The 139,688-nt window shown below is 29.7% G+C and overlaps 28 protein-coding genes and 2 pseudogenes across 30 annotated transcripts in view; 14 read left to right on the top strand and 16 right to left on the bottom strand.

Annotated features, from left to right (window-relative positions):
- Positions 1–668: 668 nt before the first annotated feature.
- On the bottom strand, positions 669–6,290 carry MKS88_001096 (uncharacterized protein; the record flags this gene model as incomplete). Its single annotated transcript, XM_067219753.1, has 3 exons — positions 669–834; positions 940–5,660; positions 6,027–6,290. The coding sequence occupies 3 exons, from the start codon at positions 6,288–6,290 to the stop codon at positions 669–671; spliced, it is 5,151 nt and encodes a 1,716-aa protein (XP_067075028.1).
- A 1,945-nt stretch (positions 6,291–8,235) lies between these two features.
- MKS88_001097 (vacuolar protein sorting-associated protein 45) lies at positions 8,236–10,503 on the bottom strand (the record flags this gene model as incomplete). The annotated part of the gene is made up of 2 exons (XM_067219754.1): positions 8,236–8,330; positions 8,433–10,503. The coding sequence occupies 2 exons, from the start codon at positions 10,501–10,503 to the stop codon at positions 8,236–8,238; spliced, it is 2,166 nt and encodes a 721-aa protein (XP_067075029.1).
- A 2,074-nt stretch (positions 10,504–12,577) lies between these two features.
- On the bottom strand, positions 12,578–16,933 carry MKS88_001098 (uncharacterized protein; the record flags this gene model as incomplete). Its single annotated transcript, XM_067219756.1, has 2 exons — positions 12,578–12,715; positions 12,941–16,933. 2 exons carry the CDS (start codon positions 16,931–16,933, stop codon positions 12,578–12,580), a joined length of 4,131 nt encoding a protein of 1,376 aa, XP_067075030.1.
- Positions 16,934–17,164: 231 nt separating this feature from the next.
- MKS88_001099 (Alba domain-containing protein) lies at positions 17,165–18,956 on the top strand (the record flags this gene model as incomplete). The annotated part of the gene is made up of 4 exons (XM_067219757.1): positions 17,165–17,276; positions 17,714–17,789; positions 17,883–18,492; positions 18,894–18,956. 4 exons carry the CDS (start codon positions 17,165–17,167, stop codon positions 18,954–18,956), a joined length of 861 nt encoding a protein of 286 aa, XP_067075031.1.
- A 1,164-nt stretch (positions 18,957–20,120) lies between these two features.
- MKS88_001100 (uncharacterized protein) lies at positions 20,121–24,286 on the top strand (the record flags this gene model as incomplete). The annotated part of the gene is made up of 6 exons (XM_067219758.1): positions 20,121–20,190; positions 20,383–20,440; positions 20,471–22,869; positions 22,893–23,737; positions 24,092–24,162; positions 24,211–24,286. The coding sequence occupies 6 exons, from the start codon at positions 20,121–20,123 to the stop codon at positions 24,284–24,286; spliced, it is 3,519 nt and encodes a 1,172-aa protein (XP_067075032.1).
- Positions 24,287–24,623: 337 nt separating this feature from the next.
- Positions 24,624–30,179, bottom strand: MKS88_001101 (DEAD/DEAH box helicase; the record flags this gene model as incomplete). The annotated part of the gene is made up of 1 exon (XM_067219759.1): positions 24,624–30,179. The coding sequence occupies one exon, from the start codon at positions 30,177–30,179 to the stop codon at positions 24,624–24,626; it is 5,556 nt and encodes a 1,851-aa protein (XP_067075033.1).
- Positions 30,180–32,655: 2,476 nt separating this feature from the next.
- Positions 32,656–35,273, top strand: MKS88_001102 (palmitoyltransferase DHHC11; the record flags this gene model as incomplete). Its single annotated transcript, XM_067219760.1, has 7 exons — positions 32,656–32,716; positions 32,939–32,976; positions 33,605–33,694; positions 34,018–34,105; positions 34,299–34,389; positions 34,526–34,598; positions 35,112–35,273. 7 exons carry the CDS (start codon positions 32,656–32,658, stop codon positions 35,271–35,273), a joined length of 603 nt encoding a protein of 200 aa, XP_067075034.1.
- A 959-nt stretch (positions 35,274–36,232) lies between these two features.
- MKS88_001103 (origin recognition complex subunit 5) lies at positions 36,233–38,944 on the top strand (the record flags this gene model as incomplete). The annotated part of the gene is made up of 1 exon (XM_067219761.1): positions 36,233–38,944. One exon carries the CDS (start codon positions 36,233–36,235, stop codon positions 38,942–38,944), a length of 2,712 nt encoding a protein of 903 aa, XP_067075035.1.
- Positions 38,945–40,263: 1,319 nt separating this feature from the next.
- On the bottom strand, positions 40,264–44,526 carry MKS88_001104 (DNA-directed RNA polymerase II subunit RPB2; the record flags this gene model as incomplete). The annotated part of the gene is made up of 2 exons (XM_067219762.1): positions 40,264–44,270; positions 44,475–44,526. The coding sequence occupies 2 exons, from the start codon at positions 44,524–44,526 to the stop codon at positions 40,264–40,266; spliced, it is 4,059 nt and encodes a 1,352-aa protein (XP_067075036.1).
- Positions 44,527–46,523: 1,997 nt separating this feature from the next.
- Positions 46,524–47,723, top strand: MKS88_001105 (uncharacterized protein; the record flags this gene model as incomplete). Its single annotated transcript, XM_067219763.1, has 1 exon — positions 46,524–47,723. The coding sequence occupies one exon, from the start codon at positions 46,524–46,526 to the stop codon at positions 47,721–47,723; it is 1,200 nt and encodes a 399-aa protein (XP_067075037.1).
- Positions 47,724–48,552: 829 nt separating this feature from the next.
- Positions 48,553–51,573, bottom strand: MKS88_001106 (uncharacterized protein; the record flags this gene model as incomplete). The annotated part of the gene is made up of 1 exon (XM_067219764.1): positions 48,553–51,573. The coding sequence occupies one exon, from the start codon at positions 51,571–51,573 to the stop codon at positions 48,553–48,555; it is 3,021 nt and encodes a 1,006-aa protein (XP_067075038.1).
- A 4,487-nt stretch (positions 51,574–56,060) lies between these two features.
- Positions 56,061–59,199, top strand: MKS88_001107 (uncharacterized protein; the record flags this gene model as incomplete). The annotated part of the gene is made up of 3 exons (XM_067219765.1): positions 56,061–58,073; positions 58,204–59,078; positions 59,175–59,199. The coding sequence occupies 3 exons, from the start codon at positions 56,061–56,063 to the stop codon at positions 59,197–59,199; spliced, it is 2,913 nt and encodes a 970-aa protein (XP_067075039.1).
- A 1,455-nt stretch (positions 59,200–60,654) lies between these two features.
- MKS88_001108 (uncharacterized protein) lies at positions 60,655–61,371 on the bottom strand (the record flags this gene model as incomplete). Its single annotated transcript, XM_067219767.1, has 1 exon — positions 60,655–61,371. One exon carries the CDS (start codon positions 61,369–61,371, stop codon positions 60,655–60,657), a length of 717 nt encoding a protein of 238 aa, XP_067075040.1.
- A 923-nt stretch (positions 61,372–62,294) lies between these two features.
- Positions 62,295–62,849, bottom strand: MKS88_001109 (uncharacterized protein; the record flags this gene model as incomplete). Its single annotated transcript, XM_067219768.1, has 2 exons — positions 62,295–62,624; positions 62,829–62,849. 2 exons carry the CDS (start codon positions 62,847–62,849, stop codon positions 62,295–62,297), a joined length of 351 nt encoding a protein of 116 aa, XP_067075041.1.
- Positions 62,850–65,276: 2,427 nt separating this feature from the next.
- Positions 65,277–67,153, top strand: MKS88_001110 (RING zinc finger protein; the record flags this gene model as incomplete). Its single annotated transcript, XM_067219769.1, has 5 exons — positions 65,277–65,560; positions 65,877–66,266; positions 66,511–66,586; positions 66,878–66,929; positions 67,092–67,153. 5 exons carry the CDS (start codon positions 65,277–65,279, stop codon positions 67,151–67,153), a joined length of 864 nt encoding a protein of 287 aa, XP_067075042.1.
- A 2,328-nt stretch (positions 67,154–69,481) lies between these two features.
- Positions 69,482–70,113, top strand: MKS88_001111 (uncharacterized protein; the record flags this gene model as incomplete). The annotated part of the gene is made up of 2 exons (XM_067219770.1): positions 69,482–69,588; positions 69,843–70,113. The coding sequence occupies 2 exons, from the start codon at positions 69,482–69,484 to the stop codon at positions 70,111–70,113; spliced, it is 378 nt and encodes a 125-aa protein (XP_067075043.1).
- A 1,372-nt stretch (positions 70,114–71,485) lies between these two features.
- On the top strand, positions 71,486–73,762 carry MKS88_001112 (acyl-CoA synthetase; the record flags this gene model as incomplete). Its single annotated transcript, XM_067219771.1, has 1 exon — positions 71,486–73,762. The coding sequence occupies one exon, from the start codon at positions 71,486–71,488 to the stop codon at positions 73,760–73,762; it is 2,277 nt and encodes a 758-aa protein (XP_067075044.1).
- Positions 73,763–73,852: 90 nt separating this feature from the next.
- Positions 73,853–74,580, bottom strand: MKS88_001113 (uncharacterized protein; the record flags this gene model as incomplete). The annotated part of the gene is made up of 2 exons (XM_067219772.1): positions 73,853–74,256; positions 74,535–74,580. The coding sequence occupies 2 exons, from the start codon at positions 74,578–74,580 to the stop codon at positions 73,853–73,855; spliced, it is 450 nt and encodes a 149-aa protein (XP_067075045.1).
- A 1,479-nt stretch (positions 74,581–76,059) lies between these two features.
- On the bottom strand, positions 76,060–81,777 carry MKS88_001114 (annotated as a pseudogene). The gene is made up of 14 exons: positions 81,765–81,777; positions 79,776–81,493; positions 79,130–79,291; positions 78,853–78,960; positions 78,524–78,627; positions 77,966–78,162; positions 77,878–77,919; positions 77,673–77,725; positions 77,359–77,436; positions 77,190–77,252; positions 76,948–76,986; positions 76,688–76,746; positions 76,400–76,502; positions 76,063–76,251 (listed from the first exon to the last, which is right to left on the bottom strand). Coding segments are annotated over exons 1-14 (2,928 nt in total).
- A 2,472-nt stretch (positions 81,778–84,249) lies between these two features.
- Positions 84,250–87,759, bottom strand: MKS88_001115 (uncharacterized protein; the record flags this gene model as incomplete). Its single annotated transcript, XM_067219773.1, has 1 exon — positions 84,250–87,759. One exon carries the CDS (start codon positions 87,757–87,759, stop codon positions 84,250–84,252), a length of 3,510 nt encoding a protein of 1,169 aa, XP_067075046.1.
- Positions 87,760–91,823: 4,064 nt separating this feature from the next.
- On the top strand, positions 91,824–94,735 carry MKS88_001116 (uncharacterized protein; the record flags this gene model as incomplete). The annotated part of the gene is made up of 8 exons (XM_067219774.1): positions 91,824–92,043; positions 92,550–92,703; positions 93,296–93,362; positions 93,563–93,676; positions 93,923–93,976; positions 94,180–94,246; positions 94,405–94,457; positions 94,682–94,735. 8 exons carry the CDS (start codon positions 91,824–91,826, stop codon positions 94,733–94,735), a joined length of 783 nt encoding a protein of 260 aa, XP_067075047.1.
- A 2,340-nt stretch (positions 94,736–97,075) lies between these two features.
- MKS88_001117 (serine/threonine protein kinase STK2) lies at positions 97,076–104,081 on the bottom strand (the record flags this gene model as incomplete). Its single annotated transcript, XM_067219775.1, has 2 exons — positions 97,076–100,157; positions 100,279–104,081. The coding sequence occupies 2 exons, from the start codon at positions 104,079–104,081 to the stop codon at positions 97,076–97,078; spliced, it is 6,885 nt and encodes a 2,294-aa protein (XP_067075048.1).
- Positions 104,082–107,531: 3,450 nt separating this feature from the next.
- MKS88_001118 (uncharacterized protein) lies at positions 107,532–108,473 on the bottom strand (the record flags this gene model as incomplete). Its single annotated transcript, XM_067219777.1, has 1 exon — positions 107,532–108,473. The coding sequence occupies one exon, from the start codon at positions 108,471–108,473 to the stop codon at positions 107,532–107,534; it is 942 nt and encodes a 313-aa protein (XP_067075049.1).
- Positions 108,474–110,268: 1,795 nt separating this feature from the next.
- Positions 110,269–112,611, top strand: MKS88_001119 (uncharacterized protein; the record flags this gene model as incomplete). Its single annotated transcript, XM_067219778.1, has 3 exons — positions 110,269–112,026; positions 112,248–112,367; positions 112,537–112,611. The coding sequence occupies 3 exons, from the start codon at positions 110,269–110,271 to the stop codon at positions 112,609–112,611; spliced, it is 1,953 nt and encodes a 650-aa protein (XP_067075050.1).
- Positions 112,612–113,359: 748 nt separating this feature from the next.
- MKS88_001120 lies at positions 113,360–118,896 on the bottom strand (annotated as a pseudogene). Its single transcript has 2 exons — positions 115,350–118,896; positions 113,363–115,233 (listed from the first exon to the last, which is right to left on the bottom strand). Coding segments are annotated over exons 1-2 (5,418 nt in total).
- A 1,053-nt stretch (positions 118,897–119,949) lies between these two features.
- On the top strand, positions 119,950–120,764 carry MKS88_001121 (ribosomal protein L13; the record flags this gene model as incomplete). Its single annotated transcript, XM_067219779.1, has 2 exons — positions 119,950–120,038; positions 120,215–120,764. The coding sequence occupies 2 exons, from the start codon at positions 119,950–119,952 to the stop codon at positions 120,762–120,764; spliced, it is 639 nt and encodes a 212-aa protein (XP_067075051.1).
- Positions 120,765–124,660: 3,896 nt separating this feature from the next.
- Positions 124,661–129,517, top strand: MKS88_001122 (protein transport protein SEC31; the record flags this gene model as incomplete). The annotated part of the gene is made up of 4 exons (XM_067219780.1): positions 124,661–128,426; positions 128,656–128,744; positions 128,976–129,325; positions 129,484–129,517. 4 exons carry the CDS (start codon positions 124,661–124,663, stop codon positions 129,515–129,517), a joined length of 4,239 nt encoding a protein of 1,412 aa, XP_067075052.1.
- A 1,202-nt stretch (positions 129,518–130,719) lies between these two features.
- On the bottom strand, positions 130,720–132,594 carry MKS88_001123 (T-complex protein 1 subunit theta; the record flags this gene model as incomplete). Its single annotated transcript, XM_067219781.1, has 2 exons — positions 130,720–132,345; positions 132,478–132,594. The coding sequence occupies 2 exons, from the start codon at positions 132,592–132,594 to the stop codon at positions 130,720–130,722; spliced, it is 1,743 nt and encodes a 580-aa protein (XP_067075053.1).
- Positions 132,595–134,424: 1,830 nt separating this feature from the next.
- On the top strand, positions 134,425–137,790 carry MKS88_001124 (RTR1 domain-containing protein; the record flags this gene model as incomplete). Its single annotated transcript, XM_067219782.1, has 1 exon — positions 134,425–137,790. One exon carries the CDS (start codon positions 134,425–134,427, stop codon positions 137,788–137,790), a length of 3,366 nt encoding a protein of 1,121 aa, XP_067075054.1.
- Positions 137,791–139,359: 1,569 nt separating this feature from the next.
- Positions 139,360–139,688, bottom strand: part of MKS88_001125 (uncharacterized protein) — a gene marked incomplete at both ends in the record, with an annotated part of 2,115 nt that continues 1,786 nt past the window's right edge. The window contains one exon of the mRNA XM_067219783.1: positions 139,360–139,688. This exon is cut by the window's right edge and continues 1,786 nt beyond it. Within this exon, the coding sequence (XP_067075055.1) occupies positions 139,360–139,688 (329 nt within the window).

Raw genomic sequence — 139,688 nt, forward strand, 5'->3', positions numbered from 1 at the left:
ACGTAAAAGAACAAATTACGCATAAAAATACAAAAAGAGAATGAATTAATATCATTTACAAAACAGCAAAGCATAAAGAGTGTATTTTTACAAAATAAACGAACGGCACGCAATATTTTTTTAAAGGCAAAAACTAAAATTTGCGGCAATTTAAAAAAAAAAAAGCCTAAATTTTCGTTAATAATAGATGTGCTGTTTGTCGTATAGTTTGTTTTAAATATTTTTTTAATTTTTTTTTTTTTTAATACATTCATACATGTACTGTGATATAGACGTACATTATATATCGCTACAGAAATTTATAAATGACGTATCGACTGTATTTATTTTTAGTGTTTCCTATTTATAGCACTAGTTCTCCCATTGACATTATTTACGCTCATTTTCCCCCCACATGCACTCTTAATTTAGCTAATATTCGCAGGGATGTAATACCGATTGTGTTTCTAACAGTTCAAACGGTTCACTTGGTTCCAATTGGTCATACATAACTATTTTTTCCATCTGCATTTTCATTTTCTCTAATTTTGCACATGTTATGAAGACAACTCATTTAGTCATTTTTTTTTTTTTTTTTTTTTGGAGTGTATATTTTCATCTTTATTACAAGTTTTAGGAAAATTTTCTGAATTTATTTCATAATCATACAGGATATGACAGATTTTATTTTAATCATATTTCGTACCTAACACATTGGTATTATAATAATTATTTTCGTGCAACTTTTTCGTGTTCCAATTATCATTGTTGACTATTGTGCCAATCTCATCATCGTTCACTCTACGTCCATTCTCATCATCGTCCACTCTACTACTAACCTTATCATCATTGCAGCTATATTATTCCTCGCTAATTCCGGGGAAGTGTTTATGTTTAACATGATTGCTGTTACGAGTGTTAAGCATAGTATCTACATCATTACGATTGTTAATAATATACATGCTCTTTTTGCAAAGTACATTGCTTTTTATATTCTTAATCATGTTATTACAACGTAAATATGCATAATTATTAGCACAAAACTTCCTTTCATCATCATTACCATATGTGTTACTGTCGCAGTTCTCCCTGTTCCTTATATTTACATTGTCCATAATATCTTTTTTAATGTATATTCCTCTTACGATATGTTTATTACTATGCCCATTATTTTTTTTCTGTAACTGTGTATGCCATCCAGTAGACATGAAAATATTCTCTTTACAGTCTACATTACAGATATTACTATCTTTATTACAATTATCGAAATGTCCATTTGAAACGGAATGTCCATCCTTGTATCTCTCCATCAAAGAAGCAACGTTCGTATCGAATGCAGCGGGTGCACCGCTTCCATCCTCTGTAGAATTGAGGCCTTCCTCTTTGGTTTCTTCGTCCTTTAAAACACTTATTCCTAAATAATGCCCTAAATAATTTGTTCCCATATTTTCTCGCCCATTTTTTTCTAAGGGGTTTCTTGCACCAGAAGCGGCACACTGGGATTTATTACGGCTACGACTACTACTGCTACTGCCACTACTGCTATTGCTACTGCTATTGCTACTGCTGCTACTATTGCTGCTACTATTGCTGCTACTATTGCTGCTACTATTGCTGCTACTATTGCTGCTACTATTGCTGCTACTATTACTGCTACTATTACTACTATTACTACTATTACTTCTGCCTGTGCTACCCCTTTTGCCCAAAATTCGCTCTAAACCATCCGCTGTTTGGATATCATAACAGGACCTTTTAATTCCCGCTTGTGCTCTTCCAGTACAATTATTCTCACTAATTAATCCTTTATAATTACCCAGTTCAATTTCTTTCCTTTTCCTTAAAATATTCCTTAATAATTTATATTTCGTATAATGTTTTATTTTCCCTTCATTGCGGTTAACTTGTTTTCCTCGAAATTTTTCACCATCTTTATTTAATTGTAAAACATTATTTTTTAATAAAATTTTATTTTTTTTTTTTGAGCTAAAACTTTTACTGTATATGTTCCTTTGCTTATCATAAATATTATTCCTACAATGAATACGCGTTCTTGTTTGCTCTTTCCTTTTCAAATGGTAAGATGGTGTTCTATTAATGCTTCCACATTTTTTTATTTTTCCTTTCATCTCCTCATATGTAAGAATGTTTACTTGCTTGGTTACCCTTTTTTCAAATTTTCCTGTCCCTTTAATGTTTTCTCTCTCATTAAGTTTGCTTTTATTCTTCCTTTGTTCTTCCCCTTCCACTTCTTCTTTCACTTCCCCGTTCTCTTGACTATCCCTCCCTATAATAGGTTCACCCTCTACTGCTTTGTTGAAAATAATTTTATGAACACCGCACAGTGGTTTTCTATTTTTCAAAAAAAGGTGCATATCTGTATGGACATTTTTATAACCATAATTCAAAATGTTACAACCCGTATGGCAGTTAATCCCATTTGTTATTTTATTTGAATAAGAATATTTACTTGTAATCTTTTGTTCTGCTTTGACATGTAAGAGGTCTTTTTTCTTATTTTCATATATCGTCTCATAGGACTTCTTCCTATAGTTTTCACTTTCACTCCAATTGTTTAAGTTACTGCAGTTTGCGGACCTCCTAATGGAATAGGTATACACTACGAATGTAGACGAGTTCATAACAGTTATACATTCACCTGTTCCTTTGTCTACATTACTCTGAGACAGAATAAAATTCTCATCCTTGTAGTAGAAGAAATTATAAAACCATGTGTTTTCAAATAGGATATTATAATATAAATAATTCATTTTTTTGTTTTTAGCTTTTGACATGTTGAAAGAGCACAGATGAAAACCATAGTTACTTCTACGAGTACTGCTCTTATTACCGGCAGTGGTCCCTCCATGGTTGCTCCCCCTCGTGCTGCCAATGGTGCTACCATTTCTACTTCCTCCTGTGCTACCATTTCTACTTCCACCGGTGCTATCACTTCTACTTCCACTGGTACTCCCTTTCGTTGTGATATAAAACAGATTGTCGAAATTTTGCAGTAGAAATACTTGTACAATATTACTCATATCAATACGCCGCATGCATTCCAAAAGGACCTTCTCATTACCTGTTACCCTTAACCTGAATAAGAAAACATTATTTGGAAAAGAGCACAATAAAATTTTTTTCGACTTATTTAATTTCAGCCCTATTATTTTGTCCCTCCATTCTTCTGTTTTAACCTCGCTATTCGTTTTGCCTGAACAGCCATGAAAAATTTTTTTGTGTATGGAAAAAAGGACTTCACCACAACTTGCCCTGTTACATGCGCTATTAGGAGCACTATTGTGTGTACTATTGCGCATAGCATTACGAGCAGTGCTACTTGCATTGTTACTCTCGTCTTTACTAGCCGTATTACCCATGCGGACAGGCCCTTTCCCTTCGTGAGCAAATTCCCTCTTCTGCACTCGATTAATAATTTTTGCTTTTCCATGAGAAATACTAAAGAAATATAGACTGCCTTTTAAGGTGCCACAAATTAGCATATCATCTGAGTAAAATAAAAAAGCTGTCACGTTAATATTCTTTAACGTTAAAAACTTAAAGGAATAATTATAATTAAATATGCTCATTTTGTACAAACAATTTTCACTATTATAAATGATATGATCATTTTCCAATGAGAAATCATTTATCTTGGAACACTTTTTATAAATGAAACTTAGCTCACTTGTTATTATGTTGTACATAATTATTTCGTTAAAAGTTGTCCCTATTATTAACGTGTACATATCTGATAAGCAACATGAATGTATATATCTCTTTGGATAATTCCTCTTATTTCTCCTCTTCTCAATGTTATCCAACGAGTCATGGTTAAAATAGTCATTCCTACTTCTTTCTTCACAACATAAAAGACTATTCTTTTCTTTTTTATTTTTAATCATACTCCGAAATTTGTGTGCACACATATTATTAACCGTGCAGGTATTTTTGAAAAACCTATGTAACTTAAAAGATCTTGACAACTTCCCTTCTTTCTGCATATTGCAGGAGTCGTCGACATAACTGTCCCAAGAATTGCTACTTAAAAAGGAGGTGCCATTTTTATTTCCTATCTCAAATATATCTACATTTTTATATATAACAAAATTATTCATGTTCATAAAAAATAGAACACCTGAACGGGTCAGAATTAAAATACTATTTTGAAAAATAAAAATGGAAACAATACTATCATTGCAAATTTTTTCTAAATGTACAACTTTGTGGGATTTTAAAAAATCTACGATTATAATTACACCTCTTTCTGTACCTACGACAAAGTACTTTTTGCATTTAGAGCTATGATCTAAACTGTGCATCTTCTTTTTGTTCTCCTCCTTTCGCATGAACTGTTTATAATTTTTTTTTTTTGTCCCAACACATTTCGGCAACTTAAGTATTATGCTAATGTCGTCACCTTCGTTTATGTACAAAACGTTAATAATTTCAATAACGCTAATTTTATCGTTAAAGAAGTCGTTAAATTGATTAGCTATATATTTGTAAAGAGAATCTGGAATACTATCATTCGAAAAATTTTCTGCTCTTGAATAGCTGTTATGAGAGAGGTTATCTTCATTCACCTGTTTATCTGCATGTTCCTTTTTTCCCTCTCCCTCTGTGTATAGCTCTGCATTATCGTTTACAATGATTTGTGCATTAATGTCCATATTCCCATTAGCACACAATTCCGCGCGGTGGTGCGAGAGCAAATTGCTTATAAACAGATCAAACGAAACAAAGGAAAAAAAATGAAGATCTCGCTTCTCTAACAAAGACGAACAATTATTATTCGAAAAGACTTTACACTTAAAGCTTTTACATTTTAACTTTTCATAGAGCACATAATTTTTTATCAGGTACACAAATACATACTCTTTGTTAAATATACATATATTATGATCGATGTCTGTAAATATTTTAAAATTTTTTAAAAATTTGTTCAGCCGATTTTTTCCCCCTTTATTAAATAGCTTTACAAATGTGATATAATAAAAAGAAGCATCCTCAACGTAGTCGTCCTTCTTTTTTTTTTTTATGTACACAAAACCATCAGCGGTTTCCTTGATCTTTTTAAAATATTTCTTTTTAGACAATCTCTTTTTCGTCTCTTCACAAGTGGGTGATGTGTCTATATCTGTTCCACTGAGGCGTAAATTATCATTCGTACTTTCCTTCCTCTTTCTGCTCCATTTGCTACTCCATCTACTGTCCCTCCTTTTTAAATATCTTAAATGTGCATAATTTTTTGTGTACTTTTTCGTAAATCCGTAAGTGCTACTATACACAGTTTTCCATTCTTTCATTACAAACTTCTTTTTTATATTCGCGAGAATATTATTTATGTTTCCATTTTTTATTTTTCCATTTCTCTTTATATAAAAATGGGGTACCCTCTTAACAACATGCACACATTTTTTTTTTAATTGTGCATATTGTTTTTCATGATTATATATCACAGAAAAAACAAATAATATTAATTTATCAGAATAATTGCACAGCAATAAAATATGTGTGTCGTTTAAATACTGTATGTCCGAAAAAAACCTTCTTTTTATTTTTATGGTAATTAAAATTTTAAAATTAGATTTATTCCATAAATATATTTTCATTTTGTTTTTGCTTTCTTCTCCACTCATTATGGTACTACAACTTTCCTTGCACCTGATAATGGTTACCTAAAATGCGCGCAAAAAAAAAAGCATAGGATAAGATAAGAAAGAAAAGATAAGAAAGAAAAGATAAGAAAAAAAAAAGAAAAAAAAAGGTCATATTAATATACTTACCCTTTGCAAAACCTCCTACACTGCACACCCTTTTTTATTCGTGAAACGATACACAAATAAGAGAAAATAAAAACAAAAACGTTAATGAACAATACATTTGTCTACACACATGGAACATGTTAAGAAGTTAAGGACAAATCATAGGAGCATTGGAAGTATTTGGAATATTGGGAGTATTGGAAGCAATATCTACTTCTTTTCTTTTCTTTTCTTTCTTTTTTTTTTTTTTTTAAAGCTGTAAAAATTTTTTTTTATTACTTTATTCGCATGTTCAGAAAAAATAGCTTGACTTCTACTGAACAAATCGTATATAACTATCAAATTATTGAAGGTATAAATAATGTTTTTAAGGGAAAATTTAATGATATTATTTTTTTCTGCATAATAACCATGAATATATTTGGGGCTTAATTTTATTTCATATTTCTCCTCATTATTTAACGAGATTAAATCTACATTTTTCGCACTTGTGTGTAGATTTTGTTTTTCTACTGATAAAATATATGCTCTGTTATGCGTCATCTTTTACCTTATAGCGATATAAATGTACTGATTTACTCTTCATCATTTGTTAATCCTTATCTAATAGGCACAGCATTAATAGTCTTTTGCCAAGGAGAGAGTTGTGCGAATAGTTGAAATTAATACGGGAAAAATTAGTCTTTCGCGTATATCTTTTTGGAGTAGGGGAAAAAAAAAAAAAAAATAAAATAATTGCTCTTATAGCTCTTTCTGTTTTCTTCTTAATTTGTATTTTTTTTTTTTTTTTTTTTTTTTACAAACATGTGTGAAACTTTTACCCTCACTAATGTACGGGGAAGCATTCGCTGAGTGCTTATTTCGTTTTTCCCAAATTTTATCGTTTGTGTGTATTTATGCATATGGGTATGCTTACATGGGTATGATCTTTGTTTTTTATTTGTTCCTTGAATATTCCTTGAATATTCCTTGCGTGTCCTTGCATGTTCCTTGCATGTTCCTTGCATGTTCCTTGCATGTTCGTTCATTTGTTCGTTTGTTCGTTTGTTCGTTTGTATCTTTTTTTTTTTTGAAGTCCGTTTCATGCCCGAACTTCTGCATGTTATGCTTTGTTTTTTCTTCTAAAATGTGAAATGGTCTAACTAAAAAATAAGGTGAACATACACATAATACCACATATATATGCATATGTCAACCTGCTCACATGCTATCGAAATATACACGATGCATTTATTGCGCATATGTATATACGTGTATTTCTGTGGTGTAATATTTTTTTTTTTTTTTTTTTTTTTTTTTTCCTTTTGCGAAATGTTCTGATGCTACAAAAATGTGGGTAAACTATCATGAGTTTTTCTTTGTTTTTTATTTCTTTTCTTTTTTGACAATATGTGTGCATGTGAAATGTTCGATAAGGAGAGACAATACCTTTAAAACGGACCTCTTAAAATTTTCAGTCCATCCCCTTCTATTTTACATGTTACATTTTGCATTGTACATGTTACGAATATATTTTTATTAACCATTTTGCAAATTATACAGCGCGCGGAAATACATATCTGCAAAGTGTTCACGAACAGTATATACTGCTTACCAATGTGAGCAGCAATGCACTTTTATGCTACTACAAATAGGATATATATTCACCCACGTAAGCAATGCGTACATACGTAGAACTATTCCCAAAAAGTTCAAGTACATTCACTGATACACCCTTCAATGAAATATTATATGGCACGGTCATGTTATATAGAACATGTATTAATATAATTCTGCACAATGTTCATAATGTGCATATATGGTCATGTTGCATTTTGAATTTATATGACTTCATATAAAAAGAAAAGTAACTCAGAGGTTAAATTTTCGAAAAAACAAAAAAAATCAAAAAATTTTAATACAAAAGTGAAGAGAAACATCCAAATGTGGATCAAGGGGGGCGAGAAAAAAAAAATTAGTCGAATAACAGAAAAAAATCAAACGAATAATAGTAGAATAATAGTAGAATAATAGTAGAATAATGGTAGAATAATGGTAGAATAATGGTAGAATAATGGTAGAATAATGGTAGAATAATGGTAGAATAACGGTAGAACAATGGTAGAATAATGATAGAATAATGGTAGAATAATGGTAGAATAATGGTAGAATAATGGTAGAATAATGATAGAATAATGGTAGAATAATGGTAGAATAATGGTAGAATAATGGTAGAATAATGATAGAATAATGGTAGAATAATGATAGAATAATGGTAGAATAATGATAGAATAATGGTAGAATAATGGTAGAATAATGGTAGAATAATGGTATAACGATAGCGCTTGAATATGGAAAAAAGATATTGGTACACAAGTAAACAGCAAACGAACTTCACCGCTGAAGCGCAGAAAAATAAACGCAAAAAAGTGGATGCCTAAGGACAATCAAAGAATTATCAGAATGGCAGTGAAAAACTGCGTCCTCGTTTTTTAACATTTTGTAGTGTTTACCATTTTTTTCTGCTTTTTTTTCTGTACTTGTAATTTTTTGTCTTTTTTTCTGCTGAGGTGCCCTGCGCGGGTGGGTAGTGGCCCCCCTGGCCTGGAAGATCGCGGAGTGGGTCGGAGGGCCAAAACACGAATCAAGTCTTAACAAGCTGCAACACGTCGGCCAAGAAAGACTGGGAGTTGTGTACTTGCGTACATCCAAGGAGAATGGTAATGTTATACCTTTTGGCTAAATTTTGTATATCTCTGTACTCTTCGTAGGTAGCACCTCCTATGAAAAATATAACCATAGAGTTGACTTTCTTATTTGCATTTGGTTCTATATTTAACAGATTAGTAGTAGTATATATTTGACTATTCAATTTTGATTTAATTAAATCTTCTATTAAATAGTAAATGTACGACTTGTGTAGAGTAAAAACATTGGAAGCTCCTTTTATAGTTCTAGTTATAGTTGTTTTAGCAAAATTTAAAAAAGTTTGTTCTTTAAAAAGTTGATTAATTTTTGTTTGTTCATTAGAATATAGTAGTAAAGCATCAACTAGCAATATTTGATCCTTATCTATATTTCTTTTTGTTAATTCTGTTTTAATTAATTCGATATGCTCCTCATCTTCATATTTTAAAGAGTATAACAAAGATAGCCTCAAAATATCATAGTTTGTATAACTATAATTACGAATAGCATCAATAACTTGTTTGAAATGTTCGCTCTTTTTATGATATATGGCTATGGATTGTTCGATCTCGGAAATAAAAAATAATTGTCTTTTCTCTACTATTTCGGAAAATTTATGTAAAATATTTACGTGTTTTGTAACATTACCTGACAATTTTTTATAGTTAGGATAAACTTCTATAAATTTCTGTATATCATCTATAGATTCAAGGTTCGTTTTTTTCGAAGTTTCTTCTTGATATGCATCTACATAATTTTTTACTGCTTTACCTAAATCGCCAAAATTGTCAAATAAATGATTATTATAAAATTCGTCGTATATACAAGACATAACTATTTGTGTTTCTTCCTTATTACTTTCTAAATTTATTTTATTATTATCTATTCCAATAAGTTCATGTAACATAGCTTGATATGTCCACTGGGTTAGTAATGGAGTGATAGGATCTTCACTCCTATCAATAATTAACATATAACAACAATTCCCTTCTGTTATTGTATTTACATTTTGATTACTCATTATATTGTTCAGTTGATAATTCATTTCATTTACTGGATGGTTTACCATTCTCTGTTTCTCAATTAAATTTTCGTACTTTTCATATGCTTCTAATACCCCCGAAAAGACACATTCATGTTTTAACATCTTCATTTTTAGTAAGTCTATAATATTCTTACAGATGGATGAATGTTTATTATATATAATATCTGGCACCTGTTTAATAGAGCATAAAAGGGAAAACAAACCCTCAACTATTCGATTTACAACTTGGTTCTCAAACAGGATAAAACTGGAGTAACTATGCACATCGTCCTCCATCCCCATGGGATTATCACTACCAGTGGTCATGCTTCCGCTAACTCCAACATTATCCTTGTTGTTGATGGCATAATTTTGGTAAAAGACGGAATTCCCTTCTTCATCCTTCATTTCGTTAAACTCGTCAATGGTGAGCATATCGTATTTATGTAACGCGGCACTGCTGCTATTCGAATTACCATACTTCTTCATACTCTGACTCTTCTTCCTTTTATCACTCAACGAGTCCTTACCACTTTTATATAAAAAGGATGTATAGTCAATGTTAAGGGAAAACAAATTATCATGTAACACATATCCATCAATATAGTATTCCATGATGTTTTTTATTACCTCAAACTCGTCAGCTTTAGCTAACTTTTCAATAAATTTTTCACTTAACACATTAGTAAAAAATAAATAATATTCTAAAAAAATTGGTTTCTTTAATTCTCTCATTAGTTTTAGTATATTAGTATGCGTGGGTCTCAATAAAAATATAGCCTTTAAATGCTTCAAATTTTTTATTTTATAATTTTTAAAATCAAATTTTTCATTTTTATTACTACTATTATTTATATCTTCAAATATGTTACTGTCATTAAAATTAAGGGTTAAAAAAATCTCTTTTTCTAATATATACGAGTGTGAAAAAATAAGAGAAATGATTGTTTTTGTTTCGTCATCTAAAATTAGCACTTTATAACCCTTAACTCGATGGATTATAAGATTTAAGTACTCCTCGTAGATCTGCACGAGGCTCTTGAACATGTACGGGTTGCCCTCCATCTTTCGCGAAGCCTTCCCCTGCTGGGTAACTTACCTATTTTGCAAGAATGACTTTGTTTTGCTGTATTTTGTCAGATTGTTTTTATTTTGCATATCTTGCCAGATTGGCTTTATTTTACTGTACTTTTCTTATTTTTGCTTAATTATATCTATATTTTTGCTTAATTATATCTATATTTATGCTTAATTATTTCTATATTTATGCTTAATTATTTCTATATTTATGCTTAATTATTTCTATATTTATGCTTAATTATTTCTATATTTATGCTTAATTATTTCTATATTTATGCTTAATTATACCTATATTTATGCTTAATTATTTCTCTATTTATGCTTAATTATTTCTATATTTATGCTTAATTTTTTTTTTTTTTTTTTTTATCATATTTTATCGTATATTGCCTAACTTGTGCAGGTGGAAAATTACAAACAATTTTGAAAATTTACCGAGTTGGCAGGGCGAAAAAAAAAAATACAAAAATATGCGCAAAAAATAAGCTCATATATATAGAAGTTCATATATATTAGAAGTTCATATATATTAGAAGTTCATATATATTAGAAGTTCATATATATTAGAAGTTCATATATATTAGAAGCTAACACATATTAGAAGCTAACACATATTAGAAGCTAACACATATTAGAAGCTAACACATATTAGAAGCTAACACATATTAGAAGCTAACACATATTAGAAGCTAACACATATTAGAAGCTAACACATATTAGAAGCTAACACATATTAGAAGCTAACACATATTAGAAGCTAACATATATTGGAAGCTAACATATATTGGAAGCTAACACATATTAGATGTTCACATACATTACAAAGCTCGAATAGCCCAAAATATTTTTAACACTAAATCATTTTCATAGCCAAATTACATTGATGGCCAAATTATATTCATGGCCAAATTACATCGATGGCCAAATTACAATGATGGCCAAATTATATTCACTGCCAATTTATATTCACTGCCAATTTATTTGCACAGTCAAACTATTTTCAAAGTTTCTGAAAAAATTTAAGAAATCCTATTTTAACGCTCTCGTTACATGATATGGAAAAATAAAACTCTACATTTTTGTCAATTCAATTTCGTACGTTTTTTGCAATATTTGAACTTGTATCTATTACTGTGTTAATTATGAAATATACTTGGTGCTAATGTATTACTTTTTAAGTCCCTCTGTTCGTTCACTGCTATTTACCGCTCCTTCTGTGCGCAGTTCCACGCGCTTAATTATTAATGAACGAACGTATGTACATACGTGTGTATGTATTATACATTTTATATTGTACAATTATGGAGGCAATTACTATATGTACGTATTATTGAACTTTTTCATTTTTTTTTTTTTTTGTTTTTCTTTTCTATTCCCCCACCTTGTTTACATATCCCTTATTAACGATTAACAGAAAAATAAATGATAAAATTTCGTTAGTATACAAATCTGCTACCGGTCGCACTTCAAAAAGTACATGCTACATGTTGACTTTTTTTTTTTTTTTTTTTTTTTTTTTTTTTGTAGCTGTAGTTATATCATTTTATATATTTTTTTACGGCAATATGGCATACATTTTGAAAAAAAAGGATGGAAAAGAAAAAAAAAAATCTAGTACAATATACCCTTTCAATTTAGCATAGATTATTTCCCCCTTCTTTGACAAAATTTGTATATTTTTTATTTTTTCGTTAAAAAGTATACCAAAACATACGGGAAAACAATGTAACTTAGGCATACGCATGGCTGTTTGCATTACGTGCGTACATGTTTTCCTGCTTGTTTTTCTTACCGTTTATCAAGTGGCCTCAAATATACGAGATAATTACGTACCAGTTAGCAAAAAAATATGCAATTATTTTTACGTGAACAAAGGATGGGTCCAGTTGCCCAATCGTTTGGCTCTTTCCCCGTTAATATAAAATACGAAACAATGTATTTTCTAACTTGTTCGTAGTGTAAAAAAAAAAAAAAAAAATATATATATATATATATATATATATATATATATATATATATATATATTATCTTACAAACCTTTATATAATAGCCCCTATATTTACTTCTTCCCCAGTAACAACATTACGGTTAAAACTCCAGCAAAAGTTTGATCGTAAGAAAGACAGAAAAAAATGCTTTCATATAATATGAACATGTGAACGCTGTAAGTACTAATATTATCATTTACCAGAATGAGCTACAACAAAATGAGGCAAAAAAAAAAAAAAAAAAAAAAAAAGGCTTAGCAAATTCAGTAGAAGGCCCATTTTACACGTGGAGCACATATACAGGTGTGCAAACATCCAATAGAAAAACGGGGCATTATATCCATCAAGAGTGTAATTATATGTTGTTGGATGGAATAATGTATGCTAAACTAACTGCATAATATATGTTACAAGTTGCCTTGAAATAAAACTACATCAATAAGGTAAGGTGTGCCTTTAATGCTATATTCATATACAATATCAACCTTATTACTTTTTATTACTTCTTTCACACAATGTAAAACATTTTTTTGAATATCCGAATTAGTGGCAACAGTTAGACCCTTAACTCCATAATCTTGATATAATAAAGATTTTAAAATATACAAATATTTGATATTCACATGGTGTAATAAATTAGTGCGACTACCCAATATGTGTGTGGTCAGAATGAGATGGTATAATGTATGCAAAGCTATGAGTAGCATTGAGTAGAAATTATATGTGAGTGCCCCTTTAAATCGAAAATTACTATTTATGCCCATTTTGTGTATATGTTTTACAAGAGTAAATATATATGTTAATATAAGAATCATATTGTTGAACAGGTACAGTTGACTTATTGATGTTAATATAAAAAGGAGGTGCACTAAAATAGGTAAGTGCATTTTTATTTCATCCATTTTATTTGTAAAAATTATAGTAAAACAATTACACAAAATTTCTTTATCGTATATTCCCATTTTGTTTAAATAAGACACAATACTCAGAATATTCTTGACATTTAATTTTTTCATATTTAATCTTTTATATATTAAATAAAATATAGACTTATCATATATATTTAATCTTGAGTAACTAATATATATACCACATAACAACCTAGCATCGAATGAATTCTCTTCCATTAATATCTTAGTTTTTATTAATTTTATTAGTTTTACATTTAGATCATAACACTGAATGTCATCTGTGAAACTCATGTAGTTGAGAAGGGATCCTAAACAAATTATGTTAAAATTTCCCTTGTCAGATTTTTTACATTTCCTTTCTTCATCATCTTCTTCTTCTTCTTCTTCTTTTTTTTTTTTTTTTTTATTTTCCCCAATTTTTACCCCTTCCTCGCTCTTGTTGTTATACTGCCTTGAAATTATTTTAATAATTATTTCTATCAATTTTTTATTTATATTTCTGTAATATATCAATCCATTCACAATTTTTGTCATATTCACGGGCAGCAAGTTTTTTAATATTTCCTCATCAAGTACGCTTCTCTTCATGTTCCTTAGAAAAGCCCTCCATACATAAAAGGTAAACATTTTTTTTTTTCCTCCCCCCTCCCCTTTCCCCGGCTGCTTATCACGTATTGGTGTTATAGAGTGTCGTTCATCTAACGTGTCTGCCACGTTTGGTGCATCTACCACTACGCTTCGTGTACTGATCCTACTGCTTAAACCCCCCGAGAGTGGCATTCCCTTATCCATTTTTTCAAAAAAGTATCTTCTTAAAATATCCTCCTCCAGTGTAACCCTCTCTACATAATTAGCAAAATAAAAGCTAACGAAATATGTATCATAGCAATAATTTATTTTTGAAAAAACATTTAGAATATTGCTTAACACTACCAAGTCGATTCTTTTACACTTAGAAAGGAGGAAGGTTATTATATACAACATCCTCAAATTCGTTATTTTGTGTTCGTAGCATATGTTCAACAAATGACTTAACTTTTTTAGCAATCCGTACATAGCATTATCTTCATTACATTTTAGGAAGTCTTTCTTTGAATTTTCCTTACCAATTAATTCGTTTTTTAAAGTCAAGTCATTTTTTTTTTTCCTTTTCAAATCATTCACGTGCTCTTCCTTTTCACTCGTTTTGTATGTATCCTTTGGGTGGATATTGCTCGAGCAACTAGACCATTCCCCCTCATGGTTAATCTTATCACTACATAAAATATGCTTATTTTTCCTTCTTTCCATTGACTTCCCCTCATCTGCTTCGAACATTTTGAAGACGCATCTTTCAACTAAATTATCGATGTGCGGCAACAGCGATAGAATAATTTTTTTAACAAGAATCCCTTGATTTTTCGATTTATCGTTGGTTCCATCGTCACTTCGAAGGTCAATAATGATATCAGTTTTAGCATTTGTTTTACCCTTCTTATTTATGTCCTTTTCTGGCACGTTCTCTATTTCTTTCCACTTCTTTTTCTGTATGTCCATCCATCTTTTTGCTTCTCCTAGACTTTCACTCGTGCGGATTACTTTTCTCTGATAGAAGGACAACGAATGCGCAAACTTGATAAAATCTTCTAAGTGTAACACATCATCCTGTTCTATTCCATCAGTACTAGTAAACACATAGGAAAAGTTACAAGCGTTGGGAGGCATAGACTTATTTATATTACAAACACTTTGATGTAAAGATGCTCTCATATCGATAAAATAATAACATGACTGATTTTCATGTATGTTATGTATCTGGTTAAACAAAAAATGATTCAGTTCCAAGTAGTTAATAATTGTTATATTATCTAATTTGAAAAAAGGAGAACAAATAAATGCCATCATAGAATTTTCAAAATTATCAACAATAATACTATGCAATTTTTCAGTATATAAAATGGTTAAGCTGTAGAGTAATGACATACAACTTTTCCAAAGATATATATCCTTTACTCTTTCTTCATTCTTTATATCCTTTGCACAGAAGATGAGGATATTTTTTATAAAATCAGTGTATAATGAGCTCAATCTGCAACTGTTAACTTTATCTTTACTCTTCAACATGCTCTCATTGAGGTTCACTATATGGTACAGCAACTTGGCGGCATCTCTCAGGTGAAGGCATTGACTCTCCAGCTCTACAACACCACTACCTCTGTGTATACTGCTTGCCTTACAACCGACCATTCCATCAATACTCCAACGCCTGACCATGCTCCTGCTCCTACTCACCCTCCTGCTCACTAATGTGTCCAACCTTTCAGTACACCCCAACATAGATCTGTTAAACTCTGACAGACGGAATGAAAACTTCTTAACAAATCTCTCCAATGGATTATCGGTGAAAAGGAAAGGATCTATTTTGTACAGTCTAAATAATGTAATAGTCAATTCATTTATTTCCTTCAATTTTAAGAAAAAAAATAATTTGTATATTAAACGCATCAGTGACTGAAGCACATGCTTACATAAAATAGGTATCTCCTTAAAATATGTACTGCTCTTACCAGTGGATATTTCATCAGGGTTCATATAATACCCAGAACAAACATAAAAGAATGATAATACAGTATCATTGTTTACTTGTTCCATTATTTTCTTATTAACTAGGTCACTGTGATATACATATTTTAGAAAAAATGCCTTAAAGAGATTCTTCTTCTTCACCTTTTCATTCAGTACGAGCATATCATGTAAGCTCATTTGGTTTACCAAAGCTGTAATAGATGCAACTTCCTCCTCTACGTGTCGTTGCATTGCTCCTTCGAAGGAGAGCCTCTCACTACAACTGGCTCCTTTACTACGACTAAATTCTTTACTACTGACCGGTTCTTTACTACTGACCGGTTCTTTACTACTGACCGGTTCGTTACTACTGACCGGTTCTTTACTACTGATCGGTTCTTTACTACTGATCGGTTCTTTACTACTGACCGGTTCTTTACTACTGATCGGTTCTTTACTACTGATCGGTTCTTTACTACTGATCGGTTCTTTACTACTGATCGGTTCTTTACTACTGATCGGTTCTTTACTGCTGATCGCTTCTTCATTATTGATCGCATCTTCACTATGCCACTCCTTTCCTGCTGCAACATCTGTAATGCTTCCCTGATCCACTAAAAATGATGCTTCCCCTCCGAAGGCATTTTCATTCCTCTTCTTTCCATTATATGACGTCGAGAACTTACTAAAACATGTTAGACCAGATTCAGTTAACTCATATCTCGGGTAAGAGTTACCACCATGTAGATGAAGAATTAACTCCTTTCGTAGTATTTCTAAATCTATTAAAAATGTTTTCTGTTCATTTGTTTGTATTGTGCTATAGGTATATACCCCCTTTGAAGTACTCACAAAATGACGACTACTTTCTGTATATATAAAATTGCATAGATTTATATTTTTTTTTTTTTTTTTTTGTTTTATTATTATTCCTACTGGTGCTGAAGATAATATGTATTTCACTAATTTCATGTTATTGTTGATGCTCTATTCATTTTTAACCAAGCCTCTAACTGATGGACGTTGTTCGAAAACTTTTTATTTTCACCTCTCATCGGAATTGCAAAAGGAGGAGTTATAAGTCTTTTATGTGGGTGGGAATGTTTTACATGATACATGAGTTGTTTGTAACGAGCGTTGACTGAAGGCACTAATGCATGGGGGAAACAAAAAAAAAAAAAAAAAAAAAAAAAGGCCCAAAAAATGACAAAAAAAAAGATCAAATTATTATCAAAAAATATCCAAAAAAGGAAAAATATTATCAAAGAACAGCCAAAAAAGGAAAAATATTATCAAAGAACAGCCAAAAAAAAAGGTAAAAAATTTGCACCTTCCATAACTGAACCGTTGAATACCTCTCCCCTTATAGCAGCATTTGCACTGTTAACCTTATTATCATTATTTTTTTATTTTTTTTTTTTTGTAATCGAAATAAGTGTTACGCGTATGCCTTTTTTCATTTTAACTTCTTCATTTTTCCCATCAACAAGCTGTACAAAAGTGACCTTTGCTCATATAATGTAATAGCATTATCCCTCTGTTTTGCATTTTTTATGCTCTTTTTTTTTTTTTTTTTTTTTTTTTTTTTCCAAAACATTCCTCATTGTACATTTTTTGTTTCTTGATAGATACTTAGTTTTTTAAAACGCACCTATAAAGTTCTCTTTTAAAAATTATTCTTTTTTTATCTTTTCATCTTAATAAGATTGTGCTAAAATACTTATAAGTTACCTTTTTCCCCTTACTTTTTAGGTTTTATTAAATTATCACGTTGGTTAAGAAGAAACCGTAAAAGAACCATAAACAGTCAAGTGTGTTTGTGGGTTGAGTAAGTATATACATGAATACATATGTTTACTTATGTAGATATATAGTGTATACACAGCACTCAAACTAATCGCATAACAGCCATGGCAAACAGTGCAAGGAAAAAGAAGAAAAAGAAAGAGGTTACTATCGAAACCATTCAAAAAGAATACTCACCAGTATTAAGAAAGAAAAAAACAGATATATATATCGCATCTAACAAACCTATTAATATTTACTATCAACAAATTTTAAAAACGTTGAATAGTAAAACAAAAAAAGTGGAACACCTAATTGAAGGGGATATCAAAAAGGTTAACAGTTGTGCTATTCCTTCAAACGATCAAATCTGTATATATGCTGTTGGAACTAATATCTTGAGAGCATCTTACCTAGTGCAAGATATAGTTAATTTTTACTACAACTTTTTACATAACATTCGAAACGGGGCTAACGTAAACGTGCCTAATGTAAACTCGGCTTATGTAAACGTGCCTAATGTAAACTCGGCTAATGTAAACATTTCTAACAAGGGTAAAAGAAAAAAATCTGTCGACGTTACATCCCACATTGATATTAAGGTTAATAGTAAAACTCTACTTATGAACGACAATGTAATTACAAATAAATTTTCCATCAAGGAGGATTTCTCAGATGACGACTATGATGATGTAATCAATTTTGCCAAGCAACCCTACAACCCCACACTACATAAGTACATCGAGGTTAGTCAAGCTCCTTCTCCTGTTCCCTACTAACGCAAATGCATAACAGATACATACAAGCTTCATACATATACATATACACCATCCCTGCAATGTGCTTTTCTACTCAAATTTTAACCAATATGCCTGTACATATATAAAATAATATGCGTGTTTATAGCACTACCCTTTTTTCTTACCATTTGAAGGAGGGAGGGGTGCATATCATGGTGAAGAAGGAGTTGCGAACTACTTTTTATTTGCTTATGACTGGTTTTTTGACCCATTTGTTTTGTTCTGTTTTTGCGTTTTACTCTCTACTGCCTATTACGCACTTTTTACCTTTCACTTTTTACCTTTCACTTTTTACCTTTCACTTTTTACCTTTTACTTTTTTTATTTTTACTTTTTTTTTTTTTCAGCGAAGTAAAGAAAGGAGAGTGACGGTAGTCGCCATTTCGATAAAAAAGAAGAGCGGCAGTTGAACATTTTTTTTTTTTTTTTTTTTTTTATAAACACTTTAAAATACTTTTTTGTAAATAAATAATTTTTTTACTTTATTGTTTTATTATTTCAGTATTTTATTTTTTTTCTGCATATTTTTATGCATATTTCATTTTTAAAAAAAGCAAGGTAGAAAAGTTCCAAAAAAGTGGGAGTCGTTCTCGATGTATATACTTACGAACATACGCATACGCCTGCATTTGTACAAAAACGACTGAACAAATGTTAGCATCAAGCATATAAAACGCTGTTTTTCTTACCTCTTTTTTTAATTTGATAAAAGTTTAAAGTATATACCATACTTCATCAGTTTTTTGTGTGCATATGCTATATATATATATATATGTGCAGCTGCAAAAATATTGCAGTTTTAAAAAAAAATAGTTGTAGTGAGGCTTAAAAAAAAATTGCTTACACTGAGGAGTGTCCTTAACCCACACAGCAATTTGCACTCGCGTTCGTACGTGCACGTATGTGTAAGTATGCGTATGTATTTGTACGTATATATTGATATGTGTGTATGTATTTGTACGTATATATTGATATGTGTGTATGTATTTGTACGTATATATTGATATGTGTATATGTATTTATACGTATATATTGATACGTGTATATGTATTTATACGTATATATTGATACGTGTATATGTATTTATACGTATATATTGATACGTGTATATGTATTTGTACGTATATACCGGTATGTGTGCATGTATTTATACGTATATATTGATACGTGTATATGTATTTATACGTATATATTGATACGTGTATATGTATTTATACGTATATACCGGTATGTGTGCATGTATTTATACGTATATATTGATACGTGTATATGTATTTGTACGTATATACCGGTATGTGGGCATGTATTTATACGTATATATTGATACGTGTATATGTATTTATACGTATATATTGATACGTGTATATGTATTTGTACGTATATACCGGTATGTGTGCATGTATTTGTACGTATGCATTGGTATGTATGTGCTCACGCCTCTTCACATGTACACCTGCTTTTACGAACGGAGGAACGTCTTCCCAAGAATATGTTGTCAATTAGCTAGCTAAAAAAAAAAAAAAGTAGATAGCTAGATAGTAGGTACATAATAATTGTATACAAATTTCAAGCATATGGACGATGGTAAAGGAAGAAACGGAATTGCATGGACAAGCACAATAAGAACAGGAAGAAGTAGAGGGAGTTAGAATAAGCGCAACTCGAGCTAATAACGTACACCCTTCCGTAAAAAATACAAGCGAGTAAATACACACCCATGCGTCCGAATAGCTGTGTGTACATATACACTTGGGCATAGGTATTTGTTTTACTAGCAGGATTGAGCTTACCCCTAATCTACATATCTTACGTGCTCCCCCGTTGATGAATCTTCAGAAAGAAATAATAAAATTGGTGGACCACAAAAAGTATTTGAAAAATGTAAAAAAACGAAGTAGGTATTTTTTTTTTTTTTTTTTAAAAGAGAAGTTAAAAAGTTGCTCTTCGAAAAGATGCTGAACAGGAATGGTAAGCCCGACAGTAGGTTAGAAAGGAAGTATATAAATCGATATGATCTTACGGCATGTGGGGGAAGTATTTCCCACTCACCCCATACTATCCCGGAACGTAGCAGCACGCCAATATTATCATGTGAACTATTTCGAAACAAGGACAACCAGAAAAGCTGTTCATACCTCCTTAAAAGTGCAGTACTAAATCTGAACCACATAATTTATCTGTTAGGAAGGAACAATAATATTTATGTCGAACTAGCACAATACATTTCATACGAGCTGCAATATTTAGAGCAATGTTCAAAATGTAACATGGATAGAAGTAACAAACTTAATGAGGGTAGCAGATATAACATGATGAATGCGCACAACAACAGTTCATGCATTTCTGTATCTCTGACGGACCTCATATATGTATTTAACTTTTATATTTATATGAAATATTATTGTTTCCATTTTTTTATCATAATTTTAAGATTAATCGAAAAGGCTAGTGATATATCAAACATTAACCATAAGATGATCATTCGTTTTTTAGAGTCGTGTATAAAATTGAAAAACGAAATAAATAAGAGTATGAATAATACATGTAAAAGAAAATATTTCAACAAGAGATACCAAAGGTGGTTTTATTATCGTTTTCCTTCTAGCTATTGTTTTCTTTTCATTCGAAATAGTATTTTTAAAAAAAAATGGACCCTTTCAATTCATTCCCTCTCACCTATTATGAGGGGGGATAATTATTCCAGGAAATCATTCAATTCAGCATTATCTTCGTCTCCCAGGTCCACTATATCTAGCGCTATCACTACTTCTTCCACTGCAACCCTGTGTACACATAACATTCTTCCTCATTTGAGAAGTGAAATAAAAAAAAAAAGGTGCATGCACTTTGTACTACAAAAAAGGAAGTGCTACATAAATACCACTTATGCAAAGTACAGGAAAAGAAAACATAATGAAATGATGAACACTTGTAATGAACTCCTGCACAGATGTACAACACTTTTTTTCAATAGACATATCGATGTGAATCTCATTATGAGCTATGTAAAAATGGCTACAAAATGGTGCAAATGTGTGAGAAGCGCTTCCAGAACAAGTGGCTGTACTAGCAGTGGTGCGGACGCACAAGAACGCTGGGATAGGTTAACCTCAGCAGTGGAGCAATGCCTTAAGAAGAACTGCGCATACTTCCACACAGACGAAGTAGTAGGCATGATAAACTTTTTGATGGAAGAAAAATACAATAGTAAAGAACTAAAAGATCCTATTAAACATATATGCAGGAAGTTTTGTGTTGACTGTAGAAGGAACAAGAGTAGTGAGTATTACAGTGTAAAAGAGATTAGAGATATCGTTTCACTCCTTGCAAAGAGAAAACATTTTGATGAAAATTTTTTAACATGCGCATCGAGGTACATTATAGATAACATGGATACTATAAATTCAAACAATTTAACCCAGATTGTTATTAACATGTACAGAATTTTAAAATATAATAAGAACGAACTGTTGTATGAAATATTGAATAGGTACAACCCCCCAGATACGCGTAAGAGTAGGAAATATACTATTGTAAATTCCTTCTTTTTAGAAAAAACTAAAATGAAATACAGAAAAAAGGGGATACGTCAATTAGATAGAAGCAATAAGAAAATGTGTATTAGATGGGGGAATAGCTTGAACAGTTTTAGCTACTCAATGAATTGTGATAACAAAGAAAAAGATGTAGAGGATAACAAGAAAAATGCTATAAATTTTAGAAAAATTAGAAATTTCGATAAAGTAAAAATAAAAAAATTGCTTCAGTTCATCAAGGTACTAATAGACAACAATATATATATTGACAGCAGGTGGTCAGAATATTTCTTCTCACTAATTAAGAATAAATATGTTTTTATAAAAACAAAAAATTATCATCTACTCTGTTTTGCATTACTTCATATAGAATTAAAAAAAAATATAACAAAATTTTTTCACCCATATAGTAAATATAATATCTACAGTACATATTCATTTGTACAAATTGTATCTACAAATAATTTATCATCTTTAATTCAAATTACTCTACTATTTAGCTTTTACATGCACAAGCAAGGTACTACTTTATTCTTTGCCTTACTTTTTAACATTCTTCGTAAATTTTGTAAAAGAAGTAAAGGAATACTTACAGGTATGCATGACTGGAGGGGCTCTAACTGTGCAAATGGGGAAATTGTTTTCCCTCATTCATCAACATCGTACATCCAGGATGACCACATCATTGAAACTTATTCCCAAAGTGCATATTCACATGATATGAAAATATACGAGAAAAACAAAAACAACAAATATCAGAAAAAAAAAGAAAAAAAAAAAAATTCGAGTTTATGAACAAAATTGATAAAGTTAAAATACCCTCGTGTGATCTACTCGAATGGAATGTCCCACATAACAGGGTTGCACATGAAAACGTTTTGCAAATTCAAAAGCAAATACAGTATGAATTGCATCAATTGCATGAACTGCAAAAGGATGAGCCCATGCAATGCCATCAAGGGTGGGATGGAATCGTCCAAAGGGGGGGGGAATTATCCCTAATAGGGGCATCAAGTGAAAGCAGGAGCAGTGATTCTATTTTGAATGAACATAGACACTTTCGAAAAAATGGTTCTTCCCTTGAGCCTTGTGGATTTGCAGAGGAGAAGAACGTCAAAGGAGGCAGCTTCAAACGTACTGGAAATGCTAGAAGTAGAGAAATTGCTAACTGTGGGAACGATAACACGTATAGCCTTTCCCATATAGCAGATATCGCCTTTCCCGATGGAAATGTAAACAGAGGAGATACAAATGTGGAAACGGCTTTCTATAAAAGTAAAAAAGAGAAAGTTTTCTCTACAGAGTGCAATGGAAAGTACGATAGCGATTACTTTGATCAACTAAACAACTCGAGAAATGTACTTCTCATTATTAACAATTTGTTTTTTCATATCAAAATGGGCTACAATGGTGGAAGTAGTAGTGGGGGAAGCGGTATCAGTAGTAGTAGTACTGATGTGAACAGTTGCTTATTGAAAAGCGAAAACACACAAAGCTGCAGTGCAAATTTTACTTTGGAACAGCTGACCATTAGACAGTTGTTGCTCTTGTATGAGGCATACACGTTATGCTGCTCGTATATTGATCATTCCTTGAAAACGATCAAAATTATGAACAACGACAAGAATGCTATTTCGTCCAAATTCCACAAGCAGGTGGCATCCGTTGTAGCGCAGCTTGTAACTACTTAAAAAGAGAAGGAAAAAAAAAAAATAAAGCAAAGAAAATAAAATAAAGCAGAGAAAATAAAGCAAAGAAAATAAAATAAAGCAGAGAAAATAAAGCAAAGAAAATAAAATAAAGCAGAGAAAATAAAGCAAAGAAAATAAAGCAAAGAAAATAAAGCAAAAGAAAGAAAAAGATAAATCACCTCCTTTACGTTTAATTCATTTTGCACATTTAGACGAGCACATCTGTCAAGTGATACTACAATTTTGCATCAGGTCCCTCTCTATTTGTTGCTTCTACCATTTTTTACATATCGTATCTTTTTCATTTTCATTTTGCAGAGTTCTAAAAGTGAAGTAATAAACGAGCTCGTTCATCATCCCTTTCAAGTGGACATTTGCATAAGGAGGAAGTTTCCCTGACCATATTTTTTTTTTTTTTTTTGTTTTTTAAATCTAAGTTTTTGCAGTATATATGTTTTCTTTGATATTGAAGCGGAAAGGTGGCGTTTTGAAGAGTTTGCGCAATGCCGCTGATGGGGGCGCAAATGAGTCTGATGTGAGTGCGACACGCATAAATATATGTTTGTGCATGGGTATACATGTAAGCATGTGTGTAAATGTGTGTAAATGTGTGTAAATGTGTGTAAATGTGTGTAAATGTGTGTAAATGTGTGTAAATGTGTGTAAATGTGTGTAAATGTATGTGCATGTATATTTATGTTCACGCATATGTATACATATGTACATATTTATACCTGCGTCTTGGGGCACACTAAAAGGGGCCCATTCATTTTTTTTAATTTTTAATTTTTCTTTTTTTTCATTCCCATCGAGTATTCTCCCGAATTATACCTCCATGTTACTTCCCTATTTATTCCTTTTTTTTTTTTTTTTTTAGTTCGTCATCTGCATCTCCTTGTGCATATTTTTTTTCTATGCTCATCTCGCTGAAGCTTCCGCTATATTTCCTTTTCCCCTTTTTCTTGGGAGATAAATTTTTCGAATTAGCTGGAGAAGGAGTGTCAGATGCGATGCTGCCAGTATTGCTTAATCGAATTATATCACATGATACTTTTTTCCTGCTAGAGCTTCGGACATTGTAGGGTACACTTCCTTTGAGGGGGAATTCCTGAGTGGAGTTCTCGCTATTGTGGGGTTTACCATCTGCACATGTCTTCTTGTCTGTGCAGGATTTTCCATCTATGCAGATCTTTTTTTTGGGGTTATCCATTTCTCCTATTCCAACCTCTTCAATGCCAACCTCTTCAATGCCAACCTTTTCAATGCCAACCTCTTCAATGCCAACCTCTTCAATGCCAACCTTTTCAATGCCAACCTCTTCAATGCCAACCTCTTCTTCCCCCGTGACAAACTGTTCCGGTTCGCCCAATTCGTTAAGAGTCCTTTTCTCCTCATGCGTACTCTTTTCAGCAAACGAATTCTCAATCAATTTTATAAAATCATTTTCTGTCAATTTTTCCTCTTCCATTAAATTTGCGTTAATAACTTTTCGTCGTCTCTTAAAATTTATTTCGGTACATTCATCAGTATCATCATAAAAAAGATATGAAGGTAACTCCTCCTTATTTATTAATTTATTGGTTTTAATTAGGACCCTCTCAACTTCATTTTGATTTTCCTCCCTAAGGATGAAGCTGTAGAAGTCATCCTGCACTTCGTGAGAGGCACTGTGAGCAGCATTGTGAGCGGTATTGTAGAGGATAGTATGATCCATTTCTTCTCCTTCTTGAAGAGACGTATCGTTTACATCCCCGAAAGATAAAGTGCTTTTGTTGTTACAATTATCAGCACATATACCTGTACTGTTAATACTGTTTTTATCAGTAACTTCATCACGTTCCCCCGGTTGACCCCTTTTTAACTTATTACTTGAATGATTGGACATTGTAACATTGTGTTGTTCACTTTCTGCTTTTATATTTTTTACGTCGTTCTTTTCGTGTTCTAGATCTGATGAGAAAGAATCATCTTGTTTTTTGTTCAAACAGCCCTTTGCCAGATTCTCACTATGCTCAGCATCCTTCACACTATTCCTTTGTTCCTTCCCCCTTTGACCACACATCATGTGCTTAGATGTTTCAACGCTAACATCAACTCCAATCTCGACGTCAGTCTCATCGCCAACATCAACTTCAATCTCGACATCACCCTCATCGCTAACTTCTCTCCCCTTCCCCTCTTCGTCTTCACTCATATAAGTAAATTGCCCCTTACCTAGGTCTTCCCTGCTGAGGGAGTTTAAAACGGAAAAGTAGTGTTCCCCAAAATAATTTTTGTCAAAATGGAGGAAATAATCTATTTCTTCTTCATTCCTACCCATGTAATAGTTTAAAACTATAGGATTAGTGGGTTGTGTAGTGGCATCATTCTGTTGATATCTTTTAAAAATATTTTTTAATTTATTTTGTCTATCTTCATCATTATAAATATTGTTATATAACCCTGCTTGTATAACTTTATCATTCATTTTCAACTTGTTCTGTGCTTTTTTTAGAACTAATTCTTCTACTTCTGATAATGTAATGAATCGAAATACTTTCACTACATTTTTCTGTCCAATCCTATGGCACCTACACATGGCTTGTATATCTTGGTGTGGATTGAAATCGCTATCAAAAATTATAACAGTATCTGCTGCTTGTAGGTTTAACCCTAAGCTCCCTGACCTCGTTGATAAGATAAAGATCATCGTATCTTCATTTCCTCCATTCGCCAACTCGTCTCTCGGTTTCTCCCCCAAAGTTCTATCACGTTGGCATCTACCTCCGTTATCGACGCTATCACCACTTTCACCATCTCCTTGGCTTCCGCCATTATTATCGATTCCCCCCCTTTTGCCGTTCTGACCACTCTGGTCGTTCCCCCGGTTGAAGGCCTCTATAATTTTCTTGCGCTCGTTTAGAGCTATATTTCCGTCCAGGCGGTGGTACTTGTACTGCCTAAGGTCCAAGTAGTCACATAAGATGTCCATAAGCTTCGTCATCTGTGAAAAGATAAGTATCTTGTGCTTGAATTTCACAAGTTTGGGCAGCATTCTATCTAGGACTTCAAATTTACCGCTACATTTGATAAGCATTTCATCAATATTATAATCATCTAAGAATAAATAAGGATGGTTAACTATTTTTCTTAATTGCATAACAATATTTTGAAAAGTCTTTGTAGTTACAGATCCATTGTGATTAACTTGTTTAAATCCTTTAGTTTCTATTTGTTTATACAAAATTTTCTGATACAAGGATAATTCGATGTGTACATTATATTCATACTTCTTAGGTAACGATTTTAAAACATCCTTTTTTACTCTTCTAAGCATAAAAGGTAGTAACACACTATGAAGCCTATTAATTATTAACAACTGCTCTTCTTCTGTAATAGTTTCATACACACCCTTTTCATTATGTAATGGCTCAATAAACCATTTTTCAAAATCTACACATGAGCAAAAAATTTTAGGTAAAAGAAAATTAAGAAGAGACCATAACTCACTTAAATTATTCTGTAATGGAGTTCCTGTTAATAATACACGATGTTTACTTTTAAACTCAGATAATATTTTATGAAATCGTGATTTATTATTCTTCATACGATGACCTTCATCAACTACTATATAATTCCAAGCTATTTTCATGAGTACCGTCTTTTCCTTTATTACAAAATCGAATGTTGTTAAACATATATCAAATTCGCATTCTAGTAAATGCTTACCCATATTTCTTCTGTGTATTTTGTTACCTATATATGTTATTACGTTCAACGTTGGGCACCAGATACTAAACTCGTTGATCCAATTGGGCAGTGTTGATAGTGGAACAATTACGATACTCTTTAAATTGGTACTGGAAGTCGCACTGCCAGTGCCACTTCCTTCGCTTCCTCTAATTGCACTTCCTGTATTAGCACCATATTTGAACTCCTTTAGATAAGCAAACAAACTAATCGTCTGGACCGTTTTACCCAGTCCCATTTCGTCAGCCAAAATGCCATGAAGATTGTTATTATACAATGATACCAACCACTCTAATCCCTCCAGCTGATATTGCATTAATTTTCCTCCTACCAAAATGGATGGTTGAACTACTTTTTCCTTAACTGAGTGGGATAACCTATAGTATTCCTCTCTCGTATTTTTGTAATTTGTCATATGCGATTCGTTCGCATTCTCGTCCCGTTTTGTTATGCCTGCACTTTTACCCATTCCATCGGAAGAGCCACTGCCATTATGGTTACTCCCACCACTACCACTACTCCCACCACTACTGTTACAATCGTTAAGGTTACTACTACAACTGCCACTAATAATGATTTCACCGTTAATGCTGCCATTTATCTTTTTTTCGACAATACCCCCCCCTTTCTGCAATAACATGGAGGAGGTCATGTTACTTAGGAACTTCTCAGTAACAGCCACCAACTCTTGCAGTCTCTTATTTTTTGTTTTTTTTATCAATTTAATATATTCATCCATGTTATTTTCTTTTAATAATCTCATTCGTTCTTTTTCCTCTCTTTCTACTATTATTTTTCTCTTTTGTTCTATAGCTTTCATTTGATTATAACACAAGTTCGCCAATACTTTTTTGTGTTCTATCCTTTCTTCATATACCATATTAATGTAATTACTGTGCTTCCTTAAGCTATTCCAATTCGTTACTAATATATACTGTTTTAAATTATTAATTTTGTTTTGAATTTTTGAACTCTTTTTGATGTTATTTATATACTTCTCTAGACTGTTCTTCGTTACACTTTCTATTTTATTTATGTCTTCATTGAAACTCACACTGCATTTGTTTTTATCACCACTTAACTTGAGGTTCTGCTCACCTTTTCCACTAACTGTACCACTGCTTACACCACTTCCCTTACCACTACCCATACCGCTTCCCTTTCCACTGCCCATACCGCTTCCCTTTCCACTGCCCATACCGCTTCCCTTTCCACTGCCCATATCGCTTCCCTTGCCACTACCCATACCGCTAGCACTCCACAGTTCATCGAGGGCTGTTTCGGCTCTCCTCCTATTTTGCAAAGATCTGTAGGCAAATATGTTAGCAGCTGGCTGATTTTCACACCTTAACCGATTCATGCATTTTATTGGTATTTTCATTGGCTGGTTATCACTAATTATGTGAAAACCAAACAAGGAATTTATAACATCTGCTCTTAATTTCTTTTGTTTTAATTCTATTTTCTTTACCATATCTTCATTTGAAAAAATGTTTCTCATTACTTCCATTAAGTCTTTCATAACGTTAAGATTCTTATGCTTCATTTTAATATTCTTATCTGTAATACTTTTTACTTTTTCAAAAAATTTCAAATTAAAATGACTCATCATATTATATTTTATACATATTTCATTTATATGTCTAAAATAAACATTTTTTGCTCTTTCGAGCTTTTTCAAATTACTCAACTCTTCTTCATCAAATTCTAAACGTTCTATTATTTCTTCATCTGATGTATTAGAACTGTCAGTACTATTTTCTTCGCTATCTGATGAGTCCGAAAATAAAAAGCTGCTATCAGAATCGTCTCCTGATTTGACTAAGTTGCACCAGGTTCTAGATCTCTCCCCCATTTCTGCCTTTTCCGGTAATTCAGTATTGGAAGCATGTATAGACTTGGATTCCGGTACAAGTTCCCCTTCAAGCGAAGAAGACAATGATTCAATGCCCTCTAATGGAAACTCGGTTATATCTCCCCTTTTCCATAACAAACTTCCATTTATTTGCAATTCGCCATTAGTAATAGTGCCATTTCTTAACGGACCATTTGATTTACTGCATGGTGAAGACCTTTTATTCTTTCTAGCTTTTTTTCTCTTTCTTTTAATACGTTCCCTATGCCTCAAAAATTTGAGTTTTAACCCCAAGTCCATTAAAGTATTCTCCATACCATTTAGATTTTGAAATAATGTATCATCACATGAACATATCATATTAATATGATCATTAATATACTCATTTAAAGATTTACTTACAAATATTTGTTTATCATTTCGAATTCTTAAGTGTTCACTCATATATAAATATTCGCACTTTTTTGAACTCCCCTTGCATACCTCCTTCATATCGCTTTTTTCCACTTTGCATGTACTAACTACTATATCTGATAAATTGAATTCATCATTTTGGTTAATATCGACTTGTTCTCCCTCATTTCCTCCATGTGACAAGTAATCGTTATGCTCATCCTCTTTTACCTTTACCTTACCTCCCGTACACTCAATTTTTTCCACCTCGAGCTTATTATGCATTGTACCATTACTTCTATTATGGATAAGCTCCTTGTCTTTCTTCGCTTCCTTGACAACAGGCCTACTCAAATATTCGACCGATTTTTCGCTACACAAATTAATATTTGTATTGTCATGTTTATTTCTGGTCAATGTGTTATTCATAATAAAAAGAGGAATATTTTTCCGGTTGACCAGAACTACTGGAGATGCGGAAATAACGAAAAAGAAGAAAAAAAAAAAAAAATAAAAAAAATAAAAAATAAAATAAAAACAAAAACAAAAACAACAAAAAGGAAAAGAAAAAGAAAAAGAAAAAGAAAACTAAAACTAAAAACGAACAAGAAAGTAAAAAACGAAAACGATAACAAAAGAATAAAAGCATGTGTATGCATGTGCATAAGGACACGACTTTTATACATACTTTTTCCTCTTATTGTCGAGTGGGTGTTTTCAGTTGTAATATGAACAAGCACACCTCACCTCAACTGTTTTGCTTTGATTTGCGTTATCTTTATGTACCAGCGATTTTTATTTTATATCTTCCGTTCTTATGATTTAACATAACACGTGAAAAATAATAAGACAGTGCATGTATTTTACAAGTCTTTATTTTTTAATTTAAAAAATATAATGAAAACAAAAAAATGGGAACTTTAATATTTTAGTATTAAACCTCTTCACTAAGTATTTTTGTTATAACACCGACGCGACTACAAAAGTGAATCTTGTTCGCATTAGGTATCTATCATGTGTGAGATTTGCAAAGCACAAAAAAAAAAAAAAAAAAAAAAAAAAATATTCAAAATAACCGCATTACTAAAATGAAAAAAAAAAAAAAAAAAAAAAAAAAACTCAAAATAACACACACTACACAAATATAAGAAAAAAAAAAAAAAAATGCACAATTAAAACGGCCTTCTTTTCCTTAAAGCATTAACATTAACGTTGTTATTTTTAATTTTCATTTATCAAAAAAATGCTTCATCGATGCTGAATGTTGTTCTCTTTTTTTTTTTTTTTTTTTTTCTTTTTATTATAAAAATACATGTTTTGTGTCTAAAACGGCCAAAGTAGTATTTTTATTTTCCACCGTATCATCGAATAAATAACTCAAACGAGGGTCCTTACACACTTTTAACAGTTGAAGATTACTGGTAAAAATGGGAAGACGCAAATGTACGAGGGTACATAAATGAACTTAAATAGACATCAATAATTGGTCTGAGGAAGTCTGTACATATAAATATATATGTATGTATGCATATATGTATATATATACCCACACACATGCCCGATTACAAGCCTGATACAGTGCTTCCTATTTTTACACAAATAACGATGTTCTTAGTTTCACCATACGTTCGCTCGAAAAGCTTAAACAGTGACAATACAAATATTACATCAGAGTGTCGAATATATTGAGAACAATTCCTTAATTATTTTAAAAACATACAATTAAAAATAGTGATACCTATTCGAAAAAAAAAAAAAAAAATTCAAAGTTTTTTCAAAGAAATTCCTATGAACATCGTGCTTTAATGCAAAAAATATGAAGGCATATATAAGAATAAAAACACATAACTTCTTCATGTTTATTTTTGAGAATTATTTAAAATATTAACAATTTTATGTATGTTAATGAAATATTCTGTGTGCATTACTGTTCTTGTAATTTCTTTTTTTATTTTTTTTCCTCCTTTTTTTTGTATATTTCTCATCATATGAAGCTATTTTTTTTTTTTTTTTTTTTTCAATTCAACAAATAACCAGTATAAAACCTTTAATTTACCGATTTCACAAAAATTATAAACTTCTTTACATATAAGGGCTTACTTCTACATCTTTATACAATCGTTACAGCTTTTTAAATAAAGTAATAGTATTAAAAAAAAAAAAAAAAAAGAAAAACCTCTCCCCCTTAATTTCTTATAGCAAAAAATTATAATTTCCTATAATATTCAGTTTTGTAAAAATATATATACAACACATACACATGTACACATGTACATATGTAAGTATGTTTAGCCTTTTTTTTACATATTTTCACTACTATTTTTTAAAATAATAATTTTCCACCACATGATGAAAATTAAGATAAAAGAAACTCTCTTAACATTATACAGATCCCTTATTGTTATACTTGTACAATATAAAATAAAAAAAAAGGGAAAACAAGAGTGATATAAAATTTAAAAATAAACAAAAAAGAAAAACCAAAAAAGTAAAGAAAAAAAAAAAAAAAAATCCGACAACTCTATTTCCCTTATTACTATTAACAGACATACACTTTACTCTTTCAGTCCATGTACATGTGTTCCAAATTTATATCAACCTTTGCGTAAAAAAAAAAAAAAAAAAAAGATAAAAAGGGAAAAAGACGCTTATATATGTGCAAGTGTGTATATGCATACATAAATACATACAAACATATGTAGAGAGGGAGATAAGGAAACTATTATGAATACTCAGTTGAACTATCAACTTTTTTAATTAAAATTTCCCGCGAATTGAGTGATGCATAAATAAGTTCCACTTTTAGAGGTATACAAATAATAAACGATATATTTTTTTCTTTTTTTTTCTTGTCAGAATAAAAATAAGAACAATTTCTCTTTTTTCATTTTGGTCTGCAACCTGTATGACCTTATGGTGTTACACAACTTGTCTTTTCAAAAATCCTGGTTTTTTAAACGAGGCAGGTACACTATTCATGATAACAGTTCAACAGTTCATTTGTTTTCATGTATTTCCATGTATTTTAATGTATCTCCATATGATTTCATGGATTTTCTTTTATTTTCTTTTATTTTCTTTTCATTTCATTTATTTTTTTATTTTTATTTTTTTTACGTATTTTATTTATTCTTCTCTCAATATATAGACGACTATTCTCTTTTTTTTTTTTATATCATTTCTTATAGAATTTTCAGGAGAAAATACAACTGAATATGAAATTAGAGTAAATATGTGTGAAAAGTGTAATCTTCCAAAAATAAAAAGATCTCACCATTGTTCAGTGTGCAAAAAATGCGTAATAAAAATGGACCATCACTGTAAAATTATGCATATGTTCATAATTTGAATCGAGGAAAAAAAGAAAATTAAAAATATAAAAAATAATAATATAAAAAAAATAAAAAAACAATAAAATATATACACATATAATACATATATATATATATATATATATATATATATATATATATATATATATATATATATATGTGCATATACGCACATAAACCAATGGAAAAAAAAATACATTTTTCCCCGTTCTTTTTTTATATATACAATAATAAAGGCATATGGATTAATAACTGTGTTGGGTTATACAACCAGAAATTCTTTATTCTTCTAAATTTTGTAAATGCGAAATAATAAAAAGATTAATAATAATCTCATAGCAGTGCTATGGAACTATAATAAAGCCGTTACGCCTTGTAACTCTTAATGATATTATATGCATATCATGTTCAAGAACAAAAAACATTGTGCTTTATTTGTTCTTCATGTTTGTTTTGTTTTACTTTATTGTATTGTAGTGTGAAGTAATGTATTTTTTTTTATTTTTTATTTTTTTTTTTTAGTACGCATTATTAATGTGTTGCAATTGCTGCTTTGTAGTTATTTTTAAAATTATAACATGTATAAAGTCCCAACATAATTTTAAAGCTGAGGTAAAACTGAAAATAACGAATACTATTTTTGTTTACAACTTATTTATTAAATTTCTTTGTTGTTCTTAATACTTATTTTTTTTGCACATATCTTGTTCATGTTTTTTTTATTTTACTCATATTTTGTTCATATTTTTCTCATTTTGTTCAAATATTTTTTCTTTTTCCAGTGTGTGCTCACAAAAATGGATCTCATTCATATCATAGTAACATAATGGGAAAAGAAAAGAAAAGAATAATAACCTTCTTTTGCATTGAAACATATTCTCGTTAATTTTAATAGATGTTATGAAATATGTGCTTATTTTTATGAATGTTTTAAGGTAAACACCATAAGCTCTCTAATATTTGGAATGATTGCGCTTGTTATGCTAGTCGATCAGTATTGTGCAATAAAAACAAACACAACAGGTTTTTTAAAAAAACACAAATACGCAAAAGTACGTGGTCATATAAGTACATATACATATATATAAATATGTGTGTACATATATATGCTTATGTTTGTACATATATATGCTTATGTTTGTATAATCATTTCGCCTTACCATATTTACAAATTCAAGGAGGAAGTGAAATTACATACTTTTAAACGATTACACAGGCATAGAACTTTTAAAAAACATAAAGGGGAAAACGCAGCCATTTCACGAATCACTCATAGAAGTGTTTGAAACTCCATTTTCTTATTTATGGTATTATAAGGATATAAAACAATGAAAAAAGCAATATGGACCCGCTTAATTATAAATTTCTTTTAATTTAACTTTTATTTTTATGCCTTTTTTATACAAATTTTTTTTTTTTTTTAATTACACATTTCTGTTTAAGGCTTCTTCCAGTAAATAGAAAAGTGCAGAAGAATTTGTCAGTAAGTGCAAATTTTACGCAGAAAAAAAATAAAGTAATTTAGGAATAATATGAAAAAAAATAAATAAAAAAGGAAAAAAAAAGGAAAAAAATATATACAAATTTTTCTATTAATATCGTACATTTTGACATTTACCTATTATGTTGTTCCCCGTTTTTAATTTGTTATCCACCATAAGATACTCCTTTTTATATTTCGCCAAATCATCTTATAAATTTTTTTTTCTTGTGTTATCCCAATATTACCAAATTTTAAATAAATATAAAATACATATTACATAATATGTAATATATAACGTATATTTTTTTTTTTTTTTTTTTTTTAATCATTATTTGTCTCAAAAGCATATGCACATGCATTTGTATGTTATTTTTTTTAGTTTTACACATTATTCCAATTTTAATTTTTTGCCCCCTTTCAACCTTAGCATAATTTTAGCTTGTCCATTTCCCTTTCATTTTTTCTTCCCCTTTCCATCTTCTATTTTTGTCATTAAATATTTTGAAAACAGTCTGTTCAAAATTTTACTGTTATTTCACGTTATAGTCTCATGAAGTACAAATGAAAAATATAGGTAAAATTAAATTAAATAGAATAAAATTAAGTAGAATAAAATTAAGTAGAATAAAATTAAGTAGAATAAAATTAAGTAGAATAAAATTAAGTAGAATAAAATTAAGTAGAATAAAATTAAATAGAATAAAATAAAATAAAATTAAATTAAATAGAATAAAATAGAATAAAATAGAATAAAATTAAATAGAATAAATTAAAATAAAATATGACAAATAAATACTACAAAGCGGTAAAAATAGCAAAAAAGCAATAACAACGGTAAAGCGGTAAAATAAAAGAACAAATGAAGAGGCGCGTGAAGATAAAAAAATGCGTTACTCTCAAACATTAAATAAGAGAACGCTATTAGTTGAATACGCATGTGTACCACTAAGCGAAATGCACATTGCACATGTTTAATTAAAAAAAAGGCGATTAATACTTATTTTGTGATACTAAAATCTGAAATTTTTAATTTTAAAATTATAATATATTTTTTCCCCCTACCTCGTTTTTGTTTTTTTGTTTTTTTTTTAAATAATTTATTATAGAGCTATTTAATTAACTCTTCTTCAGTATTTGCCCCCAATTTGTATATGCTTAAGTTTGAAATTATGTTCTAACAGGCGTTCTGTATATTCTTGCCTGTACATGTTCTAAAATTGACTTTTTAATAAATACATTTGTTAGCACCTTTTTCTTATTTTTTCTTTTTGATTTCTTTTCGTTGAATAATTTATATTTTCCTTTCATTTATTCATTATTTCATTTATACAAAGTAAACGTAACATGGCATTTATTTTTGTTCATGCTAGTCTTATTCTTCATATAATTTTTTTTAGTTTATTTTTTTACCTAATGCATAACTTAATATATTTGTATTCGTTCTTTTTTAGGGCTCTTTTCACACTTCTTCATCTGTATTTATATTTGGTTTATTCCCTTATAGCCATTTGGCGTACACAAAATATATCTTTTTTTTATTTTTTTATTTCTAAACACTACAGAAATTTTCTAACTCTAGGGGTTCTCTCCCAAGGTAAGAAAAATTTTCTCTTCAATTTCCCCCCCTTTTTTTTTTTTTTTTTTACAATGAAATACAAGTACAAAAAATGTACAAACTAAAAAACAATGAAAGTGATATAAACTCTGATGATTGTAATGAAACATCACAGGAATGCATTTACCGCTTTAGCTCCCCAAAAAAACAAAAGAGCAATACTTTGAAGAATTCAAAAAAGATAGAACAAACTTATTCTATTTCAAATTTCGAAAAATGGGAAGTTGTGAGTACAAATATGAACAATGAGAAGAATACAAAGAGAAAGGCTTCCAATACAAACTTAAAAAATAGCTCCCAAATTCAGGTAAATTTTGCAGGGTTAAAAAAAAATGAACAAGATTATGTGCAGCAAAAACGAAGTTTTGAAAAACTGCACGAAAGTGAGGGTGAACGGGAAACAAACGACAATTACATTGAAGAGAGTGATTACGATGAAGAGGGTGATTACAATGAGCGGATCGGTTACGAGGATCAAGTCAGCTACGACACCCAGATCAGTAACAACGAGACTGATAGGTATTGCGAATATAATGAGCGCAAAAAATGTCAAGCGTCAAGGGGGGATAACGTCAACAATTTGGGATCAATTCGCGAAAAGGAGCACATGTTAGGCGAAATGGACGAAAAGATGCACATGTCAGCTAAAATGGACGAAAAGATGCACATGTCAGCTAAAATGGATGAAAATGTGACCAGTTCAGTCGAATTGGATGAAAATGTGAACAGTTCAGACGAATTGGACGAAAATGTGAACAGTTCAGACGAATTGGACGAAAATGTGAACAGTTCAGACGAGTTAGACGAATACAATAGTTTATATGACGAAGAACTGAATGAAATGATCGGTGAGGGTCATTTTAAGGAACTAATTCCAGCAATACCACACGATATTTTAAATTCATATATTGCTTGTTTAAAAACGTGTGGATTTGAAAGAGAAGTGCAACTACATCGACTAATTAATCTCTTAGGTGATTTAAGGGACCCTATTTCAGTTATTCAAGTGTTAGGATTGCCAGGAATGGGGAAAACAAAAGTAGTTAAAAATTTTATAAAATTAATGAATGTTCCTTTTGCTTATGTTAACTGCTTAATGGCTGTTTATCAATCAGGTAGATCAGCCAAAAATGTTATATTTCATACTATACTAAAAGATTTAAGTATTAATTTGCTGAAAGAGTTTAATGAATATAAGAAAGTAAATAATATTATGAACTGTTCATATGATCCAACAAAATTAGTGCCTACCAGTGTTTCTAACACGGACAACTTTTTTAATATCCTACATAAGCTTTTGTCATTTAGGCCTGACGACGAGCAGGGTTTGGAAAAAATAGCATCTAAAAAGAAAAAAAAAGGAGCAGCAGTAGGAGAAGCATCGGGAGAGGAAAATAATGGCGGCAGAATAAATAGCCCAGTGAACGGGAATAATGCGGAAGAAAAGGAAAACAAAAAAAAGTGCAGGAATAACAAGAATCATTATTATAAAGACAAATTATATGATCGTTCAGTAGTTTTCATTCTGGACAATATTAGATACTTGGTTCGAACGCATCCTGACTTGTTCTATGCCTTAACTAGAATACATGAATATATAAAAGGACCTTATGCCGATGTAACAAAAGCGAATAAGATAACAAGAGGGTTATGTGTTATATTAATAAATAGATCACCATTACCAGATGAAATTTTTGATGGGTTACCTCAACCTCCTACTGTTTGGTTTGACTCATATACAGCTGATATGTGTAAGAATATTCTGTACAGATTATATGAAACTATGTGTTTTGAATCTCTGTTAACATACAATGATAAGGACTTAAAAATTTTTTACGTAAAAGATAATAAAAAAGAATTTTTAATAAAAAAAAAGAATGTTATATTAAACAACGATGTAATATATGATATATGGTGTAGATATATTGACTATATTGTTAATGTGTCTTATAAAGATTACAAGAGTGATTTTCATGAACTGCTATTTATATGTTCCCATATGTGGCCATTATTTATTAGACCTATTATAGAAGGATCTTTAGAACCGATTGTAGAAAATATGAATGCATTACAAAGGAATATTGACACACACATACGAGTTGCAACATATAATCATGCTAGTCACTTCACATTTGAATTAATCGATTCTGTTTTTCTAAATGAAAGTAATTTAAAAAATAAAATTGATTTATCTTTTTATTCAAAAATTTTGTTAGTAGGAGCCTACCTAGCTTCTAGGAATTTACCCATAACAGATAAAAGGTTTTTCAATGCTACAGTAAAAGGAGGTGCTTTTAGTTTACCGAAAAAAAGAAAAACAAGAAATAAAAATGAGTCCATTTTAACGTTAATAGGTCAAGCAATTCCAAAAAATTTTACTTTTATTAGATGGTTATGTTTAACAGATTGTTTATTAGTATGTTTCTTTGATGAACAATTAATTTTAAATAGTTTAATATGTCATCAGATAAATACATTAATACAGCTAGGTTTTATTACTTTTTCTTCCTCTAATAATTTATCTTGCCTAGTCAGAAATAGTTTAATGAATGGAGTACAATGGAGTGGATATTGTGGTAGTGCTCTTTTAAACTCAACTAATAATTTTTCCTCTCCAAATAATAATATCTTTTCTGAAACTACTAATTCTATGGCCTATGAGTCGCTAGATCCTTATTCTAAGTTGGTCATTCACGTACCTGAAGAGACGATCAGGAGCATTTCCAAGGAGATGAAAATACCCCTGGACGAGTTGATCCTTTAGATGAACAAAGAGGCTCGTTCGCCTCTCCATACGCGCATTCGGGGTGCTACCCCTGCATATATATAAGTCGCGACCTGCACTTTTTTATTTATTCATCTATTTATTCATTTATTTATTCATTTATTTATTCATTTATTTATTCATTTATTTATTCATTTATTTATTCATCTATTTATTCATTTATTTATTCATTTATCTATTCATTTATTTATTCATCTATTTATTCATTTATTTATTCATCTATTTATTCATTTATTTATTCATTTATTTATCTATTTATTTATCCATTTATTTATCCATTTATTTATCCAATTATTTCTTTATTTTAATTATTTTTTTTTTTTTCTGAATTGTGCAATATTAAACGCTTGTAGATGTGCGTGTGTGCGTTGTGGACGGGGGGAGAAGGGTAGACCAAACTGTATGCTCATTCTGCTTCACCATTTTGAAAAGTCAGGAAATATTTTAAAATATTTTGAAAAATGAACACATGGTTCCACATGCACTTAAGTTTGTTTTCACTGAATACACGTACACACATTCACATACCAATGCGCAGTAACAGTAGCACATTTTTTTTTTTTTTGATTTGGAATGTAAATACGATGTTTTTATTTTCACTAAATTTAAAGAGGAGCAAAAGATTATTTTAACTCACACGTTACAGCACTCGCATCAGTATGTACGCGTGCGTGTATTTCCTCATCAAATAGCTCGAAAAAAAAAAAAAAAAAAAAAAAAGAGATGAAAAGAGATGAAAAGAGATGAGAAGAGAAGAAAAGAGATGAAAAGAGATGAGAAGAGAAGAAAAGAGATGAAAAGAGAAGAAATGAGAAGAAAGCGTATTAAAAAAAGGGTAATAAAAAAAGTGATAAAAAAGGTGATAAAAAAAGTGATAAAAAAGGTGATAAAAAAAGTGATAAAAAAAGTGATAAAAAAGGTGATAAAAAAAGTGATAAAAAAAGTGATAAAAAAAGTGATAAAAAAAATAATACGAAAGAATAACAAAATAACATTCAAAAGTGGTTTAATTAATGTAAAAATGGGAAACATAAAAAATTAAGCAAAAAAAAAAAAAAAAAATAGTATGCACACGTGAACATACACCTATATAAAAATGTAAACATACATAAACATATACATACATACACACAGAGATATTTGGTACACTACCAAGATACACGCCATTTGAGGGAGGAGCCATCTTTCGTTGCAGCACTTTACAAAACACATACATGTTCACCTAGTTATATCAAAATGAATGCATTAAAATGCTGCTTTCACATTTATTCACTCTGGACAGGGAGCCTCTAACCCGCTCACATGTCCTCGAGCACAAGCTTGGGGTATATAGCCATGGTCATAAGTTCCTGAAACAACAATTTGCATGCATAGGGAATGTAAATCTGGGAAATGTTCGTTTTGCTATTACACACAGTACATTCGTAGGCATTTTTGTTAATGTCAGCAATACAACATAAACCACAGTTATCACAAACATGTACACGATAAGCATCACTTTCTTCAAATAATCTTTCTTTGAGCATTTTTGCTGAACCATGTGAAATCATACAATCTCTTTCCATTTCACCAAAACGTAGACCACCATCTCTTGATCTTCCTTCTGTTGGTTGACGTGTAATCATAGTTAAAGGTCCTCTACTTCTAGCATGTATTTTATCTTCAACCATATGTTTTAACCTTTGATAATAAGTCGGACCAATAAAAATTTTTGATTTTAACATTTTCCCATTATGTCCATTATATAATATATCATTTCCATATTTCTCATATCCTAATTTATGCAATTTATTTGAAATTTCTTGAACTGTTATTTTAGAAAATGGTGTTGCATCCCCTTCACTTCCTTCTATTGCTGCCACTTTTCCTGACAAACATTCTACTAAATGCCCAATAGTCATACGAGATGGAACAGCATGTGGATTCATAATTATATCTGGATATGTACCATCTGAACTAAATGGCATATCTTCAATTCTATATGTAATTCCTATTGTACCCTTTTGTCCATGTCTACTTGCAAATTTATCACCTATCTGTGGGATACGGACAGAACGTACTTTTACCTTAGCAAATTTGTTTCCTCTACTATTTGATGATAACATAACTGTGTCAACTACTCCATTTTCATTTGCTCGTAAACTTAAAGAACAATCTTTTTTATATTGTTTTAATATATTTGAGGTACTAATTGTTAACGTTGGTAATTCTGTATCATCTTTTGTAGTGGTACTAATAGCTGTTGTTCCATATTTTGCATTATTTGTACTTGCATAGTACGTATCTCCTCCACCAGCTGTAGTACTATAATATGTTGTACTGGATGGACTAGCAGATATAATACTTGGTGCACCAACAACACCGCCACCGCTACCACCATCAATACTATACTTATCACTAACAGGTGAATCTGGAGGACTGTCCAGAACGTTTGATGAAATTATAGGAGAAGCATACGGGCTATCAACATTTCCACGTGTTAACAAAGAACTACTCAATGAAGAGGATGTATGACCACCACCACTACTAGCAGCAGCAGAAGAAGATAATGCAGAAGATGAAGTCAAAGAAGAAGAAGAGATAGCACCTGTGCTACTATAAACCTGTGTTGTAGGCACCTTTCTTTGTATGACTATATCATCTTCATCCTCGATGTTCGGTGATACCTTTCCTATTATTACATCATCTCCTAAAACCCTAATTCCTGGAGCTATTAGTCCATCATCATCTAACTTTGTATAGTCTGCTCTTTTTAAATTTTTAACAACTCTGATGGACGGTTTTTCAAACGACTCAATAATTAAACTACCTTGTTGTTTCTCTTCACTGGTGTAACTACGATAGAATACGCTCCTGAACAAACCTCTATCAATAGATGACTGGTTCATAATTAAACTGTCTTCTTGATTATATCCAGTATAACACATAATTGCAACAATAGCATTAATTCCTGCAGGTAAATCCCGGAATCGTAAGTACTCCATTACCTTGGTACATACTAATGGTCTTTGTGGATAGTATAACAAATGAGCTAATGTATCTAATCGTATATTAAAATTTGTAACATATATACCCATAGCTTGTTTACCCATTGCACTTTGATATGTATTACGAGGGCTTTGATTATGATCACTAAATGGTATAATAGAAGCACAGACGCCTAGTATTAAGGATGGATGTATTTCACAATGAGTATAATTATTATAATATCCTGTACCTGTCTTTAAATCATCAATAAACATACTGATCATAGTCGTCTCTTCTTCTTCACAGTCAATATATTCTATAATGCCTTCTTGTATTAAATAATCCCAATTATACGTATCTGGATGTTTAGATATGTTTCTAACATGCTCCTTAGTTAATTTCAATCTATTTTCACCATTCACATTCTTAACAACATATAATGGTCTCATTGCCCTACCCGAATCGGTAAAAATTTTAATTTCTTTACTGTTTACATCTCTAACAATAGATGCTTCAGGTGATATATCACATCGTCTTCTTAACTCATACAATGTTTCAATTAAATTGTCAATTTGATTAAAACATCCTACCCATTTTCCATTTAGAAACAATTTTACTTTTTCCTTCATTAATTGAGGAGGCACTTCATCTAAGGATTCTAAACCCCATTCTAATAAAAACTCATATATATTATTAGTAGAGGTACCAACACTTATATCACACATTAAAGATAAATTTTTAACAAGACCAACGGATTGTCCTTCTGGTGTTTCAAATGGACATATCATACCCCAATGTGTATTATGTAATTGCCTTGGTTTAGCCATCTTCCCTTCTCTACCCAAAGGGGTGTTCAATCTTCTCAAATGGGACAAACAAGAAGAATAGGTTAACCGGTTTAATACTTGTGCTACACCTGTTCTGATTACTTTTCCATCTTTATCCTTTCCCCAGTTACCTGTAGCTAATTGATACTGCATTCCTTGAGTAATTTGTGAACAACTCCTAATAGCACCAGCTACATCAAATGGTTTATTGTTATCTATTTGTCTTTGTAATACTCTTCTTACATCTTTTGCCATTTTCCTAAAGTACGTTGAAAAGCTACTTGCCATCAATGGTCCAGCTATATCTAATCTTTTTTTCCCAAAATGATCTCTATCATCTTCTTTAATTCGTCCTAACTCTGCTAATAATAATCTATTTATCATATAACCGATAAAATATGATTTTTTACTTTCTACCCCTGGACCTGTACCCATATGTGGTAATACCTCTTTACGTAGCAATTCCTTTGCATATAAAATTCTCTTTTCTCTAGAAGCACCAACAGTAGGTCCTCTCTTCCCAATAAAATCTAAACAAATATCTTGTGTAGGATAATCAATACATTCTTCTAATGTTTCTCTTAAAGTATTTATCATCAACTTGTCATTAAAATCATATACAATTCTTTGTAATATATCTCTATCTGAGGTACATCCTAACGCTCGAAATAATATACCAACAGATATTTCGGTCCTTATATATGGTAATGTTGCTACTAATTGTCCACCTGCTTTGGACGAACTACTATTACTACTACCCCGAGATACACCTACTCCTGTTCCTCCTTTGGTTTTCATTTTTACAGAAAATGCAGAAGTCGCTTGAGACTTTTCCATCTGTGATCTAATTTCTGCTATCCATCCAAATTTCGATGGTTGCTTTTTTTTAAATACATAAATAAAATTATTAGCCATTCGTTCTTGTGCTACTAATACCTTTTCTCCTCCGTTAACAATGAAGTAACCACCTTGATCAAATGCACATTCCCCCATATCTGCAATTTCATTTTCTGGTAATCCTTTGGTCCAACAGAACATTGATTTTAACATTAACGGTATTCTCCCTAAATTTATCCTCTCATATATAAATTTTTCTTTTAATATTTGCTTCTTTGTTACTTCATCTATTATATATGTGTTCTGTTCTATGTCTATATATATAGCTGATGAGTATGTTAAATTACGTAACCGTGCTTCTTGAGGCCATAAATTTTTATTTATCATATTCCTTTCATCATAAAATGGTCTATCTAAAGATAACTGTCCAAATTTTAAAGAATATATTATATTATTATTTTCTTCTTTATCTGATCTGTATTGTGGTTGTGGTCTTATTTCAATCTGTGGATGTTCATCTATAATTTCTTGCATCCTATATTCTATAAAGTCGTTATAACTCTCTATCTGCTGGTTCACCAATCCATGACTACCAAAAAACGACCCTATTACAACCCAGCTGTCCTCCTCCGTTATCTGCTCCTCATCGCTTTCTTCCTCTTCCTTGGGGGCCTCTGCAGGGAGGGGCAAAGAATCAACAAAATGGGAAACCCGAGAAAAGCAAAAAAATATGGCATAAACGAGAAAAGTAAAAAAATATGGCATAAACGAGAAAAGCAAAAAAATATGGCATAAACGAGAAAAGTAAAAAAATATGCAGTGTGTGCATGCACAAGGGAAGCGCTTCTTCACTGGTACACGTTCCATAAAATAATCACCTGGACTCACAAACTCCTTGAGGATATAAGATGATTCAATCTTAACAGCCATTTTGAAATTTGAAAAAATGAAAACCGAAGTTATATATTACTCCAGTATTTTCCACTTTCGTTAAAAATAAAATTTAAAAAGAATAAAAATAAAATAAAATAAAAAAAAAAAATAAAAAAATAAAAATAAAAATGTTAAATAAACTTCAACCCCACGTCAACAATCACAGTACGTAAGGCTTTTTTTTTTTTTGCAAATGCTAATCATTGTACATAGAGAGCGAAAAAAAAAAGAAATGCCTTTCAACTTGTGCCACTCTGTATACATACAAATATATGCATAAGTACGTACATACGCACACGTACATAAACATATATACGTTTATCTATACGATTATCTACAAGTTCATATATACGTTTATATACATACCCACCCAATGGGACTCAAAAGCACGTTTGCCCACTTATGGCATGTTTTTTTTTTTTTTTTTTTTTTTGTAAAATACAATCTTTAAAATGCAGCAAAGGTAAGAGAATCATCCGACCATTTATAAATATGTACGTTCATTATTTACATATTCATTCGAGCTAAAATAAGCACGTACATGTTTTCACATATATTTATTCCCGTTTATATAAATATATGTATAATTGCAAAAAATTTTGCGATTACAAATGTACAGTTTGGCCTGCCAAACTTAAAATTTGCGGGATATTATTATTCTCTCTCTACATATATATTATATATAATATATATATATATATATACATATATATATATGTATGCAATGAAGCATTTAAGGGAAAACAAGCCATGGGAGGAATATCAAAATAAATAACTTCAAAAAAAGAGGTCGCCCAAAGTTTCTGTACGGTAAGATTAATATAATTTCCCGTGAAAACGCAAATACATGTTAAAAAAATTTTTATAAGGATACACTTCCTTTTCCAGTAAACAAGGTAAAACATTCCCCGAGATGATTTGAAGCAAAATGAAAAAGGAAAGATATTAGGATAAAAATCACCGCTGCCAAAGCGACTTTGTTCAATTCAGTGTCAAATAAAATAGTCGTAACACAATTTTTCTTTTCTTTTTTTTTTTTTTTAAAGTACATACATATGTATATATATACATATATAATGATGTACCCTAACTGATACCCAGGTAGACTAAAAAGAAAAAAAAAAAAATTTAAGTCTGAGCAAGTCGCATATTTGAAACTTCTTTTTTTAGCATACGCTTAAATATATATGTATGAAGGCCCTACTTATTGATGTGATAAAATTAAAAGAGGGTAACTCGGGAAGTAAGAAACAATACAAGTAAAAGAAAGATATTTTTCTTATAATTTTTTTCTTTTTTTTTCCTTTTTTTTTTCTTTTTTTTTCCTTTTTTTTTTCTTTTTTTTTCCCCTTTTTTTTTTTCCCTTTGTTTTTCCCCTTTTTTTTTTTCCCTTTTTGTTTCCCCTTTTTTTTTCCCCTTTTTTTTTTTTTTTTTCGCCTTTTTTTTTTCCTTTTTTTTTTTTTTATTTTTTTTACAGCACTGTAAATTTCCTCGTAAGGAAGTGTACGGAAATATTTATATACGTGTGCATAAACGTAAGCGTTTAATTTGCGAGAGCAACTGTTCAAACTTATTAAGGAAAAGAGAGATACAAAAAAAAAAAAAAAAAAAAAAAAAAAAGGAAAAACGCTTATACACACGTGTATGTATACATGTACATACATAAGTACATATATACATATGTATATACTTACGTACGTACATTATCAATATACACCACTGCGCACGTTTGTACGGTCCTTTAAACATATAAATTGCTAAGAGGAATATACGAAATGAATACCAACTTTAGGATAACGTTTCCATACTTTTGAAGCGGAAGTGCCGTTAGCTTATTTCATGTACGCGTATATATGCAAGCGCGTATGTAAATATACACGAACGTGCTAAATATACAAAGACGTGCGCGTAGATACCCCCCCCCCCCCAAAAGGGTATGTAAGTACATCCAAACGGGTAGGTAAACATTCTTAACTTCATGTGAGCCATCAAAAATGGACAAGAACGAGATAAGAAGAAGAGAAAGATTGCTCAGAAAAAATAAAGAGCGGATGAAGATATTGCTTGGTAAAGCCACCCACAGTGATGATGAAAAGGAAAAAGGGATCATTGAAAAGAAGCAAAAGGACGAAAGTTTGAATGATAATAATAAAAATATCATAAAAATGGATAACTTGAATGAAGTAGTAAATAAACAAGATGGGGAAGAGAAATGTAAGAAGAAACTGATTGACAGAAGTGAATGTAGCTATGGTATACACGACGATGGTGCAAAAAGCGAAGGGAGAATCGAAAATCGAAGTAAAAATGGAAGTCTAAAAGAAGAGAAAGATGAAAAACTAAATGAATATATTATGATCACTGAAAAATATGTTAATAATAATGATAATATTAATACCACTACTGAGGGGGAGATACGTAAACGCACACCAAGGATTTTTCATAAAAGAGATGATAAGAATAGTAGCCCATATAATGATGACAAGGAAAATAATATCCATGATGATGAAAATAATATCCATGATGATGAAAATAATATCCATGATGATGAAAATAATATCCATGATGACGAAAATAATATCCATGATGACGAAAATAATATCCATGATGACGAAAATAATATCCATGAAGACGAAAATAAGAACGATGAAAAAGAGAGCAATATACAGCTGGTCAGGTACAACTACATGGGAAGTACCCCTCGGGATACAATCGGAAATGTCAATGTTGACTGGTTAAAATTTGCTCACTTCATCGTGTTATTAATTTGTTCACTTCTATTGAGTATTTTTAAATTAAAATATTACGATTATAAAATTTCATTTTACAATAACAAACCTATGAGAATGAAAAATAAGTTTTCCCATTTTATGACGTCCAAAATTTTTTTTATTTATTTTTCCCTTTTATATAATATAATGTTTTCATTAATCGATGCTTATTCGTATTTTAAAAAAAATAATGTTAATGAAAAGGACATAATAGAATATATCAAGAATATAAAAAAGAAGATAAAGAATGAGTCGGAAGCTTTACTTTTTATTTTAAATAATGGATCGACAGTTGCTTTTTTTTTCGTAAATATTGTAAAATCGTATGTACTGTTCATATTTTTAACTCACCTTTTTGATGACCTTTTACACAACTTTTTAATTCGTTTTTATTCATCAAATTTGTACAAGCCTGTAGTTTAACATGGCACAAAATGTATATGATATATTCGCATATATTACAAATTTCATCAACTTTTTATCAAAGAATTAATTTCTATCCCCTTATGAAGGAGCTTTATGTATTTTTACGTATTAAACGGATAGCTATTCGATAATTTTTTTTCTTTTTTTTTTTTTGTTCTTATCTTTTTATTCCCCATTTATTATCCTAAATGGAAAGACGCACATTGTGAGTATGATCCATACGGCACCGCTACGATTGATGTAGCTACTAATGATTATTTTAAAATGGATTCCACGAAAAATTATGAAGCGCATTTGTGCTTTTTGTGTGCATACATATGCGCGCACACACGTTTTAAGGAACACATAAAAAAAAAAAAGCTAAAACAGCATAAAACAAACTGAATGAACCAAACTGAATGAACTAAACTGAATGAAACAAAGCTGAGGAAAACAAAAGTGAATAAAAAACAGTAAAGTGGGGATAACTTTTAAAATGGGCAAGCATTCCACTTGCACATTTAACAAAATAGACGAAATGGCGATCATATTTTTGCACATTTAAAATAATGGAAAAACGTAAAAGGTCTCACATGCATACACACATACGTACACATATAAAACAGCTGGAATGAGGAAGGACAACATACCAGAAATGTGAGAAACACTACTCAAACGTGAAAAAAAAAAAAAAAAGAATAAATAAACGGAGCGAAATATAGCAAGGAGAAACACATCAGCGCACACAAGCAAACATAAATACAAGTCCAATGCACATCCGCGTTAAACATGCATCCGCTACAGAAGGAAGCGGGGGCGTGGGGGGGCCCCCACCCCCCACCATCCATTAGATCTCCTTACCTTTTATATCGTAGAACTTTTGGGCTATGGCCTCGTGGTATACGTAGGCTTTATTTCTTCTATACTTTTCAAAAACATCCTGTTCATTCGGCTCGGCCATATCAGCCAATGAATAAAATTCAAAATTCGGTACCATCGGGGTACTGTCCTCATTCCAGTTCTGTGCATTTTCGATAGCTATTTGACTGAAATTAACATTCTTGCTTTTTTTGTTTTTCCTTAACTTATCATTACTGTCATTTATAAGTTCAATCATTGAATTATCAAGCAATTCGATAGAAGAAAAAGTCGTGTTCGTATCATCACTTGAGTAATTCTGTTCTTCCTTTTCGTCATCAGCTAAGTGATAGTTATTCTCTTCGTTCCCCAATTTTCCCTTTTCTTCACTTTTCATTAATTCACCCATTACTACTACTTCATCTGCTTTTCCAATTTTTTCCTTTCCCCAATTCTTCTTGATGTTTCCCATCTTACCTTGCCCGCTCTTCATCTTTTCCATATTTTTTAATTTTTCCATCCTTTTCATCTTCTTCAATTTCTTGTAATTTTCATACGCATTCATCTTATCATTTGTATCAGACATATCACTACTATCTACATCTGTGTCATTTATAATATGCTGTAATTCATCGTAAAAATCATTTATCTTTTCATTCAATTTCTCGGATGTAGTAGTAGATGGAGGTGTTTGATACGTATAAGAAATTTCTATAGGTGTATATGGAACAAGTGGATTTTGCAATTTCTTTCCCTTTTTCGAAATGAACTTTAGCAATGTAGCTAAAAAGCCAACTGTAATGTCTTCCACATTTTTACTCGTATCCTTTTCCACTACAACATTGGTAATATAATTCTGTTTGTATTCACCCATCTCATTTTTATTATATTTATCGTACAAGTAGGGTGGTTTTGAAAAATCGCTCGACGGAACAGCAGGAGGGGGAGGGGGAGCACCACTTGACGCATGAACACTATGAAAAGAAGCAGGAGGTCCGGAATGCTGTCCAGCAGGTGGACCAACAGGAGGTGCGGTGGGAGGAGGCGGGGGGATATCTCTACTTTGAAAATTCTTATTGTGAAAATGATGTTTACCATGAAAAGAGGAATTCGATAAATATTTATTAGGTCCATTAGTACCAATGTTTAGATAATAGTCCCTATTTTTGTTTTTATTATCTAAATTACTACTAGGATGCATCATATTTTTATTAAATCCTGTATTATTCATAGCAATACTACTACCAGTACTATCGTAATGGAAAATATTTAACAGTATTTTCGTTTCTTGAAAATTATTAATTTGTAATTCTTTCCACTTATATACCATCTGTAGTAATACATTTATCGCGTTCTGATCTTTATAATAAGCACAGGTATATGCATCTTGTATTATCGGGTTCATATATATTTTAAATTCTGCTAATTCTTCTTTCTTACTATGTAAGGTAAGATGTCTTAACAATTCATGATATGCAAAAATTAAATTTAATTTATTTTTAAATATTACACACTTTAATATCTTATTATAAAAATAGCAAGATATATATTTGCAATTATTTAATCTATCACATCTCTTTAACATCCACTCATTCATACTGTTCGAGCTGTCTTTCCTTGATTCTTCACACCTTCTTAGTAAATCCTCCAAGCAACATTTTTCCTCTTCATTCAAATCGTGTATCTCGTCATTCACATTTATGTGAGAACCATTAAACGATCCATCAACGCCATCATTAGCCTTTTCCCCCGAATTCTTGTTGTTAACGTCTACAGCATTTAAATCGTTTCCCATCGGTGCGCTCGGCTCATAGGGGTGGTAGTAGCCATATCGGTAGTCACAATCATCATAATAGTCATGTCTGTCATTGTTATCATAACTGTTCATATATATGCCATTAAAACTATTAGTATAACAGATACCACCACGAGTTGTGTTTGGGTTATCATTCCTATAATCCCTACTGTAGTTGTCGTAGCCGTTGTAGTTATTGCTGTAGTTTCCTCCGTAGTTGATATTATTCTTGCCCATCTCCTCGTACGGATCGTTCCCAAATGGGTCTTGCTGTCTTTCCCCATGACTCACAGCAAATTCGCCGTTCACCTTTCCTTCGAAATTTGCATTGCTGTTATATGCATTATTATCCTCCACATTACTGTTATAGTTATTATGCATCCCATTATTATTTTCATACCCGCTGTACAAGTTGCTACTAGTATTATTATTATTATTACTATTACTATTACTATTGTTACTATTATTATTACTATTATTATTACTATTATTATTATTACTATTATTATTATTACTATTATTATTATTACTATTATTATTATTACTATTATTATTATACACCTGGTCGTGGTTTTGACCTCTACTGAATTTGTTATAATCATCCGAATTATTAGTACTTACCTTAGTACCTCTTCTCATATGTTTATTGTCACTACTTTTTTTTGTATTCACTTTGTCACCTACATCATTCATATAACTGTATCTGTTATCGTTGTTATATTTATTATAATTATGTTCTTCCTTATATTTGTATTTCATACCGTACTTACCATTCCCTTCAGTGCTACTTTGGTTGGTATAACCCCTGCCACTTATGCTTCCATTACTGCAGCTTCCACTTCTTCTACCTCCACTGCTGCTTCTACTTCTTCTACCTCCACTGCTGCTTCTACTTCTTCTACCTCCACTGCTGCTTCTACTTCTTCTACCTCCACTGCTGCTTCTACTTCTTCTACCTCCACTGCTGCTTCTACTTCTTCTACCTCCACTGCTGCTTCCACTTCTTCTACCTACACTGCTGCTTCCACTTCTTCTACCACCACTGCTGCTTCCACTTTTAGCGTAATTATGCTCTTTCCGTTTGTCCTCTTCGTCGCTTCTGCTGCATTTTCTGCTGCTCCTCCCGTACTTTGCACTATCTGTCTTATAATCCACTTTATCATCATTCGAATTTTTATTTTTGTAATTATTGTGCGTTCGCGTCTTTCGATTCATAATTTAACCAATATAATTAATTATTATTATTATTTTTTTTTTATTATACTATATTTTATTTTATTATCTTTGTTTATCTTACAATTTATTTCCCTGTATATGCATTCTTATTTTAATTACCTACTCAGGTAACGCTCAACATATATATATATATATATATACACATACAAGTATATCTTTTATTTTGTTTTATCTCTTTTTACCTTTTATTTTAATTAATTTTTTTTTTTGATCGAATAATTTTTTTTCTCTTTATATCAATATAATTATGTCAATGGATGTACAACATCCGCAAAGCTCGATTTAAAAGTTGTTTTGTGTTAAGTATTCCCTTAGATGGATTTTATTTCCATGGTTACAGTACTCTATTATTAATTGTGTATAATATATATATTCGTAAAGTGAGATATGTAAATGAAATGCTCGACATGTACGTATCTTGTGTATGTATACACTTGTGAGCAAGCTAAACGGCATTTATATCATTCGTCCATACACACATACATATATATATATATATATATATATACACGTGAAGCCAATTTAGTACTATGCATTATCATTCGCTCTTCAACTTCAGCGCTTTACATATTCTTCGTTTCATTTCACTGAATTTCATTCTCCCATTAGAATTGATAAAAAGGATAAAATGAAAAGAAACAAAATGAAGGAAAATGAGATAAAATGAAATGAAATAAAATGAAATGAAATGAAATAAAATAAAATGAAATGAAATAAAATGAAATGAAATGAAATAAAATGAAATGAAATGAAATGAAATAAAATGAAATAAAATGAAATGAAATAAAACAAATTATATTAACTACTGCTTAACTGAAATACTACTCAATTTCAATAGCTTCCGCAAATATTCGAAAGGAGCTCAGTTTTTTCCTTTTTATTTTCTTTGTTTTTCTTTATTTATTAGCAATATATTTTTTAAACATGAAGAGAACAGAAGGAAATTATTTTACCTTAACAAGTAAACATAAATGTAAGCATCTCTTCTGTTTAAAAAAAAAAGTGCGTTATGCGTTCATTATACATGCCTCACATATAAAATGTAAATAAATACATATTTGCCGAATATATGAATATGCACATATATTTATATATGTATGTATATTATGTATATACGAGTACTCCATTATTTTTTCCTTTCTGTGGAATCACACTGTAATAAATAAGGCATGTTTTACTTCTACATTTTTTTTTTTTTTTGACTAATGTTAAATAAGGCATTTTTCTGTCACCTTAACATGTTCATAAATTTTAAACATAAAAAATGAAATGAAGTCTTTTTTTTTTTTTTTAATTTTTCCCTTCCATAAATTTCGTAAACAAGTAATTTTAATTGTTTACATTTATATATATATGTATATTTTTTATATATATATATGTATATTTATATGTATGTTCATTTATATAAGTATATTTATACATATTTAGCAAAGGCTGCTACTGTAATCTATATATATGTATATTTTACATTTATATAAATTATGAATTAACATATAATATTAAAGATTTATAAAAAAAATATAATGTTTTCTCTGTTATTCTCGATTTTTAATTTCTGTAAGTTCTACAGAATTTTATTCTTTTTGGAAGCATATAATCTATATATATATGTATGTATAATTATATATATATGTATAAATACACTTACAAAAATGTAAATGTATTGGCTGAACCATGTTCTGCTAAAGAACAAGTTTTGCGTTAAACGATTAGGTAGTTTATATATACATATATTTATTTATATATGTCAACATATTACCAAACATTTTTGATTAGCCATTTTGATTGATATAACTCTTCGCGTTGTCATTTTCATTAAGTTCATTTCCGTTACGAACATTTTAATTTTTTAACGTCCAAGTATATAAACAAACATTATATTTTCCTTCTCATTGTACGTATATGCATATATATATATATATATTTAATTACATTTAGATATGTATAGGTATTTATACATACATATAGATATATTCTAATAAGTATAACTACATATGTACATAATAAAAAAAAAACTTTCAAATTTGTTAGACTTGCTAATTCTATTTATATGTATTAATTTACATGATATAAATATTAGTACGTTTTAAAAAACATCGTGTACATTATATACTTATAAATAAAAACGCTATATGTTATATATGCATTACTGATAAACCTGTTATGTACATTAATGAACATGTACATGTAAATAAATAGTTTATTTAACACGTTGCTGAATATGTTATATGAGCAACCAAGTAATGTACATTTATTTATGTACATTCTTATGTATGTATATATATATATATACATATATATTCAAACTTCTAACGACGACATTTATAAAATAACAGCTAGCTTGATGGACTACCAAAATTAGCAGTTTTTATTTATTTTTTTTATTTTTTTTTATTTTTATTTATTTTTTCCATCCCTTTCGCCGTTTTAAACGTTTTCATTGTTTTCAATGTTTTCAATGATTTCGATAATTTTACTATTTTTGCTCCGGTCAGTGCTTTCACCTTTTTATTAATTTCGTTTATTTTACGCATTTTATTTTAATTTTTGTTTTTTAGTTTCAACCCTTCCGCTCATTTCGTGTTATGAGAATTTTATATATATATATATATATATATATACATGTATATATATATACATGTATATATATATACATGTATATAAAAATGCTTAACTTTTAGAAGATCATAATTGTGGGAGAACGTTCTATCATTTCGCATGAACACATGTACATGTTCATAAAAAAAACATGTACAACAAATTAATGACATCAAATAATGTAATTATGTTATTTATAAAATATGTGAACTAGTCATATAACACAAAATTTGGAGTTTTTTCTTTTCCTTTTCACCCAAATCTGTTTAATCGTAAGAGTTAGCTTAAGGTGGAGTGATTGTGGTGTTGTACGCATATGTGTACGTATATGTATTTAAATTAGTACGCATATGTATATATATTTGTAAATATACGGGTAAATAACGCATATGTTCGTAGATAAGTACTTAAAACGTCAGTATTAGAAAGCGTAAAGAGAGAGTCAACAGGGGAAGGGGGCTAGTGCAAAATAAACAAATTAAAAAAATTAAAGAAATTAAAAAAAATTTTAAAATTAAGTGGAGTGAAAAGATTTAATCAAATTAAATATTTTAAACAAAAGAAATAATTGAACAAGTGAATTAAGCGAAATATGAAAAACGCAATTTTTTTTTAATTTTTTGTTAAATAATACAAACTGCGTCACTATGTAACACAGACTATGTATGTATGTATGTATGTATGTATGTATGTATGTATGTATGTATGTATGTATGTATGTATGTATGTATGTATGTATGTATGTATGTATGTATGTATGTATGTATGTATGTATGTATGTATGTATGTATGTATGTATGTATGTATGTATGTATGTATGTATGTATGTATGTATGTATGTATGTATGTATGTATGTATGTATGTATGTATGTATGTATGTATGTATGTATGTATGTATGTATGTATGTATGTATGTATGCATGTATTCAACTAGCAGAATTTTCTTTGCCAATTTAAAATTAAAAAAAAGGTCATTTTATATTTGATGATAAATTATATTACGGCCTTTCGCGCAGAATATTTTGCTTCACTCATTTCGATGCGCATATTTTTAATTTTGCGCAGTTGATTAATGAGACCCCCAGTTAAAGAATTAACTGGTCTGCATTTTAGATATATCCATCATCCTTGTGTGTTTTATGTTAATTGATACATTTTATTTTTCTTGTATATCATTTATGCGTACATGTAAAATACGTATGTAGACGCATGAATTTAATCTTAATTATACTTAATTTATGTTCATTGTCCACGTAATCGTGCTTCACAATATCACTGTAAATAATAAATATATATATATATATGTAACTTTAATTTGTAAAGCTAATTCTTTTTTTTCAATTTTTTGTAGAATTTATTTTTTATTTATTGTGCTATAGTATTTTATTTTTCATTTAAGGTGGTATCATATTTTATTCTGTATGGTATCTTTTTTTTTTTCTTCCTTTTTTACATTGCTTCGTATGCACGTTTGCATGTGAATAAGAGCGTGCGCGCGTCGGCGCGATAAAATTACATATATACATATATACATACGTATATATATATATATATATTGTGTTGTACCTGCGCATAATGTAATATATTTGATTCAATTTTGTTCAGTTTTGTTCATTTTTGTTGTGTTATCTTACATATTTTTTGTTTTATTTTGTTTCGTTGCACTTTATCTTATATCTACTTTTTTTTTTCTTTTTTTTCTTTTTTTTCTTTTTTTTTTTTTTTTTTTTGTTTGTTTTTTAAATAAGTGGTGCTTGTATGGGTGGTGTATGTGCACACGCGCACATGTACATATTGCAGCCGCATGAAATAAACAAATTTTAGAGTCATACTTTTCTTTTTTGAGTAGAGAATAAGCGTGCATAATATGGATGAGTCGTATTGTTCTGACGCACCTAGCACGCAAAGAGTAAAGAAGTCAAACGGGACAGGCGATATGACTAATTATTTAAATTCAAAGAGAGTTAGCTCAAGCATATCAGAAAAGGTAAATGGTTTTCATAATAATAATCCTCGAATAGATAAACATTATGAAAAAAGAAAGATGAAAAAGCATGGCAATATACAGGAGTCCAACAATGTAGTAGAAATGCCAAACATAAGCAATAAAAAGGGGGAAAAAGGAAAAAAATATTCCAATGATTTAAGAAATCATATAAGTGATAAAGAGAATATAAAAAAGAGCAAAGCGAATAAAACAAAAGACAATAATTATAATATTCCCGATGACAACAACCCAAATAGCATTAGTAAAAGTAACAACAGGGGTGCTCAAACTCGTACGAAGAGTAATGAAACCAGTGATAGTATAACCAACAGTGTAGTCAATCGGGATCACATGACCACGTTCGACAAGCCTAGCAATATGGTCAGAAGTAGCAATACCAATTCAAATAAAGGAGGTAAAGTTGTCAACGGGAACACCGTAAATGCCGATAATGCGGCAAATGTTGTTAATGCTTCTAACGGCGTAAATGCCGCGAATACTGCGAATCCTGCGAATATTGCGAATACTGCGAATACTGCGAATACTGCTTATACCGCTAACGCTGCTAACGCTGCTAACCGTGAGAGGGGGAAAAGAGTTAGCAGCAGCAAATGTGAACACACAGTGGGAAACAGCTACGATAGGAAACCCCCCGAAGTGGTACCAGATTGCAGGCACAATGAAGAGCTTAAAAATGAAGAAAAATTATTTGAAAATGATGACGAAAGTTGTCAGGAAAATAGCTGCTTGCCATACTTGAATGGAAAAGGTGAGGATGCAGGAGAAATGAAAATAAATAAAGAAAAAAAAATTTTAAATAATTTTCAAAATTCATTTACAAGATCAGATAGCACAAATAGTAATTTACTTAAAATAAGTCAGAAGAGCGAAGAATGGGAAGATTCCAAAAAATGGAGCTTTTCTCTTCTTTTTACAAGTATAAAATCTATGGTTGTACAAAATTATATTTATGTAGCTAAAAAATGCGGAACACCCAACCAGCCAAATAAACCTGGTCCCGTTTTGGCTATAAGTATAGAAAAAGAAAAACAATGTGAATCAAATAATATAATAGTTCAAACCCCACGTGCCTATGAAAAATATACGCTGACTGGAAAACTGATTCAACATAAAAGTTTATATCCATGTACAATTACTTGTATGATATATGGTAGTATAGGTGGTATAGGCAAAGTAGTTATCTTAGGAGAACAAAATGGTTTTGTCTTAATTTATAAAATTGAAAAATTTGAATGCATATTAAAATTAAATACGAAGGAGTGCCTTAAGCATTATTTTGCTAATTCAACTACATTTAGAAAAACCATGAGTAATAATATGGACATAAAAGGTAGGATAAAAAATTTGTATAATACCAAGAGTGACGAAAATATAAATCGCCTGAACAAGTTCATGCATGATTTGCCGAACAGTAAATGGGATGATATATATAATGATGAAGATCATAATAATAACAGAGATTTGTCCTATCAAATTTCAAGTATTTCTGTTAAGTCTACTTTTGCTAATTTTATTCATTGGGTTATCGCTGGTAATATGAAAGGACAAATATTCGTATGGGAGGTCCCAAGTGGCAGTATCATAAAAATTATTATTAATCCGCACCATATGTTTTGCGATATTAAAAACGGTAGAAGTTCCTCGAACGAGGACTACTCTAGTTCAATCGACAGCTGCAGTTACAGGGAAGGGGGGAAGAGTAAGGGGCAGAATAAAGCGAGAAAAAAAGATAAAGTTAAAGAGAAGGAAAAACATGAATATAAGGTTGACCATAAAGACAAGGTTGATGGTAAATATAAAGTTGACCATAAAGACAAGGTTGACCGTAAAGACAAGGTTGACCGTAAAGACAAGGTTGACCGTAAAGACAAGGTTGACCGTAAAGATAAGGATAACCAAATGGAGAAGGAAAAAAAAATGAGGAAAAAAAAAAAAAAAAAAAAAAAAATCTTTCCAAGAAGATACACAAAATAGCGAAAAAATGGAAAATGTTCACAATCAGAAAGAAGAGGAAGAAATGGAAAAGGACTCGAGTTATACTAGTAATGCAGACAACGAAGAAGACGATAAAGGGACAGTGGATGACCTTACTGAGGAGGAAAACTCAAGCGACGAGTACTCTTCTCAGAATTATTTAATCGATTCAGATGAATACCAATCCGAAGATTGTGGTAGAAAGAACTTCAAAAAGAAAGAAGAGAATGGAATGAAAGAAAATGGTCAAAAGAAAACAAAAAAATTAAAAGAATTAAAAAAATCAAAAAAATCAACAAGAACCAAACATGAACAGGAAAAAATGAAAGCATCAAATACGTCATACGTATCAGCAATACTAGCAGTTACACACAAATATGAATTATGGGTAGCATTCGGTAATGGTTATATAGCAGTGTATGACTTGTATGATTTTCAACTACTTCTTTATACATGTATTTCAAAAAGTCCAATAATGGATGTAATATATTCTAAAATGTTAGATGATGTTTTTTTATTAATTGGCAATAATTACATAGCTGTATGGGACACGAAAACATTAAAACAAATTAAAAAAATAGCTACTTCACAAATTACAAAAAACTCTTCATTATCTACTCTTTATCTGTTAGAACCTCCAAATTCTTGGATTAACAAAAAGATAGTTCTTATAGCTGGGTGTAATGATGGATCTCTATGTGTAACAAATATAACTAAAAAGATGGATGGTGATTTAACCTTTTCCTATGTTAAAACTTATGATAAACGTTTTGAACCATATGTACCAGTTACCTACATATATATAGAGCCTAGTATTAACGCAGCCTTTGTCGGTGATGCTAGTGGTATGGTTTTCACTCTGCCCAAAATTCTAAGCACCATAAAATATGACCATGTTTCTAAGTGAGAAGTATATATATATATATATATATACCCGCCTTTTCTAGGCATATGAATTTGCCCCCTCCCCCCTTGCACATTCGCACCATGTTTTCATAGCCATAAAGAAATGATAAGAAAATGATTACGAAACAATAACTAAACAATAAGACAAACATAACACCCTTGACACTTAAGTTCACCGTCCTTTCTTTACTTGTGTAAAACGCATTTTGAATTATATTTAACGGGAAAGGGTTTTACAGCAGGGAGTATTATATATCGCTTTCATTTATTCACACACGTGTACATTTATGCAACATGTATGTTGTGTGGGCATACATCTCGAATGTATATATATACATATATATGCTAAATACGAATAATGTGTTTCCAAGTTGTAGAATCAAAAAGAATTCTTAAAATAAAGCAAATTTACAAAATGACAAGATGGTTCTATTCTTACCACCCTGAATTGCATTTTTGTATGTGTTACATATTTTGTAGCTCTTTTTTTTTTTTTTTTTTCAAATGCTTCAGTTTTTAATAGTTAATTCTCTTTGTGCTTCTCATAATATGGCACAAAATTTTAGCACTTCACGTGTATTATGTGCATTTGCAACTGCGTATATATGTAAGTACGTATGTACGCATTTATGCTTGTATTTTTTTTTTTTTTTTTTTTTGTGTAATCACCGTTTCTTTATTTTTGGCGTTATACCTTCCCTAATATATGCATATAAATAAGTAATGCCACACGTACTTCCTTCATAACATATAATCATTGTGCTCACTTATGCGTAATTAGTAATATTATGTACATATTAAGGAAACATATATATATATATATATATATATATATATATATATATATATATTTATATATTTATATATTTATAGTTCCGATAATGTGTAAATGCCTTATTTATTTTTTTTTTTTTATTATAAAAGATAGCCTGTTCTATATTTGTCATTGGCTAGCTCAAACGAATAAAATAAAACTGAACAAAATGAAATAAAATTTAAACGAAGTAATAATTGTACACAACAATATGAAGTAAAATTAGACATAGCAAAAATATGCTTAAACGAAGTTTAAGAGTCTCCAATTTTTCGGCAAAAAGGAAAAGAAGCAAAAACACAATCTTTAAAACAAGCGCAAGAGTGGGGATGAAAAAATGGAAAAATGAACAAGGGCTAATCAAGGCCAACAAAACCGTCTCATTTCTTTTTTATCCCATTTAGTGAATGAACTTATATGTTGGCAGATGAACCTTTTTAAATTTATAAGCAATTACACATTTTAACTCTTAATGAGGAGAGTAACAATTTCATAACAGAGTAGCCGCCCATAAGGGGCACACAAAAAAAAATAAATAAATATGCACATATACATATACATGCACATCTGTAGTTATATACACACATATATATATTCCCATTTTTACTTCATTTAACTATGAAGGGCTCTTCCTCCCCGTGAAACGGCTCCTATTATGATGGTATTTACCCAAAAGGGGTTCCATAACATGTGTACTTACGTAGTATGTATGTACATTATACAGCATATATACCTGTACAAGCTCATGCGTGCTTAGAACTAAGAGACGCGAAAACCATTGAACGAAAGCTCGTTAATTAAATCCTTTGCCCTTTTCGTCTCGAACGTCTTATAATTTCTATAATTTTTAATCTCATTTATTAGGTTAATTTCACATTTCTGCAGGTAATCGATATTAAAATTTTTGTTGTTCTCTTGTTTTGTAACCATTAATAATTTTCTCAATTGATTTTGTCTTTTTTTCCTTTCTTTAAATGCGCTAATCCTCTCTTGAGTTATATCTTTCAAGTACTCATCTTTTTTATTCAACCATTCAGTAAATTTCATTTCTGTATTACTCTTTATATCCATTTGTTTTTCTAATGCTTCTTCAAATTTATTAACCTCTTCTTCTAGTGTATCATGTTCAAATTTATTAATTTTTGTCTTGTCTTTTAGTAATTTTAATTTTGTCTCTAATTTGCTTCTTGTTTCTTCCTTAAATTTCTTTTCGCTTCTTTTCATACTTAACTTTTTTATATTATTACAAATATGCCACTGTAATAAATCTTTCTGTTTTTGCAATAAATGCACTTCTTTTTTTACGAGTTCAAATTGTGCTTCTTCTTTGCTTAGTAAGTCTTGTAATTCGCTATAATTTTTTACTAAATTGTAATTAGGATTATTAGTCCTTTTCCACAAATCCTCATTTTGTTCATATATTATGCCATTAGAATAAAGTGCTCCTTTTGAATCGAGGTACCGTAGCTTCATCATACCTTTTCCCTTCATTTTCTTTTTCTTAATAATAGGAAAAAAGCACCAAAAGTTAATATATATGTTCGAAAAAGGCGGCTAAACAAACAGTTGTGTGTAGTTGAACAGTGTGCCGTAAGCAGCAAAAGACACCAAGAAGGAGCATAACTAGGGAAAAATAAAGGGAGTGAATATAACATCCAAACCGCATATACGATGAGAGAAAAATAAATGCAAATACTAAACATAAAAAAAATAAAATTTATCCCTTCATTAACTTACGGAATAGGTGTGTATTCCTTAAAATATAGGAGCAATCGGGCTCTCTTGCGTCTTACAGCAATTAACATACACCCCTTTTGTTAATAAATTATTTACAGAGTACGCTTTTCAAATATCTCACAAAAAAAAAAAAAAAGTACGCAATTATTTATAAGTACAATGAATTTATCGCTTTTTTACTATAATTATAATTTTATTACACATTCAGTTGTTTTAGTTGTTGAACGTTACTATAATGACGGGTTTAAAAATATCGTTCTTTTTTTTTTTTTTTTTTTTTTTTTTTGTGGCGTATGCAAATTAAAGAGATGGAAAAAATGGAAAATGGAAATGGAAAATTATTGCACGATTTTATTATTCTTATATATATTTCCGTTTTTTTTTTTTTTTCTTTTAAACTACCTGAACAGTACATGTTTTTTAAGTAAAACAGCTATTTGTTTTTGCTTCTGCTTTTGTATTTTCCTTTGCTTTTGCATTTTCCTTTGCTTTTGCATTTTTCTTTGCTTTTGTATTTTCCTTTGCTTTTGCATTTTCCTTTGCTTTTGCATTTTCCTTTGCTTTTGCATTTTCCTTTGCTTTTGCATTTTCCTTTGCTTCTGCATTTTCGTTTGCTTTTTTTTTTTTTTTTTACTTTAAATTGCCTGAACAGTACATGTTTTTTAAGTAAAACAGCTTTTCGTTTTTGCGTTTTCTTTTACATTCTCTTTTGCCCTTTCTTTTACATTCTCTTTTGCCCTTTCTTTTACATTCTCTTTTGCCCTTTCTTTTACATTCTCTTTTGCCCTTTCTTTTACATTCTCTTTTGCCCTTTCTTTTACATTCTCTTTTGCCCTTTCTTTTACATTCTCTTTTGCCCTTTCTTTTACATTCTCTTTTGCCCTTTCTTTTACATTCTCTTTTGCCCTTTCTTTTACATTCTCTTTTGCTTTTTCCTTTTTTTTTTCAGCATTCGAAATAGCCAATTTCAACGTCAACACAAAATATAATTGCTGTTTCTTGTGTACCAGGAAAAGTACCAAAATTTCTTAGTAGTACAAAAAAAGAAAAAACTTACCAGATTTATGTATGTGTTTGTATATACTTTAAGTACAAAAATATATGGATATACCCGCATAGGTCCATATAAATGTGTACAGGGAAAAATACGCATATGAAACATCGGAGCACGCGAAACTGTATGGGTAAAACATTACGTATTTGGATGGCAACCTCATGGTGAAATACTCCTTAACGAAAAAAAGTACCACTAGCTCTAACAGCAGTAGCAGTAGAAATAATAATTTTTAGCGTATTAATTATTACATTTTACGTTTCCACTAGGCTCTTTTACATGTATTGTTTGAAAGATGCGTGCGTTTAAATATATATATGTACGTTTTTATGCATGAACATGTACACATTTTCGCATTATAAAACCTCTAGTGGATGAAACATTGCTCTCTTATATAACATTGACACCCCTCACTCGTTAAATAACTATCATTCACCTTAAAAGTGTACGCTCATTTTTACATACTTAATATATTGTGATATGCGTTATATTTAAGGCATTCCTACTTATGTAACAAAATTTTTCTAAAACGTTTGAAATTTATTTCTATATAATGAATATACAAGGAGATATATAATATCCATTTTAAAACGCAAGTAAATTGTGATATATCTGAAAAAAAAATTTATTTTACAATTCTTTAGAAATATTAATTTTGCATTTTATTTCTGCCCATGTGGTTTATCGTATACATTTATATATATATATATTTACGTATGTTTACAGTTTTTTTTTTTTTTTTTTCCTTGGTTGAAAAATCGAAAACTTCAACTTTTAAACGTCAATCTTTTTTTTTCTTCTTTTAAAAATATATACATGTAAAAAAATTTTTGAAGTGTTCCTTTTTATAATTGCGCATAAAAGATTACAGAATATTCTATTAATACTATCAATAAATAAAGTGTACATTATTGTAAGAGAAAAAAAAAAAAAAAAAAAAAAGAAAAAGAAAAAGAAAAAAAAGAAGAAAAAAGAAGAAAAAAGAAAAAAAAAGAAGAAAAAAGAAGAAAAAAGAAGAAAAAAGAAAAAAAAAAAAAAAGAAGAAAAAAGAAGAAAAAAAGAAAAAAAGAAAAAAAAAGAAAAAAAAAGAAAAAAAAAGAAAACGCTTTAAATAGAATATTTGCTCTCATTTTTTTTTCTTCGTTTCGCTTATTAATATTTTTTATATAATTTTCCCTTCTTTAATTTCACGTATACAAAGATTTTAATTTTGCGCCTTCTACGCAAAAATTTATTATGTTATGTATTTATGTAAATAATTATATATATTTATACATGTGTATATGTATATAGGTGTATATGTATATATGTGTATATGTATATATGTGTACATGTATATATGTGTATATGTATATATGTGTATATGCTTATATGTGTATGTGTATATATGTATATACGTGTATATTTATACATGTATACATTTAAGCCGCACTCTTTTTTTTTCTATTTTGTTTCTTTAAATACGATTAAAAAAAATACAAATTTTTTGTTTTTTCACTTCAATAGTTCGTTTCATTTATATCCATTCCGCTGAAAGCATGTTCAAAATGTGTATATAACAAATGAATAAAGAAGAGTGAAATAAGAGAAAATTGTAAAAGTAAAAGAGGTGAAAATTGTGAAATAAATGAAAATTGTGAAATAAATGAAAATTGTGAAATAAGCGAAAATAGTGTAAATAATGTAAATAGCAAAATAAAGTGAAGAAATCTAGTATACACATGACGTACATATATATGTGTATGCATGTGTGCATGTAGGTATATACATATATGTATATGCATATATGTAAAGGGTCGCACTTCTAAGCTTGCTATGTTTGAATAAGAAGAACCAACCAAATACATATATGTATATATATATATATATATATATACATAAATGGCATAATAAATTAATGCTTCATTAGTTTACTATTATGTATAATGGGAATAATTGGCTCCTCCTTATCAAATAATATAGATGATAACTTTCACAATGAGCATGTTAGTTTTTAAAAAGATGGAAACGAAGCATATTTTAGCGTTAATAATGTTTTCATGTACCTATGTTATTGCGCATTACTGTACATTGTTGTACTTGTTTATACTCAGTTATATTATACTGTTTAATGATATGTTGTACTAAATCATACTATATAATACTTTACACCATGTTAACAATCTGATGAGCTTGAAAGAAACTGACTTCAAATTATTTGATCTACCGATTGTGCAAATATTTTTCATATGTTCCATACTTCCAAAAGTTACAAAGTGGGAAATTTGGAAATTATCCCATTGTGTATGTGTGTATTTTAGCGTATATACCTATGTGCATATAAACATGTACACATTCATATTTCTCTGTGTAATTATTAGCTAATTTTTTTTTTTTTTTTTTTCAGCCCAGAACTATTTCCTTTAACCCTCCTATAATTAATGTAAGTACACAAATTTTAATATCGAAAAACAGAGCATAAATATATAGATACGTACGTACAAACAAATATATGTATCTGCATATATATGTAGACACGTACGTATATACAAACATATGTATGTGCATATATATGTATGCATGCACATTGTAACGAAAAATGTTTTCTTCAATGGTAAAGAGAGTCACATCCAATACGTATGCTCCATTTTTATTTTCCCCAAAGAGAACAGATAATGATCGTTTGTGTAACATAATATCACAAGGACCAAATATAAACATTCAAAGAACATCAGCTGTTAGAAATTCCGTAAATTTACGTAAAAAGACACTGAGAATTATTAACAACGGAAATAATGTATATTTAATAAATTTTGTTTTTGATTCCTTATATGATGTTGACATATCTATTTATTTTTGTTGTAATGAGGAATTCACAAAGACACAGGAAACGCGGTAGGGGCATCTCAAAAAAAAAAAAAAAAAAAAATGAAATAAAGAATATAATTATTTGTATTATATTTTTATGTCTACTATTTTTGTACGTCCCTCTTGTATATTGTAGTCGACTGGTACATTTATTCATTGGTTTACACATTGGTTTACACATTCGTTTGTGCAGTCATTTGTGCAGTCATTTGTGCAGTCATTTGTGCAGTCATTTGTGCAGTCATTTGTGCAGTCATTTGTGCAGTCATTTGTGCAGTCATTTGTGTAGTCATTTGTGTAGTCATTTATTCAATCATATAATTTTTTTTTTTTTTTTTTCCAGCTACTGCCCCACAAAATACAAAACAGTCACGACAATATACCCCAAACAAATAAACCAAATATATTTGAGTAGACCTGAAGAAGGAATAAATTTAAATTTGTTTGATATAAACGACTTGAAGTGGAAACCAAGTTATGAATATATTATTCCTATTTTAATAGTGCTCAAAGCTATTGGGGCACCTGTGCCTCAGGCACAATATAATTATGCATATTTACAAGAAATTGATGTTAAAAATAATAATACTGGTTATGGGGAGAAATATAAAATTGTCCTTTATAGACAAAAAATACAATTCGGTATAAGATATTTTGAGGTGCAGGAAATTTTTGGCATCGAAAAATCAAGTGAGGCACAGTCTAACCCGGTCAGCGGCTTTCTCTCAGGGAGGTGAGTTCAAATTTGGGTCTGCACATGTGCATATACTTATATATATGTTCTCTATGTATATTTGTTTTCGTTTGTATATATACATATATGTGCGAGTGTTTTTATGTATAATTAAAAAGAAAATAATAGTGCTACTGCTCTAACGTACTATAGCGCTTGTTTATGCACAGATGACGTACACAAACCATATAAATATATATAAATATATATAAATATATAAATATATTTCTGTTCCTTTTCAAAGGGAATGTGTAATATGCCTAACGGAGGAACGAGATACAGCCATTTTGCCTTGCAGGCACATGTGTCTTTGTAACGTGGTAATTTAAGTCGAAATTTTAATAAAATGTTCCCATATTTTTTTAAATATTGTTTTTATTTATCTTTTTCGTACTAGTGTTATTCTTTTTTATCAATTTTTTTCATTCAGTTGTTTTATAATTATTGATTTGTATGCATATATTTATAAGTAAACGTGTACATATGTACATATATACGTATGTAGGCATGTACATATGTACATATGCACACGCACACACACACACACACACACACACATACATACCCCCCCTGTGCATATTTTTAAACACCTGTTTTTCTTCCCGTCAAAGTGCGCAAACGTTGTAAGGATGCAAAATACAAAATGCCCCATTTGTAGGCAAGGTAATACTAACGCACGTGCATAATATAGAAGTACATATGTGTGTGAGTGTGTATAAATATATATTCTCGTACATGTGTAATAACAAAAAAAAAATATCAATAAATTTTCAATACTTTATTTTGTTTTTTATTATTAATTACTATTTTTTATAACCATTGCAGATGTCAGAGGATTATTACAAATTTCCATTGATAACAATAAGAAAGATTCTGTTGTTGATTAAATAATTAATATTGTACCCTTTCTTATTAAATACTAATTTAGTGTTATAAATCGTTTCCTTTTTTTTTTATATTTTTATTTTATCTCATTTTCCATCTCTGTAATTCTTTAACTTGATATCCTTTTTCCACAGTGCTGTGTTTTAAATTTTTATCGCCTTTCCACTATTTGTATTTTTTTTAAAGTAAAAAATGGTAGTCTTTTTTTTTTTTTTTTTTCTTTTTTAAGTTACATTTAAGTTACATTTGTGGCTAGTTTATTTCACACATATGAATATTTTGATGTTATTATGATACATATTATTATGTAGTACGTATATGTATACTTTTATGTATATACATATACGTGTGTGCAGTAGTTTTACTCGTTGCTTTATAATAACATTAAGTTCCACATTTATTTTGTGCTATAGTTTTGCTATTATTTGTGATAGTTTATAAATATGGATTCGTTTTATAAAAAATATTATATTTATTCACGAATGTATTATATCTTGTATTTTTTTTTTTTTTTTCCCTTTTCTTTTTTTTTTTTTTTTGTATTCATCATTTAATATTTTTTTTTTTTCTGTGTGTATCTGTGTAATTGTATGCGAATAACTACTTCTCGAACTTTTTACAAAGTTGCATTCTTTAAACAAAAAAAAAAAAAAAAAAGACAACTGTGTGGTCACAATTGATGATAAAATTTTCTCTCTCTGAGTTATTTATTCGTTCCTTTGTTTTCTTGTTTGTTTGAATATTCGTTTGTTTGAATATTCGTTTGTTTGTATATTCGTTTGTTTGTATATTCGTTTGTTTGTATACTCGCTTGTTTGCCCTTTTGACATTTCGGTATATGCTGATAACTGTGAAAAAATTTTGGGGAAGGTACTCGAAAATGTATGTATAGCCAAAATTTCCTTTTTCTGAGCACATATACTTATATATATATATTTATGTACATGCGCACATATGTATATAGATCCACCATATGGGCTTTAATTTTTAATTTTTCCCATTTTGATCATCACTCGGTACTACATACCTTCGTAGTGACAATGTCGAAGAGTACTTTTACTAAACCGCTAGTTGTACAAAACAAAAAATAATGTAGTAATGCTTTTCAAATTGCATATAATGAACACGTGTATATATTGTGCAGTGAAAAAATATACCAATTCAGTTTCGTTAATTGATTCGAACTGCTATGCGATCTCGTGTCTACCCATCCAGTTATAACGCTTATGTAGAACCGCATACATATGTACATATATATATATATATATATATATATATATATATATGTGCACGTACGTATATTTGTTCCCTTTTAACACTACTTTGTGTTTCGCACAGGTATTAATATCATTACACTTTTTATTGGGCTTTTTTTATAATTATATTAATACACCAATTAAAGTACATTTGACTGTTTTTAAGTACTGCCTTTAAATTATATATATATATATATATATGTATGTATGTATATATGTATGTATATGTATGTATATGTATGTATATGTATGTATATGTATGTATATGTATGTATATATGTATGTATATGTATGTATATGTATGTATATGTATGTATATGTATGTATGTATATGTATTTCTTTTTTTTTTTTTTTTCTATTTCCTACAAATTAACCTTGTCTGTTCATATTTTTTTTTTACGTGCAAATTAATTTTATTATTTCATCTTAAGGTTCTTTTCCCTAAGCTGTTGTGTGTCTATGTTGAGCAGTCACAAAAACAGTATGTGTATTATAAATACAAATGTATTACATGCCCCTACAAAAAATATATTATGTTATATCGCGTTATATTATGTTATATCAAGTTATATTATGTTACATCATGTTATGATTTTTTTTTTTCTTTTTCATACTCCTGCTTCATACGAAAAGAGTACGAAGTGCTGGGGCACAAGTATGTTCCAAGTCCTGTTTAATATTTTTTTATATATATACATGGGTTTATGAAAAATGAACTTCTTTTCTTTTACGGAAGTAGGTTAAAAAAAAGAACAGGAAGTAAATAAGATAATTCATTTTGTCTCAACTGCTTCATGTCGATATTTCATCCATCTGTTTATTTGTTCGTTTTTTTGTTTGCTTATTTGTTTGTTTATTTGTTTGTTTATTTGTTTGCTTATTTGTTTGTTTATTTGTTTGCTTATTTGTTTGTTTATTTATTTGTTCGTTTGTTTATTTGTTCTTTTGCTCGTTTGTTCGTTTGTTCGTTTGTTTGTTTATTCATTCAATTATTTATTTTATATATTTATTTATTTATTTTATCTTATTTTTTATTCTGTCATTTAGAGAGCCCAGTTTAAGATCACTAGCTAATGTTGCAAGGTTTATACTATGGAATAACTCAGTTTTTCTTTTTTATATTAATTTTTATGCACTTTTTATCGAATTATTTGAAGAGAGTTCCATGGGTAATAACAACGTATGTGAGAAGGAAGGAACGCTATGTGCCCCCATGGCATAAGAAGCGAAAAAGTACACATATACATTTACATATATATAATTTTATATATACTTAATATTCCTTTACATACTGTACATTCGCATTTACACATTTATACGTATCACATACAACTGCTTTTTTTCTTTTTTCTCTTTTTTTTCCCTCCTTTTTTATTAAAAATTATTTTGGTCTAGGAGAACCTCATATGAGTTTACCCGAAATTAAAAATTAAGATATAACCGAAATGTTAGAATAAGAAAAGGAACGAAAGAAAAACAAAATAAAACAGCAAAACAGCAAAACAGCAAAACAGCAATACAGCAATACAGCAAAACAGCAATACAGCAATACAGCAATACAGCAATACAGCAATACAGCAATACAGCAATACAGCAATACAGCAATACAGCAATACAGCAATACAGCAATACAGCAATACAGCAATACAGCAATACAGCAATACAGCAATACAGCAATACAGCAATACAGCAAATGATCATATAAACAAAAAAAAAAAAAAAATCTACATTTTAAAATTATAACCTCCAACGTATTTTAGAACAAAATTGTCATGATAATCATCGTACTGACTATTAGATGTTTTGCTTTTTAATATTTAACACATAACTTTGTACGTGCGCAATAATAAATGGACATAAAAAACAAGGAAAATGATATAAAGGGGCATGTTCTCCAACCAAAGAGTTGTACATTTTATTGAATAGTATAAATATGATATATTGTATATATATATATATATATGCTTTCCTTGTAACGGCGCCTCAAAATCGTAACTTACCTTCAGCACTTAAATTATAAAAATAAAATAAAACCAAACAAAACAAGATAAGTAAAAACAAAGCAAAAAAAAATATGATAAAACAGTGCAAAAAAAAAAATATGATAAAACAAAGCAAAAGAAAATATGATAAAACAAAGCAAAAGAAAATATGATAAAACAAAGCAAAAGAAAATATGATAAAACAAGGCGAAGAACAATTGAAGGTGAATGTTGCATGAAGAGTAAAAAAAAAAAAAAAAAATACAACAAAAAGTGTGCCCCTTTTTGGCTTTAATTTGAACTCTCAATTTATTGGTAAAATTTTATATGGAAAAAGTAAAATGTACGTGAATAAACTCACATTTGTAAAATAGCAGATACAAACTGTTTTACCTAATATATATATGTGTACATCATATTGTACCGCAAACATTATGTATATATATATTATAATATGTAATACTCTCATAAATGTGCACGTGTATATTTGCAGCATAGCCAAACAACCCATAAGATGATTGTGATAAATTGTGCGCTAGAAATTAAGAAGCCTCCTTTTTATTGTTTTTTTTTTTTTTTTGCACTTTTTACCTTTTTTTTTTCTTTGTACCTTTTTCATTTTTTATTATCATTTTTATTATTAATAATATATATTTTTTTTTTTTTTATATAATTTTCAATTCTTTTTTCCTATTTTTGTTTCTCTTTTTTTTTGTTTTTTTTCGGGGTTTTCGTTTTTTTTTCCAATTTTTGCTTTTTATTACTTTTGCGTTTACTTTTGCTCTCGTTACTTTTGTTCCTCTTATTTCTCCATTTTTGTTTCATCTTGTTTGTTTCATATCGTTTGTTTTATCTTGTTTGTTTCATCTCGTTTGGTTCATCTCGTTTGGTTCATCTCTTTTGGTTCATCTCTTTTGGTTCATCTCTTTTGGTTCATCTCTTTTGGTTCATCTCGTTTGGTTCATCTCGTTTGGTTCATCTCGTTTGGTTCATCTCTTTTTTTTTTTTTTTTTTTTTCTTACCTTTCGTGCCCTCCAGAACAAAAAAAATATACATGAAGAGTACCGTACCTCCTATTTATATTTGCCGAGGAAAATGCTTACATACAGTTTGTTGATCTTAGTAGTATATCTAGTACTAGTAGTACTATGTTACGCACAAAATTTTAAGGGTTTGTCATATGGTGAGGTTTGCTCAAAATCAACAAAAGTGCATGAATCGGATTTGTATAGAGGAAGAGATCAAGGGGATCCTTCAGTGAATTGTAATTATACACACCTTTTCAATTTATTAAAGAAAAATAGTAAAACTAATGAAAATAAAATAGCAGTAACCGAGTTTGAGTTTGGTGAACCTAAATTTTCCCTTTCCTATGACACACTTTTTAATAGAGTGCAAAATTTTAGTTATTCATTGAATAAATTAGAAGGAGGAGTACCTATGAAACATTATGATGAGGATCATAATAATGGTAACTTCAGGTTGTTAGGTATATATGGAGCTAATTCAGCCAACTGGATAACAGCTGATTTAGCTTGCATGATCAGTGGTGTTACAAGTTTAGTGATGCACTCCAAATTTAGTATTAACGAAGTAGTGGAAATTCTAAATGAATCAAAGCTTTCGTGGTTATGTATAGACCTAAATTTGGTTGAGAGCTTACTAGAACATAAAGCTGAATTGCCCCATGTGAAAAAACTTATAGTGTTAGATAGCATTCCTGATTCCAGTAAGATAGAAAAAAGGGTCAGCAGAGTTGAGCTCTCAAAAGGTGGTGCAAGTAGTACAGTAAGTAGCGCAGTTAAAAATGGCAGTAAGAATGAAGCAAGTAAAACGAGCAAGGTGGAGAAAGCGGACAATGGGGGTAAAGCGAATAAACCGGATAGGAACAAAATTGAAAGGGAAAAAGCTGAGCTGTTCGAAAAAGTTAAAAAGAATGGAAAGGAAATGGGAGTGGATATATGCGATTTTGAGTCGATGACAAAACAAAATGTGAAGGACTATACGATACAACATGAAGAACCAGAGTTCATTAGCACAATAGTGTATACATCAGGTACATCTGGAAAACCAAAAGGAGTTATGTTAAGTAATAAGAATTTATTTTATACAGTAGTACCAGCAAGTAGTGTAAGCTTATTTCATGCATTTAATCCTAATATACATTTTTCTTATTTACCATTATCACATATATATGAAAGGACCGTAGTATATATTGGTTTATTTCGTGGAATGGAAATAAGGGTGTGGAGTAGAGACTTAAATTATTTTGGAAAAGATTTAAGTGTATGTGGAGCAAATATAGTAGTAGGAGTACCAAAGGTGTTCAATCGATTATATACTACGATACAAACAGAGATATCAAATTTACCACCATTAAAACGTTTTATTGTAGAAAAAATATTAGCACTCCGTCAATTAGACAATAATGGTAATTTTGGTAAACTCATAGAATCAGTTACAAAAGTATCTAAAAAAATTAGAAATAAAATTAATCCAGATTTAGCTTGTATGTTTAATGGTGGTGGTAAGATATCACCAAAAATAGAAAAGGAGTTAAGTACTCTATTAGATATAAAATTTTATCAAGGATATGGATTAACAGAAACTACTGGACCATTATTTGTACAAAATAAAAAAGATAAAAATTTTAATTCTATAGGAGGACCTGTGTCTTCACATACACAATATAAAGTGTCTACATGGGAAACATACAGTGCATCAGATAGTAAACCGAAAGGAGAGTTACTAATAAAAAGTAAACAATTATTTAGTGGTTATTTCTTAAAAAGGGAACTGACAAAAGATGCATTCACAGAAGACAGTTTTTACAAAACAGGGGATGTAGTTCAAATAAATGATAATGGAAGTATTACATTTTTAGATAGATGTAAAGGATTAGTAAAATTATCACAAGGAGAATATATAGAAACAGATATGTTAAATAATTTGTACTCTGATATTACGTTCATTAATCATTGTGTAGTATATGGAGATGATTCCTTAGATGGTCCTTTAGCTATCATATCAATTGATAAAGAACTATTAGCAAAAAGTTTATCTGAAGATAATATTTTCAAAGAGTTAGGTATTACAGAAAAACAATTTTTAGAAACCATTGATGATAATAAGATTAACACAAATGTCTATATAGATTATGTAAAACAAAAAATGTTGGATGTATATAAAAAGACCAATCTTAATAGATATAATATTATAAATGATGTTTATCTAACTGTTAAACCTTGGGATACCAGCAATTATTTGACACCAACTTTTAAGGTACGAAGATTTTTCGTTTTCAAAGATTATAATTTCTTCATTCAAAAAGTTAAAGATTTCTACAAGATGAAGCTCAAGGGGAAGAAGTGAATCATATAGGAGAGGGTGATATGATGCCGGTCCTCTGGGTCTTGTGCCACCCGAAGAAGAACGGACATACGGAGCAGGTTAGCTTTTAAATTATATACCAACGTATCTATCATTTTGTTTTTCATTTTGAATTTTATTTTGATATTCATTTTGAATTTCATTTTGATTTTCATTTTGTTTTTCATTTTGAATTTCATTTTGATATTCATTTTGAATTTCATTTTGATTTTCATTTTGTTTTTCATTTTGAATTTCATTTTGATATTCATTTTGAATTTCATTTTGATTTTCATTTTGTTTTTCATTTTGAATTTTATTTTGATATTCATTTTGAATTTCATTTTGATTTTCATTTTGATTTTCATTTTGTTTTTCACTTTGTTTTTCACTTTGTTTTTCACTTTGTTTTTCACTTTGTTTTTCACTTTGTTTTTCACTTTGTTTTTCACTTTGTTTTTCACTTTGTTTTTCGGATTGCTTTCCAGCCTTTTTATCTATTATTACATTTTTCTGTCCATTTATTTATTATATATTTTTCCTCCCTAGGCCTCTAACAAGATTGTAACGCATTATAGCTAACTTGAACAAATAGTCCATCTCATTGATAATAGAGATTTACAGTAACATACACAGATGCACATGTACACGCACATGCCCGCCCCACATTCCTATGCACATCAGCGAAAAAATGTAGTTGCGTAGAACGTCATCTCTTTTGTAAAATCAGATATGTAGAACAAAAAAAGGAAGAAGGAAATGATAGTGGTCCGACGTGCTGAACCATCGCACATGTTCCTTCCCACGTATCTCCTATTCATCCTTGTCCTTTTGCAAAATTTTTTCATTGATTGTATTATTATTAATTCTATCCTTATATTTGGTTTTACAATTTTATCGTTAAACAAGTTACACACTTATCTGCCATCTTCCGACTTATTTGATTACCTAACTACTTATTTGATTATTTATATATATTTTTTTTAATTTTATTTTCAATTTCTTATTTAATTTTTAATTTATTTAACTTTTTAACTTTTTAATTTCTTATTTATTTTATTTTATTTTATTTTTTTTTTTTTTTTTTGTCAACTGCATACTTTTATGGAAAATTGCTTAAAGCATTGTGTATATGTGCACATATATATTCAGCCATTCACTTTGAGCCCATATCCTTTCATGTGTCATGTGTGCATTAACAATTGTATATATATATATATATATATATATATATATATATATATATATATTACATATACGCATATATTATATGTATATACAATTTGACTGTTACATTAGTAGCGCACATACGTTTATGTGCACTTGTTTTGAATATGCAGATGGGTGTGTATACGATGCCCCCATACCCTTTTTCTTTTACTATGTTTACATTCCTTTTTTAACGAGGCCTTGTATAGCCCCCCCCCCGTGAATGCACTTTAATTATTTATGAATATTAGCCTAGGCCCAATTTCTCTTTGTTATGTTTTATGTTTATATTCTAACTTAAATTTTGAAATTTTGAAAAACCGATATTTTGGCATTTTATAAAACGGGTATTTTAGTATTTTGGTATTTTGGTATTTTGGTATTTTAGTATTTTGGTATTTTGGTATTTTAGTATTTTGGTATTTTGGTATTTTGGTATTTTAGTATTTTGGTATTTTGGTATTTTGGTATATTGACATGTTGACATTTCCCAATTTTGAAAAAAGGATTTTTCTTTTTTTTTTTTTTATAAAAAGGAGATCGAATATAATTTTTAATAAAGTTAAAACATAATCAAGCATTTAACAAAAACAAGAGGCGAGTAAAGCCAAAAGAATAAAACCGAAAAAATGAAGTAAAAAAAAACAGAAGCAAAAAAAAGGAAATAAAAATAATGAGGTAAAAATAAAGGAAACAAAAAGGTAGGAAAATGATGTGAAAAGGTAAAATTGTGGAACATTATAAGAACAAGGAAAATATCCAGAATAATACCTTATGGTGATACAGGAAAGACGAAATGGTATAACTCTTAAACGGGATATAAAAGAATACTTTTAACTCTTTCTAAAATAAGATCATATCTCCTAAGAAACTTCAACCATCTATTTTTTACTTATGCATTTTCGACGCATGAGCAAAGGGAAGCACGTATACATGTACAAACACACTGCATATTACATACATGCATAAATGCATATATGTGCATATATATACACGCGTATATACGTATATATGTACGTACATACCCCCACCACCCACACACATATAAGTATATACACTTCTCTACACATTCACTTATTCCTTTAGCTCCTTCAAGAGTGTCCTTTTTTGGAGGGCACTGGTAAAACGTACAAAGCGCCGATAGTGTCTATACCTAAAATTTTCATATCATTTTTTTTCCTTTTTTTATTCTTGTTGGACTTGTTCTTCGATAGAAGATCCTCCTCTTCCGGTTCCTGGTAGAACTGCGCTAAGCAGATGTTGTACTCTCCTGCTTTGCTTATCTGTAGAAGGGGAAAAGTATACTGTGTGTAATTAGCATTGCGTGCAGTGTAGTTAGTAGTTAGTAGTGTGGTGTGCGCAGTGCATAGTGTAGAATCGTTCTTTTGACTTCTCTTCCTTTTGCTTCCTCCATTTTTATGTCCTTTTGACCTTAATATTCTCCAGCAGAATTTCATTGTGCAAAAGCTTTGTTAGAACAGGCTCCGCCAGTATTTCACTCGACTCCGTTATGTTTTTTTCAATGCTCATTGGACTATAATTAACAAAAAATAGAAAAAATTAGAAAAAAATGAAATATATGTATATATATATATATATATATATATATATATATATATATATATAAGAAGATATGTTGTAATTATTTGCAAACGTGAAAAATCAACTATCGTATCAATTGGAATGAGAAACATATAAAAACTATTTCGGTTTAATTACGAGCATGATGAGCCCTGGTTAACAACAAGCAGCTGTAGACACTCATGCAAATTGTATCCCTGAGAGAAAAAGGTGAGAACGTGTCATATGTAAAACTGCGTACGTGCATGTACATTATTCACATGCATATGTATATATATATATATATATATATATATATATGTATACACACATGTTTATATATGTATGTATGTATGCACGTAGCTGCAATATGCCGAGAAGCTCATATGTAGTCAAAAAAAGGAAACGTTATTGCATACTCTTATTGTGATGAACTGAGGGGTTCCTTCGTGCTCATTCTACAAAAGAATTTATAATTGTCAGTCGTAAGTATATACCCACACAGAGAAGTGTACACATGTTTATATGGATGTACAAATATAAATATATATGTATGCCATTCACTAGTGCTCATCTTAGAAGGATAATTTAAAAATTGATTTTTTTTTTTTTTTTTTTTTTTTCATAATTGTTGGTATTCCGTAATATTAGTAAGACATACCGATACAAAGATGGAGTATTTTTTATTTCGTTCTGGTTCTGCTATAGCACAGTGATGAAAATCCTATTTTAAAAAAAAAAAAAAAAAAAAAAAAAACAGCAAATTTTAACTCATCGTTATATATTAAACATGACAACAAAAAATGATAGATACGTTGAAGCGGTCTAACCGTTCTGCATGTGGCATTGTGGACATCCACAAAAGGTTCGCACATTTTCTTAATTTCGTTTCCTCTCTGCTCTAATTTCTGTGATATTTAACAAAGAAAAGAGTGCACATATGTATATGCATATATACATATATACCCATGCACACACTTATACATACATATATATGCACATATACCAACATACACACATACATACATATATATGCACATATACCCACATACACACACTCATACATACATATATACCAATACACTTATATACTTTCTTCCTTTTTGCGCCTATATATAACGCCGTTATCATTTTAATCTCTTACGTAGCACTGAGTTGGATGAGAGGGCTTGTTATAGCACGTTTCCCTATTGCAGTCTAAAAGGAAAAATTTTCAAAAACAAAATGGCATATATCAGACTATATGAGTGCACACATACGTACTTCCGTACAAGTACGTATGTGTGCAGGTATGCGTGTACGTATGCAAAAATACATATATGTGTTTGCATGTATATATGTCTACTCACCAACAGGACAATGCAAACGACCCCCTTTTTTCCCTTCAGCTCCTAAGCGGAATTAAAAAAAAAAAAAAAAAAAAAAAAAAATGTGCACATCGATAAATAGGAAAGGTGCATTTTTTCTTCTTCACTTCTTTATTTTTCTTCTTCTCTTCTTTATTTTTCTTCTTCTCTTCTTTATTTTTCTTCTTCACTTCTTTATTTTTCTTCTTCTCTTCTTTATTTTTCTTCTCTTCTTTATTTCTTACTACCTGTTGCGTCTCTTTTGAGAATCTTCTCCTCTTCTGAATTCTGATAAAATTAAAATTGAAAAAGAAAAAAAGTTTAGCATTTTGTAGGTATACATTCATTCGTACGCGCAAAGGTACACACGTATACATGTATAAGTGAGCAAGGTAAGAAGGATGCACTCATAAATGTATCATTTTATATGTGTACGTATATGCATGTATTCGTGTGTATATAAGTGCATTGCTTCTTACATCGTATTTTGTTAAATTCGAGAATTTCATCATTCCGTAACCTATAAACACAGAAAGAAGTAGATGAAATAAGGTAAATCGAAATAGAACGGAATGGAACATAATAGAACAAAGTGAAACACAATAGAACAGAGCAGAACCAAACAAACAGTAACACCCAGGTACAAAACCTCTTTTCTGCAATGCATATGCTGTGTTTCTCACCCTTTTCGTTCATGTATTTTTGAAGGGCAACATCCGAAGAATGTTTTAGCTTTTTCAAGTCATCGTTGATCTACAAAAGGTACATTCATAAATACATACATATATACCTGAGTACAATTAATACATACATATATACATACATGCATACTTACATATGTACGTAAATCCATACGTACACACATACGCACATAAATACACATACAAGCGTGCCACCACGCATGGCATACATAAATGTACGTTCATATTATTTTCATTCCATCTCTGTGAAGTTAAACGTGTGTAGTTTCCCCCTTACCTTCATCAATCGGATGGTCAGAATTTCAACAGATTTTTGAATGACCTCATTGTATATTTTGTATTCATTTATTCTCCCCATAGCCTCGAATTTTAGCCTCAGTTCTTTCTGAAACGTAATGGAAAAATGTGTTTAACGGTGTATGTTCACGAGTACATAGTCAGCACGCTCATATAATATGTAGGATCATATAATACGCATTCTCTCATAGCACGCACAACCACTTAATGCACATTAGCCCATTTATGCATATCGTTTCATATCCTTTTTTCCCTACATTTTTCAAATCTTTATGTCGATTCAATTTGTCGTTTAGACCACGGAGGATTCCGTTAATACTCGACAAACTTTTGTGCATCTTTTTGTCTATAGTAAACATATGGGATTCATCATATGTTTTATTTTTTTCCTTTGAGGGATTCCAGACTTTCTCATTGTTCTGTTTAAGTAAAAATGAAGGAAAAGAATAAAAATGTGTGATCTCAAAAAAATATAAAAAAATAAAATAAAGTCATTTACACAATTAATATTATATATACTCATAATGTCAAAATTTGTAATGCACTTTTTATATGCACATGTTCATAATATTCCCAATTCGGTCAATGAGTATTTAATTTCTAATTATTGTATCACTATATCGTTATATCACTATATCGTTATATCACTATATCGTTATATCACTATATCGTTATATCACTATATCGTTATATCACTATATCGTTATATCACTATATCGTTATATCACTATAACGTTATATCACTATATCGTTATATCACTATAACGTTATATCATTATATCGCTATATCACTATATCGTTATATCACTATATCGTTATATCACTATATCATTATATAGCTATATCATTATGATATAATTTAAAAAAAAAAAAAAAAAAACTTGCCTGATAATTCGCAGGTACAAGTGGGTGCAGTGTTTCCTCCTGAAGCTTTCCTTTCTTCTTATAAGCTATATTCATTTGACTGTACTTTTGTGCATCTTCCTCCTTTTCTCTTTCACCATTTATATATACATTGGTACCTTTTCCGTCTACCTTTTCATCATTTTGCTTCTTATCTTTGCTCATTTCTTCAGTACTTTCGTTTTGTTCACCTTCTTCCTTTTCCTCCATTTCTTCCATTTCCTTTTCTTCTTCAATATCGTTCATTCTTTCATTAACATCGTTGTTATCTTTTTTTTTTTCCTTTTTTTTTAATTTTCCTTCCTCCTCTTTTTCTTCGTCCTCCTTTTCTTCGTTCCCCTCCTTCTCTTCGTCCTCCTCCTTCTCTTCGTCCTCCTCCTTCTCTTCATCCTCTTCCATCTCTTTATCGACACCGTTTGCTTTATCGACACCGTTTGCTTTATCGACACCGTTTGCTTTATCTTTCTTTTGTACCTGCCCTTCATTCAATTTCTCTTCTTCATCTTTATTATTATTAACTTGCTCTACATCCTTCTTGTTTCCATCCTCTTTATTCTTCCCCTGGTCTTTTTCGTTGTTCTTCTTCCCCTCACCCTTATTATTACTACTCCCCTTATTTACCTCCTCTACCTTTTCTCTATTTTGTTCTTTACCTTTATCGTTGCTTTGCTCTTTACCCTTATCGTTGCTTTGCTCTTTACCCTTATCGTTGCTTTGCTCTTTACCCTTATCGTTGCTTTGCTCTTTACCCTTATCGTTGCTTTGCTCTTTACCCTTATCGTTGCTTTGCTCTTTATCCTCATCGCTGCTTTTATTTTTGACCTTTCCCTTCTGCTCTTCATCATCTTCATCGTATTCATCCTCAATCTCTCCGTCTAAATTTTCCTCTACATCATCTTTTTCATCATCCGAGTCTTTCTCCTCTTCCTCTATGTCTACGTTATCCTCATCGTTGTTTTCATATTCCTCTTTTTGTTCACCCTTGTTTGCTTCGTTTGTTTTTTCGGTGCCACTTCCGCCGCCGCTTCCTCCATTTTTTTCTTCCTTTATCTTTTCCTTTTTCTTTGATTTCTCTTTCTCTTTATTATCTTCTCTTTTTTCTTTTTCGTTTCCTTGGAGTACATTTGCTTTTAATTCTTTCAACATCTGGGCAGAGGCCTTACTACTACTTTCGACATGACCGGGGTCAGCTTTTCCCTCTTCATTTTTCCCGCCATTACTACTGTTACTGTTACTACTACTGTTACTGTTACTACTACTGCTATTGTTACTACTACTGCTATTGTTACTACTACTGTTATTGTTACTACTACTGCTATTGTTACTACTACTGCTATTGTTACTACTACTGCTACTGTTGTTAATATTACTGCTCCCCTTTTCGTCTTTTCCTTTTTCACTGTTATCTTTTCCCTGCACCAGATTCTGAACAATCCCCCCTTCCGATGAGGTATCCAGGTCTTTGTTCTCTACCCTTATACAACTATTGATTGTACAATTTTCAAGGAAGCTAACATTCTCCTTTATATCGGATGGTACATCTTTGATTGTATTATGATTTTTTATATTCCTCTTTTTATTGTTATCATTATTATTAACAAAATAATGACCATCCCTTGCTGCATGTACGAAAGTCAAGTTTTGTAAATTTTCATCTCCTTTTCCCTTACCTATCTGAGAATAGTGGGAAGTATAAATGCTTGTTGAATCTGTGTATTCTTTAACAAAAAAAAAAAAAAAAAAAAAAGTGTATGAGTATGCGTATATGTGTGTGTGTAAATACTGCTACTGAAGGAGGGGTATATTAAATATTTCTGATAAGGTTAGAGTGATGACAAACTAGTAGCTACATAGCCAGAAAGGAAATCATTGATAGATTTAAGAATATAATTACAATGTCGTTATTTCGTTTGAAAGAAGAGTACAACAATAGTTTTACAACTTCAAACATTAACACACATCAACAAATAATGTAATAACCCTTTTTACCATTTTCTTCCATTTCATCTTTTTTAAGTCATACCTTTGTTTCTTAAAAGTCCTTTTGTACTTATCACCAAAAATAATAAGAAAAAAAAAGAATGCATTTTTTTTAAAACTCAACAAATATACACATTTAGAGAATCATCCCCTCGAAAAAAATATATATATATATATACATGCACACACACACCTAAATATATATATATATATATATATGCACACATATGTGTTAAAAATAAACACTCAAAACAAATGCCACGTTTCACAAGTTTGCACTAATAACTACACTTCGTATATACATGGTCAATTTTTTATTTTTTTTTATTTTTTATAAAAAGAGTCATATTTATTTCATCAACAGCAAATATGTGCATTTTATTATATCAGAACAAATAAGAACAAAACTGAACAAAACAGAACAAATTGGATAATGTAGGAAAAAATTTGGTTATATCGATAAAATTGGATCATATCAAATCTTCATTTTAAAATTTTTATAACGTAACTCAAATCTATCAACTGGGAAAAACATTAAAAAAAAAAAAAAAAAATAGCACACTTGTCAAAAAGGAAAACTCTGAGGGGAGGGGGGAAAGGAGCACGTTCACCTCTTCCGTTGGCGAGTGAGAACGGACAAGTGTACGTTTAAGTATATATATACATATGTGTTATTGCATATCCATAGTTACATATGTATACTTATACATTTTTACAGATGTATGCGTACTGTACTTATGTTCCTACTTGTTTAAGTAAATGTGTACCTATTTATATGCCCATTTATACATCTATTCGTAAACTCTTTTGTATGTTTGTATACATTCAAAATAAAATTAAATCTAACAATTAACAGAACAAAGATCTTAATTTTTAATTTTTGGGGTGCAAGGTATACATGGATATAAAAAAAATAATAAAAAGAAAATTAAAAATTAAAAGAAAAAAAAAAAAAAATTGTTACTACAAATTTCAGTAAACCTGGGAAAAAACATCACACATGCAACGAATATAAAAAAAAAAGGTGCACTCCATATGTATATGCATATACATACATGCAACATGCATAACATATATGTATATATATACATATATATATATACAACACACGTAAGTGCATTTACGCAAAAAAGTTCAGTAAAACAGAGTTATAATGGTTAAAGCTAAGAGCGAGGTAAAAAAAAAAAAAGAAAAAAAGAAAAAAAAAAAAAAAAAAAAAAAAAAAAAAAAAAAAAAAAAAAAAAAAAGGTGGTAAGGAGGTGTTAATTCAAAAGGCAAATAAAAGGAATAAAAAAATTCTATGCATTTATAGTGCATAATGTATTTACTACTCATACATGTATATATATGGGTATACATACATGTCCTATTATTCATATGTTTATATGAGTATATTACACATACACGATACACATACTTTTATGTATGCATTTACTCGTGTGTACACTGGTTTTCATGCAAAAATACCAGATGAAACTGGATCAAAAATGGAAATATTTTAAATAAACAGCCAACAGTTGTATTCATGTAGGGATATAAAAAATTAGGCATAAAGAAATTAAAGGGGTAAAGGCCTATATGGGGAGGAAGTGGAAAAATGACGAATTGCAAAAAAGGGACGAAATGGATTATCAGCGAAATAATGAAAAGTATAATGAGAAAAAAAAAAAAAAAAAAAAAAGTAAACAAACGAACAAACATATTAATCATTAAATAATAACATTGAAAAAAACAGGAAGGTATTAAAAAAAAAAATTAGCATATTATTATATTAGCATATTATTATATTAGCATATTATCATATTAGCATATTATCATATTAGCATAATATCATATTAGCATATTATCATATTAGCACATTTTTATATTAACATATGAACATAATATCACATGAACATAATATCACATGAACATAATATCACATGAACATATTATCACATGAACATAATAGCACATGAACATATGATCACATGAACATATGATCACATGAACATATGATCACATGAGCATATGATCACATGAGCATATTATCACATTAGCATATTAACAAACTAATAAATTAAACAAATTAACAAAATAACAAATTAAAAAAATTAAACATATGAATAAAAAATTTTATAAAGAATTGAAGATTTATAAAGCAATGAAGGCGGATCGAAACAATTAGCAATGGGAAGGCCTAAATTGGAACCATACAACATGAGTGGACAGATATTCACGTGCACACAAATACATGCACATATGTAGATACGCACATACATGTATACCCCCCCACACACACACACACACACGTGGAATCACAAATTGCCCCCACAGGAATACCGAAACACCAAGTAACCGACCATCTGCCATTTCCACCAACTTATTTGTTTGGAACACACCACTAGAAATGTAAATAACGCATGTACATTTTTGTAAATGTATGTATATATATATTATATATGTACATGCGCACGCATGTTCGTCCCCACTATCAACAGCCCAGTGTTCCACCCTAATTGTTCAAAGGTACACACGAAAAACCAGACAAGGCATTCTTTGATATCAGATAATTAATAAAGCCTTCCAAATTATACTTATGACTTTTCCACACAATAAATCTCTTCCTTTCTGAAAGCATAGAATTTACTTTTTCCTGTACACGTTCTTGTACATCGTCTAAAGGTATATCTACATTTTCAATTATATCAGAATGTTTGATTACTTCGATTTTTGTAATTTTCAAATCCTTCACAAATATATCACTTATATAATTAGGTATCTTGTTGTGATTACATGTAGCACCAATGGTTATGGAAAAGGTTGGGGTACTTCCTATTAAAAATGCATAAGTACTGATAGGGCAGAAATTTGTTCCAATACATAATTTTAAAAATAATGGACCAATTATATGCTTAAAATGACCTTCTAAATTTAAATAATATTTCCCCTTATCATAAAAAAAATTTAAATTTTCGACATTTATTGAACTTATTCCTTGTAAAAATAAGAGAGTTGCATGATAGAATGTTTTCTCTTCATGATATATACGTCCTACATTATAACATGGTTCTTTAGCAAGATATTTCTTCGTTCTACACTTACCTATGCTGTTTGGTATTAACGCATAAAAATTCGATGATTTGAAAAATGTATTCAATGTTTTATTCACTGACTGCATATCGAATCTAAGTACCTTTTCTTTTTCGAAAAAGGTCATTATAGATATTATAAATATACAAATAAACAAAATGGTGTGAATGAATATGAACAATTTTGTCATTACATCTCCTCCTCCTGCTCCTCCACTTCCTTTCTTTTTCCTTTTCCTCTTTTCCAATTGGAATAACAGAATTGATTTAATCGGTATGATGTTCTTTAAACAACTCCTTTGCTCATTTTTTGTTGTCGACATTCCGTCCTCTGTCCGTAGCTGTTGCTTCTGCTCCTTCTCGGGGGGTATTGACTGGGATTGCAATTTAGCTTCATCATCACGATCGCGGTTCCGCTTAGAATGCGTGCGGCTCGAATCCCGTGGGGGGCCAGCACCGCTTTCCACCTTTTGATCTCTTTCCACATAGGACAAAGCATCCCCTTCCCTTCCCTCGTTCTGACTGCACAACAAAGCACTATTATTAACGAAACACTCATTAGCCTCGTTGTTCCTACTTGTATTATGTGTCAAATGCCGCTTGGAATTATTAGTTTCCATAAAGTTTAACTCATTCATTTCTTCATTGTCTATTCGAGTGTTTTGATAACCTATAAAGTATAAATCGTTATCATCCATTTGGTGTACTGTTTGAACAGTATCTGTATGTTCCTTTCTGGATGAATTCCTTTCACTACCACTGTTACTATTATTGTTATTGTTACTGTTATTATTATTATTATTATTACAATTACTGCTACTATTGTAGTAGTAATTCTTCACTTTAAATATGAAACCAAAAAAGTAGGAATATATTGGGACTTGCCAATTCTCCTGTTTCTGAATATTCAAATCTACTATTTCACTATGTCTGTTTTTTTCAAATAACAAAATTCTTTTCTTGGTTTTATCCAATTTGTTTATATACAATTTCCACTGCCTTACATAAATATTTATAGAAAAGCAAATCAAACCATATATAACAAATAATAAAAATTTACAAAATTTTACCTTATTACTACTATATAATATTTGTATATTCAAATTATGAGTATGCTTCACTATTTGATAAAATGTTAATAATGCGATAGAAATAATTTCCCCTAAAGAGAGATGAAGAACTAATGAACATATATAGGAAAAAAAAACAGATAAACAAAAATAAAGGTTCAAAATTTTACAATATATAAAACTAGTATTTATATCTTCACTTTTACTACTTGATATGGTACTATTATTTGGAGAAGATAAATCATCTGATGTATTGGATAGTTTATCATTCTTTTCTATTTCTTTTTTTATATATAAATAATTATATCTTTCTGATACAGTCATTTTTTGATTATCTCCAATTTCCGGATCAAATACTAACTCATCATTTAAAGCACATACTTTTTTATACCATAGTGAAAAATTAACATAATATAAATTCATAAACAAAACACTTAAAAAAAAGGAAATGGCAATAATTAATGGAAATATAAATGGAAACATAATAAAAAATGGATATATATACTGCCTATTTATTTTTAATTTTAATATATTTAACATATCTATAAAATCTATTAATATTCCTTCTATGTTAAAATTAAAGTAGCTTAGATATATGTATATTCCTACCATACTACATTCGACAACTGTTATCAAATATATACATAAACATAAATATAAAAATAAAAATAATCCATAACTTAATTTTATTATATTTAATGGACTTTTTTGACAATTCGTTTTCAATAAAGAATTAAATTTTTTTTTTTTTAAATAAATATACGCATCATTATTTTTCATTATTTTATAAAAATGACTTATATTACTTAATGTTTGTAATTTGTTATAACATAATAACTGCTTCTCATACTTTTCGTGCTCTAGATTATTCTTATCGTTAATGTGTGTAAATATGTTTGTCTTTCCCTTTCTGCCATCTGCGCCTCCTCCCTCCTCCTCACTTCTCTTCCTCCTTCCACTGCCTGAGTTTCCTTTATATGAAGCTTCCTTATCGTTCCTCTTTTGTCCACTACTACCTGAAATTCCCTTTCTCGCTTCTTCCTTATCGTTGCTCCCTTTACCATTACCCATGCTACTCTTCCCTATGGTCTCCGCATCTTTACTTACCCTCTTTCCCTTCCCTTTGCTTCTTCCTCTACTTCCATCCTCACTAGGGGAAGTTCCCTCTTCCTTCTTCCTTTGGACTTGGTTTTCCTCTTCCCCTGCACCGTTGTAGCTACACAACATATCATCGATCCCACTTTGCATCCTATTTCTAGCCAGCTTATTACTGTCATTCTCTGTATTACATATGGTCGAATTGGGGCTATTATCATCGCCCATTTTTTCCGACGGACGAGAATAAATTTTTATATTTCCTTTTTTAAAAATTCTAATTTTAACAGATGTCAATGTTAATAAAAAAAAAGATGATATTGTTGACAAAACACAATAATTTAAAAAATGATAAGCTCCAATTAATATTCTTGCTTCTAACAAATATAAATTTAATGAAGAAACAATAAATAATGATATTAAAACATCTACAAATTGAAACCTTGAAATTGAACTTAAAATACTAAATTTTTTTAAAATATATTGTTCATTCTCATTTATTGTATTAATAAAAAATATATCCTCTTCATCTTCTTCCTTTTCTTCTTCTTCATGTTTTAAACTTAAATTATATAATTTAAAAAAACTATAAAAATTATCACTAACCATAATAAACTTTAGTATTGGTATTATTATTGAAAAAAATAGCAGTAATGCCATATTGAAATAACTCCCATTCGTAAACAGTAGCCATATGGATTCCAGAATTGAATTTTCGTACACCATTGTGTTGTCACTTATTATACCTTCAAAAAGGAAACAAAGCATTTTTTAAAATAATATTAGCAGAAGTAATTCACAACATGATGCAAGGGGGGCGTGCATGTTTACACACGCACGCATGTACATACGTGTACGGATGTAATATGCGATATGCACGTATACATGTATGTATGTGTATATATTTGTGCAACTTCAACGCTTTTTCTGCACTCTGTCCACTCAACACACTCTGCGCATATTTCTATGTAAATATGGACTATTTGGTAATGTGCAGGGAATGTTTTTTCCCCTATTTCTTTCCTTTTTTGCCTACTTCCATGGAAAACGATTTTCACTGCCGGATTGATGATCCCATTGATGAAAAAATAATACGAAATATAAAATAAAATAAACGATAAAAACAAAAAGTTGTTAATTATAAAAATTTTCGTCTTTCTTGAAATGCTCAATTTACGCACAATGAAATCTTTACACATACTATACGTACTGTTTAAAAACACCATCATTCTGAATTGTTCATAATAAAAGGTTCAATGATATTTATAACTATTTCAAAATAAAATAATATAACATTATTTCTTTCTATACAATTTATTTTATATTTCATTTTAATCATAAGAAATTTCATTTAATTTTATAATATCACTGCTTTGTATGTTTAATAAAACAAAAAAGCAGAACTACATCATTTCAATCTATATATGAATATATATAAAATAAAGCAGTAAAAAAAAAAAAAAAAAAAAAAAAAATGGCTTTTTTTTTTTGTACGCTTAATTTGATGGAAAATATAATTCACAACTTGTTAATTACATAATTAAAAAAATAGGTTAATAAGAAAAAAAAAAAAAGAGTGATGAGGAAAAAGGGCAAAAAGAATCAATGAACATGGGGATTAACAGATCAACTAATAAACGGATGAACTAACGAACATTTTATGGATTAATGAGATATATATATTCTAAAAGTAAAAAAAAATTAACACAAACGTCAAAATTAATTTGTACAATGTACAAGCATAAATATAAACATATATAAAAAATATATATATATTTGTATATATATGTATATTTGTATATATATATATATATATATATTTGTATATATATGTATATTTGTATATATATGTATATTTGTATATATGTTTATATGAATATTTGTATATATGAATATTTGTAAATTTGTAAATTTATGTAGGTATAAATGAACGTATATATTTATGAACGTACGGAAAGCAAACGAAGTTCAAAAAAAAAAAATCCCAAATCAAAAAACAGCATCGGAACAAAATTAATTTGAATTGGGTAAAACTATACTTAATTTAAAAATGTTAAATATGTACATAAATTTGATAGTACGGAAAAATTAAAAATAAAAATGAAAAGTAGAAAACAAAAAAAAAGAGATAAAAATGGATAAAAAGCATTTAAAAAAAAAAAAAAAAAAAAAAAAAAAGGGCGAATAGTACTATATAATTTTATAAAATATAATAATTCATATAGGGTAAATATATAGAAGGTGGTATAAGAAAAATGTACATTATATTGAGTACATATTATTATTTTTATATATAATATATATTTATATATATATAAAATTATACATATATATTTATATATATAAATATTTATACATATATTTTTATACATATATTTTTATACATATATTTTTATACATATATATTTGTACATATATATTTGTACATATATATTTGTACACCATTATGTTATATTTATTTTATATACATAATTATCTACATTTGTACAATGTTATACACACTTACGTACACGATTACAAAAGGAGCGACTAACACACGAACAAAAATATAGTATAAAAAAAAAAATTAAACATGTATGTATTTGTATATACATATATATATAACTATATACTACAAAGATACGTGTAATTTACAGCATTACTAAATTAATAGTTTTACCTCTAATTAATGGCCCTTTAGAAAAATTGTGTAACACAAATATGTTATTCATGTATTTAAATATATACATATAAATTAGAAGGGAGAATTATTATTTTTTTTTTTTTTTCAAAAATAAGGAAGAAAATTGTACTTTTATTGAATGTTGAGAAATTTTAGCCATTTGAATGAAAAAAAAAAAAAAAAGATCTAAGGAGAAAATTATACATAATTCGATACTTTCTTTTTATTACCCTAAAAATATTATATTTCAACAAACCTGAAATTAAATATGACTTAACTATGTTCAGTAAAAAACTCGATAAAAAAAAAAAAAAAAAAAAAAGTGAAAGAAAAAGTAAAAGTATAAATGAAAAAGAAAAAAATAGACCACCTAAAAATATATATATAGAAATGGTGACCATATATTTTTATCCCCTACTTCATTTTATATTGCATTTTCTTAATTTTTTACATTATACCATTTTTGGAAATATGACGTTGTAACAATTTATAATAATGAAATGGTATCACTTGAGAGGAAGGGTTTACATTTAAACATCTTGCCATTTTAAAAAATAACAACTTATTATGCACACGTAAATGTTTAATGTAGAGCAAAGTACATTATACAGTTGTGTATATATATACATATTTATACGGGACGGTCATGTAGACTAGGAATATTTAATGTTATAGAATGGAAATAATTTCTTCCATAAAGCGGTGTAGTCATTGTCAAATGTGCTAGCAGATTTCCCCTCTCTGATGACAAATGTTTCAAGGGGGGGAAATGCATTACCATAAAAGCATATATTTATATACATGTACAAAGTGTAGATATAAAAACAGGATAAAAAAACTTCTAAGAGGTATTGTTTCCTAGTAATAAATGCTCAGTTCATTAGTGAAGAGGATAACCTTTACAAATATAATTTAATTTAGCATGTGCTTTTTTTCTTTTTTCTTTTATCGCTTTTCATTTGGACACATATGTACATATATATATATATATATATATATATCAACTCCCAGCCAGACATATGCAAAAACAACTCGAGTCATTGAAATTTGCTTGTTTTCTTTCAAATGTATAAATTTTAATTGTTTCTTTAATAATAGCACATATATATGAGACACGTTTTCACTATGACTTCCCTAGAAAATGAACGGAGAAGAAAATATTCTTAAAATTACAATTCGTTCTGCAGTTTTTTCGAATAAATATTTTATCTTTTTCTCGAATTAAGGTTTTTTTTTGTTTTTTTTTTTTCTTTTTTTGTCACCAAGTTCTTTAACACGCAAATTAGATAAATATAAATATGTACATATAAATGTATATGTATATATATAAATATAAATTCATACTTATATTTATGAGAATCTGTAAATTTAACATTTTACGTTATTTTCCCTTTTTGCTTTTATTAATATAAAGCACCCATGCACACATGAGGAAAAAAAAAAAAAATTCTTGCCAGTTCAGAAGAAAAGAAAGAAAGAAAAAAAATTATATGCTTATCACTATTTTTTAAAGGTATAAAAGCTAGTCAAATAATAAAAAAAAAAAAATAGAAAAAATAACATTGCGTATTCATAAAAAAAAAAATATATATATATATATACACACATAAATTTACTTATACCCACACATATACGTATATTTAATATATCTATATTAACATTTATATTTTCTCAGTTCCATTTGCACACAGAAATAATCTAAACCTTTTACAACAGACAAAAAAAAAAAAAAAGCTTCTTAAAAAAAAAAAATGTGTACCTTTATACCTACCTTTCTGTTTTAAAAAATCATAAATAATAATTAAAAACGTGTGTATATACATATATAATATATGCGATATACCTACATATTTATACACATACTTATGTATATAAATATATGTATATTTTACACATACGCAACTTTTGAGGAAAAATAGACAGTTTCTACACTTCTCAACATTTTTGCATTTAATAAATTAAAAATTTTATTCGAATTTTTATTCTCAGAAGGGTTACATTGTAAATGAAATCCCTCTGAAACGTCTTTATTTTCTTCTTTTTCTTCAGTTTGTCTGTCTATATCTTTCTGTCTCTCTGTCTCTCTTTCTCTCTCTTATTTTTTTTATTTTTTTATTTTAATTTTTTTTTTTTTTTTGCTTAATAATTTATACTCTCAGAGTAATACAGCATGAATGATTCATATAAAATTCGCGACTTGAATAAATTTCGATTGAGCGAAGAAAGAATAATTGAAAAATTCACAAGAGATCGAAATGAAATACTCCTGAATGAATCTCCTGATACACACCTACCCGTGGAGGTTGAGAGGAATAGAGAACCACATCGTTCGAGTGATGAATGTTTACCTTTAATGAACATTGTGAAAACCGGATGTGATAATCATCGTGGTAATGAACATTTATATATATTGCTTTTTTTTCTTTTTTTATATTTGACTTCTCTCATAACTGTAAATTATTAATACAGGGAGTAAAAGTGAAATTGTTATAAGAATATTCGCACGTTTATGATATGTGCGTATATCATTTGTGTTATATATGCATGTACGTATGTATGTATCTACGTATGTGTGTATATACCTGCGTATGTGTGTATGTACCTGCGTATGTGTGTATGTGCCTGCGTATGTGTGTATGTGCCTGCGTATGTGTGTATGTGTCTGCGTATGTGTGTATGTGTCTGCGTATGTGTGTATGTGCCTGCGTATGTGTGTATGTACCTGCGTATGTGTGTATGTGTCTGCGTATGTGTGTATGTGTCTGCGTATGTGTGTATGTACCTGCGTATGTATCTACTTAAATTTGTTTTTTCTTTTTTTCTTTTTTTCTTTGCGTACACCTTCAAACACGCGAGACAACGCGTTTCAAATGAAGTAATTTTTTTTTCCTCTCAGAAGAAAATGACATATCCACATCCACAAAAGATTTTTTTGTTGAAAGCTTATTATACAAAATAAGGAATTTAGAGAATGAAAAAAAATACTTACTAAAATTCTTAGAAAAAAAAAAAAGAGAGAGATTGAGTACAAAAAGGCGTTGGAAGCTCAGGTACACTATGAGACAGTGTAAAAAAAAAAAAAAAAAACTAACAAATGCTTAGTTCATGCAGAGAAAAAACCAACAAATGTTCGGTTCATAAAAAAAAAAAAAAAATGTACTAAATGATTAGTATAATAAAAAAGTGAACTAAAAGAAACACTATTCCAATTCGCATATATACAATTTTGTAGGCAGCATTTGTCAACTCAGAGAGTAAAAAATATAAATTTTATGAAGACGAATGGTTGCACATGAAATCCCTCGAATATTTCTTCATGTAAGTATATAAAATAAAAACGAAAAAAGAACAAAGGCTAAGTAAATTAATTTCCCATTAATTTCTTAACCTATCAGTATAAATTCTTGTACAACAGGTATATTATTGTGGCACACGTAGATTATGGAGTAGCAATAATATTACAATTATCATTATTATTATTTTTTTTATTTTATTATTTTTTATTTTTTATTTTTTATTTTTTATTTTTTATTTATTATTTATTATTTATTATTTGTTATTTTTTTTTTTATTATTTATTATTATTTTTTTTTTTTTTTCATTTTCCTTCCCCTGTTGCTTATTCTTTTTTTTATTCTTAAGAAATTCTGGAGAAGAGCCCTTGAGACATAAATTAGAATTATTTTATGAAGATACGAATTTATACGAAGTTAACAAAAAAAAAATATATAAAAAAAATTTAAATGTTCACTTCTTTCATTTTAGAATGAGAAAGTTTCCATTTTGTGTTTCTTCCAATTTGTGTAATCTTACACATACGTACTTGCACGCATACACACATATACACATATATATATATATATATATATATATATATATATATATGTACACCCCCCATACCCCGCGCAGAAACTGGGGAGTCTTACAGGAGTCCAAGAAATGTTCATAGAGACGCTAATAGAGGATCATAGAAATTTAATAAAAGAAAAACGTTCTATTTCAAAAAAGTATCATGAAGCAGTGGTATAATATATATATATTTTTTTTATTAGTAAAAAAAAAAAATTAAATTATACAATAAAACAAAATAAAAATGCATAAATTTGTGTGTTACATAGTATTGGTATGTTCTCCCTTTGAGTACTGTACCATTTACTAAATTATTTTTCACATATGTGCATGCACATATATATATATATATATATATATATATGTATATCTATATAGGATGCAAACTTTCAACTGTATCAACAAAACGAAATGCTCAAGGCTCAAAATATAAGCCTCTTAGAGAAAAGCAAAGACATAATAAACGAGGAACTAGTAATTATTAACTATATTTCTGGAAATTACAAAATCTCTACGTCCCTATTTTCCACTTAAAAAAATGCGAATTGGGTGTAACATTTATATATACGTACGTACATATATATACAACTGCATGTACGTATACTTACATATAGATATACATATAATCATTCTTTTTTTTCCCTTTTCCCTTTTTTCCTTAATTTTTGGCTTACTAGCAAAACAAATTGGAAGCGCTCAACTTGTCCCTTATATATGTTCAAAAGGAAAATCTTCATTTGAAAGGTTTCCACATATATATATATATATATATATATACATGTGTATGTGTGTACATTTGTGCACGGGTACATACATACATACACACGTATAAGTATATACCCACGAATACACCCATGTATACACACACACCCACTCGTACTTGTATTTTCCCCCTTATTCAGAAGTGCTTGACCAATATTCCAGGCTGATAACTAACATAAAGATTTGTCCGGCAGTAAATAAGAAATATGAGTTCATTGTTTAATACAATACACATGTACACACTGTGCGCATAAGTATATGCCGCTTATCTATTTAAACCTCATTAAAAGTTATACTAATTTTTTACCTGTTTCTCGTTTGTATTTGCTCTAACATCGTTGTGCTCTATTTTGCTTTTCTTCGCTTTGCTATATTATACTGTGCCATATTTTATTATTTTAATTTTGTTTCTTTTAGGCTAATTTTCTTGAGGAAGAACTGGACAAGTTTAAAACCTATTTGTTAATTTAATAATAAGACCGTAGATGATGACTAAATCCATTTGACCGTTTCTCAAGTGTAACACCACAGTGAAATTTACTTGTTGTAAATGTTTAATTAATTATTTATTTATAAATATTATAATTTTTAATGCTTATAAAAGAAAAAAAATAATAAAAAAAATAATAAAAAAAATAATAAAAAAAAAAAATAAAAAAAAAAAAAATAATAATAAAATAATAATAATAATAAATGGAAGTATTTTATCCTTTGTTCTTTTTTCATTGTTTTTATTATCTCGACAAGTTCAATATTGCTATTCATTCACATTTATTTTTGCGCTCCCATACATCTCGTCTATTTTTCCTCTTCCCTCTTTTATGTAATTATTCATTTTTAATTTTCCTCAAAATTAACCCCTTCTAACGATACCTACATTTTATGCTTTATTCTTATCACAGTAGTACAAATGGCAAACATGCATGCACAGGAAAAGGCAGTTAAGAATTTTGTACATGATTAAGTGAATATACCTAACTATGCATAATTGTTCTATATTCTTATATCATGTTATTCCTTACTATATCATACTATGCAATAATATACCAACATGGTATATACATACATATAATGCACATATGTATGTTTGCGCTACCGCCCTTTTTAATTAATGTTTATTAGTGCGATACTGATCGTTTTGTATAGCTGTACCTTTTTATTTATGTTTTTATAACATTTTATGTTTGAACTATTTTACTTGATCGCTTATTCGTTATATGTGCATTTACATATACGTATATGCCTACATATACATAAGTATTTAAGTCTTTTTCCCGGCTATTTATGCCCTCATATTAATAATTATACTTTTACTGCCTATTCATTTGGTTTTTAAGTGCATACGAGCATATATATTCATATGTATGTATATACATATATTTACATTTGCACCTTTTTCTTTCATTCGCATTATGTGATACAATTTGACTCTTATTTTTACGAATTCGTAAAAACATTTATAAATACAAAAAGAAAAAAAAAAATTGCACTGCATCACATCATAGCATAATACATCAGATCCCATTTTGAAATATTGTACTCATGCAGCATGTATGAGTAAAACATATTGCGTGAGTTACATACTTTATTTCTCATAAGTGAAGCTCACCTATTTCTGCTACCCGAAAGAACAGCGAACATTCATCTACATAAAATTTCACACCTACTCAGTCCATATATTTTGAGAAGGAAAAAAAAAAATTATGTACACTTTTTTTTAAAAATTAGTGAAATTATGTTGGTTCATTTTTGTTGTTCATTTTGAAGAGATTTATTTTTTTAACAAAAGAAAAGTTTAAACGTTTCGGGATGATCATAAAAATTGTAGAATAGTGAATGACAGGAAAACGAATGATAACAAGGATAAGCAATTATACATGGACTCTTCTTAAAAATAAAGAGATTTGTACAAATATCATATCAAACGCTTAATGAGTCTCCAAATTTCTATCTAAAATGTGTAAAAATAGTGAGCACCACAAACATATGTTTGTATCATCAGCTGTATATCTTAAAGAAAAAACAGAAAAAAAAAAAAATTTATACTAATCGGACAAAAAAAAAAAAAAAAAAGCATGCATAAAGCTACTAGCTTAATTATCATCCCAAGAAGCCTTAGCAATGGGCACTTTTCACGAAAAAAACAAAGCAAAAAATGCGAAGCAAATTTATCATAGAAAAATGAGCATAACAAATTTAGTGTGGCAAAATGAGCGTAACAAATTTAGTGTGGCAAAATGAGCGTAACAAATTTAGTGTGGCAAAATGAGCGTAACAAATTTAGTGTGGCAAAATGAGCGTAACAAATTTAGTGTGGCAAAATGAGCTTGGCAAAATGAATGTACGTACGATTCTGAAAATAAGAGTTCCAAAACAATAATACTGAAGAAGCATTTTCTTGCTTGACCTTCATTTAAAAATTTAACTTAAAACCTTGTTGCCAATGCGTAGATACGCCTTTTCGTGAATGAACCAATATACGAGTACATATATGCATATGCATAATATGTATGTATAAGTCGCTTAGCAGACGCATTTACTGTTGTACGCCGTTACTGTGCACTGCGCAAAGGAAAATTTGTTACCCTAATTGGATGTTCTCTCATTGCTTCTAGCTTCTCCCTACTGACTGTGCTCTGCTCTAGCTACTCGCTGTTTTCTCCTTAACATTATGTCCCTATACTTTGTCCCTATACTTTGTCCCTATACTTTGTCCCTATTACTTTATCCCTATTACTTTATCTCTATTACTTTATCCCTATTACTTTATCCCTATTACTTTATCCCTGTTTCCATACAACCCAGTCCCAACTATACTAGATCAGCAAAACAATAATGAATCAGAGCCTCCCTCGCGTTCTGTATTCTCGTAAATGGGTTTGGGTCTAAAAGACGCAAACATAAATCTAGGACTTCAGGATGTTGTTTCCAAATAAAAGGATCAAAATGTGGCTTAGTGTGGGTTAATATTTTTTTTTTTAAATGAATAGACATATTATTATTAATTTCAAATGGAAATCTTCCATCCATTAGTGCATATAAAATAACTCCACATGCCCATATGTCATTACCAGTAGATATAATTCCATCTAATGACTCTGGTGACATATAAGGTGCAGTGCCACAGATATTCTTTGAAGTTGTACTTCTACTATCACTATTAAAATTACCATTATTATAAACATGCTCCATCATGTCCATATCAATTAAACATAAATCACTGTATGAATTATTGTTATCCTTTCTTTCCCTTCTGTCTTTTTTAACACTATTGCTCTTTACTTCTTTGCGCTTTGTGTATTTCCCTTCATGTAGTTGGAGACTCCTTAAGGGAAGGTTGTTCCTCTTCGACTCATAATTACCGTCACTAGCATTGCCTCTATTATTTCCGATGCTCCTACTACTCCCCCTTTTAGTGGTGTTTATAAGTGTTTTGCAACCCTTAGGAATAAAGCGCGTATGCACGTAATTACTACTACTACTACTACCATTACGCATTTTCCTTGGAATCTTAAAACCCTTTCTAAAATTATAATTCTCAGCGGTATAGATCCGAGGTTCATATGAATTTATGGATATCAAGGAATTTTTGGAAATAAAAGAATCGAGAGAAGTCTTAGAAGAAGAAGAAGAAGAAGAAGAAGAAGAAGAAGAAACTCCTATTCTACCTCCTGCTCCTCTTTCTCTTTCATTCTTGACAATTTCTTCATCCTTCTCATTAAAATCCTTTTCTTTCCTTCCTCTTTCAAAATGAGGTGGTGGATTTATCTCGTTGTTGCACAAGTAAGGGGCGTTTAGTCCAATATGACTGTTGCTGTCGTTTCCTGAATAGTCATCTTCATAGTAGCTCTCACTGCAGTAGTGTTCATTATCATAATAATCACTATCGCTAGCATCTCCTCCACAGTTAGCTTCTTCCGAATCACTGTCATTGTACAACTCATAGTTTATTCTATCCGCAGAAGTGGTATATTTCGCGCGACTCCCCCCCTCACCTTGTAAATTCATCAAAAATGGGTAGTTATAGTTGTAGTTGCAGCAGTAGTCTTTGCTTCTAAACGCTCTTCTCCTAACATGTCGAGCACCTCTTAACGTCCTGCTTCCACATGATACTGATCTATTGCCCTCTTCAGATATATACGGAACATTACTATCAGCTAGTCTGTAGGAGGTGCCAAAATTTTCATAATTCATATTTGCTTTTCTTTTTTTCCTAAACATAATGTTTTCAAATTTAATATCTCTATGTATCATATCCTTTGAATGTAAGAAGTCTAGAGCTAAGAGTAGGTTCTTCATTATCTTTTTTACTTCATATACATTTAACGAATCCGGTGCAAGAGACATAAAATAGTCGAATAAAGTACATCCTTCACAAAAATCCATAATTATACAGTTATAATTTTTTGCAGTAAATACATCATATATGGATATAATATTTTTATGTGGGTTACTTTTTAAAAATAAATATTTTTTTGTAAAATTGTTTGCATATTTTGAATCATTATCCTGATAATTTCCTTTTTCTTTTAAAACGATCTTCATTGCATATGTTTTCTTATCATTTACATTTATGCATTTATACACTTGTGACTTATCTCCATAATATATTAAATCGACTATATAGTATACATTATTATTACTGTGCGTATTGGGGGTATTGCACTTATTGGGTGTATTGCACTTATTGGGTGTATTGCACTTATTGGGTGTATTGCACTTATTGGGTGTATTGCACTTATTGGGTGTATTGCACTTATTGGGTGTATTGCACGTACTGGGCGTATTGAACGTACTGGGCTTATTGCACGTACTGGGCTTATTGCACGTACTGGGCTTATTGCACGTACTGGGCGTATTGAACGTATTGCTCGTTTCATTTGTGTAGGGAACTGAGTCAACAGCACACAGAGAGCACCATCCATTATCAATCTTATCGATGGTTCTGTTCCCGTACGCATCATTCCCATTTAATGAGTTACTCGTTTTACTTTTCTGGTCATGTTGTTTACTGGAAGTTCTTCTGTCTCTAAGAAAATCTCTATCATTAGAAACAGCGTTAGAAGCACTGTTAGAAGCTTCTATAGAAGCCTCTCCAAAAGCAGCAGTGTTATCTTCCCTTTCATTCCCTTTCCTTATTAATTCCAGGCTTTTCCCCCTCTCCTCCATGGGACTTCTTCCTGTGCACCTACTCGCAATGCAAAATTCACATGCTGATATTAAAGAACAAAAACAACAATTGTTAGAGCCTTTTACAAGATTCCGTTCTCCCTCTTTTTTTAACTGATTTTTGCATTTTTTCATTATATTTCTGCATATTACCTCGTCAAATGTATAGGGGTAATAATTCTTTCCTTCCTTAATACTTCTCTGTTTGCCGTTTTCTAAAACGTATGGCCTAACTTCATACATTTTATTCAATATGATGTTATTGCCACCCCCCGTTTTTGCTACATGTACATGTTCAGGTACTTCGAAACTGTTAAACAGATGTAACTTATTCGACATGGTAAATTTTAAATCATTATCTGTGTTATTCTTTTCTATAATACTTGTGGAATAAGCCTTTAAAATGTTCCTCTTATCACCTGCTTTTAAGGGGGTCTTCTTCTCTTTAATGCTTTCATTAGTGTATAATGCTACCCTTTTTTGGATCCTGTATGGGTCTGACTTATGGCTCAGATTATCTCTATCAGTGTCATTGCTATTACTACTGTCACTGACACTATCACTATCACTGCCGCTACCATTTCCAATCCCACCTATCCTACCCTTTCTCACACTATATTGATAATTGTGTAGAGAGTCAGGCTTACATCCCATGTTTCCGTTTAACACCTTTTCCACAGTGTGCTTTAACAATTTAACATATGGCAACAGCGATTCTTCCTTGCTCTTTAGTGGTGGCATCGGTTCTTCCTTATTCTTAAAATTCTTTTTTTTTTTTTTTTTTCTTTTTTTTTTTTTTTTTATTCATCATTTCTTCCTTTCTTTTTTTTTTCTTTATAAAGTACCTAAAGCGTAAATTTCCACTAGGACCTATACGCCTATTATATATTTCTTTTTCGTACGAAAAAATGGAAAGATTAATTTGTTTATTCCTCTTAATATATTGTATTTTCTCATTCTTTTTCTCTTTAACATACTTTTTCATAATTAAAAAGGATTTATCTTTTTTAAGTTCTTTTACTGAATGGTGTATTCTTAACGCATTCAAAGAGCATGTTTTATTATTGTTCAGGCTCCTTGTATCGTCATAATATGTGGAGGTAGTACTTCTACTGTTTTTATTGCCATAATTTTGCGCCTTTTTAAATGCTATTGTTTTTACTTGCTCTTTTGCCTTTACTCCTCTTTTCCTTATATCATTCGTATTCTTCTTTTTTATTTTTTTTAATTTTTTAAGTCTTATGTTTTTAAAAACCATATAACCTTCCATACTCTGCATTTTATTCTTTGTAAAGCCAGAATTCATATTTGAAAATATACTTCTGTGGCTTCTCTTCGAAAGTCCTTTACTGTCACTACCGTTGTCACTATGACTATTATTTGCTCTTTCACTTCCTGTTACACTACCATTTTCACTATCTTTCCCAGCGCTGTGATTACTCCTCCTATCGTTCAAGTTGCTTCCTTCACCTCGTTCAAAACCAAGACTACTACTGAAACAGACATCATCACCTGCACACACACATCTGTTGCCCTTATAAACCTCTTTGTTACTAACATATTTATTTTTGCAAAAAATATTAACTAAACTATTTCGATCATTTCGATCATTTTCATCATTTCGATCATTTCGATCATTTTCATCATTTCGATCATTTCGATCATTTTCATCATTTCGATCATTTCGATCATTTCGATCATTTACATCATTTCCATCATTTCGATCATGTCGATCATTCTGATCATTACATTCAAAAGGTCTATTACTACTTATGTGTTGGTTATACACGAAACGGTCATCCATGTTGTGTTTACTTCTATTTGTTATGGTCCCATCAAAGCTCCTATTTTTGATCAGAGTGCTAAAGTGCAAAATATTTTCTTTTGAGATAGTAAATATTTGCGCGTTCTTTACTCTTGATTCAAATAAAAGGCAAGATTTCGATTTAGGATATAGTGTCTTTGCAGTTTTACCATCATTGTTATTACTGGTGTTATTCCTGTCATTTTTATTTTCGTTCCTCCTATTATCTTCAGAATCCCCACTGCAATCACTACAACCGCTACAATTGATGCATCCTCTTCGACTGCGATATGAACTAACCCATGTTTCGTTATTTTCATTGATTTTGAATTCATGCTTGAAGACACTGTTCATGGGAAGTGGCCTGGTGGGTTTATCAGCAAACAACGATTTGCTGTTGATATCATTTAAAATTTTGTAGTTTTTATAAGAACTAACACTAGCCTGTTTTTTATTTTTATCCCTTCTCTTTTTATTCTTCCATTTATTAAAACACGTATCATGCGTCATATGTAAATCCTGAAAACTTTGTGCCGTTTCTATTTCCATCCTGTTTTTCCTTTTTTCCCCTTTACTACGTCTGCTTGCATAATTATTAAAGCAATTACAACTATTATTACTGCCACTACTACTATTACCATTGCCACTACCGCTACTATTGCCACTACCGCTATTACCATTGCCACTACCGCTACTATTGCCACTACCGCTATTACCATTGCCACTACCGCTATTACCATTGCCACTACCGCTATTACCATTGCCACTACCGCTACTATTGCCACTACCGCTATTACCATTGCCACTACCGCTACAACTACTACTACCGTTACCAATACTACTACCGTTACCACTACCATTACTCTTCTTCTTCTTATTTTTTTTTTTTACAATTCGACGTTCACTCATTAGCAGACATTCACTGTGTGCTTTTTTATTCGGTAGATTTTTAAAAATGTTATTGCCAAGTACATGTTTTTTCTTTTTGCAACTATTTAAAGCACTTCTTCCCTTCAGACTTTGCATTTCATCCTTGCCCTCCTCCCATGTTTTGTCATTTTCTTTATCCAGTTCATTCTTTTTTTTTTTTTTTGTTTTAACTTTTTTGATATTTCTCATACTTTTTAAAATAGTTAATTGTTTTTCATTATATCGTGAGCTGTTTCGTTCATGCATAAAATTGCAAAAAAAACCAGACTCACAATTGCTATAATAATAATTATTATCATTATCATTATTATTATCATTATTATCATTATTATCATTATTATTATCATTATTATCATTATTATTATCATTATTATTATCATTGTTGATATTTTGATGATCGATCGTGCTACTATCCGTTCTGCTGCTATTACCGTCAGTAACGTAACAGCTAGTGATAAAACTTCTACCATTTTTATGATTATAAATGCATTTGCTGTCTCTACGAGGGAACCACCTTGTAATGATCATTCCTCTTTTAACGTGTGTGTTACCATTTAAATCATTTGAGTCTGTGCTAAAACTTTTAATAAAACACTTTGACATGTTATTATATTTTTTTTCTGCGTGAGAACTGCCTAGTTGATTGTTCCTATTTTTTACCATAATCCTTTTTGTTTTTGCGCACGAAGGGAATTTAGGGTTGTTCATACTTCGGCCCCTGTAGACGCCCTCCTCACTACTTCCTTCAATGCCACTTGTATTGCAACCACTTCCTTTGCTACTCACCCTTCTTCCTACACTACTGAGACGTCTACTCTCCTCATCGTTGTTTCCCATAGTGCTACCAACAAAATTTTCCCTTAAGAAACAGTTTAATAGAGCTCCCTCCGTGTAATTACTCGTTGCCAAATTACCAGCACAAGTGCAATTCGATGTAGCCATATGACTAGTAACACCTGTCCTATTATTGATATTTGCACTTATATTACTACCTTTTTTGTTTATATTATTTTTATCGTCCTTGTATAATTTATACTGTTCGCGTAATCTACATAGTTCACACAGTCCACTCAATTCACACAGTTTACACAAGTCATACTGTCCACTACATAACTGAGCACTTACATTTGATGCATTGGTGGATTTTTTAAAACTGGATGAAAGATCATCATTATTTTCGTATATGCCATTCGTATAATAATTTTTACTTACTAAATTATTCCAAGTAAATGAGTTAAGATTACACTTAACTACACTTTTCTCTCCACAAGTTATTTCATTTAATGTATTAGTGTCTTTGTTTATGTATGACTTACTATTTTCATTTACTATATTATTGTTATATTTATAGAAACTAATTAAATTAGTTTTTTCCTTTTCTTTTTGAATACCACATATTTTTTTATTAGGTATAAAAGAGTTAATGGAGTTATTCGAATCGTCAACCCTATTATTATTATTATTATTATTATTATTATTATTATAAAATCTTATCAATTCTCTTGAATATTTGAACTCCTCTAACTTATTTATCTTGTTATTTAAGATAATATCATCATAGTTTTTACATTTGTTTGTTTGTTTTTTTTTTTTCATCATGCTGATACAATGTTTCATATTCCATTCATCCTTTGAAGCACAGTAATGAAGAGCAACACCATTGCTGTTACTTTTGCAAATTCTTCCGTCAGAACAGTTGTTAGGGGTGCACTTTAAATGCTGCATATATTTATAGTTTATATTTTTTTTTTTAATAGTACCATTTTTGCCATTTTTATCATTTTTATCTCTTTCATAATTATTACCATCTTTACTGTTTATTCTATCACTACTATACTTGTTCGTGTATACCTTACTTTCGTCAACATGTGAGTTAATAATTTTTAAATTTGGGGGTACTACATAGTTTTCCATTTAGACATAGGCAATGGGTCTTACAAGAGGAAAAAGTATTTTAATTATTCTTTAATTCGGAAAAATAAACGAGTAAAAGTAAAAGTGTGTGGACGTGGGGAAGTAAATATGTACGTAAATACATGCGTACACGAACAAGTGGACAAATAAGAAAACATGTAAATTCATACGAAAATATAACTGAATGGAAGAATTCTCATCGATGCGACACATAAACGGAAGCATATGTGATTAACAAACGAAGTAGGATTTGTAATTAGAAATGCCGCAATGTAACTGATCAAACGACTTCTGTACAGAAAAAAAAAAATAAATAAAATAAAACATAATAAAATAGTAAAATAATAAAATAAAAAAATAAAAAAATAATAAAATAATAAAATCAAAAAATAATAAAATAAAAAAGTAAGAAAGTAAAAATATAAAAATATAAAAAAATAATAAAATCCTTGATCTAAAAGGAAAATGTTTACTGTACTCAAAAATCGCTTCCTTAAAGCTCGTGAAATACTTCTTCAAGTTATTCTGTCCTTGATATATGCACTAACAACTAAGTAAAAATCCTTATTACTGAAGTGTGTTTATATACTTTATTCTCCTTATTCATTTTTCTCAACCAGTTTTAGTATATTTTGCGAACGTACATGTAAACTGTAAAATAATATGTCAAAACATTTTCGAAAATTTACGCTCAGTTAATAATAATATATGAAACTAATGGATGTATACAGTTTGAAGCGAAAGTACAAGGCATAATAAATTAAAGGTAGAGAATCTACAACAGGGAGAAATAATTATAGTACACATACATATATATACATATATATTTAGTCATGTATTTATATAAAGATAAAAAGAAAAAAATATATATAAAAAAAAATTAAATAACAAAAATTACATATTTTTACGAAAAAAACAAACTTTTAACATTTTCATAATATAATAGAAACAAAAAAATTAATTAGAATTTATACCTAATTTATAGTATATACAAATTATCTACAAAATAGAGTATAACCTTTTAATATGAAGCTGCAATACGAAAAATCAGAACAAAATAAAAACATTAATTTGGTGCAAAAAGAAGAAAACGGTGAAGCAACATATGCACCGTCAACACATTGAAAAAGAAAAGAAAAAAAAAAAAAAAATAGCAGCAGAGTCAACAGCAATATTTAATAACGCAAACATAAATAGTACAATAACGAAACAGTAACAACATCAATAGCAGTAGCAGTAGCAGTAACACCAACTGTAACAGCAACAGTAACAGTTTCTATTTAATCGCTTTAAGCGTGAAACTTATATTTGTGAACATGCGCAAATTAGTTACATGTAATTTTTTAACACAGTTTTTAACTTGTTTGGCAGAATTTTTAACGCAAATATAACCATAATTTTTTGCAATTTTTAGCAATTTTTTGCAATTTTTAACAATTTTTTGCAATTTTTTGCAATTTTTAGCAATTTTTAGCAATTTTTTGCAAATATTAGCAAATATTAGCAAATATTAACAATTGTTAAGCAAATTTTAACTTTTTTAATACAAATTTTATGTACAGGTCATAATATTTTTAGGATTTGTTCAGAAAAAAAAAAAAAAAATATATAAAATAAGGTAAAAAATGAAGTAAAAAATAAGGTAAAAAATAAGGTAAAAAATGAAGTAAAAAATAAGGTAAAAAATAAGGTAAAAAATGAAGTAAAAAATAAGGTAAAAAATGAAGTACAAAATAAATTAAAAATTTTACGCAAATAAAATAGCTTTTTCCATGTGCAACTTCAATTAAAGGGGGAGTTGTAAAAATTCGTAAGAGTACAAAAGAAATGTAAAAATATTCATATGTTTATCTATACATATATACATATGTTTATATATTTATGTATATATGCAAAATAGTAGTTGCTAAAAATTCTACACTGTCATTTTTCCGAAAAGTTCTATATTTGTCTATGACTAATTATTTAAAGCTAACCTTTTCATGTAAAAACAACAGGATTATGCTAATAAACAAATTTTTTAAATAAACACCTGCACAATTAATACAAACAGCTAACTAAAATAAACAGTTATACATAATATATATTTACATAAACATACATACCCATATACGTATAATTACGTGTAAATAAACATACATGTATGTATAAATAAATGGGAAAAATATATATATATATATATATATATGTACATTACTAGTTCATGTATACATATGTACACATTCTGCTGCCAGATGGCAACCTTCTCAATCTCGTTCTTATACGAAGGAAAATTTTAATGGACTTTCAGCATAATATTACTAAGATTTTCATTTACCATATTTAGTAATTTATATAATTATTTATATATTTGTGTATTTACACATTTTATTTTACTTTTTATTTTTTTTGCAACATCATTTTGTAAAAAAAGGACATAAAATAAGAGTTAACAGAAAAAGGTGTAACTTGGTCATAAAAGGGAAAGAAAATATTAAAATAAATATAATAGAACTTGGAAAAATAAAAGGGTACATAAATATATATATAAGCATATATACATATATATATGTATATATGTATGTATAAATATTATTTGACAAAATGCGTGCAAAAAAAATAAATTTTATAAAAATACAAAAAATGTTAAGTAGCTTTTTTATTATAAAGTTTGGAATTATATATATATTTTTTTTTTTTTTATGAACTTTTCATAAATAAGCATGTTAATGTGTTTACATATATACACATAAATATGCAAATTCTTCCGTGCTTCACTGTATGGGATACTCATTTTTTAAAATTAAAAAATACCTCTGCGAGATTGCTTTTATTTTTTGTAAATGTTTTGAATTATTCTACATTTTAAAAACAAACAAATATATACATATATGTATATATATATAATGAACGGTAAAAGAAATAAGAAATAAGGAAAGAAAATGATGGGGGGAGAGAGAGGGTATCAATTTTTCTTCGGGTTTGATGTCCTTCCAAAACATATCAAAAAAAAATAAAATAAATTAAAATAAAAATAGAGTAAAACTAAACAAAACAAAGCATAACAGAAACAAAATAATATAAATCAACACAAAATAAAACAAAATTGCTCCTTTCAGTTACAGATTAAAATTATGAATAAAATATCCTTTTTCCGTTTTTAGTCTTAATTAATGTACCTTTTTATTCGAACATGCGTGTATTACTTGATGGGCAGTAATTGTTTCCTTGGTAGTTCCCATAAATTTTAAAGGAGTTAAGCTGAGTTTCCACAAAATATTTCCCCATAAAGTGGTACAAAATTGTATATACATATATATGCGCACAGTCCGTTACAAATGGACAAATGATTTGAAGCAATATTAAACAAAAAAGCAAAAAAAAAAAAAAAAAATTAACGGAAAACACATTAACTTAAAAACATACCAGGGGATGTTAAAATGCGTGAAATTTAAAAAAAAAAGTCAAGTCTCAAGTCCCACTACTTATATAGCATGATAAATAAATAATAGACAACGTACTTTTAACTTCCTGCATAGCAGTTGGATTGTTAATGGTTTTTAGTAAGCTTAAGCATTTTAAAACAAGATGTGGATTAATATTTTTAAATATTAATAATGACTGTACTTTTTTTAACAAAACGACAAACGGTTCGTCAAATATCTTGTATTTTAAAAGAAAATGCAAACTTAACATTATATTTTTAATTTCTTTCATGTCAACTCGTTGTATAAATTTGCTAATATGCGCAAGAATTTTTTCGTCAGCAGTTTTATTATCATTACTTACATTGTTGCTGCCAATATTTCCATTGCTACTACTACCACTTGTATTGCAAAGAATTTTTAAAATTATGGATAGACCCTTTTCTGTAAGTTTTATTTCTTCACAGTCATTTACTATTATATGGTTTAAAAGGGAACTGCCAACTTCGTTCATTTTTTTTACGTTTTCCGTTTTTTCTGCACAAAAATATAGAGCTATTAAAGATATATAATCCATATTGTTCAATTTATTTTCTAATAAGGTCCAAAAAAGGTTTATTAAAAGAATAAAATTTCCGTCAAACGATTTGCTATTACAGTAGGCATGAAACATAACAACTAACTCGTTTACAGAAAACGAATTTCTTATTTCTTTTATTCTATCATAAATTAATTTCCATAAATATTCGTTCTTCATTCTTTTTCTGTTAATATCTTCACATGTATATGTTAATGCAGTATTGTTCATTTTTGAAACACGTCTAATATATGTATCTTCCATATTATAAACTTCCTCCGTATATTTTATGCGTTCATATTTTTGATGAACATGTGAAGAGTATTGGATCTTTCCACTGGCACTGTGTCCTATCCTCTTGCTTAATAACAAAGCCGAATTCAGGTAAAACGTTTTTGGTTTCTTCAACATGGTAACGTAAAAACGTGCAAAATGGAGAAGCGTAAAAAGATGAACAAGAATTGAGCGATAGCTGCAGAGCTTAAAAAAAAAAAAATTAAATAAAATAAATAACGAAATAATGGAACAACGAAATAACTAAATAAACTTACATATAACAATAGCACTCACAACTTTATGAGAAATTTTTACTTACGTGCTTAACTTGGGTGCTCAAAATTTCCACATACACATATAAACACACATGCACATACATATACACCCATTTTCTTAATTATTGCAATTTTTAAACACATACGTGTTGAATAGAGGAATTTTATTTTTATTCTCTCTCCCCTCCTGTTTTAGATATTTGTGCATTTTAATTAAAATTTTTTTTTCTTTTAATTTGCAACGTATAAAACACTGCTATATGTGTAAAGGTGCATTCACAATTGATATGACGTTTCGCTTGGAGAACAGCTCTAATGTACTGTGTTTGTTTTACTTCTACACAAATTGTACAATATGCTACGCATGTAACGACTTTGTTTAAATTGTATAAAAATTATCTTTTTAATTTTCCAAACATTCTTATATTAAAATAACCCTTCTTTTTTTCTTTTTTTTCTTATTTTTTGAAGAGTAAAAATTTTTCGATTATGGTGCTCATAAGTAGAAGCTTCATTACTTATTTTGTGTCATATAATGAGAAACATCTCTCTCGCCAGTGCACGATCTTTTGCTGCCATCACTTGAAGCATGCGTATATATATATGCACATGAATATATATATATATGAATATATATGCACATGAATATATATATATATGAATATATATACATATGAACGTTCTCGTTTTAAGTTTGTTCCTATAGAATTATCATTTTAACTGCTTAATACAGCATAATACTTCCTAAAAATTAGGCAATTTTTATCTTTTTCTGCAAAATGGATGTATGTCATTAATGAGAAATACATGAACTGTTCAGGTAATTTCTATATGTTTAAAAAAAAAAAAAATATATATATATATTTCTCACCGCAGGAATATTTTTTTTTTTGAACATGCAAAAATTATCTGAACCGTTCATGTTTTTTTTAAAATATAGTCTGAGTGCCCAAGGAATTGTTATAAATTTAGAAAAAAAGGGAAACAATAAAGGATTGGATAAAGGGATAAAAAAAAAATATATATACTTATCTGTTACACGAGCAACTTTTGTACATCCACGCATCGCTCAACGTAAAAACGTAAAAAAATACATATATATATATATATCTATATATATAATATTTATTCCGTATAAATGTTTTCATTTTGTGCAACGCTCTCTCGCTCAAAGCAGAATGGCAGTTTTATTTTTGCAAGTTTTTTCTTAAATGATAAAGTTAATGTTTTATATTATGTAAATTACCCTTTATTACATGTAGTATATATTTTTTGTGGTCCCAAAACGTAAGGAGCATGCGTGAATGATACATAGTTGTATATATATATATATATATATATATATATATATATAAAACCATTGTATATTTTTTTTTTAGTTTTGAATGAAAAACATAACAGTAAAATTTAAGAAAATATTATATTCCCACTCTTAGTGTTCACAAAAATATGAGCATAACAGAGTAGGCGCGAAGATGTATCACAGAAGAGAAGAATAACACCGATCTTAGGAAAAGAAGCATTTTTATTGGTTCCCTTTCTTTGAAAAATAGGGAAATAGATAAAAATATATATGTATGTATATATATATATGTATATTTGCATGTATTTCTCTTTAAAACATTTGGTTTGATGGCTTAAAAAGGACAGAACAAATGAAATGTAAAAGTAAAAACAAAAAGGTATCATTCTGTGAACCAGTAGTAGCGCCAAATAGCGTAGAGAAGGAGAAAGGCGAATTTGACGAATATGTTTTGGACGAATGTAGGGATTCTTACATTTTAGGAGATGAAGAGTTAAAGAACCTTTTAGAAAATTTCAATCCGTTAGATTTTGGCATTAAAGAAAAATTAAGTGAAAGTGAAAAAAAAATACTCATCAAGGAGATTTATGGAAGGATACATGTGGACTGTCCTACTTCCGATGGGAAGAAAAAAGCTGCAAAAAAAAGCGATGGTAGCATTAAGGTGTTGGATGAAGAGTGCACTATGAAAAAAGGCGAAGCGGTAGAGAAAGATCAGTTAGGAGGTAAAAATATTAAAAAAAAAGAATCAGTAGATGAAAAACAAAATGAAATAAATAGTGAAAAACAAAATGAAATAAATAGTGAAAAACAAAATGAAATAAATAGTGAAAAACAAAATGGAACAAATAGTGAAAAACAAAATGGAACAAATAGTGAAAAACAAAATGGAACAAATAATGAAAAACAAAAAGAACAAAAGAAGGAAAGGAAAAAGGTGAAACGAAAGGAAGAAAACTTGACCTATCTGGATGGGGACTGTTATTTCCCCAATGATGGGTATGACTACGAACAGCATTTAAAACCAATTAGTACTAATTTTATAGAAATAAAAACAAAAAAGAAAAATAATTTTTTTGATATAAAACCTACGGATGAAGAGGAAAAGGAATTATTTAAAACGTTCGATGCGGATAATTATGAAGAATTAAATGATAATTTTGTATGTGAGGCTCAGAATGTAGACAGAGCAGAAAAATTGGAGATTGATGATGAAATAATATGGGGAACTGGGGATTCCTTTTTGCCCCTTGTATGTACGAATAATGCATCTTCTATTGAAGTGAGAAGCGTAGTGGACGAAAATACTATGCGTGATTGGAGTAGTGTTAACGGTAATGTTAGAGGCAGCACCAATGGGAGTAGTAAAACAGAAAAGAGGGAAGAAGAAAGTAGTACGAGCGTAGCATTTTCTCCATCAAGTGCTATGTGTTGTGATAAAGCATTCCCGATTGATAGTACTAGTAAAGGACGTACGGCATTTGATGAAAGTTGTCATACTGGTAGTACACCTAAAAATAATAATACGAATAATACAATACTTGATTCAAAAAAAGAGGAGGATGTGAGAAGAGATGAGAGAGATTTGTATTCATTAAAACTGAGTGATTTCGTTCAACTCGAATTGAACAAAGTGGACAGTAAAATTAATAGTAAAAACAGTAAAAATAATATCAATATCAACAGTAGTGGTAGTAATAGTAATGTTGATGAACTAACAAAAGTAGTAAAAAAAAAAGGAAAAAAAAAAGGAAAAAATTGCTTACGGACCGCTGATAATCTGATTGTCAACATAGATACTGAAGAGAAAAATAAAATTCTTCAAATTTTAAAATTGCAAAAAGACGAAATTGTCGATGATCAGGTTAAATCCAAGTCAGACTATTCAGAACAAGAAAAGTCATCCAGCTATAACTGCGAAACTATTTTAACGACAAAAACAAATACTACTAATCATCCATACAAGTTAAATATACCCAAATGTATAAAGTCAACCCCTATACTGAATGGTGCTATAGGGAGAACCATTACTAAGGTGAAGGAAGCAAACAAGATGAAAGAGAAGAACGATGATATCATCAAACTTGAGCGTTACTTGGTTTTAGAAAAGGTAACCCCGATTATGCAGGGAAGAGAATAGGATGTATCTCTCCTCCTGTGTGTGCGCAAACTAGTATATACACGTAGTACTACTGTGTCGCTTGGGATATGGCAGTGCTTATGTATGTGTCTGTGATGAAGATGTATATATGTATATATACTTACATATGTGCATACTTATGTGCATGCATATGTGCGTACATATGTATATTTTTCACCCCCAATTTTTAGGTTAAAACGACGAGAAATAAAAACGAAACTGCAGAAGAAAAAAAAGAAAGGAAGAAATCAGTTAAAGAAGCCCAAAGATTAAATAGGAAACTAAAGAAGGAAAACTCGCTCCTTATGAAGGTTAGCACCTTGTACATAACGGTGCTAATTCATCTTTCCCAGCATTCGTTTTATTAATTTACTTCATTTTTTAATTAATCCTGTTGACAACATTATGTGTATTATTTTTATTGTTTTTTATTTTTTACTGATTTAATTTATTTATTTTTTTTTTTTTTGCTCACTACAGAACGAGAAGAAGCTGATGAACAAGAATAACAACCCCTTCGATATAAGAGACAACGTAAAATATATTAAACTATAAATTTGTTTATCTTTTTGTATGATTTTAATTAATTGTTTGTATATGTGTGTTCCTTTATTACACCTCATATTGTCTCTTATCATTTGGGAGGGAATGAACATTTTTATGAATATATACAGCTAAAATTTTAATGAGCATTACAATAATGATTGAGCTTTATAGGGAAAAAATGAAGTTGATTTTTTATGTTAACCTTAAAATAGTTTGTTACATTATGCTGTGCCATATTATTCATTCATTTGTTCAATTATTTATTAATTCATTCTTTTAAAATAAATTTAATTTATAACTTCCAAAGGGAGTGTTGTGAAAAAGGTAAATCCGCAAATCTTTTTCACATTCAGCGCACACTTGCATATGTGCATGTAATTATGTGTGCACATTTACTAATAAATCAAAAGGAAAAACCTACTAAACATTTTTAAAGAACTAGTATTCGGCAAATAGGAACAAAAAAAAAAAAAAAAAAAGATAAAAAAAGAAAAAAAGATAAAAAGAAAAAAAGATAAAAAGAAAAAAAGAAAAAAAGATAAAAAGAAAAAAAGAAAAAAAGAAAAAAAGAAAAAAAGAAAAAAAGAAAAAAAGAAAAATAAGGTAATAAAGGAATAAAAAAATGAAGTAATTAAATAAATAGATAAGCATAATACAATAAAGAAATAAAAAAAAAATATAAATAAAGCAGTATGCGGAATATATAAATATATGCATACGAGATGAGGTCGAACTCTCCCCTTTCTCCATGTACATGTTAAAAAGTGGAGTTGTCACATATCGGAATAATTACGTTATTAAAATAATTCATAATTATGTTGAAATATCTATCATCAGGATTTAAGGGCTCATCATCATCACATCCAGTGTCTAGGTAACTACCAATATAACGACAAGTGTAGCTTTTACCTCCGTCGACATGACTATGGTCAGAATATTCTGAGGTAGAATGCCTCCCCGTCAAATACCCCCAATGCATATATTCTTCATATATTAGGTCCAAAATAGACAACTTTCCCAAATGATTGTTTAAATACGAAATGATTGCTAATATTAAGTCTTCATTAAAATCATCAAAAAAATGTTGCGGTTGGTATAATACTGCTACTTCTACTGCTACTTCTTTTTCCTTTTCTTTTATTATGCCATATTTCCTTAAAAAAATATTATAATAAAATAATTTATCATCATACACCTTCTCACAAAATAAATTTTTATCTATATTTACAACTTTTGCATCATCTTTTTCTGGAAATGTACAAGGACTATTGTAGTAGATCCCTAGCAGTGAGTTAAAATTTAACTTGGAATAGCATTTATAAAAATTCAAATACAAAATTTGAAATAGTGTTATCATTTCGTCTTTGTTAAGGTTGTATCGATTATAAAGGCCATTTTTTTTTATGCAAGTATCTCTATTTTGATTATATGATGAAGGATCAATTTTTGTGAAGCATTTCTTGCTTCGATCCTCACTAGTGCCCCCTTTACCACTGCATCTGTTACTGATCCTTCTATGGCATCTACTACTTTCACTATTATTTCCATTACTAACTCCACTGCTATCCCCACTATCATCCCCACCTCTTTCCGCTCCTCTGACCCAGTATGGGACTTTCCTTATTTGTACTTCCTCTATACAATGAGCTAATATTTTGTTAAAAAGGATACGTGTGAATGTCTCATCAAAATTCAGATTGACATCTATATTGAAATCCTTGTGTGAGCTAACCTTAAAAAATATATTTCCTTTCTCAAAATGCACACTCCTTTGCTCATTTAAGTATACATCTAGATATCCCTTTAAATACACATAACGCAATTTTTTGTTCTCTTTAGTTTGGGAGACTACTTCTTCATCGACTTTGATTCGTTCTGAATGCTTCTTACGTTTATTACACCCCAGATGTTTATCGTACTTTCCTTGCTCATTACATTTTTCACGTCCATTATATTTTCCGCGTTCCATGTATTTAATGTGTTCGATATGCTTCTCTTTGTTCTCTACATCCCCGACCTGTGCCATTATGTGCAAGCTGCTATTAATTTCACACACCTCATATTTTCCTTCATTTTTCATTCCATCCGGTATATATCCACTTTTTTCAGAACTGTCTATTATCCTTTCTCTTTTTTTCATATTTGTATTATGTGTACCTTGTAACCTCTTTTTAGGATATACTTCATGTGCACTATCATCCGCTTTTCCATCCGCTTTTCCATCCGCTTTTCCGTTGGCTCCTTTAATTTCGTAGTAGCGCCTTTTATTGTGCTGTCCTAATTTCTTCCTTTTGAATGACTTAAGTTTTTCTATATCCTCGTTAACCCTTTTTCGGATAAGAGCAGTGGTATCCACTTGCTTCTCGACCTGCTCGGGCTCCATGGGCACATCGCTTTTTTTCAGTTCAACAAAACTCTCTTCCGAGGTGAAATGATTTTTTATTTTTTTATGTTTAAAATTATTTATTTTGCTATGTAAGATTATTTTCAAAGGTTTCCTTTGCGCATTTGAGCTTTTCCCCTGATTGGGCTCCTCTCCATGTCTTTCCATTTTCACTTCCTTTTTATCATCTTCATTCTCTCCGCATTTATCCTCCACTTTCTCTTCCCCTTTTTTCCTTTTTTTTTTTTCTTTTTAAAAAACATCCTGAACAGTTCATGCGAAAGGAAAATTCGATATTTAACGCTAGACAGTTTGCACAAATTTCTCGTGATCTTCCTTATTTTACGCATAAAGAGTATCTTACAACTATTTCTATCATTTTTCCTGGATAAGTTTTTTTTAATTTCCCTTTCATATCTACAAAACTTTTTTATTTTATTTTGTTCAAAAATCTTTTTTTTCATTATTTCGTTTTCGCTTAGTGTTTGGCACGTGCCCCTTTGGAAGCCTCTCTGCAAGTCACTGTGAATTCCACTCTTAATGTTCTCTTTGATGGCTTTTTCTCTACCTCTTTGAAGAACTGTTTTTCCTTTGATGTGTTCATTCTTTTCTTTTATTTTATGAACACACACGCATGCACAACCACTGTCATTGCAGTGGCAACAATAGCCCCATTGGTCCTCACAACTCCGCGTAGTTATTACTATATCAGTAGCACAACGAATGTTAGTAGTACCAACACTGGTGGCAATACTGGAAGCAGCAGCAGCAGCAGCAGCAGAATCAGTACTGATTTGATTTTCCTCTTTTATACTCTCCTCCTTTTGTGCCTGTTTACAGTTGTGTGTGATCCCGCAATCATGATTCTTAATTGTATGATTAAGCACCCCGTTATGTAAATTTACAAAATCTTGCTTGTGTTTGTTTTTAGAGCTAACTTTACCTGACTGTTCATAATTTAAACCAAACTTTTCTAAAAATGGTACATAATTCTCACTGCATATGTTGTAATCTTTAATATGATTTTCTTCAAAATTACGAAGATATGAATAATCTTTCTTTAAATGAAGAGAACTTATGACATTGTAATTATACCCACAAGTAATATATGCATCTACTAACATATCACTACATGTGCATATTTTATGTAAGTGATTTATAAATTCTCTACATTTATAATAAAAATAAATCTTTTCCATTTTATCCATTTGATAACTATTTCTTTTGTTTATGCCACACAAGAGGGGTCCATATGAACGTGCTCTTTTTTCACTACATAGACTCTTTATAAACATATTACCATTCCCCTCCAAATGAAATAACTTGGAATAAGGGGAAAACAAACGACTGAACAGTTCTTTATCATCATTAACACTTAAACATAATAATGACAGGGAACTATAATTTTTAAAAAATTTAAAAATGGATTTACATATATACTCACCTGAGTTATGCATCTTTTCTGTCGGGTTTGTAAGGCAAACTTTATAATCTTGTTCATTTAAATGGTTGAAATAAAAAATATATTTCATATTATTGTAATGAGAAAAGGTGTAACCCTTTTCTTTATTTACATGCATATTAATACCTCTTTTTGTTCTTTCCTTTTCTAACGAAAAATTTACTTTGTACCTATTATGGCCTAATGTATTCTCTTCTCTCTCTTTCCTCTGATTATTCGTGTTCAGTTCGTCTAAATTAGCTTTAATTTTGTTTTGCAGTTGCTGGATTCGGATTTTTACCTTATCAACGTTAAAGTGCGCGTTTGTTTCGTTGCTGGCATGGCCATGCTTTCCCTTCTCCTGTGCTCTATTGCTGCTACTGCCAATGCTATTACTATTACTGTTACCACTGCTATTACTATTACTGTTACCACTGCTATTACTATTACTATTACTATTACTATTACCATTGCTATTACTATTACTATTACCATTGCTATTACTATTACTATTACCATTGCTATCATTATCATTTCTGTTAGTATTACTATGCACGCTGTGGGACGCTACATCATGAGTGTAATATGCGCATGCATTTTGACTGATACTCGTAAAATTTGTTGACACACTACCAGTATAATTGAATATTCGTTTCTCAATAAATCTGTCCTTTTTTGAATAAGATCCTCTATCGGCATAGGATGAAAACTTTTTTGCACTTCCTGTCCTTTCCCCTGATTCGAATCTCGCATCCAGTTGACCTTTGTAATGGCACAACTGGGGTCCACACTGTACGGACTGCCCTAGCTGCCTCTGTTCACAGGGATATAAACCATTCATTTTATGTATATCCCCTGTGCTGATGGTATTACACACGTTACTTCGACACCTACTACTGCATATACAGCCACAGTGTATGCCACAGCTAGTGCCTCCACCCTGCTCTGAAACGTTTAACGTGTATACGGAATGATTCGTAAGGTTATCAATCCTCCCACACTTGGTATTACCACCGTTATGTGAATAACTCAGCACATTGCCACTGTTCTGATCTCTGCGATAGGAATTTATATTCATGTAGGAGTGATTCATAGCGTTACAAAAACCGCTAGTATAATGCTGTCCATTTTTACGGTCATCACACGGTATCGCTGTCATCCTTCCGTTCATGGAACTGCAATTACTGTTATCATTTTTACCTTTATCAACATATACGGTAGAAAAAAAGGAGTTAACACCGTTCCTATGCAATCCTTCCTTTTTGCTGCAAACATTATTTACATCATTTTTTTCACTCCTATAATTTGATTCATCAAAATAAATATTATATGGGTAACTAAACATACTATCTATCATTGAATTTAAAATTTTATTATATTTTATGTTAAACTTAACGACATTCTTTTTTCTTATATGACAGAAATTTTCAAATTTAAAAAATTTATTTTTTAGCTTTTTTCCCTTGTCTTCTTTTATATTATGTTTCTTTTTCTCTTCATAAAAAGAGGAGGTATTATATTTTTTTTTTCTACCCACACTATTTGTAGTATCTCCTTCATTATCACTACTAATTTGTCTACTTGTAGCTCCGATCCCTTCCTTATGTGTGGTATGGTTTGAGGCTCCAACATTAGGCTCAAAAACGTCGTTGTTCTTCACAAAGGGGAAATCATTTACATTACTACTATTATCTTTTTTGTCAATATTACTACTATTATCTTTTTTGTCAATATTACTACTATTATCTTTTTTGTCAATATTACTACTAATATCTTTTTTGTCAATATTACTACTATTATCTTTTTTGTCAGTATTACTACTATTATCTTTTTTGTCAATATTACTACTATTATCTTTTTTGTCAATATTACTACTAATATCTTTTTTGTCAATATTACTACTATTATCTTTTTTGTCAATATTACTACTATTATCTTTTTTGTCATTACTATCACTTTTAAAATTTCCTTTAGTCTTCAAGTCTCTATCATCGGTACTTCCTATTCTTATTCTCCTCACATATGAAGCATCCAACTCTTCCCCATCAACGGAACTCAGACAGTTTGACGTTTTGTCATCATACAAATTACTTAGTGCCTCATTATAATCTTCGCTCTTTTTATCACATCTTACAAATGACATGAACTGTTCATAATTATTGCAATTATACTCATAAATGCGTTGTTTATCACTCCTTCCTTGTTGATTTTCTTCCTTCTCGTTTGAATTATTAACGAGGCACAAAATGACCTTGTCCACTTCCCCTTCGTAGTTATTCCAGGGTACCTCCTCTTTTAAAATAGCTGACTTTGATGTATTTAAATTAATGTCGTATTCAACTCTTACCTTGTTACAACAAGATTCCATGTGAGCTGGTTTTACCACAGTACTTCTTACTCCTCTATTTATTTCGTCATCTTCACAACATTCAACCACAGGATTATTTCCTAATTCATCCTGATCATTCATTTTATTTTAAAAAAAAAAAAAAAAAAAATTTCCATAAACAAACATTTTCTTTGTTATCCTTGCACATTTTGCATTCTTCCCTATGCGTTTATTTGCCAAATGGAAAAAAAAAAAAAAAAAAAAAAAAAAAAAAATTCAATATTCCCTTTTTTACTACTTAAGAGTACAGTAACACAGGAAATGGACTTTGTTATTCATTTTATTTTTCCTCTTTTTCTTTTTCTTCTTAAACTTCTTTTTCTTATACTTCTTTTTTTTCTTATACTTCTTCTTTTTCTTATACTTCTTCTTTTTCTTATACTTCTTCTTTTTCTTATACTTCTTCTTTTTTTCCTCTTTCCCCTGGGGCAAATTTTTAAAAGTTCGAATTTTCTTTAACAGTTCAGGTAAAAAGTTCACCTGCCTCAAAAAGGGATTTTTTTTAAATACCCACTAAAATGGGTCATTTTAATTTATTTTATTATTTTTTTTCTTCTTATTTTTCTGATATACAGTAGTAATTCTCGTTTTGAAGAGGGATTAAGCGCCTAATAAGTCTTAAATATGGTGCTAATTAAATACGAGCAAAGGTAATTTAAAAAAAAAAAAAAGAAAAGAAAAGAAATGAATAGTACTGACCATGTTAAGGTGCTAATTCATGCGAGTGCAATGAGATCTTCCCAATTTTGACTATCTCGCAGATTGTTTTATTTTATTTATTTATATATTTAAGTATCTATTTATGTTATTTTATTATTTGCTCTTATCTTTTAATTCCACGCAAAAGTTTGGTGCCTAAACGGAATTTACAAAACGGGAAAAGTGCAAAAAGAAGGAAAAGACTTTTTTGTATATTTCGTATGTTTATTTTTTTTTTATTTTTTTATTTTTCTATTTTTTTTTTTTAAGCAATATTATTCTAAAGGAGGGATTTACAGCCATTTCGCTGCTTCGTTCCGCCGTCCATATGTATAAGCATAAATATATATTCACACATACAAACGTACATACATACGTACATACATACGTACATGTGTAAATGTTAGTGAAGGTAGAAATGACGAAACATGAAACATGATAAGAAGAAGTGTGCTCAGATTGGCCGGGTATCCCAAGGCCTCTTTTCATGAACAGAATATAAACCCATTTTCAAATGTACAATGGTACGTTAAAAAAGGTGCAAACGAAAGGGAAAAATCTATTTGAGGGCGTTCCTTTTTTTTTTTTTTTTTCTATATCCTTCTTTTCGCCCTTTTTTATATTATATTATTTTATTTTATTTTTTTTTTTTTTTCCTTTACATCCTTCGCCCTTTTTTGTTTTCCTCTTCAATATAAAGGAAAAGTCAGCCCTTCCTGAAGAAGAACATGCCGAAGACAGACTTATTTGCAGAAGAGCACATTTCGAAAAATGCGATAAGTGTATTTGATAAGGAGAAAGGGAACTGGTTCGTTATTGATGCATATAATAAAAGCGTTGGTAGTTTAAGTGTGTGTATTAGCAAGTTATTACAAGGGAAATATAGAGTCGACTACAACTCGAATAGAGTTAATAGTAGTAGTGTAATTGTAGTTAATGCTATTCATGTGAAATTTTATGGACATACATGGGACACAAAAATTTATAAATTTCCAAGAAAGAGTTATTCAAAAGGTCACAAAATATTAACATGCAAGACTGTTTTTGCAAGAAATCCATCTATGATTTTAAATTTAGCTGTTAAACGAATGTTACCAAATAATAGACTAAGGCAAATTTTTTATCGTAAACTTTTTGTTTACCCAGGTGCACTACACCCTCATTGGGGAATACCCCAAGTTATAATTCCCAAAAAAAAAGAAGACAAAGATTCTGAACAAAGCAATGTAAAATCCTTTACAATTGTGTAAGGGGGAAGGGAGTGAAAATAATGGATACGCATACAAGCGAACGAACATATATATATATATATATATATATATATATATATATATATATATGCACCTTTTATGCGCGATCCCGTGGCACTGCTCCCCTGTCAGCACTTTCCCCTTTTTCTGTTTAATATACAAAAAGAATATATTGCACATGACATATACAGAAGGTATAAAATCTCATCACCAGATATTCTTCAATTACATTTTTCTTGTCTCATGCTTTATTTCATTATGCTGTTAATAGTAACGGGAATGTTTACCTTTTATCAAATACCTTTTCACTTGTTCTACGTATTTTATTCCTCTTATCTGGAGCGTTCCTCCACAAAAATAAAAGTTCATTATTTGGAACCTTTCTTCATATGCTTCACCATGCTTACCTTTTCATTTTACTTTATTCCATTTTGCTTTATTTCGTTGTACTTTATTTCGTTGTACTTTATTTCGTTGTACTTTATTTCATTTTACTTTATTCCATTTTGCTTTATTTCGTTGTACTTCATTTTATTTTGCTTTATTTCGTTGTACTTCATTTTATTTTGCTTTATTTCGTTGTACTTTATTCCATTTTGCTTTATTTCATTGTACTTCATTTCATTTTACTTTATTTCTTTTTACTTTATTTCATTTTACTTTATTTTATTTTACTTTATTTTATTTTACTTTATTTTATTTTACTTTATATTTTAATTTACTTCATTTTTTGTTTTATTTTTTTATTTTTCTGATATCATAAAATAAAAAACTTATAATGAACTTTATATGGGACACACTTTCTCTTCATACATATACGTAATTATTGCCCATGCACAAACATCCTACAAGCATATTATAAGATTGTCTTTTTTTCAGCGATTTCTTTGCTTCCATATACCAATTAAAAATAATCTAATGAACAGAACATAAGAGAAAACAAGTGAAAATAAAAGAAGCGGGAGGGTGGGAAAGACAACAAAAAGAGACAAAAAAGACTACAACAACAGTCACTATCAACTTACTGTACAAAAAGAATGTTTCTATTGCGTCTATTCACAGTATGCGCATAACCTTACGTATAAACGAATGCATGTATATTTGCATGAACATGTACATGTAAATGCACATTTAACCACACAACATTCTCGTATAAGCGTAAAAGCCATTTTGAAGTTAATATAATATAAAAGTGTTTTCTCAATTTAAGGTGTAAAAATGTGAAACAGTTATAATGCAGTTTTCCCCTTTTCGTTATGAAAATATTTCTGATATGAAATTACTCATCCTTTAATCTTTTATTTTTTTTATCATTTTTACATTTACTTTTACACTTACATTTGCAGTGTAACGAGTACAGTTATTTCACTACATTATTATATTTATATGTTCATTGGAGTTGTATATTTGTGTATAGATAAAGAACTAGCTATGCTGTATAAACTTTCCATGTTATATATTATACATTTCTTTGTTCCTCACACTTATATCTTATTACCTCATAGGTGTACGCATATATGCACATACATGTGCATAAACATATATATACGTATGTCATATGACTGCCCACTGGTTAACATATTTTTGTTGCTTTTTTTTTTTTTTTTTTTTCGTTCCCTTGTCACATGTTACAATACTCACATTAATGTGCATATAAAAAGATATATATGGGAGCAGTTACTCTTTTTTTTTTTTAAATTAGTTTCTATTATGCAAGGTTGTATGTAAAAAATGGAATATACGTAAATATATATATATGTATATAAATACGTGTGTGTGTGTGTGTGTGTGTGCCTGTATGTACGTTCCAAAAGCATTTACGCGTGAGCCAAAAATAGCGCATAACAAGGCAAAACTTTTTTTTTGCTGTTTTTATATATACATAAAAATAAATACATATTTATATATACATACAATTATGTACAAAAAAATAAACAAAACGCTAGGATCATATAACCAAAAGGGGTAAAAATGGAGCATATCAAATATCTGTACACACTATACTGTTCAGGAGAAAAAATGATTTAATAATATACAATATTGTACATAAATTTTTATTTCTCTACCGTTTAACAAAGACTTCAACAAGGGCATATACCACGATGTCCTTTTAGTTCGTACATTGTTGATTTTTTGTCGATTTTTTTTGTTTACTAATTTTTCGTTGATTTTTCGTTATTTCTTGTTATTTCTCATTTCTCGTTATTTCTCGTTATTTCTCTTTATTTCTCGTTATTTCTCGTTATTTCTCGTTATTTCTCTTTATTTCTCGTTATTTCTCGTTATTTTTCGTTATTTCTCTTTATTTCTCGTTATTTCTCTTTATTTCTCGTTATTTCTCGTTATTTCTCGTTATTTCTCGTTAATATTTTACTGATTTTATATTGATTTTTTTTTTATTTTACCAACATTTCCATTTGTAACAAATTAAACACGTACGCATACGTACATAAATATGTATATTCATTTATTTATTTATTTTGCTTAAGTATTTGCCTAATTTATGTACGCATTTATTTATTGCATTTGTGTCGTACTACATATTTTTATATTTACATTTTAATTTACAAATTTACTTTACGAATTTTACCTATTCATTGATGACAATTTTTTTTCTGTTTTATTATTTTTTCTTTTTTCCTATTTATATATATATATGTATATATATATATATTTTTTTTTTTTCTTTTTTCCTATTTATATATATATATGTATATATATATATTTTTTTTTTTTTTTTCTTTTTTCCTATTTATATATATATATGTATATATATATATATATATTTTTTTTTTTCTTTTTTTTCCATTATATATATATTTATATATATATTTCTCTGTTCAATTGTGAGAGGGTATACAAGGATAAATCAGAAATAATAGTCCTGAGTATAATAATAGTAATATGTATATGTTTATATTGAATTATGTTTCTTCCCATTATATAACCTTTTTTAATGAATTATTTTATATGTACGATATTATAAAGCCGAATAGGCTATATCTTGGATGAATAGTTTATTCCTTATTATATATATTATTTACATTATTATGAATATAATTTTCTTTTTTTTGGTATGCACATAAAAAAGAATACATGCGTACATTACGAATCATAGATTAGTTACAGCTTTTTTTCTATAAACATCAATGAGATTTTGAATATTCCCATATTGCATATTTATACACCACATATGTATGTATGCATATATATACATATTTGTATGTGTACATACCAATATACATACATTATATTTTTCAGTATACATATTAATATGCATACTTACTAAGCAATGTACATGTGCATGTACACGTACCTTATATGATGAACAATTTGTTTTTTATGCATTAACATTAAGCACATTTAGCATGTGGCACGTCTTTCCCCTTTTTATGACGCGTTCATATTTTGTATTCATTATCTCGCCCATTTGTATGACATGTTCATATTTTTTTGTGCTACTTCTCAAGCAATTTTTCATGATACATTCGCATTTATATGACGTGTTCATAATTTTTTGTACAACTTCGCACGCATTTTTTCATGGCATAGTCTCATTTGTATATGACACGTTCATGTTTTACCTTTTTAATTTTAATCTGTATTTTTATCCTTATATTAATATTAATTTTATTGTCATTTTTCTGCATTTTATTCTATTTTATTGCATTTTACTACATTTTACTTCATTTTACTGCTTTTTACTGCATTTTACTGCTTTTTACTGCATTTTACTGCATTTTACTGCTTTTTACTGCATTTTACTGCTTTTTACTGCATTTTACTGCATTTTACTTCATTTTACTGCATTTTACTGCATTTTACTGCATTTTACTGCATTTTACTTCATTTTACTGCATTTTACTGCATTTTTTTATGAAACGTAGTAGCGAAAAATGGCTTTGAAGAGCATAAACATAAGCGGAAACTTCGACTGGTGCCCCTTTGAGGAGCATAAAAACTATTTGATATGCTTTAATTCGCATAATTTGCTATACTCGAATAACAATAATTTGAACAATTATATATATTTACTAGACATAAACCTGAACAATGATATTCGAAATTTGGAGATTGTAAGTAAATTAAATTTCGAGGAGGCGTTAAATAGAGAGAGTGAAGGTGGGAAAAACTCAAACGGCAATGAATATATAACATGCTTCGAATGGATAAATAGTAGCAATTTTGTGGAAACAGAGAATGAGGATGAATTAAGTAAAGGGATAATAGTAGGTGGGTTGACAAATGGTGATATAGTACTGTTAAACGCTCAAAATTTGTTTGAAGGAAATAATAAAAATTATGAAAATTTTATATTAAGTAAAGTAAATGTACATGAAAATTCAGTAAATTGTTTAGAATTTAATAGGCATAAGAATCATTTAATAGCAACAGGTGGTAATGATGGACAATTATTCATTACTGATATTGAAAATATTTATTCTCCTACTTCGTACGATCCATATTTAGATAAAAATAATTTACAGAAAATAACTTGCCTGAACTGGAATAAAAAAGTATCTCATATTTTGGCTACTTCATCAAATAATGGAAATACAATTATATGGGATTTAAAAATAAAAAAGTCTGCAGTTAGTTTTAGAGATCCACATAATAGAACAAAAACATCTTCATTATGTTGGCTAGCTAATCAGCCTACTCAAATTTTAGTGTCATATGATGATGATAAAAATCCATGTTTACAACTTTGGGATTTAAGAAATTCTAATTATCCAATTAAAGAAATAATAGGACATTCAAAAGGAATTAATAACATATGTTTTAGTAGCATTGATACAAATTTATTGTTATCCTCAGGTAAGGACATAACTAAATGTTGGTATTTGAATAATAATAATTTTGATATATTTAATGAAGTTAACAATTCAGCTAATAATATTTACTCCAAGTGGTCCCCATTTATTCCAGATATGTTTGCATCAGTTACGAATATGGATACAATACAAATTAATTCCATAAATAATGGAAATAAAATGACAAGTAAGTATATCCCAAATTTTTATAAAAAAGACGCAGGTATTTGTTTTGGCTTTGGGGGAAAAATCTGCTGCTTTGATAATAATAGTATTGATGTTATGTCAGCCGTGTTACCTGATCATTCAAGTTCTTCAAATCTATCTGCACAAAGCTATGTAAATAAAAATATTCCAAATAGTAATGAAGATAACGATGGGACAGCAATAAACAGTAAGGGGAAAAACAACCTGCTGGAAAATAAATATGTAATAAAATGTCATATATATCCTACAGAAATGGAGCTAATAGAAGAGGCAGATAAATTTGAAAAGTATATTACTAGTGGTAATTACAATGAATTCTGTGCATGCAAAATTGCCAAGAGTGAAGATGACCATGAAAAGTTAACGTGGAAAGTATTGCAGTTGTTATGTACATCACAAAGATCCGACATTGTTAAGCAGTTGGGATATGATATGAATGAAATTCTTCAGAAAATTAAAGAAAGTATAGGAAAGCAACCAGGTTTTATTTTTAAAACACTGGTGGAGGAAATAAATAATGACAATTTGGCAAATAATAATATGGCGTCAACTAGTAATTTGGGAGCAGATAATAATGATAGCAGAAATGCGATGATAGGAAGCATGAACATGAACGGCATGGACATGATCGGTATGAACAATAATGACCCGACTCTTTCGTCCTCACCTTTAGGTGACAACCAGCAAAATTTTAATAATGAATCTTTTGATGTAGATCCCGAAAAATTTTTTAGGGAACTGGGGGAGAAGACAGAAAATGAAAAATTAAAAGAAACGACAATGGGTATAGAAAATAGAAATAATTCCGAAAAGGTAAGAGATAAGGAAAGAGTAGATGATGAAGATAGTGATGAAACTAAGGTTAAAGAGATGAATGATGAATTTTCAAATGAAAAAAGAGCAAGTATAAATAGTAATATGAGCAATGTTAATAACTGGAGTTCTGGAATAGAATCTATAATAAAAGAATGTGTATTGGTAGGAAATATTGAAACAGCTGTAGAATTATGTTTGCACAAGAACAGGATGGCAGATGCTTTATTATTATCTTCATTTGGTGGAGAACAGTTATGGTATAAAACAAAAACAATATATATTAACAAACAGAATGATAATTTTTTAAGAAATATTAATTACATTTTAGATGATAAATTAGATCATCTAGTTAAAAAAATAGATTTATCATCATGGGGAGAAGCCTTATCTATTCTATGTACCTATGCGATTAATAATTCAAATTTTAATGCATTATGTGAAACGTTAGCTAAAAGATTACAAAACGAAAAATTTGATATCAGAGCAGCATCTATTTGTTATTTATGTGCATGCAATTTTTCTGAAACAGTGGAGATATGGAATAATATGCCATCAACAAAAACCTCTTTGTTGAATGTATTACAAGATCTTGTAGAAAAAATGACTGTATTAAAAATGGTTATAAAGTATGATCAGTATAATCCTATAATGAATCAGAAAATTAATCAATATGCTGAATTGTTAGCAAATTCTGGAAGAGTAAAAGCAGCAATGACTTTTCTTTGTTTAATACAGGATGATCATTCTATGGATAGTCTTATACTACGAGATAGAATTTTTAATAGTGCTACCCATATACTATCACAACAGGTAAAACCTCCTATATGCCCTTTTCAAGTTGTTCATGTAAAACCGTCTGGAATAATGCACCAAACGCAACAGCAGTACCATCAGGGACAACCCTACAAATCAACGGGCATATTAATGGGTAGCAACGTAATATCCTCCAATCAATCAAATTTGGGTTCTAGTAAAAACCTGGGGGGCCCAGCTATGTCTTCCCCAATGTCAATGCAGAAGCAGCAGAAGCATCCCCACCAACCGCTTCAATCACTTCAACCACATCTGCAGCAGAAACATGTACCGCCTCCTCCTCCCTCCACTCATTTGGGTTATGGTCAGATGATACCACCTAACAAGTTTAACGCACCCGTTGTAAGTGGTTCATCTATTAATATATCATCCTCCTTTTCAGCGACAACAAATAAAAATTTTCCTCCATCAAACCCCAATACTGCAAAAACTCTGATAGGTACTATGCCTCCATCATATATGTCCACTGCTAGTATTCCTTCTCTTACAGCTCCAGTTGGTGCTTTCTCACCATCCTATGGATCAGTACCAAATTTTTCAAATTTGAATACTACTCAAAATATTATGAAATCTGAACAAGACAAGCAACAACAGCTTACACCTATGTTTACAACACAGTCGTATGCAAATATAAATAATAAAGCAGTACCAAATGCCAATGTTATATCTCCTCCGAATGTTACTTCACATGTAACACCACCTATGAACACAAATCATATAAACAACAGATCGAACTTTTCAAGTAATCAGAATATTGCAACATCCAATCCATTAAATAGAGGCACAACAGTCCCTTCAAGTGCAAATTTAATGCAAACAAATAATATGATACATCCCCCGGATCAGTTTGTGAAAAGGGAGGAGTGCATAGATCAATCTATGTATGGAGTTGTAAATGCTCCTTCCATGCCATCTATGAGTAATTTACAGACAAAAAATTTTCCGGGATCATTCCAGGATGGTATCAGCAGCGTTGGGTTCAGCCCTCAGTCCGTGAACCCCCCCGCGTCTGGTAAAAATTGAGGAGTAGCGTGCCGCATTGGGTGTATGTACGTGTGTGTACTTATGCATGTGTTTGTGCATGTATGAGTTTGCATGTGTTTACATATGTATACATATGTATACATGTGCTTACATGTGTTTACATATGTATACATGTGCTTACATGTGCTTACATGTGTTTACGTGTGTTTACGTGTGTTTACATTTGTTTGCGTCTTTTCGTTTGCCCCCCTTTTAAGGCGCCAACACGACCTCTCCAATTGCGGGAGCCCTGACGGTGACCCCGGGAATGCCTGTCCCATGGCCTATACCCACGACCACTCAGCAAGTAAGAAATTAAAAAGCATAGCCGCACATTGCACACATGTGCATATATACATATATATATATATATATATATATGTATATATATATATGTATATATATATATGTTTGTGTATATGCATGCATATGTATATGTTACTGCTCAAACAGGCTGTTAATCCAAGTTAAATATGTACATTTTTTCTTTTTTTTTCTTCCTCTTTCCACTGTTATTCCCTTCTCGCGCTACATTAAGCTCGGGTCAACAACCCAGTCAACGGCAAATGAAAACAAAAAAATACAGACAGCTACAAAAGAACAAAATGGAGTATTAATGAGTAGAGGAAATATTGAAAATATCAAGAAAACTATTAGTACCTTGTTAAATGCGTACACCGCCCAAGAGTCTATTAAAAAGAAGGCAGAAGACGTTTCGGTGAAGGTGCATGATCTTTTTGAAAAGTTGGACAACGGGGCTTTTAACGAACAGATAAATGAAAACATAATAAATTTAGTTAATTGTTTAAATGCTAATGATTTTAAAACAACTAACAGGATAATAGTGGACCTCAGTCGCAATCTATGGGATGGCAGCAATAAAGCATGGTAAAACTCAAAAGCAACCCTGAAACTAATTGGCGGCAAGCTGAGGGGAAATTTACACTGTACAGTTGTTTTACCACTTGTTTGTTTTATTACTTTATTGTTATATTTTTTATAATTTCATTTATTAGTGTTTCCTTTTTTTTTTTTTTTTTTTTCAGGATTATGGGATTGAAGTGCATCATCCCAAAGTGATTAGGGGGAGATCATCCAACCGAAAGTTACATAACATTTTTAATTATATTTTTTTTTTTTTTTTTTTTTTTTTTTTTCCTTCAATTTTTTCGTTATCTTTTTAAAAAGATATTTAACATAACAAAAAGAATTAAAACAAAAATAAAGCGAATCAATTCCCAAAAAAAAAAAAAAAAAAAAAAATTTTTTAATTTTTCGTTCGTAGAATGACGTATTATCGTATTAATTTACATTCCTTTTGTTAATTTTTTTTATTTCATTCAATTCTGTATCAACACTTGGAAAAAATTTTTAAAATATGCAAAAAAGGTTGTTATGTAGGTTTATTATGCATATTCCGCTTGCACAAAGAGGTAGATGTAACATACCCTCCACGTCCCCCCTCCGCACATCTAATCTTTTTAGCACTTCTTTTTAACGTTAACGTAAAAATGAATGGTGGAAAAACGGCGAATGGATCAGTGCGATGAAGTAAAAAAGACGTATGGTATGTATAGTTAGTCATATGACAAGAACTGATGAATTGTGATGCACCATGATGAAGCAAGTCCTTACACTCGGCGTTTATATTTGAAACAATAAAATAAAATAAATCGATAAATAAAATGGATAAGTATATATATAAATAAATGGATAAATAGATAGATACATAAATAAATAAATAAACAGATGGATAAATATGCAGATAAATTTTCGTATGCCATATGGAAACACCTATGCAACACCAGAACGCGCTACACCCCACAGGACACACCAATTTGTGGGCTCGAAGTGCATGGTGCGCAGGTGCCTCACTATATGGAGATTGGAGATAGGAGGAAGAGCTCTTCTAATCGAGCAACATCGCAGTACATTGTGAAGTGCAGTAATGTACATCGATACACCACTAAACACGGCTAAACATACCAAACACGCTATACACCGCTATCCAACTTTTAACCTTTTTTGTGGGGATGCATGCACAAAACTGAACTTTTTCCCCAGGCACGAAACATCTCTTCAAATTAAAAAAAAATAATAATAAAACAAAGGCGCATCATTCGGATTATTTTCCTCTAGATAAAGTTATCTCTTTTTTTTTTTTTTTTTTTTTTCCCTTTGTCATAAGGCACAGTTACATGTGCATGTGAGAGCGTCTATATGTATGTATGAACACACTGCTTACTAACGGATGGAGTGGTATCCCATCCTCCCTTCTCGCTTTAGAACGCGTCGTCATAGTCCGGGTTCTTGTCCCTCGGTTTGGGTCCTCCGGAGGGTTTAGCCAAAATGATCTGATCTATTTTAAGAATAGTTTGAACAGCATCAATAGCTAAATCGATAGCATACTTTTTGCATTTATAATTATCATATATATGATTATCCTTAGCAGAAGTGATGTGTGTGTATTTGTTAACATTTACGCAAGCTTCCGTATTCCCTTTATTATGTTCATTTGTAAGTTCGTTTATAACATCGGTGAAGTTATACCCACAGTTGGTAGCTAATATCCTTGGAATAACATGAAACGATTCTGCAAAAATTTTTACACTATAATTATCTACACCCTTTAACTCACGAGCATATTTTTTTAATCTCTCACAAAGCTGAATTTCAACACAACCACCACCATATAGAAACGAATTGCTTTTGATAGCATTTTTAACAGAATTGATACCATCATGTACACATCTTTCTACTTCATCTAGAAGATTATGTGTAGCCCCTCTTAAAATAATTGTACCTACTTTCTTATTTTTAGAATTAACGACAGTAACCTTTTTAGATGCTATTTCAGATACATATATAGATGATGCTGTACCAATTTCTTCAGGTTTTGGTACAGCTAACTTAACTAAAGACGATATATTCAATAATTTAGATAATCGCAGAGTTTCATATTTTGATGTAATTTTCAAAGTCATAATATCATTAGCATCACAGAAGTGTTGAGCTATATCAGAAATAGCACCATTAACAATAATAACATCTACACCTTGTTCTTTTATACTCTCAATTATTTTTTTCATTTGTTCTTCTTCCCCTTTTGTAAAATTTAAAAGTTCTTGTGCATTATGTAATAATACAGTTCCTTTAGTTTCTGTTGTTGCTGCTTCTAATCCGCAATTCAATATTATCACATTAGCGTTTTCCTTTTTTTTTACTATTCCATTTGTTTCTTTAGCTAACACCATACCCATCAAGAAATGAGAATCTACTAAGTTTCCCCCATTTAACTTTGACACTCTAATATTATCTACATCGAAATTCTCGATTTTTTCTGGCATTAAGGTACTAACACATTTAGCTACTAAATCAATTATGATATCATAATTGTTTGATAGATTTTTTGTTATCATAACTGACCTTATCACTTTCTTTATTTCATTTTCATCATAAACATTTTCTAATTCCCATGCAATCAATTCAGGAAAAACCCTTTCTATTTCATTATATCCTAACAAAAAACCTCTTAATATATCATTTATGTTAAATCCTTGTTCGATTAAAAAACTAGCCTTATCTAACATCTCAGTTGTTATTGTAAATACATAATTGGTAAAATCCCCATACTCATAATTCATTGTTTCTGATAATTTCTTTAAAATGTTAACAACAGGATGATTAATGTCTAAATCTTTTAAGATCGTTATGCAGTCACTTGACACGATTTTCTTATTGATATGATTTATTATTAACTTGTTCATGCATTTTGGTCCCAGTGATGTTTGAAGAATTGCACAGATCTCTTTGCATGCCTCTATGTTTTTTAATATAGCTTCCTCGTTATTCTTTACTATCCTGTAGCCGTCCTTTAGGATGGCGTTCAGCCCTACCTTGTTGGCAAACTGAGGGCAGGGAAAAAAAAAAAAAAAAATGAACGCATCTGGGTCTCATATGCACGCAAATAAGGGCATAAACACATAAGCTTGTCACACACACACACACACATGAACATGGACATATACATATGACCAGACGGACGGAATATAACTCCGCTTGGTCAACGAACTTATGGACCCTTTTTTAGGGGAAGCTTTTTCGAATCCGTAATAAGCATTTAGATAAATACTGCTTCGCTTCACACAGATGGACATAAAGACTGCACACGCACAATATATGTATAATCTTTATCGTGCAAAACATGATTACACGTGCTATTTTTCTTTATCATTTTACTCACCATGTTCGGCCGTCTGCGTGTGGAAGAGAATGTACGTGTGAATATACACGAGGATATGTATGTATATATATATATATATATATATATATATATATATCTGCTTGGAGTATACGTGGATCCTCCTATCCGTGCCGCCTTTGTGGTTAATAGGTTAAGAAGGGAAGTCTTAGTAGCCTTACTATTTACCCCGTTTTATGTTTTATATTAAGCCCTCCTTTTTTTTCTTTTTCTTTTTTTTTCTTAACCGTCCAATGTTACTGATATGTAGGAAGTGCTTATTTGAAAAAAAAATGCTTAAAATAAATTTTTTCTCTTTCTTTCCCTTGTTCATAAAATATGCGAACAAGCTTTTGCGCAAAATAAAAGTAAAAATAAAAACAAAATATAAGTAAAAATAAAAACAAAATATAAGTAAAAATAAAAACAAAATAAAAATATAAATAAAAGCAAAATAAAAATATAAATAAAAACAAAATAAAAATATAAATAAAAGCAAAATAAAAATATAAATATAAATCAAAATAAATGGTGTATACTTCCCTATGCTCAAATTTTTCCCTTGTATGTGTTATTTTGTCGTTCGAAATTTTTTAATTTTTTCATTTCTTGCATTTTTTGCTCCACAGATATTCGATTCACGTATATTTGACGTATTTTTATGTATCTGTAAAATTGTAAGTGTTTTATTTTATTTTGCTTTTTTATTTTATCCTCTTTTTGTTTTTTTATTTTATTATTTTTTTATGTTTTTTTTTTTTCACGCCCCTTTTACTTTTAGCGGACGAGTATACAATCTACAATAGGCCTCAACTGGGCAACACTGTATCACGGGCTTAAAATATTATGCTACATTTGCATTAGCATATGCGTTTACATTTATATATATATATATATATATATGTTTATGTTTATATATATATATGTTTATGTTTATATATATATGTTTATATATATATGTTTATATGTTTTTGTTTATATATATATGTTTATATATATGTATATGCTTCATATATTTTAAGGATATGCTCCCCTTTTTTTTTTTTTTTTTGTTTTAAATTAGTCCTGCGTTTGAATATGTCGGAATAATCGTTGATCCATAGGGGGAGTAACTAAATGAAAACAAAAATGAAGGATATTCGTTTGTTTGTTTGTTATTATATATTTTTTTTTTTTTTGCTGTTATTTTTGTAATCTTGAGTATAACGATAAAGGAAAAAATATATTTTTACAATATTTTTCTTCTACAAAGGCAACCTTTTCTTCGTTTATTCTTCATCTCTTCAATTAACTTTAGTTAACTTCACTCCAATTTACTTTTTTTTTTTTTTCTTTGTTTCATGTTTCTTTTTGTTTGTTCTTCTCATTATTAAATATTTCCTGTATGTTCACAATCATTTGTGCATGTATAGAAATAAGTGGGGATAATATTGCCTGTATATAAAAAATTATGAATATTTTTGCGAGTAGTTCTTTATTTTATTTTTTTTTTTTAATGAATATTGTAGAAGGGCTACAGGTGTAAAATAGTTTGATATGTTTTTATCATCTACAGATTTTGTGCATTTTTTGTAGCAACCCATGTGACAGGCATTGCATTAGCCCGCGTAGCACCCCTTTATCATCCTATATCCTCCTTTTTGTGGCTTCATTTTTTTTTTTTTTTTTTTTTTTTTCATACCCGCTTGGCGCTCTTCTTATTGTCCATTCTGCTCATGTATCACTCCTTTTTTCCAAGTCCCAAAAGATGAGTGCCGGGAAAGACGTAAAATTGTTGTTTGAACGGGAAAGAAAGATAAGCAGCCTGGCCAGAATATACCATAGGAAGCTAGAAACACTGCTCATCTATATAAATATACCAAGTAAAAAGAAAGGCACCATTAGTTTTGATGATTTTTTTAATATAAATGAAATATGTTCATACATAAATACTATACATAGTGTCGAGTCAGAGGAAGTGGGGAAGAGATATGGGAGTGATAAGAATAATAGAAGAACAAAAAAGAAGGATGACAGTAGAGGCGAAAGTGCTAACACATATGGTAGTGATTATAATGTGCAAAATAATAAAGATGGAATCAACTCAACTGATGAGGAAATACTTAGCGATAAGAATACTAATAATACAAATAATGATGAAAACGATGTAATAATAATAAAAACAGACACAGATATTTTTATAAAGAATCTTCTCATATTTCTAAACAATTTGATTGTTCTTTATTTTTCAAGAAGTAACCTAGTTGATGTATGTATTAACAGGAGAAGTTACAACAAGTGCGGCTTTTATGCATGTGATAATATTTTTCTAAATAATTTAAATAAAAGCAAATACAAAATAGATATAAAAAATAAAAATATATACTTGAGAGAATATTATGATTTATTTTGTTCAACAAAATGTATGAATTTTAATTTATATCTTTTAAAACAGATAATTCATAATAGCAGAAATTCTACAGAAAGTATAAACTTAAAAAAAAAATGTCAATTGATACATATTATGTTCTTAACCTTTTTTCCTTTTTTTAAATTTCATGATATAACATATTTATTTAATAATATTGATAATTTAAAAATTGTCAATAATAAAATATATATACAAGATTATGGGAAACAGTTAAATATAAATGAAAAAAGAGGAAATGAACAACAACCTGTTCACCAAAATTTAGGACAAAATGAAAAAAAAGGGAATACCTCAAACCAACACAATGATCATACTCACTTGAACATGCTAACTAATCCAGATAGCGTATATATCGAAATTGTTGAAAAGCAAAATGACGATATTGCAAATGTAAAGGGGAACAGTACTGTCGTGGTGAATGGGCATATTGAAAGGGGTGCACATCAAGGAAAGGAACAGATCACAAGTGCAGCGGGAGCATCCAACGGAACGGGGAAGCGCATCGAAAGTGAAGCGGCACTGGAAGCGGCAAGTGAAGTGGAAGACCTAGAAGGAGACCTCGCCACTAACATAGGCGTGAATGTACCTAAGATGAACGAAATTATAGTAGAGCCCCCATTGAGTCGGAATAACAGTAACAGCAAAACATGCAACGAAAAGAAAGTAAGGAAAAGCAAAAATGTGAGCTTCAACGAGGATATAAAACTTTTTAAATACCATAAAGATGAACGAGTAAATGAATACACCATTGGTAGAACATGCTTGGGGAAAGATGCAAAAGAGGAGAACGTAATGATAAAGCTAGGGGGAAAATTAAAAAATTGTAAATATCTCGAATTTGAAGAAAATTCTAATATTTTAACTCAAACATTTTTCAAATTTAACGAAAATATGTGCAATAAATTAATAGAAGAAGTGGATAGAAATTTGTTCAAATCAACAAAAGTAAATGAAACGGATCGGAAATGGAATAATAAAGAGCTTCCAAAAAAATTTAGCAAATTATTATTGCCTTCCAAAAATGAGAAAGCGGTAAATAGTAACAAACATGACAGTAACAATTCCACATGTACTGTTAATAAAAAAGAGAACCAAGAAATAAATGAAAATATCAATGAAGGACTAAATAACAAAATTGATGATGTGATAATAAGTAAAAATGACAGTGATAACATGAATGAAAAAATTTGCAATGAGGAGAAAACTGATGGAGATGAAGAGGCGTTTATCAAAATTTCAAAAACTGATGAAAGAGAAAAAAAAAAAAATGAAAATATTACGGATGATGAAATGAATACAATTTGTGAACAAGTCAGAAATGGCACGTATGTTAATAAAAAATATTCATTTGATAATATATTACAACAAACAAAATTAGATGAATCAAAAATTATAGGATTTGATTATGGAAAAGAAGACTTTATAAAAATTGCTTCTCAAAAAATGAACGAAATTAATTTAAAACACGATAAAGAAAAAAAGGAAAAAAAAATTATTTTATTAAATACGTTAAATGAAAATAAAATATCAGTAAGCAATAATTTACACACACGTAGTGAAAATTGCAAAGATACTTATCAGGATGGAAGTGCGAATGAGGAATTAATGATTGAGGAGAAAACGAATGATGAGAAAACGAATGATGAAAAAACGAATGATGAAAAAACGAATGATGAAAAAACGAATGATGAAAAAACGAATGATGAAAAAACGAATGATGAAAAAACGAATGATGAAAAAACGAATGATGAAAAGTTGCAAACAAATGGGAATAAATGTTCCTACTTTAATGAAAACAAAAGAGACTATGATGAAGTAGTCACAGGCATATGTGAAGCAGGGGTGAACAATACCGAAATGAGGAGCAACAATGACAAGGGGGAGCAGAAAATGAGTATTGATAACGAGGACGAGGAGGAGCAGAAAATGAGTTCTGACATTGACGAGGAGGAGCAGAAAATGAGTATTGATAACGAGGACGAGGAGCAGATACAACTACAGAACTTGTTAATGGAAAAAAAGAAAAAAATTAGAGAGGAATATATTGAAAAGTTTAAGACCAATTTCCCATCGCTTTTTGGAGGCTTATATATAGACCAGAAAAAAAGTGGTAAATGTGCTAACAAGGTGGATGATGGAAAATTGTGTACAGACGAAATACGAGATGATGAATTGCGGGATGACGCAAAATTCGGGGAGGACACAAAGGGACCGCAAAAATGCAATAACAAATACGTATACAGCACAAGTACAGGTAGTGCTTACGAAGATATGTCTTTGTATATAGTTTTATGGGATATATTTACAAGTAACATTTCCAAGTATACTGTTCACTTCTTTCAGAAGAGTGAACTTATTATTCCAAAATCTTTAAATGAAGTTGAAAGAGCAAGAAAAAATGAATTTTTATATAATATTTCTCAGTATATGCCCATATATATTAATTCCATTTCGTCCATTATTTTAAATATCTGTAGAACTTTTTTATTTCATAAACCTTTATTTCCTTTCAAAAAAATAATATATAAATCAATCATATGTGTTATTGCAAGTGCAATTATAAAACATAAGGCAGAATTAATTCCTGCATGTGAATTAAAAAATATTAAGAAAGCAGAGGATTATTTAAAATTTGAAAATAATATTGACGAAGAAGAATTAAATGAGTTGTCTGTGCTTTTTTTTCAGAACAATTTCTACTAATATAAATTCTGTTGGAAAGGGGGAAAAAGGAAAAAAGGAAAAAAGGAAAAAAGGAAATTATAAAAGCATACATAAAACTCTTTTTTAACGACAAAACGTGCACATAACGAAGGTGCCTTATTTTATTTATTTTTTTTTTTTTTTTTGTTTTAATACTGATTTGAAGTTTTATTGTGTATAAATTGCTTTTTACGATAATAAATCGGTAAAAAAAAGCCTTTGTACGCGTTATACCTTTTTTATCATTTTTATTAAGAAAAGTCATAAAGTAGCTTTTTTCAAATTATATACCTCATTTCGCGCATTTTTTTGCATAATTTATGCCTTTTGTGCAAATAACACGTGTGTACATATAACTCGTATGTACATATAACACCTATGTACATATAATACCTATGTACATATAACACCTTTGTACATATAACACCTTTGTACATATAACACCTTGTACATATAACACCTATGTACATATAACACCTATGTACATATAACACCTATGTACATATAACACCTATGTACATATAACACCTATGTACATATAACACCTATGTACATATAAATAACTCGTACGTGCAAATAATATGTACATATAGACATAAACATATTATAAATTTAATGCATTAGCCATATTCTGTAAGCCAACTCGTTGCTCTTACAGTTTTTACTAAATATAAAAATTTTTTTTTGTACTGTTATCTTTTTGCCACATCACTTATCACCAAAGTTTCACATGAGAAATGCAAAATATATTTAGAAGGAAATGTAAGTGCTTGCAACTATATCTTATGCGCAATTCGTTCGTTGTGCATGTATGCATTATATATATATATGTATGTATATATGTGTATGCTTTGTAATTTTTACAATAAATAGCTGTTTGTTCGATTCTATGTAGCATAGACGTTAAAATAAATCCATTTTGTACAATTCTTTTACACATTATTCCTGTGGTACAACGGAGGGAGATTGCTCGTAAAGCAACGACCATTTGAAGTGAAAAAAAAGGGAGAAGCGACCTTATACCTATACCTGCATTCACGCACAAACATATATGTATATATACATATGCATGTTTGTATGTATATATTTATACATATATGGGGGGGGTAGTACTTTCGTACACACAGCGCGCCCATATAGTTCATCGTAAATCAAAATGGTCCAGCATGAACTCTCAGGTGAAAATGAATAAATATTAGCGCAGCAAAAATTGTGTCTCCGGAAATAATATAGTTCAAATGAAGCTAATATTTAAACAAAATATAAGAGTAGGTAATTAATAAAAATTAACCATCTTTTCCATTTTTTTTACATAATTTTTTATACATTTTTTTTTATATTTTTTTACACACATTTTTATATTTTTTTACATACATTTTTATATTTTTTTACACACATTTTTATATTTTTTTACATACATTTTTATATTTTTTTACATACATTTTTATATTTTTTTACATACATTTTTATATTTTTTTACATACATTTTTATATTTTTTTACATACATTTTTATATTTTTTTACATGCATTTTTATACTTGTTTTTCTTTTTCTTCTTTTTCTTTTTATTCATTCATTGCTTGTACGGACGAAGTGCATCCAGTAGTTCACTATAAACAGCAAGAGCAATTTGTTTATAGGAATTACGCTATGATATATTCTTCCTTCAACGATAAATACAAAAGAAAAAAAATTGTTGAGCAGACATTCGAGGGATTTACCTCTTACTAACTGTTCCCCATTGTGGCTGTTTTGTTGTTCATTTTGAAAATTTGCACAATTTTTATCGCCCTCTTTTTTGTGTTCGCTTTTTTCGCTAGCTGTAAATTTTTTTAAAACTTGCAGATTATATAGCTCTTTTCCTGATGTAGTGATATTTTTTTCGCGCTCATTTTTTC

This window comes from Plasmodium brasilianum, chromosome 4 (assembly GCF_023973825.1).
Source record: "Plasmodium brasilianum strain Bolivian I chromosome 4, whole genome shotgun sequence".
Classification (NCBI taxonomy): Eukaryota; Apicomplexa; class Aconoidasida; order Haemosporida; family Plasmodiidae; genus Plasmodium; species Plasmodium brasilianum.